Source organism: Anopheles gambiae, chromosome 2 (genome assembly GCF_943734735.2).
Source record: "Anopheles gambiae chromosome 2, idAnoGambNW_F1_1, whole genome shotgun sequence".
Classification (NCBI taxonomy): Eukaryota; Metazoa; Arthropoda; class Insecta; order Diptera; family Culicidae; genus Anopheles; species Anopheles gambiae.
Window position 1 is genome coordinate 108655222 of NC_064601.1, and position 130816 is coordinate 108786037.

General features: G+C 44.4%; 6 protein-coding genes across 10 annotated transcripts; 4 read left to right on the forward strand and 2 right to left on the reverse strand.

Moving 5' to 3' along the window:
* Positions 1-4095: 4095 nt before the first annotated feature.
* Positions 4096-12342, forward strand: LOC3290265 (uncharacterized). Its single transcript, XM_061640539.1, has 7 exons — positions 4096-4431; positions 5821-6607; positions 7176-7526; positions 7615-8058; positions 10098-10793; positions 10862-11209; positions 11719-12342. Exons 1-7 carry the CDS (start codon positions 4352-4354, stop codon positions 12154-12156), a joined length of 3144 nt encoding a protein of 1047 aa, XP_061496523.1. The 5' UTR covers positions 4096-4351; the 3' UTR covers positions 12157-12342.
* Positions 12343-17599: 5257 nt separating this feature from the next.
* Positions 17600-93090, reverse strand: LOC3290267 (uncharacterized). Of its 4 annotated transcripts, none has more exons than XM_061646730.1 (10): positions 92799-93090; positions 75428-76015; positions 31965-32057; positions 30173-30203; positions 29618-29697; positions 28040-28184; positions 26709-27076; positions 26270-26422; positions 25386-25568; positions 17600-21374 (listed from the first exon to the last, which is right to left on the reverse strand). In XM_061646730.1, exons 3-10 carry the CDS (start codon positions 32043-32045, stop codon positions 20868-20870), a joined length of 1548 nt encoding a protein of 515 aa, XP_061502714.1. In that variant the 5' UTR covers positions 32046-32057; positions 75428-76015; positions 92799-93090; the 3' UTR covers positions 17600-20867. The 4 variants fall into 4 exon arrangements, with proteins under 4 accessions (XP_061502714.1, XP_061502715.1, XP_061502716.1 ...); XM_061646731.1 differs by lacking the exon at positions 92799-93090 and adding an exon at positions 78049-78184 and having other exon boundaries at positions 31965-32062; XM_061646732.1 differs by lacking the exon at positions 92799-93090 and adding an exon at positions 77885-78181 and having other exon boundaries at positions 31965-32062.
* Positions 41061-48066, forward strand: LOC1270171 (uncharacterized). The gene is made up of 10 exons (XM_308847.3): positions 41061-41631; positions 43556-43671; positions 43779-43964; positions 44052-44268; positions 44370-44767; positions 44860-45025; positions 45357-45502; positions 46423-46537; positions 46719-46825; positions 46902-48066. The coding sequence occupies exons 1-10, from the start codon at positions 41598-41600 to the stop codon at positions 47994-47996; spliced, it is 2580 nt and encodes an 859-aa protein (XP_308847.5). The 5' UTR covers positions 41061-41597; the 3' UTR covers positions 47997-48066.
* Positions 48502-51409, forward strand: LOC1270169 (serine protease inhibitor 2). Its single transcript, XM_308845.5, has 5 exons — positions 48502-48773; positions 49910-50007; positions 50076-50888; positions 50956-51106; positions 51178-51409. Exons 1-5 carry the CDS (start codon positions 48743-48745, stop codon positions 51312-51314), a joined length of 1230 nt encoding a protein of 409 aa, XP_308845.5. The 5' UTR covers positions 48502-48742; the 3' UTR covers positions 51315-51409.
* A 3008-nt stretch (positions 93091-96098) lies between the features above and the next one.
* Positions 96099-99362, reverse strand: LOC1270166 (uncharacterized). 2 transcript variants are annotated; one of them, XM_061646792.1, is made up of 6 exons: positions 98885-99362; positions 97518-97676; positions 97358-97445; positions 96798-97278; positions 96534-96717; positions 96099-96455 (listed from the first exon to the last, which is right to left on the reverse strand). In XM_061646792.1, exons 1-6 carry the CDS (start codon positions 99030-99032, stop codon positions 96343-96345), a joined length of 1173 nt encoding a protein of 390 aa, XP_061502776.1. In that variant the 5' UTR covers positions 99033-99362; the 3' UTR covers positions 96099-96342. The 2 variants fall into 2 exon arrangements, with proteins under 2 accessions (XP_061502776.1, XP_061502775.1); XM_061646791.1 differs by having other exon boundaries at positions 96099-96473; positions 98885-99239.
* A 13336-nt stretch (positions 99363-112698) lies between these two features.
* Positions 112699-114550, forward strand: LOC1270165 (microfibril-associated glycoprotein 4). The gene is made up of 2 exons (XM_308841.5): positions 112699-113839; positions 113922-114550. The coding sequence occupies exons 1-2, from the start codon at positions 113127-113129 to the stop codon at positions 114049-114051; spliced, it is 843 nt and encodes a 280-aa protein (XP_308841.5). The 5' UTR covers positions 112699-113126; the 3' UTR covers positions 114052-114550.
* The last annotated feature ends 16266 nt before the right edge of the window (positions 114551-130816 follow it).

Sequence of the window (130816 nt, forward strand, 5' to 3'; positions counted from 1 at the left end):
AATTGAAAATTTAAACAAATCAATGACAAAACAGTTCAATATTCAAATAAATGATCAAATCAAGCTTTCGTTGCATTAACATATATTTTTGCATAAACAAGTGCCTCATTATTAATCTAAATAGCAGGAAACCGATTGGTTTCAAAGCATATTTTACTTCATTTTCTGAGATGACCAATGTGAACAATGCATGTGCTTCTGACCAAAATGATCATCTTCTATCTTCTCACTATATATAATTCGAAAATCGCCGCAATGACGTGAGAGTAAACATTCAGCGAGAGAGAAAGAAAGCGGTGAGAGCAGAGCTCTCTTAGCAACGCGCGTTGCTGCGAAAGGACTTGCTCCATGCACCACTGCTAGCCCGCAGATAATGAGGGCAATGGTTACTTAGATTTTTTGTTTACACAAACCGATTCGAACTCATATGGCATTGGATATAATGATTTTTTTAAATATTTAAAGTTGCAAATTAGCCACTTGATGATAATGGCTGGTATTATTGAATCCGTTCGTAGCGGCGGCGTACGTCCCGACACTCATTTTCCTAACGTACTAGATGGTTGCTACAGTTATTCACCGCGGCGTTGTAGGAGCGGGCTCAAGAAATGTGTTGCCATCCCTAGAATTTCATGTGAGCGCCGTACGTTCCCGCTACGAACGGATTCAATAATACCAGCCAATGTGTCCCTTCTCATACCCCTTCCCATTATGAATCAAGATATTCAAGGCAATATTTGAAAAAAAACATGTTTGAAAACTGTGCAAAATTGCTTAATTGATTGTTGATATTCCAATTAATTCATTCATTCATTCATAAAGCCAACCATACTCATTATTGGTGCTTAAGCACCTCGAATACTACATACACCGTTGTCATCGGCAGATAAGTGTGCTACAGAATATCCTGTAAAACGGGTTGCTATACCCGGGACGTCGAACATGTACACTCCCTCAAATCTTCTTCTATTTGTCGTAACGTCCTACGCGGACATGCCGGCCTAAACAGGCTTTCGAGACTTAATTCTTTACCACGTAGCCGGATATTCAATCCTTGCTACGGGCAGATGGTCCATTCTGGGCTTGAACCCATGACGGGCATGTTAATGAGTCGTTCGAGTTGACGACCACCCAAATCTACTACTCCCTCAAATCTACTACTCCGCAATATTGGCTGAATCGGGACAAGGAAAACGCATGACAATAAGAGGCGATGGTTCATTACGCAGCATGACTGCAACATACTGTGCGTTGGATGAGACAACCGTGCGCACTGCATTTAGCCGGATCAGCATCAACTGCAGAATGATCCACAATGAATCTATGCTTACTGTAGCGTGCCCAAGAGGGCTGAAAAGATTCTGACTGTATCTATCAAGGGTAATGACGATATCTACCATGTGATGCTATCACCGTACTATGGTGTTGATTAAGAACAACCACGTCAAATTAGAAGCAAAATCTGAAAGATATGGAGCGGCAAGAGTAAATAAAGTAGTTTACAAGTAAACGTGAATTTAGTTAATTGATGTGGGAAGGTTATATATAACAGTGTTGAACCATTCTTTTCTATAACAGTATAGATCGGAATATTAGAACTACACATTTGGAATGGTTATATGAGGGGATATGTTCACTGTTGAAATGTGATATTTGGCATAACAATAACAATTGTCTCATACACAAATACCAATTCCATTCAATACTTCAAAACAAGTTTCAGGATAATAAAATAAAATGTTGATGGCGTTTTTGGAAATGACCCTCAAGAAATTAAAGACGGAGCAAATTTACATTGAAATTGTTCTAAGCATCTATTACTTATTACCTAACGTATGAAACATAAGTCGAAAAAAAGAGTAGAAATGGAATTCGAACCACGTGCGATAACATATTTTTGTAGTTCAATCTTACATTTATGGGCACAAAAAACAGAAGATGGATTGAAACAGCAAGTGAGCATTTCAAACAATTTATGTTTTTAAGTACGCAATTGGGATTGGATCTAAACATGTTGTATATGTATTAGCGGCACCCTAATTTTTTAATCCACTGCACATCAATACGTTATTCAATGAACACGTTGTTGAGGTTACTACTTAGCTATGCTTTCCAAAAAATCACGCCGATAACCAAAAAATAAAAATTAAAAAATTATACATTTGTGTCAACAGAGGCATGGAACGTTTCAGTTCGATTGAAAATAAGTAGGAATGCAGCTACTGAAGTTTCTGTTTTATCAAAATGGCCACAAAACTCGCCAATCATGATTATCATTGTTATTACTTATAAGTGTAAGTAAATAAGATTCATTGGTACTTTACGTGCATAACAAATAACCTTATTTGAACACCAGTTAAAAAAAAATACAAATTGCGTGACTTGGTTTTTTTATGGTTATTTATGATTTAATATTTACATCAGTATGGCTCAAAAGTAGCCTCATCAATATTTAACGGTTCTGCAATGTACAGTAAGAACTGTAAGAACCAGGAAGTTATAAGGTTAACACAGTTGTAAGAACAAATAAGAACAAATAGGTGTTTGAGTTATGGTTGTTGCCACTGAACGTGTAGAGTTTGAACATATTCGAAATTTGGGGACATCCGGTAGATTTTACCGGGCCTTAACTAGTCTATATATATAAAAATCTCGTGTCACGGTGTTTGTTGCGAGCAACCTCCGAAACGGCTGGATTATTTTCAACGAAACTTTGCACACACCTTATGGTGGTATGAGAATAGGTTTTAAGACTCACATCATTTTCAGACGTTGCACTAAACTTATTTTATTTGCAATTTTCTAATCCCATGCCAAGAGCAGTATTGTTGTTGTTGTATACAGCGCTTTGACACTCGGTGTTAAGTGCAGTTTACACTGGAGTTATAACCCAGCAAGCAAATTCGAGCAGTTTGCCAGCTCGCACGAGGCCTCGCAATCGTGATAACTTTTTAGCTTATCTTAATTTGATTTGCTTTAGATTTTATTTATTTGACAGCCCTTATACTAATTTGCCACATCAAATGTCAAACTCAAAATAAATTCTCTTAACGTGAAATTTTAAAAACCATTTAAAATAGCGCAAAATTTCAAATTTGTTAGTTGAAATCAGATCAAATAACTAATTTAATTGCTAAAATCTACCCCTTAAAGCAGAATGATACGGAAATTAGCTATATTTTGACCGAAAACATCGAAGTTCGACATATGCTAATATAAGAGATACGCGATTGCCTCCAGTTCGCATTAATAGCATATATGATGGAGTGCCTGTATATGATATATGATATATATGTATCCAATAAACTCCGTGGTAAACCAAAAACTCAGTAGTACCCAAGCGGATGATTGCAGATTTTAATTACCTACTGTTATTACGACCGATAAGAAGAATCGAAGCTTTGGGATAAATTCATAGTAATCATTGTAATCGTTGTTTTATACTCCTTGGATAGCAAATGCTTCTATTTTTAATTAAAACGAGTCATTAATTTTATCCCGTGTGAAACCGGGTAAATCAGCTAGTTTCCTATATAAATTATGTAAACACTATTTAAATTTTTTTCTGAAATTTATTTGTACTAACACACTTTCAGTGTGCCTGTCACTGTACACGTATTGATTCAAATAAAATCATAGTAGATTGTTTTGATTAATTACTACTCACTTGACATATGAAAATGTCCGTTTTGCCTCTCTGACGTGTGGCGGTTAGTGCCCCCTTAAGCGGGGAAAAAGGCTCCCCCTCCCAAATGCTAGACTCGCTTATCAACCGCTTCGATTGTTTGTTTGTTAATGGCTCGCACGATTTACTAACGGGTGGCGCAGCTTCCACAACCACCACCACCACCAACACCACCTACAACCGGCACACAAAGCATCGTGCGGGAGAAATTGAGATCAGTAAGAACGCACACACTATTATGCTCGCGTGCTACACATTAGTACAGTCGGTGCCTATTGAAGGCAAACCTGCCCCCAAACCAGCATCAAACCCACTAAGGGCGGCCTGAACAGCATCGGATTGAGTTTTTCACACACACACACACACGCACTGTATGTGTGTGTGCGGTTTATAAGCAAGTACCGCACCAGCCGGTACCGTCCAGCGTCAGTTCATTCGGTGGCAGTTCATTTGTGGCAGCCGTCCCGAGTACGGCCGCGTGCTGCAAAACACACAAAACCTCGTCACAGGAAACGGTTGACTTTCCAACCTTTCGACAGAAACGGTTGGAGCCATTCCAATTCCGTCCAGCGCTCCCGTACGGCGCTTGATTAAGAGATCAAAAAGATCACAGCGAACGGCGTGCGGCGGACACACTTTTTTCTAGCCTCTAGCCTGACGACGACGATGGCGCGGCTCGCAAAGCAACCATCGCCATTCCGCTGCAGAACGATCGTTTTTCAACCGAAATTGACATGTTCGAGCAGGTACGTGTGTGTGTGTGTAAGTGAGTGTGATTTTCCACGTGTGTGAGTGTGTGTATTTGCCCGTCACAATGAAACAGGACGTCAAACCATCAGCGCGGCAAAGAAAAGGTGCCACGAACCGCGAGAACAAACCGTTCACATCCGGCTTCCTAGCCTGCCAGTGGCCTTGCCCGGTGCAAGCTTTGTGCAAATTTCAACCCCAAACGATTGATTGACGGCATTTCGCGGTGATTTTGCACGCTGACAGATTTCAAACGTGCATATCCGGGCCGGGCTGTACACGGTGGCTGCTTCCGATTGCTACAAATTTGCAGCCCGCCCGTGGACTGGCACCGGCACCAACATAACGATTCGGCTGGCTGCTTTTTCGCTATCAAAAGGCAGGCGTTTTTTTTGTTTTTTGTTTGGTGTGAAATGCAGCACAGTGCATTATGGAGCTTTTTTTCTGGAGGTGTTGATGATTGCATCCTCCTGCCCGTACAATCAACGGTTGCTGCTGTACAAACAAATTACACACTCGAATGGCACATGCGGAGACGCTGTCGGATGAAGGGGATGGAAGAAATATAAAACGTAAACTGTGCTGCAGCTATGTGTGATGATAGTGAATTTGGGCCTCAAAAGTGAAAAAAGATGCACATGAATGTGAAAAACCTAGCTATACACAGGGAAAACATTTATCGAAAGTTTGTTCGTTCCTAAACAGCGGTTATTTTATGCTTTTTTGATGAAACATGAATTTGAAGCCTGTTTTGCTCGTCTATTTGGATGATTGATTTGCCTGTAAATAACTTAATAGTGTTTTAGGGCGGCCTAATGGTACAGTCGTCTACTCGAACGACTCAATATGATGCCCGTTATAAGTTCAAGCCTAGAATGGACCGTCCCCCCGTAACAAGGACTAACTATCCGGCTGGGTGAAAATAAATCAAGTCTCGAAAGCATGTATAGGCCGGCATGTCCACGTAGGCCGTTAAGCCAAATAGAAGAAGAAGAACTTATTAGTGTTAGTTGTTGAGTTAAATGGAACTCATGTATAGAATGCAAGAACACATTTCTTTTATCATGGCTTTTTGTTCGTTTTTCTTACTAACTAAAACTTATTAGGAGCTACAGTAATTGTTAAATCTTGTCTCTAAGTGAGCAAATATTTGTGTCCGATATTTTGATTGTTGCCTCGTTGTCATCGTTTGTTGTTCGAGGCATCCATTTTTTTACTGTCAGAAATTAAGGGAAATTAGGCAATTTGAACTTTCGCTACATTTTATGTAAGCACGTAACTAGAAATATGCTTTCCTTATATCTAGTTTAATCTTTTATTTAAATTTTCATTATCATTGGAATGTCCTCCCTTCTTCGTCTATAAACCATCCCCTCTCCTATCATTAGCTTGCTATTGTTGTGCTGCTGGCTGGCGCTACTCCCTTCCCCGGAGGCACACACCATCATCGAGCGACCTTCGCGTCCATCACCGGAGGATTATCGGTACCAGCGCGCCCTGCTAGCCTCCGAGGAAGCCGACCTTGCATTCGGTGCCGACATCCCACTCGCCGGTAACGAGATCCTCGTGAACAATCACCTGATGGACCTGAAGCGCGATGAGCTCGAGAAGGGCTACACCAATCCGTTCAACTTTTCACCCGCACGCCACTTCTTCGAAGTGCTGGACCAGATTAACGCATCGCCACTGTTTCGGTTCGTGCGCGAGCTACCGAAGGGAGCGGTGCTGCATGCGCACGATACCGCCCTGGCCAGTACGGAAGTGATCGTGAAAGCCACCTATCAACCGCACCTGTGGCAGCGTGGCTGTTTCGAGCACGGCCGGCAGCCCGAATTTCTTTTCTCCCGCACGAAACCCACAGCGCCCCAGCGAGGAAATAAGCATAACGATGGTGATGACGATGATGACTGGGAGCTGGTGCAAACCGTCCGAGAAAGGATGGGCCCGGCCAGGTACGATGAGCACGTCCGGCAGCTATTCTCACTGTACACGCCAGACCCGCAGACCGCGTACCGCAGCATCAACGATGTGTGGGATCGGTTTAGTCAGATCTTTCTGGCGTTCAATCCCATCGTTACGTACCGGCCCGTGTGGGAGTTCTACTTCCGGGAGGCGCTGCGGGAGTTTCACGAGGACAATGTGCTGTATCTGGAGTTTCGCGGACTGCTACCTACGGTAAGGGCTCGCTGTAAGCTTGAGACAAGGCTCGGGAAGTCTATTTGACTGTCAGCACCAATGATTGATGGGTTTTTGTGTCTCCATGTGGTGTGGTCTGCGTATATGAGGGACCTGAAGCTAGCCAGGTGGTTCGGTAGCATTGTGACATAACGTCACGCACCGTGAGGTGTCTTAAAGCGAGACAAAGTGTCTTATTGTTGTAACAGCAGCATTAGGTAACATGCTTATCAGGTTGTTACTGGCACTTTGAAGAGATTTTTAGATCGTTTCACCGCCCAAGGAAGGTCATTAGATGGGGTTTGAAATATTTCAATACGTAACAGAGATCACCGCTGATGAGCCGATGAAATCAAACACATCGTTATTGCTAATCTCAAACATCCAATTTTCAATAGTCCAGTAACATTTTTTCTGTAATATTCGGTGCAATTGCAAACGCCGATATTAAAACGGTGCAGCAAAGCAAAAGCAATTTTCCCTCCAAAATTACTCGCCCATCGTTTTGAAGGGCCGTCGGCGATTGCTAAAAATAAAGCTCCCAACTTCATTTCGCCAATATTTGCAGCTATACGACCTGGATGGCAAGACTTACGGGCCGGAGGAGGTGGTACAAATCTATCGCACAATCACGGAGGAGTTCAAAGCCACCCATCCACGGTTTGCCGGTACGAAGTTCATCTACGCGCCGTTGCGACTGGTCGACAACCAGACGATGGATCAATACCTGAGCCTTGCCGAACGGTTGCACCGCCTGCACGGTGACTACGTGGTAGCGTTCGACCTTGTCGGCCAGGAGGACCTGGGCCGCCAGCTGCTGGATTTTGTACCCCAACTGCTCCAGCTGCCCGCGTCCATCAACTTTGTGTTCCATGCGGGCGAAACCAACTGGAACGGCATGCCATCGGATGGCAATTTGGTACGTATATATATATCTGTACGCTGTCGGAGGAGCAGCTCCCGGTAAAGTACTGAAACTGTAGTTTTGTTTTATTTCATTTCCCCAGTTCGATGCCATCATGCTCGGCACGAAGCGTATCGGGCATGGCTACTCGCTGCTCAAGCATCCGCTGCTGCTGGAAAAGGTACGGCAGCGCAACATTTGCGTCGAAATCAATCCCGTCTCGAATCAGGTGCTCCGGCTGGTAGCCGACCATCGGAATCACCCGGCCAGTGTACTGTTTGCGTCCGACTTTCCGCTGGTCGTGTCGTCCGATGATCCGTCCTTCTGGCGCGCTGCACCACTGAGCCACGACTTTTACATGGCGTTTCTCGGCATGACGACGGTCGGGCAGGATTTGCGCGTGTTTAAAAAGCTGGCCCTCAACTCCATACGCTACAGCTTAATGAGCGATCGGGAGAAGGAGGTGGCGCTTGGAAAATTCCAACTGGCCTGGGATGGTTTCATCGATCGGAAGGCGGAGCAGCTGAGGGCGAGCAGTAGGAATGAGGTGTAGCTTTGAACAGGAGAAATATAGCACGGTTCTGGTACAAAAGTTGCACAATTTTCGTTTACATCAGTCGATGAACTGTGCGAGAAAGCGGATGGTACTGGATCGTAGTAAAATCATGATTATGATCATAAATCACCTCATCAATGTTCTTGGAACCACACATACCAACGAATAAATTGGTAAGTATTGCCAGAGAACAAGTTTTTAAAGATCATTGGACAACTGGTATCACTTTCACTTGCAACCGGTACAACTAATGAGCTATTCAGTCCTAATACAATCGAAATTATAATACCTCAGCATGTATCTCAGTCATTTACTGTCTTTATTGCAAATTGGATACTGTTAAAATTAATTAAACTTACGGTGGTTTCCCTAGCCAGTTCAAAAGCATAAGCTTCAGTTCTTATTTCACGATAATATTCTGAATTCAAGATCAACAACGAGTATATATGGCATCTAGGTTTCGATTGAAGCTCATGTGTGGTACTCCCAACGTAATCGAGCTGTGATCGGTGATTATTGGTAAACATGATCAACATGAAAAACAGGAACAGCTAACTGCTTAGATGTTATTTGTAAATTCTGTGGCCTCTGCAATTGGAGCTTGACTTATTTTTGCGGAGTTTTTGATGTCGAGATAGTCTTGAAGCTATAGCTCCGTATGAAGTACCAAAGACACGACTACTCGAATCATTCTTATGGTATTTGAAAGTTTAAATTTCGAACATAGACACCATTATCTCGGTTGAGCGCTTTAAAACATACCCGTCAAGGGCTCAATTCCCGTATGGATCGTGCTCTCCAGACAGTACTGGCTGACTGACCGTAATGCTGAAGGTAATCAATAAATCACCCCATTAATGATAATGGTCCGATAGTGGTTGTTGCACCGAATGAGAAGAACGACTTCTTTTGTACTATATTTTTCATTCACCATAAATTAGGTTTAAGCTAGCAGCTCATGGTGTTGAGCAGGCTTGAGATATCCTGTATTAATCTTTATTATTGCAAGAATGCATAAACAACTGAAAATTAACCTAAACTAACCTGTTAAACTTTGTTAAATCAACCCTACAACCACTTTTATTCCGTCTTCCATTACATTTGCCTTATTGATACCTTCCACTGGCTATAACATTCGACCACCTCCGATAACAACAAACTCCTGAATCAAACAGCCTCGCTCACTGTTTCTTATCGACTGTGTTTCTTATCCTTATCTATCCCAAAACCGCACACATGGCAGATTGTCACTGCTTGGCAAAAAAGTGAAAAACATCGCTACTGTTATTTTTAATTCAACGTCCGCTCTGCCATACCTCGGAATTAAATGTGCGCAATGGAAGAAGAGAAATGATCAACGCGTGCATCAAAGCAGACGGTAAACGAGCAACAGACGACCGTTTTGTTTGGCAACAATAATAAAATAAACAACCCTAACGCACCCCCTTCCACTTCTGATCACTCTCACTCTCCGATGCTGACATGGCCGCGTGCTGTCGATGAGAATTTCACCTCCACAACCCCGTCAGGAGGGGCAACAGTGGCTGTGTGTGTGTGTTTATGTACTGGGTTGAGGGGCTGTGAGCACGTTGATAATCTAAACCCCCCAGTGCTAGCATTCACACCAGTATGCCATCGATCCACCACACAATCAGCAAACTCCACCATCTTGCCACCCCCAAACGATGCACAACGATGACGTCCAACAAGCACCACAGACTGAGTGTGCTATTTGGTTGATGGTGTTAGTGATGGTGCTAATGCCAACAACCCCCTTACCGAACCTCAATCACACGCTACCTCACAGCGGGGCTAAACACGCGGCGTGTCGGGTGACGATCGTGCTCATATTATCTTATTTTTTGCCCGCTCTCTTCTGGTTTTTTTTTCGCTTTAACATGCTCGCATTGAGAACCTTCATTCTGCGTAGGTTCCACGATTGTGTCTCCCCACACGCTCAGTACTATCGCGAACGCGCTGCGTGAAGCTTTGTTTCTCTGCCTTTGCCCAGTGCCCATAGATCGATCTAGCGAATGGCTCGTCCAGCGTACGATGAGTTCTGCCGGCAGCGGGAGGAGTTTTTCGCCCGGGAACAGGGCCGCGGCCTTGGTGCCAATCTCGTGCTCAGCCCATCCGAACAGCGCCTCAACCAGTACGTGATGCACCTGAAGCAGCAGGAACTGGCCAAAGGTGTGGAGAACCCGTACGAGCTCGTATCGGCGCGACACTTCTTCGAGATGCTGGAGCGCATCAACGAGTCACCACTGTTCCGGTTGATTCAGAAGATGCCAAAGGGTGGCGTTTTGCATGCCCACGATACGGCCATCGGTAGTACGGAGCTGATCGTGCGTGCGACACGCCACGCTCATCTGTGGCAGAGCGGTAGCATTCCCCAGGCGGCTGCGGATCCGATGCCGGTGTACACGTTCTCGCGCAACAAACCCACGGCGGAGGGTGAGTGGCGTCTGGTAGCGGACATTCGCAGCACGATGGGTGACGCAGCGTACGAGGCGGCCATTCGCAAGATGTTCACGCTGTACACGACCGATCCGCTGAATGAGCATCGCGACATTAACGATGTGTGGCGCAAATTTATGGCACTGTTCATCTGCTTCGAACCGATGGTTACGTACCGGCCGGTCTGGGAAGAGTACTACTATGGGTGTTTGGAGGAGTTGCTGGCGGACAATGTCACGTACCTGGAGTTCCGTGGACTACTCCCACCGGTGAGTGGCTTTGGTCTTCATACAATTCACATAAAATTCGCTCATTCCTAATCACTCTCATGTTTTAGGTATACGATCTAGATGATCGTAAGTACACCCCGGAGGAGATCGTGCAGATGTACGTCGATCAGTCGGAAAAGTTCCTGCGCGCCAATCCCAAGTTTGCGGGCGTTAAGTTCATCTACGCACCGTTGAAGTTCTGCGACGACAGCACCTTCGACGGGTACCTTACGCTGGTGCAAACGCTTAAGGCACGCTTCCCGACCTTCATCGCCGGGTTCGATCTCGTCGGCCAGGAAGACCTTGGCCGACCGCATACAGACTTTAACGAGCGATTGCTTCGTCTCCCGGCTGGAATTAATTTCTTCTTCCATGCCGGCGAAACCAACTGGACTGGACGGCGGGACGAGAACTTGGTGAGTGTGTGTGTGGTTGCATGATAAGATAGGTAATAATAGTATCCCGAGTACTCTATTCATCAGCGCGCGCGCTGATGGAGCTGCTGGACAGGAAGAATTGAGCGATTGACGCTAAGCTATCAGATAGCGAGCAAAGGGTAAAGTTGTGATAACTTCTTGTTGGTAGGTTTTTTGATAAGAGTTGAAGATAACACGGGAAGGTTGTTTAAGCTGCTGGACAGCTTGTTGCCATATGATTTTTACATTCGTTCACATCAGTGCATTATGCTTGCTGGATGGGCTATATTTAAACTTGTGGTAGGGTTTTGGGCCACCATTGAAGATAAGAATCAATTGATGAAGGTTTACGTTGTAATAAGAATGAGAATGTTTATTTCCTATTTTATTTTGGAAGTATCAAGAGGCCCTTGATCTCAAGTTATTGAGATAAGACCACGAGGTCACGATCACGACAAAAATATGTTATAAACCTAGCATAATCAGCTATTGACTATGTCTCATCATAGATCGACGCCATCCTGTTAGGAACGAAGCGCATCGGGCACGGCTTCGCCGCCATCAAGCATCCGGTCGTGCTGGAGGAGATCAAGAAGCGCAACATCTGCATCGAGCTGAACCCGATCTCGAACCAGGTGCTGAAGCTGGTGCAAGACTTCCGCAACCATCCCGGCGGTTTCTACTTCTCCGACAACTACCCGGTCGTGGTTTCGAGCGACGATCCCTCCTTCTGGTGTGCCTCACCCTTGAGTCACGATTTCTTCGTCGCGTTCATGGGACTCGCATCTGCGCGGGCCGACCTACGGTTGCTCAAGCAGCTCGCCCTCAACTCGATCGAGTACAGTTCGATGGAGGGCGAAGAGAAGACGATCGCCACCCAGAAGTGGACTGCCGCGTGGAACGAGTACGTGGAGGAGATGCTTAAAACCATTCCGGCTGAGTTCTAAAACGGTTAAAAGGCTGTAAGCTAGGATTGTGTAGATTTCCAATGGAAACAGTATTTCTTGTGTGTTGTTCCTTAAGCCTTTGAAAAAAGTGTAAATTGATTTGGGTGTTTTTTCGGTTACAAAACATGCAAAACTCCGTTGTAAACGACTGGTGCCTTATGAAGAACACGAATAAAAGATCACGAAGGAGTTTATTATGTTTCTTCGAAATCACACGTTCAATCATCGATAACACAATTGTACATTCCACGCTCTCGCTCACCTTCTGTAACGAACCTGCAAGGAGCGTGACTGCGGACAAGACACGAAAACATCAGCAATAAATGTTGCCACCTCAAACGATACTGTTTGCCAAATTCACTCACCACTCACCAGCCCATAAAACCCCACACTCTTAAGGTTCTTCCCGCCCACCCATCACGCCATCATTTATGCACTTTCTTCTTCTGCTCCACCCAAACTCCAGCAAAGTGTTCGGCGACGCGCTCCTGCCTGACCGGCCATGAAAACCGTTCGTCCTCGACGTGACACAAACCACTCGAACCTGCCTGCCTGCCTGCCGGTCAAGCGTATGTTGATCATAAAATCCTATGTTTAGCACCCGAGAGGCACATTCCTGCTGGACTGAACAACCTTCCGCTCATTCGATTGTCCATGTTTTCGTTTGCCGCGTGTTTTGCGCTGTCGCTGGCACAGCGTGAGACAGTTTTCTTTCGATCAAGAGAAAAAGACGCCCTCGATGGCATCAACAAATTGGTGTCTCTTTTAGCCGCTGGACACAATGCACCGGCAAACTGATAGGATCATCGTTTTGGAGGAGGCGGTGGAAAGCTTTCTCGACGCTCCGCAACGTGCAAGCCAGTTAGGTAACACACTCTGTTTCAAGGAAATGAAAATATCGTCATATTATGAAGCAACTATGGAACGAGACGGACGTGTTTCGACTGACCAAATGCCTCCAAACACTCACACACTCAAGTCGGGTTGTTCATTTTCTGCCTGCTGACACTGTGCAGGCTTACCTTCTTGACCATGCTGTCCAGCGGGTGATTGTGTAGAATCCATCCAAATAAGCCTAACACGACCAAACCAGCCTGCTAGCCAGATCGATGGCCAGGTCGGGTCCATCATATATCACTAAAAATGAAGCGAAAGCTAAAGCGAAACATGAGCCCCAAAACTGTATATTCTTGTCCAGTTTCAGTGTTCGCTTTCCGGTGCAGGAATTTAGCAAAACCGACGACATTGGTGAGATTAAGGCTAACAAATAAAAAAAAAAAATTATCGACCAAACGATACGTGATGACACGACACAAACACACACATACACATACGTTCATTCGTCCACGGGGCAATAAATCACACCATCAAAGCCGAGGGCTCAGGGCCGGTACTGGCCAGGAGAGCAGGGATAAAGTAATTTACTATGTTATTTATTGAGTGATTCGTTCGCCTCCGGAGTGCAAAATGTATCACGACCGGTGTAAGCAGTCGAGCTTTAAGTGTCTCTGTTGGAGAGACGCTGAGCTAGAGCTAGTATTTATTATTTTCTGTATCAAAACAGCATAAAACATCATTTAAAGGTCACATTTTGGAATATTATTAGCATGCTATTCCTATCACAACTATCACGCTTTAAGGGACATGCATTAATTTGAATCCCAATCATAGTTTGGTTGTTCTAATGCCTTGAAATATTCAGCCCCAAATTGAATTGCTCGTTCTACGCTGTTTTAGAATTCCCTCCCCTTAATTTATTAGCAGAATTTATTACCAGTCAAATCAATTTCATCTCAATTCAACACTCCGTGGTCAGTCGGTGGAATTACACACCGGGCAAACCAATGCTCAATCACGCCGCCGTGCTATCTAACCGCTGCCATCTTCCGGCTGCAATCTAATTCTACTCCGTCTCGATAGATTCATTAGCAGATAACAAGGAAATAAACAACGTCACATGTCGCTTGCACTGCTTTTCCCGGCGCTTGTTAGCGCCGGTCGAGTGATGGATCCGGTCGGTACAAAAGCATTGCAAACGCAGCCCAACGGAAGCTAAGCAGTCAAATGAAAATTGATGGCGTAGCATAAATCTGACCATCGAATCTCGTCTCGAACAAACAGTCCACCGAGCTGTGTAGCAGCTTAAGGGATGCTGATCGAGGAGACAAAAGCGTCCGAGGAACGCGAGACTGATTCAATTTATCTAACAATCACCACGCCACGATTGGACGCCAGCGAAACAGCTCATTAGCTTAGGCGAGGAGCCAATGCTTTCTTTGAATAAACAAAAACGACGAAACTCTGTTCCGTTTTATGAGCTTCCCCGAGCTCGGAATGTGAGTAGATAAAACAAACAAAAAACTACAACGAGAAGGAGAAAAACCGACGATAAATTCCATCCTCATCAATGCTCCGATTGCAGATTACTTTCTGCTGCCAGTGGTGCGAATTTTGCAACGGATCGCACCGAAGCATAATGAACGCTCAAGCGCAAAATTTATTGGAAAATCATCATTCCAGCTCAATTGCTGAAGGCGTTCGAGGAGGGCCCAGCGGTCCGGTGGCAAACCCAAACGGAAGTCAATTTGAGCTGTCCGTTTTAATTATCTTCCTACCGGGGTGGTATTGATTTTTTTAGTCTATGTCTGTTTTACGTTCGCTTCATTAAACGATGCATATATTTTTTTGATAGCAGTAAGTGATAGAAATGATCGCATTCATAAGCTGGGGGTAATATTAATGCTAGCAAAGTGCATGTTTCAAATCGATTTTTTTCCTTTTTTGCAGAACCGTGTAGAAGGAATAGTCAGTTCGAAATAGGAATTGCATATTGGTGCATAGGGGATTAATATAAGTGGAACATATCCTTTCTCTGGTAAGTAAGAACTGCTGAAATAATATAAAGCGAAGTTTGAGTTTTGTTGGGCCGATCTGGTGGTACAGTCGTCAACTCGTACGACGTAACAACATGCCCATCTTGGGTGCAAGTCCCGAATAGACCGTGTCGCCATACGTAGGACTGACTATCCTGCTATGGTAACAATAAGTCACTGAAAGCCAAGCTCACTTTCACTAATAGTGGGTACACGCAGGCCTTGACCAACAGCGCTTGTTGTGCCAAAGAAGAAGAAGAAGATGTTTGAGTTTAAAACGAGTATTATGGAAAAAAAGATTACTACAATAACCTTGAACCTTCAAGTGATTTAATTGTACATATATCCCTTTTCAACCACATCTCTAAAGTACTTCATACAATCACAATCTTTGAAGTTCTCAATAGTGCATTAAAATGTTCGTTTTTGTGGAATTGTGTGCATCATTCACATGAATAAAGCGATAAAGCAAAAACTACGCCATACGATCGAACCACATCGACCGCAGCCACAACACTTTGCGAATATCTTGATGAAACGCAATATCAACAAATGAACACTTACCATCGTTTACAAAAACTGCAACAGTATGCAAAAGTGCTCTCACAGCCTGATCATCCCTGAATGCGCTTCATCTCGCGCATTTTTATGCTGAAGCTCTTTCGTTCCGAGAAATACGAAAAATAAATAACACAGCAAAATAATTATAATGCATTAATAACGAGCTCTGCAGAGAACAAAAAAAAGCACAACAAACAATAGCCCATCGCCCACGCAGTAAACACACGGATGACGCTTCTTAACCCGGGAGCGAAACCCCGAGTTCGACGACTCTCCCGCATTCCGCCTGCTTATTGGTCATTGGTGCAGCACTTTAACACTTTTCAATTTGCACTTAACCTCACACAGTTTACACGCCGCAGTACTCCCTCTGTCGGGAAAAACCACGTCCCCCCCCTTAACGTACGCACCCTCTTACTGAGTTCGATTGGTAGGTCAGTTGCAGCTGAAGCGCCACTGTTTCGTGATTCATTTTTCGCTCCCCCTTGCGAGGCTGCGCGCTTGTTATCCTTGTTAATGGAAATGGATTAAAATTTTATTAGCAACTCGGCGGAACAAACTCCGTAGCCAGCGTGGTGGAGCGTGACGATGTGAGTGGCGTTTGTGTCCAACCTGTGTCGCAGTAGCGCTATTTTGTTGTATTTATTCGCGCACACACACTGCAGACAGCCGGAGCCCACCCGATACCGGGTCGGCACGATAAAGCTAACAATCGTTTGCCACTGCCATTGCAGAGAAAGTGTAATTATTTATGTTGATAATATTTTGTTTCTCGGCTGTTCGACGCATTATCCTGTTGTGTCCACCGAGCGCTCACCTCGCTGTGCTCTCCTCACATTGTTTGTACGGGCCAGAGTAACTTTTACACGTTGTGGCCGTGGGTTTTTTTAATGGGAAAGTTAGTCTCATGGAGATGTTGATGAATGTAAACAAAATAAAGTGAGAAAATACGGTACAGTGAGGGAAGAGAGAAAAAAGGAAAGACATATAGAATGATAAAGAGGAAAAGTGTGGGGTTTGTAATATGAGCAGGCATTAAACTGTGCATATGAAGTTACATCTGGTTCTGGTTTGAGTAACGGTGAATGAGGCCAATAGGCTCAAAGTTCCTGTTAAAAAAGACAAATAACTAAGAAATAACACTCTTCTATTATTAACCCTTACATTATTCTATTATAACACATCATAATTGTATTCAAACACCAACCACAGAAAGGCTCGTACTTCATTTTAGGAGAAACTCTCAGGAACATCCGATACGGGGTAAAGCACCTTTGTTGCACAGCGACATTTCCGCCTATAGGCTCAACGGAATTTACTCTAAACCTAGTTCATTTGGCATGGTTACAGGGCTATTCAACGCTATTCCCAGGTGTTGCATCAACCCAAAGCACATGTGATGAGAAATTAATCTACTTATTCTGAACGATAGCCGATCCCGGAAATGAGCCTGCACTTTTAGGTATTAGGTTCTTAACTCAAACTGGTTCCAGGAACTCATCCCAAACCTATACCGTACGCGATACAAGGACTGGTATGTTTTTGGGGCCTGATCGGCAAAGGTTCAGAAACCAGTTTAAGGACCGATATGAGTTTTGTTTAAGTTCCAGAAACTGCTCGAAATATTGGTTCGGAATCTGCTCCAGATCCTATATGGGTAAAGGATCAGTTTCGTTTCCGGTAACGGATTAAAATTAGTTTATCTTGATTTTGACCCCTAAATTGCTGTGGAACTAGTGAATTCAGTTATTAAAAACAAAAAACAACATCGTTTACGTTACGTTCATTACGTTTATACTAAAAATACGCGAACCAACGTGAATACTCTAAAACATATCTATTCATTTCATTTGGTGCTAGAAAATGAGTGAATATACAGGAAAGAGAGACGCTAACAATAAATACATTTCTTAAACAAATCCTTTACTTACCCCCTTTTCCATCGTAAAAGAAATTTACTAAATGTCCGGCAGTTCGGATTACTTCAATGAACATAACCACGTTCCACATCATCTATTCATTTTGTCGTTTTTATTTTTCTTATCCCATTCCTTATCACCCTACCCGTTGGAGTCGGTCACATTACAATGCATGGCCATTTGCTTCACACATCACCATTTCACCTCCCATCTCAATGCCCTTTCGGTAATTGATAGCAAACTGCTTGAGTATACAAGTTTATTCTTTGCTTTTAACCACTCTCAAACCGATGCTACCACGCGTGCTACCACCGAGCCACTTTGTCTACCACCTGTGATATTTGGTTGTGAAAATAAGCCCTTTTCCTCGACTTCCAATGCACTTCATGTACAGCACCCTCACCAACACTTTCCCGTCTAATAATCATTCCAAGGATGCAGTGAAGGTTTAGCAGTTCACATTCGTATGAAGGTGAGCGGGGGTTTTGTCTAGTATTATTTTCATATTTACATACGTATCGTGCAGTGATATTTCACTCGTTTCACTCGTTTCGCTCCTTCTCTATCGTTCACAAACACACACACACGCTTACACAAACACATAATTAATCCTTTCGCTCTTTTTAACTATTTCGCTCAGTGAAAGTGGTGGCGACGTCTCGCTCTTGTAGTTTGTAGTTTCTTGTGCTCTTGTGTGCAGAATAACTAATTCTGTGAAGTGGCTTGTACAATCGTGAGTACGGGTTTGTTTTGGGTCTGTCTGTATATGCACCGAATAGAATTCTCATCCATGCGTCTGAGAGTGTTTGTATAGGTGTACTTGTGTCAAGGTGTGTTGGATAAGAGCTTGTTCATTAACCGCAATACACGGTTAAGATATCCCGCCAGAAGAGGGTTGAGAATATAGTATGTATAATTTTCACTAAGTTTTTTTGTTTGTTTGTTTGTTTTTAACACTACACTTGGCTACACTGTTCGAGTCCTTTCCAGTGCAGTAAAATCGAAAAAGCTTTCTTTCCTCTTGGTTAAGGTGTGTGTTTATATCTTGTTCTGCATTCACATTATACGCCGATTGAAACGGCGCAGAGAGGGATTTAATCGTAACTAAGCGAAAAGGAATAAAACATAATTGCAAACAATTATTTCCCAACAGATTAGAGGCTCTTTATAGTTTGGAAATAAATGGTGAAAACTTGACGATGATGAGAGCTAAGTACTATTTTTTTAATGATACTAAGGAAAGCATACTTTAATCCCTCTTTTAGAAATTATTACGCATGCATATGAGTAGAGCTAAGCACAATGATTAAGAAAAAAAGCTTTTAAAAGTGTTTGCTCTTTAGTTTTTTTTTAAATAATTCAAAACACATGTTCCATTCACCCCATTTTCTACCGTGCCTATTTATAATACCAAACTCGCCACGCATTGAGTTCAATCACTTGTGAGTTGCTTTGGTCCGTGGAATTGTATCTGTGGGCTGTGTGCACTCCTCTCCTATCGCCGTTGAGTGTGCTGCATCGCGGAAAAAATGCCCCTTCCCCCTTTTCGAGCATACAGCGTGACCTAATTTTCTTTTGCCGATTTGCCTTCATCTTTCTTGCGAACTGACCTCGCTCCGCACTCGTTTTATAAGAGCAATCGCAAAGAACGCAGCATTGAACCTACGCAGCCACAAAGAAATAGAAGGAAACCCATCTCTCTCAAGAACCTACATACTCATACACTCATTACCCACCCGCAATGGTATGCAGTGATGACTGCAACGTCTCGAACTAGCGACTCCCTCGCCGGAAGAAGTGCTAGCCCGCAGAAGGGAACTAAAGCATGGATTTATGTTTCGTTTCCTTTTTTCCCTGTTCCACCTTTTCCGCACGACACACAGTAAAAGACCTATCAAGAGTTTGTTTGAAACCATTCACGTTGATACGAAACTGTGGTTTTGGGAAGGGTGAATAGTAATAGTAGTAGTAGTTGTTGTTGTAGCTAGTAAGGTGTAGTGGTAGCAGTGGTATGATGATGATGATGATGATGATAATAATAGTCACGTTGATGCTTATGTCTTCTGTTCTTCTACACACGTACACACACACACTGGCTCTGAGGTTCTGTGGGGATATGGTGGTTTTGCGGATCAGGGTTGCTACTCTCCTTGCGGGTTTTCCAAGCATTGCACTTCACCGTCCGGGTTTTTCTCTACACCTCGCGGTCGCAATAGATGCGAGTGATGCAATGTAGCTTGATGTGTATGTTCGGGAGTTTTCTTGTTTTTTTTTAGTTCTCTCGTTTACTTACGTTTTATCACTTGCTTTCCCACTGCCGGATGCAACTACCGTACCGGGGTAGTTCATTACCATGCACGATAAAAATCGTCCATCCATTCACTGTCTATTTCGCGCTACAATTGGTTCCGCGGGATAATAGTATAAGTTTGTTTTTTTTTGCACTCTTTCTCTATGTGTGCATTCTTATAATAAAGTCACGCTTGAACAAATTAACTACACGAGTTGCCGCTCCACTGCAAGGTAGCACAGCATTTGATAAAGTTTTGCGCAAGCTTTCTTCTATGCATCCACACTTAAAAAAAAGCTCTGCCATCTAGAGCATCATCAAGCAGTGGGGCGGATAAAAAAAAACAGAGAAAGAGCTGATCTACTCCCGAGCAAATAAGGAATCAGAAACGCTCCCAAACTTGACCCTTTTCCTTCCCGTACCTCTTCTACTGGAACGGGAGGGATGGGTTTGTTTATTTGATTTTTCTTCCTTTTTTGTTTGCTTCGATCTCATTCTGCTGCATCACTCACTATCGAGAATTCCATTAAAAACTATGTACAAGCAGCAGCAATTCGATTCGATTGCATCTGCAGCGCACCTCTTCTTTCCCTTTTGCAGGTGAGTCTACATTCCGTACGGGATTTAGCTTTGCATATGTGTGTGTGTGTTTTTTTTCTTCTTTCTCTTGCATGTCGCATGATGCTCTGTTTCCCCGGTGTGGTGGGGAAATAGTTTTGCAAAAAGCAAACCAAGCCCATCGGGAGGACACAAAAAAAGATCCCTTGGCAACGAAAACCGAAACCCCGAAACAAAAAACATGCACCGTCTGGGGCGATATTTGTACGCATCGATGTACAATATGACAGCACTTTCGAAGAACTTTCACATATGTGTGATGTGTGCTTATGTGTGTGTGTCTGTGTGTTTAGTCAGCATCACAAGGGACCGATCCTTAGCCCAGCCTAGCCGGAAGCGGAAGTACGCCAATTGCATTTCCGCATTGAATTTCAACCCCGCGCATCGATTGCCGTACACCGGACACACTCTCACACGCGCACACACGCGCGATTCTCGGCCAGCAGTTTATTATGTTCGATGAACCCGCTTCAGCAGCTCCTCACTACCATCCACAACAGCCGAGCTGGCATCGTTCCAGCTGCCGAATGGATCGGGTTGTCGGTTTTGTTGTTGTTGCTGCTGCTGCTGCTGTCGGTGATGCAGACCACGGTGCACCAGACGCCGATGCACCGACGAACGATGGTGGCCCGCATGTTTGTGGCCCTTCCGAGCGCTCTGACCGCCATCGTAGTAGTCGACGGGATCCGTGTTGTCGACGGGTGGATCGGCTCTACCCACGGTCCCGATCACGTCCTGCGTCCCGTGCGGACGTGCCTTTCCCAGCAGCGTGCGATATGCGGTGCTGTTGCGCTGCTGCTCGGCCGCTGTGGATCCCGCTGCGCTCGCTGGTTGCGGGTCAGATGAGCCCAATTGTCGCTGTTGGTGCTGCTGCTGTTGGTGGTGGTGGTCGGTTGTTCTGCTCGAGTGGCCACCCGGTGATGATCCCGCCGACTTCCGGGGGTGACAGTTTTTGCTCTGGGAAATGGAAAAACAGACAGAAAGAAAGAGAGGGGAAAAATGACGGTTTTGTGATGAAAGCAAGACGGTGAGCTGACTACAAAACGCGAGTGTTGTGTTCCGCTCTGATGAAGAGGTTTGTGGGCTGGTAAGGCGAGGGTTGAAGAGGGGGGGGGGCAAAGATCGTTTGCAGTTGAAAGTAAACGACAAATTAATTGCATTTCTTGTACCATTCGAGCAAGGCCAAACAATGCTGTGCTAGGTTGGTGGAGCTGAAGGCAATTAATAATCTCGTTCGGATAGCGGTCATGGAAATGATTTGCAACTGGTTGAGAATCAATATGGTTAAACATGTTGACTTCATTTTGAAAAATTCTAAAATTGTCTTATCGTGTTTATGTTGATAATGGTTTAGTAATTTCTCATCCGAATTATTCCTCCATATCATCGACCTTATATCGACCATATGAGGCTGGAACCCATGACGTGCATGTTTTCATGAGTTGAAGACTGTTCTACGGGGCCCGAATTCTTTGTTATTTTCTTTAATCCAAGAACAACGAGCTAGTAAACGCTATGATACTTTAACAAAGACAAACAAATCTAACCTAATTTTACACTTCCATTTTGAGTTCTGAGTGTTCTGAGAGTGAATTCTGAGAATTAAAAAAGCCGTTACCGGCATGATTTGCTAACCAGTATTCTTACGGAATCAGTTACTGGGGCCTTTTTGGGAAACAATCCGTTCCATTGCTGAAACTGAAACAGGTTCAGTTTTTGGATATAACTAAAAAAGGGATTAGTTATATGATCAATTTTGCTTCCGGTTCAGTTCCAGGATCGGTGAACAGAATTAGTTCCACGATTGGATTGGGTATGGGATGAATTCCAGAACAGATATGAGTCAGGTATCAATTCTAGGGCCAATATGGTTTCAGGCTTCGTTCCAAGATCATTATAGATCGTGGAGGATCAGTTCCCCTACCGGTATGGGCTCAATATCTGCTATAGGACCGGTATGAATCAAAGATCATTTCCTCACTCGGTCATAACTCAAAATCAGTTTAACTTGATGTTCTCTTTGAGTTTAAAGAGCATCTGGAAATTGCATTGTTTAATCCTGTAATCTTGCCAAATTTTCTAGTCGTATTGGAATTTAAGACTCACCACATTATGCACACCATTCCTGAAACACTTAAGCAACATTCAATGTATGACCCATTGTCATAAATATTCAACAGCTTCATGATTAAATCGTCACCACCTGTATACCATCATACCATTTTACTATTTCCCGAATAGTCTTGTAAACGATTGTGGGCTATGAATTAATGTGGGCCTTATTGTTCTCCTGATGGATGTCCCTCACTCAGCAAAACTATGCAAAACATAGACACATACACCGACCATCCACAGTCAGGTTGTAAAATCGCAGCATGAAATCCCCGAACCACGGTAAACCACGGTCCGTTAACAAGCCCGTCCCGTATCACTATCTTTCAGACGTGCTAATACCCGGACCGGGCCGAGCGGTAGTTTGTCACTCGGCTGAAGTTCCAACAAAACCCACACCTTGCAATCCTGCCACGGTACTATCATTAGTCAAAACAGATATTATTTACACGAGAATTCCATAAACTTTCCCCCCTATCTACATGGACATGGTGGGCTGGTGCTTTTTCCCTTTCTGAACTTCGCGCCCCGCACACCGAAAATAAGCATATCGAGCGCTCCACACAAATGTGCTGAAAACTTACACCGAATGTGCGATTACATCATCTAGCTTCAAATCTGCTAGCCTTCTGCTGCTGCTGCTGCTGCTGCTACTACTAGCGGAGAGATTCCCGCTTGTCACTCACGATGATTGATAACAAAGCGACCCGCCTGTAATCGTTGTGACATTTTCTCCAGCTATTGTACCACACTTGCCCCTACCCTACTCCAACGAAAAGCTCAGCTGGCGTGGCATGGCGTGCCGTTTTTGTTTCTCCGTTGCGGGTTACACGTAATGCTGGCATCGGCCCGATGAAGTCCCCGTGACATATAGCTCTCATTCAACACATTTTTCGGTGTGCCCGGTTTGCACATGCTTTCAACGTGCAAGCCTGCAAGGGAAGTAGGAGTTGAAAGTAGCGAGAAAATGACAAGAAAACCCTCCCACAATCCATCCCACGGTGGAGAAGAAGGTGCGCTATACACACCCTTATACTCCATGGCGTGCGAAGTTACCCATTTGTAAGCACCGGCACAAGACGTTTATCACCGGTGTGTGTTTCGCCCGAAGGTAGGCAAACGTTTTTCGTAAACCAATTTTCTTGCGCACACACACACACACGCTCGTTCGCTTCCACTTCCACGCTACAGGCAAGATACGCACACACACACACTCGCTCCTTAACAGCACGTTTGCACATCTGGTAGTGGGTTTCCGATTTCAGGAGCACACCATAACCGTTATCGTTCGATTTTATTTATCTTGCTTGCATCGAACCTCCGAACCGCTCTTAATGACATCCTTATTACCCAACTCTCGGGACCGTCGTGCTGCTCGGTTGAGGGAAGGCGCTCGTGCCTGCGGCCACAATTCGATACGTGGGCATGCGGGTGATTGGAAAGTGTTATGGAAATTGTTTTGATTGCGCAAATGGAGCAGCAGCACCGGCAGCAGCGTGTCTTTGCCGCCCGCCACAGGAAGTACTACCACTCCTGGATGCTGGTTAGAGGAGCACGGGGTTTGTGGGTTTTGCGGTTATCGCTCGGTACACTGGTTGCTCCACAAAAAGGTAAATATGTTCTACGGTTCAATCGGGCAGCAGTACGGGTGTACCCGAAACCAATCGCTTACAAAACTACCTACAGCTGGAGGCTTTAGAATTGTGAAACTCGCCCAGCACCGATATCGAACAGTGGAACTTCATCCCACCTCTACCTGTTTTGATGATTATGATGATGTTGTGGAGTTCTGGGGGCATTTTTCCAGCACCTGAAACGTGCTGCTGGTAGTCGGCTGCAAAAACCAACAAACAACATGCTTATCCAGCGCGTGTACAACACAACACACACACACACACAAAAGCCCCGTTCCGGGAGGGGGAAGAGCCTTAATGATCCATTTCATCTGTGTCTGTGCTCAATTTTCTCCGCTTACGGCAGTGGCTCCGCTACTGCTAAGTGGCGCACTCGATGCCTCGTCTTCGTTGCTGCTTATCCGCACTCGACATAAGGGTTATCCCTTTGAACTTTTGCCCTCCAACGTTTCGGTCTCGGGCCGGGGCTCGTCCACCGCCATCCATGCTGGCTGGCTGTGTAACCCACGTTGGCTCGAGGGCTTGGGGACTTATCGCAAAGTGGAGAGATACCACCACGAAGCAATCAAGATGTCTCTCACCGGCCGAAAGCGTGGCCGAAACCACAAAGCGAGTCTGGATAGAACCGAACAGAGTGGAGGGAAAAAGCCCCTCGCAAACACATAGCCAAACAAAGAAAGAGAGAGATAGAGACAGTGGGAAACATAGCGACAAAGAAGTCGTCCCAGCAATCCTGCCTCGAAGCCTGGGTGATACAGAGGCTGTAGTAATTTATTCGCCCGTACTTTGCATGACCCAGAATGGTCATCAGCGGTGGACGATGGCCGGACACACTCCAGCAGCACTTTGTCCCGGAAATGAACCAATTTATTTTAATACATTGTGGTATGCCGGTCTTTTGCCGCACAAACTGTCCAACCGTCTGGTGGAGGGCCTCGGTCGAGAGCGTTGGCTTGCCACACGTGATGGTGTAATTTGTCGTCTTTTTTCTTTCTTGTTTGTAGTAACCCAACCTATCCGGCAGTGAGTCGCAGTGGTATGACCACTGCCCCTCCGGTAGATCAAAGCCATAGCGAGGCTGTGTCCTGCTCGGTCAACCAGAATACCTTTGCAGGTTCATTTCCTGGTTGATTGTTGCACTGGTTTGGCCGTGGTTTGGCCGTGTCGAGTAGAATAAAATTTTCATGACCGTTAGAAGGAGAGAGCGTGCCACCGTACTCACCTTTGGACCGCATTCGCACTTCAGCACCCACTGGACGTCGACGTACTTGTTCTCGATGTGGATCTGGCGCGACTGCAGCATCTCCTGGTCGAGCGGATCGATCGACGCACTGTCCCACAGGTCGTACCCGTGCTCGATGAAGTCGAACGGATCGCCCGAGTTCAAAGGGCACAGTAATTCAACCTGCCGATTAGTAAAAGAAACATCAAATGAGCATTAGGGCGGTACTTTGAGCGGAGGATATTGTGCACTAATCAGATCCCTCGTAAAGTCTCCGATTGCATGTAAATCCGGCAAAACCACAATGATGTGAAAAGCTGGGCACTTTGAAATGGGTTTTGAGATGGACGTTAAATCTAGTGTAAGACATTGACACATAAACCATGTTAGGCTAAGTTCAGTTCAGATTTATAAGTAGCTATTCTACAATTTTATGTTTTTATTCGACCAAATGGTACTCTTATTTATGGCTTGTTTTAGGTTTTGTAATCGATAAAAGGCTTTTTCAAATTGCACGTCTAATTCTTTCAATATTATCTTTAAATAAAAGAAGTTTAAAGCATAAACTTTCATGTTACTATAAGAAGCATAATAAATTAGACTCTTAGTTGCTTATCATACGCAATAAAAATCTGCCTGAGTAAAGTTCAATTTTTGTCTTCAGCATCCTTACAGTGAAACCCAACAAATCGCTCCTATTTAAAAACTATTTTCTATCAATTAAACAACGCTCCAGAGACGCATCGCCACAGCTTCCACATTGTGCCTAATGACGATGCCAACAGATTGTTATACAAACACACATATTTACGAATAATGATATCCGCTCCTCCCCTATCGATTACGAACCACCCACTAATTCCTATTTCACCCTCACTGCTTACCTTAATAGTAGTGGTTATTGAAGGCACACAGCACATGCTGGAATCCTGACACAGGCTGCAGGATTTTGGTCGGTAAAGCTTCCGCGAAACGCACGGACCGAGCCGCAACCGGGAGGAAGCCGTCCGCTGAATGCTTCGGCACTCGTGACCCTTCTGCCGGATTGTAGTTTGCCATGAATGAGAGCACGCGAGAGAGAGAGAGAGAGAGAGAGAAGGAGGAAGAGCAGGATCGAAAGTCATTAGATAATTATTCATCCTTGCCCGCGCGCACCGTGGCGGAACTGTGCTAAAATTTTCACCGCCAAACGCCGCGAGCGGAATTCAAGCTTAATGAGCCGATGGAAGATTATCTTCTACACTGGCCACACAGCCACTCACACCAGTGCTGCTCGCCAGATTTAGAAGATGCTCCAAACGCGGATTACCACCCGCCACTTACCCGTCTTCGATGTTCGTTTTCGCTGAGCAAAGAAACGCTGTTGGGAGCGCTGTAGCCACCACTGCTGCCATCGTAGTACGGTCGCTGTTTGCGGCTGGTGACACCGGAACGGTCACCATCCCTGTCCGTCGGTCCATCTTCCGCGCGATCAGCGTTACCCCGGCCCGGCAGACCCTCGGTCGCGTACTCACCGGCGATGTAGTAATTATTGCCCGGGCGGTTGCACCGATGGTTCTCGCACAGCCGTATCGTGCTGAGCTTCTGGCAGCCGGGCGTTGTGGTGATGTTCCTGGTCGACGTCCCGATACCGCAGCTCTGCGAGCACGGTGACCACAGCGTGGTGGACGAGTTGTAACAGGTCGCATTCACTGCCATCGGGTGTACCATGCAACGAAACAATCGCAACAGAGATGTGTATTTGCCAACGTGTGTGCTTTGGTTTTTTGTTGTGTGCCTTTTTTGACACGTGTTTTCGCTGCCAGGGCTCTGTTCAACCGGGATCTGTGGTTTTCCGGGGAGGGGGGGACGTGAACCAATGCATCAGTCCCGTTACCGTTACGTGGCACGCAGATAACGGAAAACCGCACCGTGAACAGAGCTGAGTGTGTGCTGCATCCGTTCGCAACCGTTCACTGCGCCAAACCGCATAAAGCAAACCCACAAAAATGTAAAACCAAATTAAGCACCACACACACAGTATCCTCCCTGCCGTTGAAGATACATCTCACACAAAAAGAACCTCTCACTCGAGATAAAAGAAGGGACAGGAAAAAAAAGAAACGACACAATACGGAAAACAACCCAAATTAATGATCGTCCGTTGGGCAGGACACGAACCTCGTTCGGGCAACGGGCAACGGATAACGGAAACATTTTGCGGGAAGCAAGCGACATCCTTTTTTGCCGAAATTTCGAAAGATTCAATGGAATAGGAAGCAGAAGATGGCCCACGGAACACACAGCCAAATCTCGGCACACACACACACAAATAGGAATGTGTGTCAGAACGATCGGTAAATCACTCCGGCCCTGGTTACGGTAGACCGGAGAACGGTCTACTCTTTGTAGAGATATGACTATCAGGCTGTATGTGGTTAAGTTTTGGTTTCTGAATGGAGGAAACCGTTGGAAAAGTTGCCATTTAGATTGGCCAATTTCCATCGTGAATGTAACCAGAGCAGAGCACGTAAGAATCTCAGCGTGAGATATGAAAACTGTTTTGAAGCATTTTTGTTCTTACTGTTCTAATTTTGTAACAATGTTCTGTTTGCTTTTTTTAATGTTAATAATAGTTAAACAAAGCTTTTATCTTTTAAAATGTTAATTCTTACCATCAGTTGCTGGCTGCTCGCAGAGCCACACTCTGCAGCAATGATCGGGCAGTTCCACCAGCTTGGGAGCGATGCAAATGGACGTGTCAACGGGTGGTGGCAGATTTTCATGTGGACACAGCGTCGAACAAGCATGGCGACCGTTCTGTGAAAAATTGTATTAAATAGAACATTAAATTATGCACAATTACAAACTACAATACGTGTCATATTTTTAATGTCTTTTCAAGACGCTTTTATGTATTTGATTATAAACTATTGTAGATCTATCTGGACGATCCTATAACAAAGCACTCAAAAAACGTAGTGCATTCCACCCCAAAGAAAAAAATAGAACACGACAAGTCAGATCAAATATTGACTGTCGGGTAATTGGTTTTCCACACCTTAATATAAACAAGAAGCAAGAAAAAAAACAAATCTCTTTTAGAATCGATATCCTTTGCGTTTTCCGCTATGCAAACCATGGCCTCGATTTCGGTTTCGCGCGGTTCTCGATCGCAGTAACCTCGTTTCCGTCGTATTTACATGGGCCGCGCGGGTTGGTCACTGCCGAAACCTTTCTCCCACTTCCTGGGGCCGGGGCCGTAACTTTGTTTGATTAGACAACAAACAGTTCACGGCTGTAAAACCGAATTTTCCTCCACCATTCGAATACCGTGCGGACCCTTCCGTGCGTTACGCTCCGCTGGGACGACCATGATTGAATTTGGAGCAAAATTACCGAAACGATACCACCGGATCAGATTGACCGGTTCTGGCCAAAGAGGTCAAGGGGAGGCGGTTGGGATGACGACAAAATTTCACAAAACCTTGCTACCTGAAAGAGGGAGACGGTTATCACAACCCTAGCATAGAGAGGAAATTCGGTACGATGGCACCAAAGTAAATATACCTTTTTCTCCTATACATCCCGCTTTTTTTTTTTGCTGTGTATGTTGACAAGGAAAGTAAATGATACCTGAACGGGAGTCGATCTTTGGAAACAGTGTTAAAAAGGAACCGTTTTTTTAGAGTACCGAGTGCTGTTAAATGTAATTATCACGTTGGAACAAGGCGAAGAGTTAATTACCGAAGGCCATGGAATGGTGGAAGCAACCTTCTGGAAACATCTAATCTAGCTGCTCATATTTCAGCAGGCCATAAGGTGAAAGTCTGAAAAAACAGCTTTGCTTTTCTTCATTCAGTTACTATACAACGTGATTAAACAGCTAAGCACAAAATAAAGGCACATTAAACCAAACAGTTGTGAGACTGTTAAACCTGTACTTGAGGCAATACTAACACAAATTGTGTTGCAAAAAGTCTTTTTATTTATTTAGCCTCTAAAAATATCATGATTCGCCTATTCCATTTAAAATGATTGAAATTATTTCCTTTTCTTTATTTTAATTCAATTTTAAGAACAGCAAATTTACTGAAAAAAGTCTTCAAGGGATAAAGTTACTATTTATACTAGAATAAGTTGAATTAATACATAATTCTTTTCCCCATACCAACAATTATCCTCAGCAAACGGCTTGTCACTATATGTTATTATTTTTTCCGATTCCTTTGCCCCGCCGGTGTCTAACTTACCTGACAAACGCACTGTGTTCGACAATCGAGCTTGAACGTTTCCCCGTGGTAGTACGTCCCGTTCCCTACCGTGCAACTATCTGCAAAAAAAAGATCGAGAGGAAAAATCAATACACTGCTGCCACTGTGCGATGCGATTGCCAACGGGTAACGGAAATGAAGCCAGCGCTATCCGAGCTCTTGCCGGCTCACACCGACCCAATGTGGCAAATGTTTTCGCTGAACCGATACCAAGAAACCGTAACAACAATTTGCTCCCTACACTACTATCGCACTAGGCGAGCACTCAGAAATACGTTCATTTCAATAACGATGATTCATCTTGAGTTATTGGTTTGCTGTGCTGCTAATAAAAGCGGTACCAACTGTAGCTGGCGGTGTATTGTAGCAGTGTGCATTTCTTGGAATTTGCTGCGAACGTTCCGATGGTTTGATGGGGTTATGAATATTGCTTGATATAAATTAAGTCCAACTTGCGAGGGCTTTTAGTTTGATAAATTATATTCCAATCGTTCCAATTCCAGGAGTTCCATTTGCATGTCCTGCAATACTTACCATAGTTTTCTCCTATTTGTGGATCGTAAATCTGTAAGAGATCAATGGAAGCAATCAATGATATTTTCTCGATTTCACAAGAAATACACTTAAAATGCAGGGTTTTAACAAGCACGAAAATGAGAATAACTTAAAGAAAAGCACAATTAAATGCCTTTAATAATGAATTACACTAAAGTTACGTATGTCCTCTGTATGTTTCATTTGCTTCGAGCTAACATAACTATGCCATTCCCATTGATCCCCATGCCCTTAAAACAGTAGATTGTCATTTCAATGCTCTTATTTGACCATCGGAACCTATGTAATCCAATCAGTGCTAACGAGCCGTACGGTTCAAGGCACAAAACCCATAACACACACACACCTGCGGCGCTCCATAATCCTGCCCTTAAAGTGGTAAATATTCAATAATCTATATTGCACACAGAAGCATTCTAACCTTCATGACCACACCAGCACCAACGGGGTGAGTCAATCTCTCCGGCCAGCGGGCAAACGGCATCGTTGAAGCCGACGAACGAGAGAATTTTCCTTTTTTTTAAACCCGCTCCCTTCACCTTTCCCAACAACGCCACAGCCAGGCCAAGCCAGGAAATAAATGTCATCGACAAAGTCTCCTTCACATTTTTTTTGGTGTGTGCGTCTGTTAAAACCACACTCCAGTTGGCAAAGTGTGGCAAAAGTTTTTCCCGAAAAGAAGCTGCACACGGGCGGTTGCGAAGCAATCTCCGGAAGCCTTTGGTTCGGTTCCGGGCATCGTAAAATTTTAAATTTACTTCCTGACCATCTCAATAACTTTCACTTCTCTCCGGTGATAACCTTTTCTCCCTCCCTCCAGCAAAATGGCTAAGCCACCGGACACCACAATGCAAGTGTCCCTTGGCACATGAGCGGAAACTATGGCCGGCAGCAAAGTGACATATTTACGCCAATTTCCGTACGGTGAGGCAGCTTTGCTGGGCGTTCTTATTACAGCTGGCAGCTTGTTTGCTCCGTGTCTCTCCATTAAGCTTGGATAGTTATGCAGTGGAAAATGAACCAAAGAAAGAAAAAAAACAAATACAGCAACCTTGTGCATACACTCACAAGACAAATGAGCGACATCGCCCTGTACAAACTTTAACATTTCACCTTTTCGCAGAACGGTGAAACTCATACTTTCTTGTCGATGGGATTAAAGTTTAGCGACTAGTTAGAGACATCTCTCTCCCTCCGTGGCTTGGCGAGCGTTTCGCAACGGCGTGTGATTTGTAACCGAACATCTAACCTTAATGGGACACAATTTACGGTGGTCAATGGGGCGCTACTTTATGGAATGGCACGCCATACATTCTCGTTCGATTGCTATTGCGAGTATCGATACCGGCGGGCCGAAGTTTGCTTCCTCCGAAAGTGAGCATCTTTGCAGGTGTAGGGCGGGAATTAATGTGACTTTGTGTAAATTGAGCTTCTTCTTTTTTCGAGGGGGCTTTTTGCTCTTTTTAAAGGGGCACTTGTTTTTACTTAAAGAAGCGCACCATTACTTTTACGTTCATGGCCCGATCACGTTTCGGGATATTGACATTTACGGCGTGAAAGTTTTAATTAAATTACACTGTAAGTAGCATGATCACATTTCTATTCATTTCATTGAACTTTAAGAGGCTATGGGCTAGAAAGCGATAACAAAAAACAATATGCTTACAATGAAAGAAAAGGAAAAAAATGAATGCTATGCATTTAAAGAACAAAAAATCATTTAAAAAATGCACTTCAAATTTGAGACAATTACAACACCTTCCCCACTTACCTGGTTATCGGTGTTGATAGAAAAGGCCGTAATGTCTAGCAGTCCACCCAGCAGGATCCCGAACCAACTGTACAGCCACATGATGCTGCCTGCCTGCTCTGCGAAATTTAAAATAAAAAACCGAGAAACAAAGGGGTTGATATGAGAAATAAGGCACGCGTACTTACGGGCTGGCCACCGTCCGTCTTTGCCCAGCAGGCAATTGGGCCCTAATTTTCCATTACACTCTGCTCTGCCCTGCTATGCCATGCCCTACTGGCCATTAAATGCAAAACGCCCATTACCGATACACCGTTTTTCGATTTATCATGGTACAGCCGGGGTGGAGACGGGGTGGGGGATGTAAAACTTGCCTACCTGGCGGGCCAAACCCTGAACGAGCAAAGCGTAAATAACGGACAAGAGTAAAAATGTACAAAAAACACGACAACATCCTCCGGATTCCACCCCCACTGCCTAAGCTTATGCTTGCGTTGCCCGGCATTTGCCTGCGGCGGTCGTCGTAAGAAGACGACCCGAAACGTTCGCTTTGAATATGTATTTTTATTCCGTTAACCAATTTCATGCAGATTATTTCTTGTTTGTGTGTGTGCCGGGGGGAAGTGCACAGCTGTTGGTGGAAGCCAAGGTGGATCCATGGGAAGTACAAAAAATGGGCCACCGAACGCGTTGACGGTAGCTTTTCTCAGCCCATTTATTTCGCCAATCCCCCTGTTTGGGGCAGGCGAAGAAGGGGACCGGCGACCCAGCGCTAGTGTCTGTTACTCACGCGGGCGACAAGGTGAGGGAAATAACTTTAGTAACGAGATTTTTTTTAATGAGTTCTAAAAGTTTTGCCATTTTACACGGGGTACGGGGGAGAATCCCTTGGATCGGTTTCTTGCCTGGGGGTAAGCAAGTAAGCATTCAGTACGAAAGGGAGCCTGTATTGATGTTGTGAATTGAAGGAAGGTTTTACTTTGTTCCATTCTTTCTGTGTTTTCACTTTTTCTTTCGCTTACTTTCTGTCCAACAAGAAGCTGGGTGTTAAGATTCCTCCAACACACTCTCCCAGAAACCTTCCCGCCACATTTGCCCTGTGTCCCTGGGCCCCGTGCTGTGTACGATTATGTGTGAAGTGATTTTCCATCCGCCGGTATCAATAGCGTGAAACTTTCGCCACGACACCGTCACCGAACACCGTTGCGGAGGGTTTTATATTATTCAAAAGTTTCACTTAGTGAAAAATTGTTGTGTCCTTCGTGGAAAGCAACAGGAGGGCGGTGAAAAGGCGCAAGCAGACTCACCGAAACTTCGGTGTACATTGTACAGTCTTTGCTGTCGCGTGTGTAAGATTTACCTTACACCTTGATTGAATGAAATGGAGATTTTCCAATGGAAGTAAGGGGAAGAACATTTTTCCGACGTTCGGTTTCAGTTTATCCACTCATGCGGTCTCGCTCACTCTCTTCAAGTTGTCAGTTCAGCCTCATTTGTATTCTGTAGCCGAGCCACGGCAAGTACTGCAGCGCCGAGGCCCCAGGCCTTGCTGCCTTCATCAGCAGACGTCGCATAAAAATACCTGCCATGTCGGTGGAAAAAATTCAAACCCAATATCCCATCCTCATCCATAAATTTTTGGCACACTTTTAGGCACGGTAAGAAATAAAACCGCTCTGTGCATTTTACAGCCAGTCAGTGCTTTTGCTGTATCGATTCAATTCGACCCCCCAAAAGAAGCGCTGGCACGCGTCTTTCCAGCCTGTGTTTCCAACCAGAGTGATTCGATTTGCAGCAAAACACTGCACAAAAGTAAAACATAAAAAGAGGTAACGAACCGTACCGGAAAAAAGGGAACGGGGTGGAGCCCGTGCTGCCTGCTTAAAGCTTCAATTCATGAAAATTTAGCAGCCCCATTTACGGGCCCGTGTAAAATAAGAAGAAAAAAAGACTAAACCAGCCAAACAGACACACTGCATTCACAGCAAGGCCACCGAAAAAGGTCTTAAAGGTGAAGAAAATTTCCACTCCTAACTTCAGGGTGCTTTTTGCCCTTCTTTCCCTACACTAAGTTACAGTCTACATTTCGGGCGTGTATTTGCTCGGCTCCAAAGTTCGGCGCAAGTGTAAATAGAGAGCGAGAAAGAGCAAAAGTTAGTCATTTGTGGATCGGGTCGGGCGGAACAGGTGAAAACAGTTGAAACACTTGCCGACGGAAGCAATTGTTTGCTTAAGCTTTGGACTTTTCCACCCCCGCCCTCGGTGGAACGGGGGAATCCCTATTTCCCTGTTCCTTTTGTGTTCTGTTCTTTCTGTTTCTGTGTGTTTTTCTTATTTATTTTCCGCGGGCATGCCAACGATCAATTAGCCGTCCAAGTGGATATTTAAAGTGAAGGTGATGGAAAACTTGGTTGTTTTAATCAAGCCCAGACGAGCGCTGCTGGAATTGTTATGCTGGTCGTGTTGGTGAAGAACGGTTCCAGTAATTGCTTCGCCAGAAGGAGAAGAAAAATTCGGCCAAATATTTGGATCACAAAAGAAAACTTAGCGAACAAAGTAGAAGAGGATAGTAAAGCGTTGAAGTAATTCAATTGTTCGTGGAATTATTTAAGTGATCAATTTAAACGGCAGCACGCAGCGTACGAGGAAAACAGTGGGCACAACGTTTAGCTCAATCTGTTAGTCTTAGTAAAATATTTTATGTTTTTTTCTTTATTTCACTATAATTTAATATTATTGTAATTCTATAACATTTAACATTGAAGTACTTAATTTCAACACAACTCTAGTTAACTTAAAGATCTTACGATAGTTCCGACGATACTCGGCTAAGGAGCATTTGAACTAAATAGTTTAACTGAGATGCGAAAGACATAATACGAGATCGTGCTTCAAACGTCTGCTCAATAAATAAAATAATATTGAGAGCAAAGTTGACGTAAGCTTTCTACTAAAATTATATCAAAAATGCACCAATTTGCAATACTTCTTCAAATATCACGCCATCGGTGAACAACTCTAAAAGGGTTTCTATAAATATTGTCCCCTTTACTATCGCCATTGAAGTGCTCTGTAAGCACTCCCGACCAGCTCTGTGCCTTAAAATGACAAAAAGCAAACTTCTAACTGCTGGCAACGAACGACCGCCATCAGTGCTTGTTCTGAAAATAATAATAAACAATATGTAACCATCGCAGAACCACCGTCGGCTCAAAGGTCGACCGGGATCCAGAAGCTATGCACGATAGGTCAAAACATCAAAAATAACGAATTCTCCGACCGACGCCGACAATCATCCAGCGCCCAACGAGCGTCATGTTTCGCAAATGACGTTTCACGAAAAGCGTTCCAAGCGAGCGGTTCATGCAAAAAAGTTTCAGCCGCGAAGCCATTCCAAAGCCACGATAAATTACCGTCTCGAGCCTGCCGATGATGACTGTAGCACACACACACACACACTGTGTCTAGAATGTCAGTTTTTTTTTGTCGTATTTCCGCTGCTTCGATCTTCCTCGAAAGAAACTGTACGGCAGCAGCAGCAACACAACGTCGTCAAACCCGCACACCAAAAATAAAAAGCAACCTAAACACTCGAAAGTTAAAGGCAAGCCAAATAGATGTCCTCACAAGGACGACGTTACCATTTTTTTTTAGCCTTCTATTCACTCCTCTCTGTCGTTCGCTTGCTCGTGCCCGACACGTGAAGCAAAATATCGATCGAAATGTTGCGACGAAATGCTACTTTGCGTCCTCTATTATGCGTCCCGTGGGTCCTATGCTTAAGTGGGCCCACACCGCTAATCTTCACCCGGCACGCACTGCTCGCTGTGTTTTATTTTACTTGTTTTTTTTTTTTGTGACGGTGGTCTGTGACACTCCGACGTTCGTTCCGTCAGGCTGGTTACCCTTTCGCACGAGTCTGAGCCCTTTTGGGTCTGGAGAGAAGAATGATTTTTCGGTTGATCGTATTTATACATCTCCCCCATTGCGTGTATGTATCCGGAAAGAAACGGTAGGTTCAGTATTACCATCTCCTGCCAGCACACGTACCATTTTGCTGCTTGTGGTTTTCATCACAAGCGAATATTTCACGTGCAATCAACCAAACCTATCCATGAGCCGAACCGCAGCCGACCTCACCACGCGCGTGCGAGGTGTGAAGCGTTAAGTAATCGAATTTATATTTATTGCCTATAAATTGTGTTTTATTTTCCCCCGGCCCGTAAATTCGGCTGATTGTGGAGATAATTCTGTGGGAAAGTAAGTTGCCCTATCCACCTTTTCAACAGCCGACACCATCCGCTGCCCCGTGCCGGAGTGTGTTGAGTAGGCAGCTCGCAGCCGCCGCAGCAAAAGTCGTCAGCTCGCAGCACGAATTTTCATCAGTATCGAATATTCATACAGCTTTACTAGGCAATTCGTTTCAACACATCGTCTGTCGGTGACGAGCATACATTATTCAGTGGCCAGAACCGAGGCCATCGAACCAGCATGGTCCCGGCGAGAACGGAACCTCCGGGTTTCGATGATGTCCTACGCGGAATCTGTTTCAGCCTGCTCCATCTCATTTGTTAGGAATCATCTAATTTAAGAAAACCGTGACAAACATGAACAGACGTGTTGGAAAAAAAAAACAAAAAACATTGACAAACACATGATGAAGCTCTCGGGGAGAAGCACACACGCACACGGTGCTGCTGTGATTCTACACCGTCGTGGGCAATCGTGGGCCTACAGCCAGCCAGAAGCATGGCTCCGCCTAAAAGGCCATCGCCATCGTCCGGGCTGCGGGTGGCATTTGACTTCCAAAAACCCGACGTATGGAAATTACTTAATCCGCAATGATAATATTTGTCTGCTCGTTATTCAGCAGACTCACATTTGCTTACGTTACGAAAACGAGCGGCTCAAATTGACGCCTTTGGAGCGCCACACCGAGCGACAGAGCAAGAGCGCATGCATCGAACATTTATTCTAATTAAATATCGTTTCATTTGCTATGCTTGTGAAATTCTTCGAAATCGGTCGAGCTGTGTGCCACCGGATGTATGGAAGGCTAAGATTGGAACGGATTTGTTGTTAATAGTTGATGATTTCTATAGAAAGTATTATTTTCTAAGTCATCATAGTTTGCCTGCGATTGTTTACCTTCTAGATCCTCAGTAAATAAATATTGTCTTAGATGCGTCAAGTTGAACAAAACTAACAAGCGATCTTTGATTTGCAGCCACTGGGAAATACCCAGACTCACACGTAGCGCCCTCAATCAAGAAGATCACGCAGAGTAGGTTAAATTGCAACGATTCGTTAACGTTGAATTCTTAAATGAGATGTATGACCGTTGATTCCATATTCAATTGCCATGGCAAACAAACTCATGAATAAAGGAAGAAATCCTTTCGTAAATATACGAATCATTTCATTCACTATCAATTGAAGAAACCATGATTCATTGTGAATCACAATGTACACCGTAAGTATATTACATTTAAATTCAATGCGGATTTTTTATGTTTCTGTCAAAAGCGAGTCGTTTTCTGATGCAAATAACATTATTCCCAGAAGGAGGTTAGAGTTAGAAAAATAAATAATAATCACCAATAGATAGTGGTTGAACTGCTTTGAATATCACCTTCCACAAACTTAAATTTAAACCACAAATACGCTGAACATTAAACACAATAATCAATTGCCTGTGAAAATAGTCGTATTCCTTAAACACCAATAATACACCCTTAGACTAGGCTTCCAATTCACACGATGAAACAATTCAATGTTCTCCAACAGCCAAACAAAGAATAAAGGCTTCGCCATAAGAAAAACCCCTACAAGCTGTGGTACAAAAGCCACAACATTCCAGACACGTCTTAAGTGGGTGGCGTAATGCGCGCTTCTGTGAAAGGGCAAACGTATACCATTTACAGGGCCGACATGGGAATAGAAAAAGAGCCATCTTACCAAAAAAGAAGCACTTCATTCGCCAGTGAAAAACGCAAAAAGTCACAACGCATAATATTTTAAAAAAGCATGTACAACCTCCAATATTCTTCAACACAGTTGTGGCTTTCAGAATTCCTCCTTCCGAAAATCGTTCCGCCAACCATTACGAAAGTTGGCAGCAGCAGCAGCGGGGCTAAGACTTCTACTACGTGTTGCTGAACTTCTTTCACCGAGCGACCACGTTGGCTTTTCGAAACACGAAAGAATTTCAATAATTTCACTTCAACCTGCAAACACCTCCCTCGCAAAACAGCTTCACCTAGGACAGCACACTAGAACCAAGCGCAGAGCTCAGTGCGGTGATTCCAAAGACTTCCCGACCTGCCCCGGGTTTTAATCTCAGCTTGCAGTAATTCCCGCACGTATAATTCCAATCCATTTTCACCGATTGCACATAAAACTTCGTGCCCGGTACCATGTACTTGGACCCTTTTCCGGTGCCACCTTCGCATTCCTTTGCAGGCGTAGAGTTAATTCCTTATCAGGAAGTATGGCCCATTTTTCGTTCGTCCGCCTGCTTTCCATTTCCGGCATAACCCCAAACCCCGGAATGCTGTGTAATTTGAGGCGAACAATCGTTTGCTCTACAAAATGGCTCAATTACACATTCCTGATTCGAAAGGGTGGTTTGGGGGGTTGAACGTGGTCACCCCGTACTACTCCTTCACCCTGTCACCTGTCTTGCTTTTATTTGCTTTCCCAAATGCAATGCTACTCCGATTGGGTTGCGCTTCTTGATGCCAAAGTTGGGCCAAGTTAAACCCTTTTGGCAAGATCTTCTCGACTGTGCACTTTCAAAGCAACATCGGTTGGTTTCTTGCAGTCCGATTTATTTTTCCTTCTTTCTACAACCCAATCTACAGCCCCCAAAAAAGGAAACCAAAAGAAACCCAAGCGCCAGAGGAAAAAGACGACTGTCTTGTGTGCAGCTGTACAACGGCCCCTCTCAAGAAAGGGCATCCGGCACCCGGAGACCCGAGCTGAGATCCGGTAGTGCAAAGTTGGGCAAACTTCTCGACTGATGTATTTACAGAACCGTAAAACTTGCTCTCCCATAATTGTGTGTGACTAGCCCATTCGCATTACGCTGTTTGGGGGTAGAGGTGGGGAATGTACGGTGGAATGAGTCTCCCTGCCACGTTAGCAAGTAGTTGCGAAATGGATGTTGGGAAAGAAAACTACTTTCTACACACGCTTTCTCACATACTGCTCGTCGGCTAATCCATCTTGCCCCTTACTCCAGGCGCTCTCCACGTTTGCGGTTGTGTATCTTACAAGGATCTTGAACGGTGGCAGCACACTTCAAGACTTTTCGCACGTTTACACCGACACCCCAAAGCCGAAGGATCTCTCTCACTCTAATGAGTGGTGTGCAAGACGGCGGAACGGCGATGTAAGTGGGCTGTGCACGGCTTGAATTAACTTTTTCCCCCACAGCGGATGTTTGGCTGTTGCTCGCTGGTCAAAACTTTTACGGAAACCAATGCTTTTGAAGCAATGTGGAGTTAGCATATGTTTGCTATGAATGTTGCAAAGAAAATGTTCCATTTTAATAAAACATAAAATGGATTCATTTCTTTTATAAACTGTCAGACTTTTTGCCTGAGGCTATGATTGACCTTCTTAACTCACCAATGTACCTTATCCGTATAACCGAAGATTAGATTTCCATCAATAAAACTTAGGTAGAAAGTTTTTCGCCCTGTACAACGAAAGCTCCAACAAATCCTCCGGCAATCTCGCTCTCTGGCTGCAATCGCTTCTGATTTTCCGGTCAATAAATTTGTGCCGACATTCGTCCGCTTCTCGGCCCACAGGTTAATTTGAAGCTGTCCAAACGACCAAGTAAGAAACTTTCCCCTGCTGAGCGCGGCAGTACAGGGCTTCGTCCCTCCTTGAAACTTCATCTTTCACTCCGAGAGCGGGCGCTTTTCATCCGCAGGCAAGGAAAGTCTTGCACTGGAACCTCCCGTTCTTTCTCACACCGAACAAAAAACCCCCGAACAGTACGATTACTTCAGCACGTACTGACAATTGTACACCGCCAGCGCCAGGACCACGTGCGGGTACAAGTAGTCCCCCACGCTGGCAAACTTTCCCACCCGGGCAGTAAATCCACAGCGCACGGTGCAGGAATTACACGGCTATGAGCAGACGAGTAGACTAGTCCAACGCTGAGGCCTTTCCCCTTTCGCTGTGAAGAATGCAATCCAAGGTACTACACATTCCAGCCCGGCTCCACTAAACGCTCATCCGAGAGTGCGTCAGAGGAAAAAAGTGATTTCACACTCGTTGTGCCACCCATGAAAGCCCCTCTCCACATAACCGTTGAAAGCTCACCCTGACAAACATACTGCGTCACGGTTACAGATTTGTAGAATCTCCCCCGGCCCAAAACCTAAACAAACGGCCAGTGCCAGAGTAAACCGCAAACTGCGCACCGGTATTTGTGCAGGAGTTGGCTGGCTGCTCGGCAAACGAGCTGATGGGCTTTCCCACCATCCAGCTTGCCACCATGCCGGTGTATCGGCGTGCACACGCACACGCCATACCCCATATTTTGGATAGACAGTATGCGAGATCTAAATTGTTTTCGTGAAGTGGACGCAACCTCGCTATAGTAGAAGCCCGGGTGCCCCCTCGGGTGTACTAATATTTGAGCAGCTTGTTGGGAAATCCCCTTTTTGCCGAACGGTGCCGGCAGCTTCGGGGTCGTGCACGGCGCGTGAAACATGGTGGCACTCATCAGAAAACAAAACGCTCAATTTTGATTGATAGCTTCTTCTTGTTGTTGTATTCTTTGCTACAAGTCTTTTTTGTTAAAATTCCTTGGTAAGTTACAAAAAAAATGTTTCCAAAACACTTCATATTTGAATTCCAAATCCCATTCAAAACCAGTTGGAATTTACATGATTAGAATTATCATTAAAACCCACCTTCCCAATCACCCCCTCTCATCGTAAATATTAGAAATAGTTTTTTTACGAATTTCGCCCCGACCTGCTGCGCTTATTCCGATGAGTGACGCCACTCAGTCGCTCAGCAACGGGGCACTCTCACGCACACACGAGATCGCATAATCAGCGCTCGATCGCACCGCAGCATCGGCGCGATCTTTTTTCTCAGTAAAAGTTTGCTCGCGTCCCGGCCAAGTCGTGCCGTCGCGACCGTCCGTCCCCAGTCGCATACAGCGTTTGTGGGGTGCTGCTGCTATTATTTTTGTTGTTTGGTGTGTATGTGTGTATTGTTAGATTTGTTTTGTGTGCGTCGCTGCGTTCTTCACATCAAGACCTATCAAGGTGGCACACCATCAAGGTCAAACGTGGCCTTAGCGCATCTTCCGCGGGAGTCGTTAGATCGTTCGTTTCCAGCTTTGGGCGTGCGCCCAGCTAGTGAATTTTGTTTGTGTGTGCGTCGTTTGCATCGATCATCTAATACCCGTGACGCGGAGTGGCGGAATTTACGCACGTTCACACACATCAACACACCGCCAATGGTGGCTGTGCTGTGCGTGTAAGGGCGTCTGTGTAAAAGCAACTGACCGTCAATAACACAAACGGTGCGAGAGAGCGTGCTCACCTTAATACCGGCCAAACAGCTGTCGGGGGATCGGATTTGGAGATCCCGCTAGCGACGGATAGCTTCCCAAGCGAGATGCGGTCGGCAGTGCCCAATAGCGTCAGGTGCTGTAAGTGTCACTACGTAACAAAAAAAGCATACTACGGGATTACGTTTTCAGGTCAAGGTTTCCGTGTGCAATAACAGGCAGAAAGAGTCCCTCCGTATAGACGCGGCTTGAGCAGAATTATCGAACAGCAAACGGTGCCTTGTAGATCGATATCCGCTAATTAGAACAAACCGGGGAAGCCTGAGCCAGTGCGTATCAATTACTGGTGACACACTACCCTTTTTTCCATCGTACCGATTACATCGCTTTGGAATTTCATGCCAGTGAAGGTTGTCTTCATAATTGCCCGCCGTTTTGCGACACACCGAAGACGACGATGATTCAGCTCGAACAGGGCGCACTTGCGTCACATCGAGCACCGCAGCGTACGCGGATCGAAACAATCAATCTCTTGCCGTTTCCAGCCGTTCCCTCGCTTTTTTTGTTGTTGTTGTCCCGCCGTATCCCACCACACACAAGCCACACAGAGGGCGATTAGCATGTGCGCGCATATGCACTGACGTCGCCTTGTCGTCGCCGTGACTGATGATGATACTCTGATCGAACGCGCGCTGCACGCTTTGCAACGTTTTCCAAAGCCGGTAGTAGCTTCACGTCTAGTGAAAGCATCGCAAACTAAACCCATCCTGCTCGGCTAATGTTCTGTCTGTTGATGCAAATCAATCTCTTAAAGACACCTAACCGACGGTGATAACCATCCCGGCGAAACAAGCAGCCAGCCCGAAACAGCTCTTCCCAGTCAAAACATTGAATATTAATAAGCTCAGGTGTACAGACCGAAGATCCCTGCTACCAGCCTTCAGCGATACCGATCAAAACATCAAGGAATCCATAAGCAGTGTGTTCTTTTCTTTTTTGCACCCTTAATTTCGGAAAGCTTATTCCGATTGGCGAAGATGTTTTCTCAAGCCAGTCAATTAAACGGCGACCGCTAACAGGTTTTCGAACAGGTTTTCTGGGTGTCAATGGCACGAATCGATAGGGGAGGGGCAAAAAAACCCCACGGATTGAAGCGTTAGGGTATGATGATGTTCTTGACGGTTCTTGGGTTGGTTTGGTTCGCTTTCCGTCGGAGCCAATCTTTGGAACGATCTCCATATAGTTCAAGAAGCCGCGACGACCAGATTAGCATACGGGATGAAATCGAATAAGTCTTCCGAGATTTTGTTTTGTTTTGAGAGTGTGGTTTGCGGCTGGTATGTGTAAAAAAAGTTTAATTGCATAATTTTTTAATGTCCTATAAAGATAGAGTTTCAAGAAATAACTTTCTATTGAAGCTTTTAAAACAATTAGTGAAATTGACTCACTTGTTGTCTTATCTTAATCTGTCAAATTTGTTTTCAAAGGCTTGCTAGAGCTTTATTACACAATCGAAATAAGCAAATCAGTAAAATATCTTCAACTCACATTAATTGGTTCAGGGTACCTATTCATGCACTTTCCCTGAAGTAGTCATGCTTATGAGTTCCAAGAATTTCATACCAGAAGAGCTCTTATTCCAGTTGTACAAGTCCTCATTGGAGTAGAAAACTTTCCACCTCATAACTACCGGTACGCATACTCAGAACCATTCGTCATGCAAAGAATTTACCATGCCCGACATCCCCAAACTACCGACGAGGAGTGCTTCCAACAGCATACGACCTGGCATGATGTTTGCACTTGTGCGAATCGAAATACGTAAACAAACGATCCAACAACGTGCAACACCAGCAACAACAACAACAACAAAAAGTTGTTAAACTCAAACACACTACCACCCAACCGCTTCGCAGTAGACGGAGTAGATGCTTACATTAGTGCGTCACCGCCACGTGCGGCTCACACACAGCGTTCCTTATTGCCTTCAAGCGGGGTTTCGTCCGGGGACGCTCGATGCATCGATATGTGCGCGCTACATTTCACCCGTTCCGGTTCATTGCAGATGCAGTCCTGATGCTACTGATTTCCATCGGTACGGTGCAACCCTTCCGGCGGCATCACCCCCGGCACCAACCCTCGTTCGTGTCGAGGAGTGACTTTGACTGGAATCTCGCTCGTGTAAGTACACTCCACCACACGCCGTGCACAGTTGATTGGCACTAGATTTCGGAGCTTAGTAGAGCTTTTTTCCTCATTTTTGCTCTCCTTGCCATTTGCCATTCCAGGAAGTGTTCCGGCACGAAGACTCAAATGTCGTGTTTTCGCCGTTCTCCATCAAACTTTTGCTAACGCTACTGTACGAGGCAGCCGAACCGGGATCCGGCACCCGATCGCAGCTCGAGGCTGCACTGGTCGATCCGGACCTGAACCAAACGCGTGCCTTCTACACACAGTTCCTAGATGCATCGCAGGTAGGTTGTTTTTACCCCCTTTTTTTTAAAGATCGATGTAGTTGTTTCGATTTTTTGTTTCTAACATTTCTTGCTTCGCTTCTGCAGCAAACAAACGGTGACTATGAATTCGATATTGGCACAAAAATGTTCCTGGACAAGGCGCGCGCCAAGCTGCCCCAAGCGTACACTGACCTGCTGGAGCAAATGTACCGTACCTCGGTAGAGCGGGTATCGTTCAATGGCACAAAGGCGACCGCCGAGAGGATAAACACCTGGTGCGAAAAGGTAACCCGTGGTCGCATCACGGAGCTAGTTACGGAAGGTAAGAGGTGACAGCAATTTCCCCGCAATGACGTACGTCTCGTTTATTAGCTGATAAACATCGGAGCTCTTTTCAACCCATTCCTTCTTTTCGCCTCACAGACACGCTACAGGATGCACAGCTAGTACTGGCGAACGTGCTGTTCCTGAAAGCGTCCTGGAAGAACTCGTTCCCCGACGACCAAACGCACAATCGGACGTTTCACGTCGCCGACGGCGACACGGTGACAACCGAGTTTATGCGCCAGATGGATCTGTACGACTACACCGTTCACGAGCAGCTCGGGGCGGAAGTGCTCCGGCTACCGTACAAGGGACGCCAGTTCAGCATGAATATGGTGCTGCCGCACCGGAACGTTTCACTTGCGGCGCTTGCCGACGCTCTCACGCCCACCATGCTCGACTCGATAGCGGAGCAGTTCGTACGGGAAGAGGTAACGGTGCTGATACCAAAGTTTCGCTTCAACTACGGCACACTGCTCAACGAGGCCATCCAGCGCGTAAGTCACAGTTGTACCAATCTCGTATCATACGGGATCATAAGGTAGTTGCCGGTTCTCACTATTCCATTTTTACCACGTTCTACTTTCAGCTGGGAATACGCGACGTTTTCACTAAGAATGCAGCACTTCCCCTGCTTGCGTCTGCTGATGACGCCAAACAGAGCACCATCAAGAATGAAGTGCAGGTATCGAAGATGCTGCAAAAAGCGGGTATCGAGATCAACGAAAAGGGGACGCTTGCCTTTGCAGCGACTGGTACGTCATCGTTGTGCTCGAGGGGCATTACAAATACTTTGTTTTTTCGTTTACTTGAGTTCAGACGGGGGAGGGAGGGGGGTGAACATCTGCTAGGGAACTAGTTGATAACATCTTGACCCTGTCGAATGTCGTCGGCTAGGCAGCTGTCGAATCGTTCTTCCCCTTTTTTTTTTTGGTTTTTGCTGTATGGATTTAGTGTTTCTTATCATCATCCCGCTTCTTACTTTTCCCCAGTCATCCTAGAGAGTTTTGAAACATGAAAAAAAATCCCCTTTGACATTCCACTCACAAATTCTTCCTGTTTGTCTTCACCATTTTACTTCCACAGAAATTCAGCTAGTCAACAAATTCGGTTACGACGGCGAGCCGATCGTGTTCGAGGCCAACCGACCGTTCCTGTTCTACATACTCGACGAGGAAACGAATGCGATCCTGTTCGTGGGAAAGGTAACGGATCCTTCGCGCAGCACGCCCTAACATACCGCCGCTGCAAACAAAGCCAACATCTGAAGACATTTTTATGACAAAAACGCTCAACGAAAACGCTATGCCACGTGCCGCGACCGTAAGTCGGCATTTTAGCTTTTAATCTTGAGACAACACACTAGCATCCAACTCCCATTGCCGAGCGACGACGCGACGACACGCTGACACGACTGAAGAGAGAAATAGCCAACAAGTAGCCGTAAACAAATCATCGCCCGCCAGCCACCCTTCAAGGCCGCCGGTAGCGGCGTAACCCGTTAACGTTAAAGCTTTGGAAGTTGTGTAACATAGTATGCCTTTAGTTATAGTTCCTTTAGTGGGTAAGATTTTTTTTTGTAAGAAAATAAACAAGCTACAATCTAATCAGCGCAAAAAGCATTCACCAATTGGTGGGACCGGGCCAGGGTTTTCCCGACCATTTACCGACCGATGTGCAACGACTTCGCAGAATGCAATCAGATGCGGAATGAGGACAATGATTGTAGAATATAAAAATCCCCACCCTCGTCCCATCGTGCCAATGCCATCAGCATCAATTGCTTTTAAGATGGTGCACAATGGCGCTTAGAGACTCTTTATTGTGCTATTTTATTATTAAGAATTGTAATACAATAACAATCAACAACTCCTTCAATAGCATTCAGTTGCATCGAATCAGTTCAAGAAATAAGACAAACATTTCCGTACATCGTCCCAAACACTTATCAATTCACCAGTTGTTGAGACGGGCTCAATGATTGTATGCATCGTCGCATCGCGCTACGGTCCCAGCCGAAAAGGGTACCGTAATCTTTTGTTCACTACTACGTGGAATATTCTTACGAAACAAACATTCATTCCGCCCAGGGCACTCACAGGGATGAACTCACCCACTGGTCGGTCCGCTGGTTTGCGTGGATCCAACATAGACACCCCGTGCCGCGGACCGCCTATCAGTAAACGTTGGCAGATCGTTCGAGCTGGACGAAATGGGCATCTTCCACGGTCGACGATGGGCAGCGGTGTTGTGCTGTGTGTTTGCGCGTATGTTTACCTCTATCAGCTGATACTTCCTCCACACACACACACACACACACACACACACACACACACACACACACACACACACACACACACACACACACGCGCACTGGGGTGGGGAGGAGGTGACAGTCTCTAATATAACTGTTCTTTCACAAATATCTCTCTTCCCCCACACACGCAGTGACGATCGCGGCAACTCCAAGGAGGTTTTTACAAAATCGCTTCACCGTCGACTACGAACCATTCGCAGGGCCGTGGAATGATGATTTCGATTGGAGCGTAATAAAGGTACTCACGACTGTGCCAGGGTGCAGTGGCGGTGGTATCGCATTAATCACACTTTGTTCTGTTTCCTCCCTTCCAGGAGGTACTTCACAAAGCGCCGGGCAATGCGGTGATTTCACCGCTCTCCGTTAAGGCCCTGCTGGCGCTACTGTACGAAGGTTCGGCGAGCCGATCCGAGACGGAGCGTGAACTCCAGCAAGCACTCAGCGGCGGTAATTCGCAGGCCGTTCCCAAGCTGCAAGACGATCTGCTGCAGTACAAGCAACAGCAGCAACAAAACCTGCTCATTACCGATCGCATCTTCTACGACACCACGGTCACGCTCCTCCAGAAGTATCACAGCATCATTGCGGCTCGCTACAATGCCACGACGCAGAGTGTGGACTTTCAGGACACGCAGTCGGCGGCGGCCGAAATCAACGCGTGGATCGCGCAAAACACGCGCGGCAAGATTCAGAGCATCATCAAACCGGACCTGCTGCAGGACGCACTGATGATGCTGATCAATACGATCTACTTCAAGGGTTCCTGGTCCATCCCCTTCCCGACCAATGCGACGGTCGAGCGGCCGTTCTTCACCGGCAGAATGCACACGGCGGGCCGGTACGGTGGACCGCGGTCCGTTCCGTTCATGAAGCAGCGCGAGCGGATCTTCTACTACAAACATGCCGAGCAGTTGGGCGCCCAGTTTCTGCGCCTACCGTACGACTCCAACCAGCTGTCGATGATCGTGGTGCTGCCGGATGAGCAGGTTTCGCTGGGGCAGCTACTGTCCCGGCTTACGGCCGATGCGGTCCACGAAACGCTGGCCGACATGTCTGAGGAGGAGGTCGAAATCGAGCTGCCCCGCTTTTCGATGACTTATTCGAGCTCGTTGCGCGAATGTCTGCAGCAGCTGGGCGTCTCGCGGGTCTTCACCGATCAGGCAGAGTTGCCGCTGATTTCGCGAGGTCGCACCACCCCGCTGAAGGTTAGCACGATACTGCAGAAGAGCTGCATTCTGGTCGACGAGCAGGGGACGGAAGCGTCGGCGGCGACCGAGGGCACGCTGGTGTTTACCATTCTCAACCAACCGGTCAAGTTCATTGCCAACCGGCCGTTCCTCTTCCTGATCTACGACGAAGGCAAGGGCAACTGGCTGTTTGCCGGCAAGGTGGAAGATCCACAAACGTAAGCGGGCGACAAACAACAGAGCTTCTTGTATGAGCAATATCAATAAAGATGGTTTACTGTTTAGTACCAAACCTTTATGAGGACTATTTTGCCTCTTATTTGATGTAGATGTAGGTGATGTCTTTTCCTTCTTCTTATTATTCTTTTTAACGTACCGATTGTTGGTCAAGTCTTACCTATACTTGGCTATCCATGATTATTTGATAACCTATAGCAAGATAGTCAGTCGTCCTTATAAGAGCCGCAGTCCATACGGGGCTTGAACCTTTGACGGACATTTTGTTAAGCCGTACAAGTTGACGACAATACTACGGATCCGGCCTAAAATGAAAATTAGCCAAAAAAAAAATTCAGCATATTTATTCAAACCTACCATTGGCATCGCTTTCTTGTCCACCACACATTTGCAGTGTGGCAATCGTTGGGTCATGTATATTTTCTGTTGACCCGGCGCCTAAACGAGTATGGGTGCGATCCTGCCCGATCATCAGCTTCCGAACTGAAACCGGTTTATCAGCGATCGAGTGCGAACCTGAACCGCGCGCGCGATCAGCAGCCCGTTCGAGCCCGATCTCGACCGGCCACTCACAAAGCAGTAGGGGCAGGTGAGATAGGGAAGACTCGGGCACGGCACGTTCGAGCACTCATCTCGCGCTCGCGATCGACCGCAGAACCATTTTGTCCATATTCCAGTACGGACGCAGTTTGTGTTGTGTGACTCCTCCGGTGTTGGTTGCGGTTTCAACCATGAATAAGCTAAGCTTTGTGATATTGTGCCGTAAGTTAACCTTCTATTATTATCATTGTTCTTGCAGGTTTTGTTGTTATTTTTAATCGTTTCGTTCGCGTTCAAGTGATAGCTGTGACGTAAAAGAGTTTGAATTTTGGTTTTATGGGATAAAACGAGCAAAACCTCTGATCGTGGCTCTGACTTCAGAATATCACTAAGGAATACTGCAGTTTTATTTGTTTAGGTGCCGTGTAGGTTTTGCTTCAAGCTGGTAGAATTGAACAGATAAGAACGCAAACCAACCAACAGGAATAGCCCGTAGGTACTGTTTATATGACCCGCGGCACCCGTAGGTCGCCTTGACCGGTGGTTTTTTCTTTACTGTAACATCTCGCACACACACACAGACGTTAGCGATCGTCTTTGGTGTTGATTATTCTTTCGCCTTTGTCATCGCGATTCCTTTGAGGTAACCAGTTTATATGTTACCCCCCAACTCCCTTAACGAACCCTTGATCAAGTTCTTCCTCAAGCTGTGAGATCTATTTCTTTTCCGATCGACTAGTTTGCGAATTCGTGCAATTAATTCATACACACAGACACACCAACACCGAACCCTACATAAAGAAACTATCAGTTCGAAGACGTGCGCATCATATTACAGGCAAAACAGATCGATTCGTTCACGACTGGGTGTCAAGTGTCGAAAACTGGTCAGTCAAGTTTTGGTCGCCGGTTCGGATATTCAAATATTCGACATTTGAACATTCGGTGCGAACACAACATGCATAATGAATAGTGCTGGCGCGTGCTGTGCTCGTACGGGGCTGATACGATGAACTTCACCGTTTGTGTGCGTGTGCGTGAGAGCGTACTCCGGTGGGAATTCCCCACCGTTTGAAAGCAGTCGCGTTGATAGCACCGGTATTTCCCGGTTCTATTTGTGGTCGTTGCTGATACTGAGCGTCTCGAGGTAGTCGAGGATGACACTGACACTGAAGTGAAGAGGAAGAGATGGAATTGAAGTAGGTCACTTTACAGGAGATACACAATAGCGAAGAAGCGAACGGGCCAACGAAGCTGCTACCAGTTCTACCGATGGGAAAATCCCAACAGTTACAAACTCGGGGCGAAGAAGTTGAAGATAAATCTTAGCTAGTTTAAAATTTGGTTTCTTCTTCCAGTTGCTGCACTTTTAGTTTTTGACGCCACAGCCCAACAGGATGTACACGGCCCATTCCAAGGTCAGCGGCAGAATGAGTTTGACCTGATGTTCGTGAAGGTTTGTTCTTTGTCACTGTTTATGTATTGAAACCAACAACTAAAAGATCGCCCTAAACGTCTCTGCAGGAAATCTTCAAAAACCACAACTCCAACGTTGTCCTGTCACCGTTTTCGGTGAAAATTCTGCTCACACTCATCTACGAGGCGTCCGACACGAGTTTCGGCAATGCCGTGTCCAACACCAAGCGGGAGCTTAGCTCCGTCATCCAGAACGATAACATCGACCATACGCGCAGCTACTACAAGCAGCTGCTCGAATCGGCCCAGCAGGACAACAAGGACTACGATCTGAACATTGCGACCAACTTCTTCGTGGACGACTTCATCGAGGTGATCAACAAGTATCAGCAGATCGCGAACACGCACTACCACGCAATGCTCGAGAAGGTGTCCTACTCGAACCCGACGCAGACGGCGGCCACCATCAACAACTGGGTGTCGGAGCACACGAACGGCCGGCTGCGGGAGATCGTAACGCCCGACAGTCTCGAGGGCGCGGTCATTACGCTGGTCAATGTGATCTACTTCAAGGGCCTGTGGACGTACCCGTTCCCGGAGGTGGCGAACAACGTGAAACCGTTCTATGGCACTCGCGGCAAACCCACCAACGCACAGTATATGGAGCAGAACGGACAGTTCTACTACGACAACTCGGCCGATCTCGGGGCTCAGATTCTGCGCCTGCCGTACCGTGGCAACAAGCTCGCGATGTACTTCATCCTGCCGAACCCGGACAACACGGTCAACCAGGTGCTGGATCGGATCAACAGTGCATCCCTCCATCAGGCCTTGTGGTACATGGAGGAGAACGAGGTGAACGTAACGCTACCCAAGTTCAAGTTTGACTTTAGCGAACAGCTGAACGAGCCACTGCAACAGGTAACGGGAAGGAATAGCTGCCGAATTTTACCCAATCACATACTAAATCCACTTCTCCCGGCTTTAGGTTGGTATTCGTGAGATCTTCTCACAAAACGCATCGCTACCGCTGCTGGCGCGTGGACGTGGAGCACGGGACGAGGTGCGAGTGTCGCGGATCTTCCAGAAGGCCGGCATCACCATCAATGAGCTGGGCAGTGAGGCTTACGCTGCTACCGGTAAGATGCTACGGTGTTAAGCATAATTGTTTTGCAAAAACCATTCTAAACCTTCATTTTCCTTCTGTTAGAAATTCAACTCGTCAACAAGTTCGGTGGAGATGGTGTGCAGATCTTCAACGCTAATCGGCCGTTCATTTTCTTCATCGAAGATGAAACCCTCGGAACAATGCTGTTCGCGGGCAAGATTGAAAATCCCGTCTTTTAAAAAATAGTTGCAGAAGTTCGGATCGTTTGTTTAAAGTACTCAATCCGCTAGACAATATTTCCATGCAATAAAAATGCTATCAAACATGACTGGAAGGCCATTGGTTCGCTTCTCTTTTCTCTTGTTTCGTGGGGCTTTAATGATGTATTAAATTGCATTAAAAAGTAATTTCATTTTTCAACTTCGTGTCATGAATGATATGAGTTTGATTGAAAATTAGCACTCAATATTCAGGGCAAATCAACTCGTCTAATATTTCAAGCATATTAAAACAACATCCAGACTTCAACCAATCAAGCATGAGACTGCACTGGCTCAAGCTACAGGTCGATTATTGAGTAAATAAATAATATTCACTCCAATGGGCTGCTAAAAGTGCTTCATCCAACGATAAATGGAGCACCTGGATGCTCACGCTCCAGAAACATCGCCCGAGCCCGATATCCTTGAAGCATCTTTGAGCAGGGAATTTGCAAACATCAATCATTCGAACAATCGGCTCAATCGATCCGACCGACCCACTATAAATAATCCTCGATCAAAGGTGCATTTAGCGACTATCATCGTACCGACGCTATCCGGTGTGTTGTTAGCAAGAACGTTTCCAGCCCTTGCATAACTGCACACACACACACACACACACACACACACACACACACAAGACACAAGACGAACAATGCACACTCCTTCCCATTTGCAGCGAAGCTATTCTTCACCGTTGCAACACCCAGAGTCGAGAGTATAATAGGGGTGTGTACCGATCTAAATTCGATCCAAGCCGAAAGTGCTGACAAAGCGTTTCCACGTCCCTCCACAACCAAAACCTCCATCATCAAAGCGGGATGATGCAGTTCTGAAGCTTCAGGTCGCTTCAGTAGCGCTGCACTTTTCTTCTAACAACACACACACACACATTGAAGAAGAATGCCCCCGATGCAACCGATACGGTACTCCGTGTACCTTGCGGCAACAGCCCGTGCAGCCCATAAATAATGCTGAATCATAAAAATGTAATTACCAAGGGTATGTTTAATTTCTACACAAAAGGGAAAAAAGCCCTTCACGTCCTAGGAAGTGCGCTACGGTATGGTTTATTTTGAAGTTTGTTTTATGAGCTTTTTTAACGGCGAAGAGATTCCCCCCTTTCGTGTGTTTCGCCTGTGTAATGCAAGCGAAATCCGCAAACGATGCGAGGACTCTCCAACCTTTACAATGAGTGGGGGGTGGGGGTTTTGGTGTGTTTTGTGTGTGTTTATGGGGAACTTTGCCAGTAAAAGTAGAAGAGCTTTGTAAACATTGCTGCTGGAGTGTTGTGCGATTTTTTCCAAGATTTTCGTAATGATAACCATGACTCGGAGAATAATGAATCTCCGTCGCTAGGTATCATTTTTCCTGCTGGCATAACATCGCCCGGGGGTTCAATTAATTAACAAAGTGTACTTTATTGTTTTTTTAACTTATTTGATTGCAAAAAATCATCCTACAGTGCTGTTTCTGCTTACACAACAGCATCATAGCAGCGACAAATTTCCAACTTAAGTCAATTAATCGAACGTTCGTTCGAAACAAAATTGAATCATTTTCAAACATTCTGTTTTTTCAGTGATTTATTGCACAAGGAATTGCTCATCTTAATCTCTCCTTCTCCTCCTATTAGTTCTATTGCAGATTGTCGATAATGTGTTAGCCATTTCGACACCTGCGCCTGTTTGATCGCATTTCTGTGTTTTCCACCAATGTGAAATAGAGCTTTGTCGTGTTTCTGTCGAAAACAGCAGGTGTATGAGCTCAAGTTTTTATTTTGTTTTGTTTTTTTCCCACCAATCGAACCACTTCCTGACGCTCGCAATATAATCAACTGTCAATCTAAAACGGTATCGAATGGGGGGGGGGATGTGTTTTACTAAAAATAAAACAAATCACCATCAATTTCCACGCCCACGTCAACCAGCCGGGGGAGGCCATTTTCCGTTCCATATTTTTGGTTTTATTTTCCGTTCAGTGTTCGTTATACATTAAACCTTTTTTTTTGTTTTTGCTTTCGTTTTACTCCATTTCACTTTGGCTTTGGCAAATTTCCGGCCCACTTCTTTTTAAACCTTTCCGGCCCGTGCGCGGGTACTGGTGGTGGTAGCATGCATCCTTTATGGTTGCAATTTTATCGATTCACAACACTGAGCCAATTCGCTCAACCTAACCAGACCGCTGTCTACGTGTCCGTCGATTGAACGACGGTTCGGAACCCACGTGTTTTGCATCGAACCCTGTCCGTTAATCCCTGCGGTAACCCGGTTACCGGGGCGCCCTTTTTTCCCCCATTCTCCCTTTACGGCTTTATTCTGACCCGATGCCACTAAATCCTCCCTGCCGTGACCCCGTGACACCTGGCAATCCTGGGGAGGGGGTTGGGCATGATGCAGGCGGTGAAATCGACCCGGCCGCGCACATACAGACCATACCGTGGCGTGGTGCTGTCGAGTGAATTAACATTCCGAGCGGCTTCATTAGGATTACCTGGGGTGGCAGAATCAACCCACACGGCCGCACAGCTTGACTCACTCACGGAATCGGGCAGCACGTACGGTGCACGGCTGGCCCCTTATCAACCCGAGGTCAATCGTTGATCTAATTTACGTGAGGGAAGGCTACGCCTCGTTGGCAGACCGTTGTTCGGCACTGAGTTTGCCCTGCAGAGCGGCGTCAGGTGAGTTCAATGGAGGATCGTGTCGATAAGACGATTTGCATTTAATCGATTCGATATTAATGTATTCGATGTAAATCATATTAGTGATAGGGAGGGAATATAATGATGCGTCGCTTGCATAAGGCAATTGATATTTATGTTTAAGTTTTATACGGGTTTTTAAAAGTAAATATCCTTAAAAATATATCTCTAGAGGTTCAAAAATAATGAAAGAGTTGCGCCGATTTGATTTACAAAAGCAACCAACCATAACAAATGTATACAAAACAATATTAAAATCGATCACACAGCAAAAGCAACTCTATCGCAACCATGCGATACATCGCAAACGTTCCGTTAATTAAATTCCTCCAACAAACTAACCAAGCAGTGCAAACTCGTGTCCACAAGCAGTGCGCGTCAAGAGCTTGCGCTTGATCAAGAATTTTCCCAGAAAACACATCCACGATCCGTGGTAAATCAAATTAGCTTCCAGCAGCTACCCCAACCATCCGTTGCATACGAAAAAAACACACATATACACACACACACACACACACACACACACACACACACACACACACACACACACACACACACACACACACACACACACACACACACACACACACACACACACACACACACACACACACACACACACACACACACACACACACACACACACACACACTTATCTTTATCGCCTTCACTACGACGTGCGCGAATAAAGTCGTCCTGCGGCGGGTTTGATTGGTTTATTGGATTTGTCCCTACACGGGAACGATGATACAGGAGGTCATCCAGCTCAATCCAGTGGGGATGGGAGGAGTAAAAAAGGGCTTACAAAAATCAATAAAACTAATAATCCCTCCGTCAGTTACCGCACACAGCCACGAGGCAGCGTTAAAACACCAGACTGGATTGGGTCCGGGGAGGGGGAGCGCAATGTTTTCCCGGCGGCCATCGCCACCGTCCATTGCCGTTCGCTTCTGTGTTTACTCTTACCGATCGAATTGGCCTAGTTCTGCCCGAGTTTGTGTATGTGTGTGTGTCATTACCCTACGGGCTATCCGGTCGGTGGTTGGGAAAAGATGTTTTTTTGCCTCACCCGCTGGACTTACCTTTACTGCTCATTCATTAGTCATGCAATCGAGAGCCGGGAGAAAAGCGGAGCCGAAATGGTAGGGAAATGCGGTACACGGGAAAGGTCATACGGTGGTCGGAATATTCAGCCCCACACATTCACACACGCGACCACAGGATGCATTAAGCTCGGTAAGTTCCTTCCCCGTAGCCACACAGGGTGTGGTTTTGTTCGGGAAAATGCTCACCTTTCTACCCACGTATAGCGTGTCACCGTGCAACCTCCTAGGGTCAGAGGAGGGAAAAAAAACTCACCCCCGGGAGGCATTTTGCTCAATCCTCTAAATGGTCGAATGGTACGGTTAGCAAGGCCGCCGTCCGGCAGTGGGCAACGCCACCACCTCCATCACCGTCCTTAGTAGCATGTAACTAACAGCCATTTTTCCCAGCTGTAATAGGAGTTCCCGGTTTTCTGTGTCAACTCTTGTCCTTTGTTTTATATATTTTACTCCCAGTGGCGCTGTGAAACAGGCGCTAAAAACAAAAGCACAACATTTCAATGCCAAACACTTTGGCATCAAACAATAACAAAAAAATGGATGGAAAATGCCTGCACGACAAAACCAAACTAACACACAGGCAAAACGCATCCCACCGTAGCAAATGTTTGCATATTTTATTTTGCGCACTGAAGCACCATCACACAAACCGTAGCACCAAGCAGGTCGGCCCCTAAACCGCCACCAGTTAAGCCAGGCGTACGTATATCCTTCACCGACCGGCAACGTTTGTTTCGTGACACAATCGCACTAACTCACACACAAACACAACATTTAGCCCCATATACTGAGCTGAGCTGTGCAAAAATTGTCCAGCTACAAACGAATAGGGAACCACTTCACCGCACGCCACATCGAAAGGTCTAAGAGGACCTACAGAGCCTGTTGTGTGCGAGTATTTCTCGTGCACAGGCTAAATTCAATTTTGTCCTTTGCAACTTTATTTGCATACTGCAATTCATGGCAAACACGATCGTGCTGCACCCGAGCTAAGCTGCTGCTTTCGCAATTAAAATGGGGTTCGTGTGCGTTTTGTTGTTTGGTGCCGTCCGAAGTGCAGGGCTGACTGATTTCTGGCTAAGGGCGGTAACAATGTTCAAAACGATTTGCACACTAGAAATACTGGACAGTGGAACGGGTGCAACGAGTGGGTATAAAAATTTCTCGACGGCTGTTGAATTTTTCAGCTTCGCGTGTACACTTCTGCGATTTATTTTATCATTTTTGGACATTGTGGACAAAGAATGATAGCTAAATGTTTTGTTGCTTTAATTAAGTCAAGACTTTTTAGTATATGTGCTCATAGATTTGTAGAACTGACAATCAATTAAAATTGGCTTTGAAGTAAATTTGATGCAAGATTTTTTTGCTATTTATTGCTTTGTTACTAGCGTTATATTTCACCTACAATTGATTTAACAGGAAGATTCACATTTTTGGGAGTTTTTAATTTTATAAACAATGGAGGCGTAGACATTCTTTGCACATTACGCAAGTTGAATTCTGTCCTAGTATTTGAGACAGAAACATTTGAAAAGCATAACTCTAAATAGAATATTTTTGCAGTACGTGATACTGGATGTTGACACATATGTTTAAGCAAAGATGTATTTTAAAATTAGAGGCAAAAGAACTCCGCAGGAGCCAAAACCTCTCTAAACTATTCCAACAACATTTTAAAATTTATTATTTTTTTAATTTAATCATGTACAGGATAACCTGATCGTGCATACGACGAATCGGGGTTTGTTTACATGTTTTCAGACTGAAATACTGAGGCTTAGTGTGGTCTTATATGCAATAATGACGTCATTTCAGCTGGTGAACGTCAAACTCCATACAAAAAATACACTATGACTCTAAAATGTCCCATTGATGTGAAATAACTTTAGTATTGGCAACCCCTTTTTTAATTTAAAGAATTTTATTTAATTGAATGCTTTATTTGTACACTACCACAGGAAGCTCTAAATTCTAAATTCGCTTTCAATTTTAGAATAATATTCATCTCTACAACGAAACGCTAAAAAACCAACCCAATACAAATGGTTCTCAGCGAATGTTTGCTTTCAACTTCACCGCTCCACTTCTAACGGGGTTTCGTTTGACTGGGCGTTCAAACACCGCGCAGAAGCCAAACATACAAGAATGCACGGCGCAAACACTCACCCAAATCGTAAACATTCGCCAAACAAAAAAACATCTCCAAAAATCATTCCCAACGCCCAATGAACCCGTTGTTCTGATGCTGCTTTTGGCTTTCTTTTGAGGATAATTGTTTGTTGCTTTTTTTTCTCTCTCTTGTTCTCTACAGCCCATACATTTCACCCACCCAATCGTAAGCTAATTGTCTGCAAACAACGTTTCAATCTGTTTCCGTCTCGTTAGCGTGTGCCTTGAGTGGAGTGGTGTTGGTATTGTTTTTTTTTTTATATATATATGACTCGCGATGCAAAAAACGTACAATAAAGCATAGAGTTTCAGTGGCACTGAAGAAGAAACGTACAGAGTGCATGCAAATGGTTTCGCATCGCATCTTTTCCCAGCTTTAGAACAACCAACCCATCAACGGGGTGTGTATGTGTGTGTATGTTGAAAATGTGTTACATACTGCGAATCGAATTCTGTTGCCGGTGTAACAGCGGGATGAAAAGAGCACCGGGTTATACAGGGACACACACTGCTCTTGAGGTTAAGGGTCCTAGCCTAAAAATGAGGCACATTGCCATGGAAAACCCCAGCGCTCGACTGCTGGTTTGTGGCATGCGAGTTGAAGCTACTGCCAGCCAGTGTGGTAGTAGTACAGTTTAAAAACAAACGCTTGTTGAAGCTAAAATCAAGCACAGCATCTACATGCGAACAAGCGAACACGTGGCACCACACCATATTCCTCGCACGTACTCATACCCATCGTAAAGTGGTTTTATGTTTCGCACACTTCCACCAACCATCCGGCCTTCGGTTTTGGAAGGTGAGTTGATTTGGAAACAATGAGAAAATGAATAAATAATATTCTTTCCCGTTTCCGCCCGTAGTTGGCGCCGACTTTTTGGCTCGGTGTCGCTCCGAACGATGATGAGCTTGCAAGTTTCGCAAAGCCCGAAGGGGAGGTTAAGCCCGCTCGGGTGCGGTGTGGAGTTGAGTGGGGAATGAGATTTCTGCAACACTTTCGAGCAGAGCCACAACCAAACAATGCAAAAAAAGAAACTGCTGGTTAAAATTTCCGTTTCACTAGAATGGAGCGGAAAAACAATGAAAAAAACAACATGAAAACGCGATCCGGAAATAGCTTTAAAACCCGTGAGCTTTCCATCCTGCAGCCCGGGGCAGCCCGTGCGACCCGATTGCATCTTTCCCCGTGTTTGCAAACACACGTTCCGGTGACATTTATTCCGGGCTTGTCCGGGACCGGCGAGCCTGGAAGGTCGACTGGTTTTCCGTTTCATTCCCATTTGTGCTGTGCTTTGTAGCAAGCGGAGGGAGGTGAACATAACGACCACGGCTAGCCATAAGTGGCATTTCTATTTCTTCGTTTGCTCGGAGCCTCATGTGGCTGCTGGTGGTGTATCCTCCCTTCCCTGGGATGTGAGGTTGATGGTTTAATTTTGTGGAAGGTCCTGCAAACGCTTTTTACTTTCTTTCTTTCTTGCTTTCACTGAGCTCTCACACAAACAAACCCATACTTTCACACCACGTTAGGGTTGACATGTCCGGTATTTTTTTTTTTTTTTTTTGTTGCTGCCTCCCATCTTCCAATCCAGACGAACTGATTCCTGTATGTGAGCTGTGTTCCCGTCGTCCTCCTCCTTCTCCAGTATCATACTAATTCCACACCGGACACTTCTCGGCTGGGTTTGTTTGTGTTTGGCTTTTTTGTGGGAAGCGCACACAAAACGGGGATGATAAAGCGTTTGGTCCGGAAAATGCTACACGACTGTGTCTGTAGCGATTGGACACCCCCGGTTTAGGAAACAGATCGAGCTCTATCCCTAACTACTCCAAAATCTGTCAAACTAAGCGACTCGACGTCTCTTTGGCTCTCTGTTTTTTATCTCTTGATTGAAGGTGTTTTTTTTTTTTTAATGTTCAGGTCTGATAGGAACTAGGAAGCAATGCTCCAAAAAACATGACAACGACCATAAAACCTGAAGCAAGCATGTTTTGCACAAGCCCGGGTTTCCTCTATTTACAGTGCAATCTTTCATTTCCACTGACAGCAAGCTCTCAGGAAGCCAAATTTACTTTAAACATTGTCCTGTCTCGGTACAGACAAGGTTTTGCTTTAAAGTGTAAAAAACACGTTCAACGTTATAGTTTAAGCATTAAAGCCGCATAAAAAGTTGCAACAATCTGCTTTAAACTTTGGCTAAACTATCCAGTTAGCTCGTGCATTTCAAACATTCCAAAAAAACCCGATCGCCCAGCATTGTATCGGTTGCAATTAATTCAAAATTAGGGAGTCGGGTGCTCCCATCTGCATACCATTTGCATAATGCATTCATATTTTTTTGTCGTTTCCCAGAATAGCACATCATTACTGCGTTACTGATCGATTTCGACTTTTGCGTGACAATATTGAACAGCCAGTCCGTGCCGAACAGCGCCCGAAAGTATGCAACCCATTGTTGCACCATTCGAAAGGATTATTTTCTGTTGAAATGCATACCGAAAAGGCGTCCGATTTCTATGGATCAATTTACGGTTGCATACTGGCTGGTGGGATGAAAATCACCTCATTACGCACCCATACACGCACGCACACACAAAGCGTACCATGGTGTAATCAAAAGCTTCGCTATTAATTTACTCTACCCGCTTTGTGCCTGTAAATTGATCGCAAATTGCGCGGAAATGAACCGCCTCTGGGGCCACGCAGCGCAAACACGCTACCGCCCGGTAAGTGATTAAGCGAAATTAATAAATACGCTGCCAACGGGTGTGGGCACGAATTCACCCACCGCCTTCCCACCGCCAGATTGTTTTATAGATATTAATTTATGTTAAATTATTACATCAGTTATCATTAATTTCGGGCTGATACGGCACTCCCGATCCTGCGCCATTCCCGAACGCCACCGATACGGTTGATCACCGAATCAAAGACAATTCATGGGAACAAGCACTTTTCAAGTAGCAAACATCAGATTTTTGTGTGAAAAAATAGCAAGCCTACGCTGCAGGCTCGCCACCGAGACAGATATCTATTCACACTCTCTTTGTGGCTACAATCCCACCCTCAAAAAGGGCCCTCCGCTCGCGCTGTTCCACACCCACAACCTGCGCTCGTAAAATAATCGTCAATCAATCGACGTCGATGATGATAAATCATCTGTCTGTCCGCTTTCCTTCCGCCTTTGCTCAATCTCAGATTGATGAGGATTTACGAAGAAGAAAGAAAAACGCCGACGCTAAAGTGAGGTAACAGAGCTTCGTTCAGACCCGCCAAAACTTTGAACATCAGGATTGGGCGAGGCTTTTGGATGAATCTGTGCTGCCAACCATCTTTGCGGCCTTTAATTGAGAACTTCCTTCGGAAGGCGTTTTCTAAACAAGATTTTTTGTTTACAATATCCTTAACTTTAACAGCACATTCATCAACGTTTAGACTAAAGCAGTATCACTCCTGGCACACAGCTCGACTAGAAGCAACACATCCATCTTCACGCTTGTAATCCGAAATCAAGCCGAAACCCTTTCCGGCTGGTAACGGGAGCCTTTTAACTCCTGCTCCAAAATCCTCCGGCTCAACTCACGCTTTCAATCTTGCCTCTTCTAAGCAACGGCTTTCCAGTCCAACAGATACCCCCAACGGAATACCGCGAAACCGGTTCTTCGCGCTAGTGAAAATGTTAATCTTCTCAATTTACATGATAAAGTGAGGAAACATTTTCCACTGTTATCCCGAAATCTGTCCCACCCTCCCCCAGAGACATCTCTCCCTTTACAGCCGCTACGCTGTAGAGTTGAGAATAAATTGGAAAAGCGCACTCGTTCGTGTTGCGTTCCCGCAAACTGCAATGCATTTTGTTGCTACATCACCACTACCACCATGACCGTCATCCTCATCATGATGTTCGCGATCTTGAGAAGTACGCCGGAGGCGACAGAGATATCTCTGCAAGCTGTGCCCAAGATGCACCGCGATGCCCCACGGTGCAAGGTGAGGTGCAAGCTGTTGGGCGATTATGTCACCGGTTTTGATGGGTTTTTCGGGCGCCCCAAGCTACGGGCACGCTAGAACGCATCTCACCAGACACGACGAGCAGTTTGTGCGAGTTTAGATTGAGTGTATATCTTGTGCGATACCCGTAGCTGTGAGTGTGTACAAGTAGTTTCGCTGCCGGAAGAAGATGGTCTTCCGCGAGCGTCTGGTACTGCCTCCGACACACACACACACACACCCTCACCACAAATCCATCGGGTTTGATGAGGAAGGCATGGCGTATTTATTATACGCTATCCGTGGTGTAGCTTTCGAGCCAAGGTTACATCAACTGTGAAAGCTGAAGCGAATTATGTGTCGCTTTTTTCCTCCACTTCCCAGCTCGGTGAAATGGAGTGTAAGCGTGGAAGATATTTTGCGCTTCCAGCCCTTTTGCCCCCTCTGACTTTGGAGAGAGGAAGTGTATCCGCGACTTTCGGTTGTGTTGGGAGGAAAAAATAGATACGGATGAAATAAATCATAAGCTTTTTGCGCGGTAGATGGGACGCGTTGAGTTCATGATTGTACATTAGCCGGCGTGGTTGGTAGTAGTCAACGTTATCTTTTCGCTGCGGCAAAATCCGTACCGGGAGGTGAAGTAACGGTCGTATATATCAATCAGGGTAGTTTTGAAAGTTGCTGAGTGAAGGGCTTCAAATACACACCTTACTCGGTTGTCGGTTACACAGCACGAGCAGTGTAATGGTAAATGATAAGCTTGTTTCTAGCTTCTGCTAGATCTTAATGGTCGTGGTAGCAGAGTAATGTACTTCATTCTTTAAATGAAATAGTCGTATAATGATCCTTCTGGAGATTTATAGAAATAGGAAATTAATTATATACAGTAAAGTATCTCTAAGTCTCTCTCTTTCTTTTGTTGACCTGTTCTAAATAGAGCTCATTGACGTGACATAGCCCGGTCAATAATCATTCTCCAGGATGCTGGGTACGATCTCCTACAACCATCGAGTTCGCTGTGCTCCCCTGCGCTTCATGCCGAACTGGTGATCGCTGTCCAACACCTTCTTGATCCGGCATCCTCATAACATGCCCCAGCCATCATATCTTTCGAGACTTCGCCACCATCAGGATGCTCGGTTCGCCGTACAGCTCAGCAAGCTGGTGCTTTATCATTCTCCTCCAAACTCCTCGAGCACACCGTCAAAGATGGTCCGGAGGATGTGTCGCTCAAACACGCCCAGAGCGTTTGCATCCTCCGCTCGGATGGTTCAAGTCTCGTAGTCTTCTGGATCTCAATTCAGTCGGTGAAGCCCATAGTATGCATAATGCGTCTCCGGATTTCGCCGCTGATGTCGTTGTCCGAAGTAACAACCGTCACGAGATAGCAGAAATCCTTTACTATCTCGAGATTGTCGCTATTAACTAATAAACTGCTTCCCAGATGTATCTGAGCCTCCGGCAAACAGATATTTCGTCTTCGTCGCTTTAATTCTCAATCCCATTCTTCCAAATCATTCAAAACAAAACAGTGTATTTAAAGACGTTAACCATAACCATATTTCAATTATGTTTCAATAATTAGATTCCTTTTCATGTGGTTTCCTTCATCCCGGGAAAACCAGCCCATAAACAATCAAAACAAAGCATCACAATCAACTTCAATCGCAAACAAGCACCACTTATTGTTTTATGACACCACTCAACGAACCATAAAACTGAAGGAATTTTTTTTTCTTTTTTGTAGTGTTCCTTAATTATTCATCCATCCATAATGAACACTTATGGCGCAAATTTACTGCTCATTGTAAAACATTGCATTTAACGACAGCCCAGCCAAACGAACATTTTGTTTTAATTAAACCTTACTCATTAACACGCGTCACATATTAGCGTATCATTAGCGCCTTACCCCAATGAGGCAAAAAAACTCCTTTTCTCCCTTTGCATTAAAGCGTAGCCTGCGAAGACTTTGAACATCGTTAGACCATGGCTCTCAACAAGCATCTGGTATAAGTATGTGAGGCGTAAGATGACTACTTGCTTCACTATTTCTACCGCGGAGGTACGTCCCACGACCGCTTCACACAACCCTTCAGAACACGGCGTGACGTATTGTCACAGCATTTTCACACACACACTTAGCAGAGTCCTGGGAGTTTCTCAACAACCACTTGAAAGTTGGACGGCCTGAAACGCCATGACTTCACGGGAAAGCGTATCTATGTCGTGGGGTTTCAAGAAGAAAAAAAAGAAGCGCCCGCGCTCATATACCCCACGCAGGCTTCACAAAATGGTCGCCCGCGTTGGCTCACCTCGGCAATGATGTTTATATTTGCATAATAAACTTTTCACTCTCTCTAGCAAGCGGAAACTGTTCCTCGTTCCTGAAATCGCTGGTGTTAGATACTACAACGGCCGGATGTTAGTCATTCGACATACTTTCGTCTTCCGCTGCTGGATGGCCATTTTGTTTTTCGTATCTTTACGGCCCCTTTTTGCTCGCGCCTTTTCTGCATTTTATTTCGGCTACCTTCCTACCCTTCTCACACCTGCTTCAGACACCACCACACGCAGCACACTGAGCCATGTTTGGGAATCACATTTTTCACCGCCAAACAGGAACCTCCAAACGGTACTGGTGGAACAGTTTGCCCCGCCACCTGTGCTCGCGTCGCGTTTCCGCTAGCTGGTTTGCATGAAAGCGCAACTGTATTAGCATCGAATTGCTATTTTGAAACCCCGAAACCCCACGATCCAAACGGCAAACTTTACGCTAGCACGGCTAGCAGACTTTTTGCAGCAACGACAGTTTTTGACTTTCATGTTTGAATTGGCATTTTGGGGCCGTGGGAAGATTTCCCTTCTTTTGCTTCTAAAAATAGACAAAAAAAACTCTATCTTCCAGCTAGTGCACCCGCAATCTACGGTCGCCGGTTGTTTTACGGCTCAGATGCGCTCGCGTAAAACACACTCGAGCACGATGATCGATCGAACTACCCATCGCTGGTAGTATTCGATCCCATGCGAATTTGTTCGAACGTCTTCGATGCGCGCGTCTAGGTTCTTTGCGCCCTTTTTGGGCCGGTGCAAAAATACCCGAAAATCGAATGCCAACATTTCCATTTGCTCTCAACCAGTAAGTAAGAAAGCATCAGCCCACGCCCCCGGCACACCCCCTACCTCATCACACATTCACTCTGTAAAAAGGTTATGAATATTTAATGTTCCTCGACTTTGACTCGACGCGGCATAATGGCATGTTTCTTGCACACTGCTGCAAAGTTGTTTCAATTGATCGAAAGCGCCCCTCGAAAGGGCCGGGCGGCGGGTAGAACTTGGTCTCCGCATTGATCCTCCCAGCTTTGTTCGCTACCCCTTGTCGAGTGTCTCCGGGCCTCCGAAAAGGGTGCTGGCTGGGTAATTTGAAATTAAAATTCATCTTGCCCTACCTGCAAGGGCGGATAAATCTAACGAATGAGTTTAATTGAATTTCGTCCACTTTCACAACTCTCGTCTTGTCATGTGGGAGAGGGTGGTAGGGTGGGTCTTATTTTGAAAAACCCTCCAACCCGGAATGGATAAATGCCAATTTCAATCATCTCGACCCCGAGCACTTGCCCGGGAAACGGATCAGATGCAGATCGTCGAAGGCACCTAAGTAATTAGCTTCGAGTGAAACGGTTCCCCGCTCGCCGGATGGTCCCGGAATTGCCTTTCAATTAGAAGGCTCTTTACTAGGAAGGAGGCATGTTTTCATGCTCCGTGGAGGGGGTATTCTGGTTTCTTTTTCTCTCCCATTTTCATTGCAATTTATTCTGGGCCATGTATTGATCCTTTAACAGATGGAATCCTTTCAATTCTGATTTGGATTTTCTTATTGGAAGAGCTGCTTGACAAAAAGCATGGAAAAAAAACCATGCACGACCTATTCTTTTACCCATTTTAATCGATTCTGCTTCGAATTCCGGAGAGTAATCACATTCGAGTTCTTGTTTTTTTCGGTCGCTCGTCGATGATGCCGACTTGTACAATCGTATCTAACAATAACAGTATTCAGTTTACAATCAACCCGAGTAGGGACAGCCTACATTGAAAGTAAAGTTATTGCTACTCAATTTTGAGATCAAAATTATTCATGATCTTTTGTCAAAATATATTTTTAGTAATTTTAATGGTATATTTCCAAGAATTTGAAGATGACATTTATTTTAAGCATGTAATTGCATTTCATTGCGTAAAAGGCAATTTTCTATAGCTCATTAATATATTTATCTTATTATATTCATTTGTAGCACATCCTACTCAATAAACATTTATTCATATCTTCACAATGTCGGTAATGATTATCAATATAAAACATTTACCATCAAAATTTATTTTCTTTTTTTCACCATGCGCTACACAAGCACAATCATTCGCCAAACGAGACAGTAACGGATGAGCGATTGTTTCGGTTATTTTGTTGAATTGTAAATTATTTATCGATTCCAATCGAGGTTGAATGCGTTGTTGAAGCACCCTTTTTTTGTCCAATTCACATTTTGGGCTTTTTATGTTCGCCTTGTTTCGCCTGTTGCGTTTTTTTTTCTCCTCTCTGTTTGTATCGTTTGCTGGAAGAGTTGCCGGCACGTTACATCCGGACGTGCCTGACTCGTTGTTATGGTGTTTTTTGGGTTATGTTGTGCTCGCTCCCCTTTTTTTGGTATGCTAATGATCTGACCCACTTTCTACCCCCCCCTCCCCCCCATTTTGGTATCCTTTTCACTCAAATCCATCACTTTCGGCATCGGCTTTCGGGCTGCCCCACAGCGGTCTGCATTTTAATCACGTTTTCTCGCAATAAGTGTAAGCTATGCCGTAATTTCAATTCGAAATTCGATTACAATGCAAGCAAAAAAAAACGACTCCAAATACAGAAACGCTTTCTGGTAAAATAATGACTTTGAATACACTCCTTCCCTTCCCCTTCCCACTCATGACCGCTTGCTACTCCCAGTAATGGTGATTATTATTGTGCTCAAATTTGACTTCTATCAACACCCATGGCACGAAATCCATAACGAGCGCTGAAAGTTAACTTCACCCATCCGGGGCAAACAATCGACTGCATATCAAAGCACAGATATATTTTTGCAAGTGTTTCGCTCAAGCTGCCAATCGAACCAGGAACCAAACCCATTCTCGTCCGGAACGGTGCATGATATCGGTGCTCTGTGGTGCGCTGTTATGATTGGATCATGCAGCTGTATTTTCATCTGTGCAAACAAACAATTTTGGACCGCTAGAGCAAGATCGAGTAATTTTTTTTTTTTTTGTCTGAATTCTAAGTATGGATTGCTTTGAAATTCTATCTCGTTTCCGTTCGCCAGATGATGGGAAATGGTCGCAATATTTATCTTTCATTTCCTGTAAAGTCAGGCGCAGGAGAATTTTGACATACCCCGTTTGAGTTTGTGCTGTTTGATGTTTTGTGGCAGTATTGCTTTTTTTCTGGGAACAATCCGTTCAGCTTGTTTCGTAATATTTTTTTCAAATGTACATCAAAATTCATTTGACATTACTGAAAATTGGAAACAGGAAACTGTTACGTAAAATCCAACTCGTTAAATTTTTTGATATGATATCGATTGTTCATACCAGCGGATGATAACATAATTTTAGTCTTATTCTAGAATCTTATTGTAATGTAAAAAAAGGAAGCAAGCCAACCTTCCATAAGAAGTCTTAACTTTCCATAAGAACGAACATTCTATTTTCACTTTTCACACGCAATATGTTGCGGTATTTTGCACAACCCGACGTAAAGACTTACAACACTTTCCCAAGGCCTGCGCCTTGTGCCGAAAGACAACCTCAAACGATCTTTTTATTTCCTACCGTTTTCTCCTGAATTCTCCCATTCAGCTCCCAGCTAGTACCAGTGCACCCTATTTCTCGTGCAATTTTTCGCACCATTCTTTGCTGCCACCTCAAACAAGCAAACCCCTCGGGGACATTGGCAAGTCAACACTCAGCACCAGGCTGGCGAGACCAGTCCCTTTTGTGTGTTACATTGTGTAAAAAGTAGCATTTCCTCACCAACTTAATTACCGTGCACTTTGTGCTCCCCTGGGGCTACATTTTCTCCGCAGTAAATTTCATTCGCTAACACTTTTATTCCCTGTCCAAACATTGCCAGCCCAAAGGGAGGCAAAAAAGGGGTTTTTTGAACAGAACAAGTTCGCTGTTTTATTTCAGAAAACAAAGCGCTTTGCAATAGCAGTACAAGTTCTATTTTCTCTGTCCTTTTTTTGGGGTAGGATAGCAAGTACACGAGCCCCATTGTTTTAACGACGCACTTACAATCACAAATCGTGTACATCAAACCACAGCACCAATTTTCGATTTGCGACATCGGCACAGAAGCTGTAAAACATCCGAACATGGTTTTCTGCAAGGCTGCAAGCAAAAACCCCGTCCACGGTGTATCTTGTTAGAGACTCCGTCAAAAATCGATTCTCCTTCCAGTCTGCTGTCTGGAACAGTCTGGTATTCTTCGGCTTCGTTGACAAGACAGTGGTGCTTCCCAAGCATCGACACACACACACACACACACACACGCACACACACATGCACACAGGGAAAAGGGCACGGCCACAAAACGTTATAACCTTCATCAGCAGATAATCACGGACAAAGAAAATTCAATTTCATAATTTCCTTTTAGTCTCAGGGTTTAAAAGGCTTGCGATTTTGTGACGCCCGAAAACGGTCGGCCCCTGGACCGGCACCTACTAGTGTCGCCTCGTTACTACCATCGTTCCACAAAACCGACGTGAGCAGCGAGGGCACCAACAGCAACCAGCAACCCGTGACGGGAAAGCCACAAAAGAGGGATCAGTAATCCACAGGCATCACCGACATTGCACTATCGGGCGGACATCGAACACGGCTATTCGGAGTAGAGTGACCCTGTTCGTTTTAACTTGAACATAGTTTAAGCCCACGTTCTTTGAAGCTGGTTGCGGGAGAAAAAAAAACGAAACGTTTATTGTATTACCAACCATAGGGTAAGATGCTATAAGGTTTGCTATCGATGCTTGGATCTGCTGCCAAAAAGGACAAATGTGACTTTTTCCAAAAATAAAACCCTCATAAAGTAAATGTTGACATAAACTGTCACTCGTTTCCAAGGGTAGGAGTTCTTCGTTAATACCATTAATGGTTGCTAAATTATTTCTTGGAATGATACTGTTGATTTCGGGGAAAAATGTTACACGATCCTAAGAACTATATCTCTTCCTTAGCGCTGTTGGCTTACAGCTTCCCACGTCAGGTGATGATTCGTAATAATTACTCCAAACCACTCCCGTGGGCGCTTGTAAAACATCCACAAACAAACCACCTTCAGCAATCTTTAGCCTCTTACCTAGCAAATTCCTAGTACTGGAATCACTTCCGGCCCTTAAAGTGCATTCATTATCATTAAACAAATGAGCTCCCGAGGAGCACAGTGCTCTCGGTTGATTTAGGCCCTATGCGTTGCTCCCGCAAGTGAAATAATAATAAATGCCACTTTAATGATTCCCGGTAGTGCCAGCGTCAGAAAATCCCACCTTTATCCAATTTACCTGGAATGCTTCCCTGAACAGCGTCCCACGGTGCCCAGTACCTTTCAATAAAACCAATATACGGCTATCGTTTTAAGGGGAGCTAGCGCCACATTTTAGGGCCACTTCGGGACGCCCGGGCGATCGAAGCGCTTTTCACATCATGATAAAGCACAGCTTTCCCAAAAAAAGCATCCAAATTGCTACACCGACCACATCGGGTAATACACTTTCAACGAAAGGTCTGCAAAAAAACAACCCCCCGACAAATCAACCACAGTGGATAGGGTGGTCAATGATGCGACCGGGGCCTTTTAAAAACTGTCATATTTTGCCCGCAACTGCTGCCTTCGTTGCCATCCAGGCAAACAGTTATGCCGGCTTTTTATGCCGACTTTTCATGCCCCGTCATTATACGCAGAAACGATGGCACTCCACGGTACGCTTTAAATCGTTCTCCGTGCGCCGGGGATCTCGACCATGATTTTAGGCTCAAAAGAGCATTAAATTTGTCCTCCACGATTATGGAGACACTTGAGTGCGAGCTTTGCCATGGCACGATTACCCGAACGCGACAACCTTGACGCGTACCCAATCACAGCATCGCTTGGACGGTGGTCTTGAGGGACATGGCCTGCAAAAGAAAAGGCACCAGACATTCTTCCATCCGTCCGCCCGCAAAAACACGATCAATTTCGGTCGAAATGATGCTAACGCTACGCGGGAAGATGTCCGGAGGAGCAGATCATTCGGCAGTGAGATTATTAAAAGTGCCGCCTGCGTTCTCTCCGTTCATCTTTGGCAATAACTCGGACCGCTCGGCACGGGTATCATCACGTACCCGTCGTACGACGTCATGGTGGATTGTTATTGCCGCCGTCCCAGGATGACCAGTTGTCTAGGGAGTTCGGATATGGATTTTCACCACTTCCTGGCGTCGGACCGTAATCGCATTTAGAAGTAATCGAGCGGGATTTTTACACACCCCTATAGCAATCGCTAGCCCATCCGCGTTAGCGCAGGAAGGTGAGAGCGCGTCTTGCGAAATGAAACTTTGTTTGCGAATTCGTTAGCGAAGGCTAAGCTGCCTCATAAGCCGGTAAGCAATCTCAAAACTTCCACCGCTCTATCCGGTTGCCGTGTGGTTGTTTATGTGCATGCGTACGTGTGCGTGTGTGAACAGTTTTTCGAGGAAAGCGAATTGTTTTGCTCCACTCTTGTACCGGTTGCCACCAGGCACGTGCTGAGCCGGACGCCCACCGATGGCCGTATCCGTTTCCGACGGCCTCCGAAGGGACCAATCTAATTTCCAACATGATTTACTAAGATTTATGCTACACTGAGTCGGTGTAATGCGCTTGTCGTAACAATTTCTTCACACCCTGAACAAAAACTGAGCATTCGGGCATCACTGTCTATGATTTATAGATCAGCAGCTATTCTTGCTTGCTAGCACCCGAGATCGACGATGGCTTCAATTTCAAACCCAACCGCACCGTTTCCGGATGGAGAGCACCATCTCTTATTGGGAGGGTTTACGGCGCTTCAAAACTGCTCCCACGACTGCTCCCGGGATCCCGGGGCCACCGTACGTCATTTTTCGCCCGTCAAAGATTACACATCCAGTGCAAACAACAAAGCTGCTCCCCTTTTTTTGGAAGGAGTATCTTGCTACTGCTACCCATAAACTCGTCTGCTAACTCAATCAACTTCAACCGGCGATCGCATCGTTCACCATCATCAGCCACCCTGGCTAAGGATTTCGTGAGCACATCTCTATCCCACTGCCACGTTCGGAACGGGTGTAAATATTTGACGAACATCCGGCACATTAATGAGAGCGGCCGGGGTTTCGGCTGAGAGAGCTGCCAGGTGGTAAAAGGTACCTTTAGGGAGTAGGGAAACGACGGTAAGACGCTTGCCTTAAGTATCGAATTGCGTAGCCCACCACCGTCGTCGAGACGGAGCCGCCCTTCCACGACAAATGCGAGGGTCACCAATTAATAATTGATGGCAGAAATTGGCGCCGGTCGGACGGGGCTTCAATCTCGGAACCGGCGGTGGCTCTGACTTCTGGCGCTTTTCTTGGAGCGATTTTCGTATTGGTACCGCCGTTCGGTAGCACCGGATTCATTGTGCCATGTGGAGCGGATCGATTTAATCAACTTCACAGACACAAAAACGCACACACACACACACACAGGCAGACAACAGACGGCACAAACTCGTATCACCTTCTCTTATTACACGATGGGTAGAGAAAATTCTATCCAACCACGTATCACGGTTAAGTTTAGAGCACCGTTATAGAATTAAAGTGGCGCAACTTTCGTGCTCCCATGCGCGTTTAATGTTTGCCCATTTTGCTCGTCCACCCGGTGCAGCGGGGTAAGACTGAGCGGACCCCTTTTGCGAGAGAACCCCCATCGGTGGGAGTTGGAAAGTGTAATAAAAGCCATCCTACCCGGTGTGTCCATCGAGCTTATTGATTAATGAGAGCACACGAGCTGCGAACCATCAACAGCTGCGGTTTAGGGTTGAGGGTTGAAGGTCCGTGGTTGGCTGCATAATTAAGGTACAATGCGAGTGTGTGTGTGTGTGTGTAAGAGGGCAAACTTCCGTGGATGTTTTATGGTATCGTGTTGTTTTGAGCTACGTTTAATTGAAGCGAGCACATTTTTCATACGTACTTCGGATTGCCGAGGGATGCTGCATCATTAATCACGTTGTCGACTCATCCTAGTTGAGCTGATTAAAACATGATTCTGCCTTGTAACACATTACGCCTTTTGTATGCGTTTATCACAAAAAGGCGATTGTAATACAGAGAGGTGCTTAAATTAGGAATTGAGAAGGATTCACATCACCTTACAACATGGCGATCGCTAAATTCCAATGCAACTGACATCGGGTTACAAAGAAACTTTTAAAATTGCGGAAATACAATCAAATGTAAATCTTATGTGAGCACAAACATTACTACAAATATTTCTCCTTTGAAGGGAATCTTTTGTCATTCTAAAGAGGTGATGATTACTAATCATTAAGTCACTTACGCTTTTGTTCTGAGATTCAGAAATATTTAAAATATCTTCTTCTATTTGACTATCGAGACATTATTCAGTACCACGCAACTGGATAGTTGGTGCTTGCTGCGACGTGGGGGACGAATTATTCTAGGGTCAAACCCCTGACGGGCATGTTATTGAGTCGTTCGAGTTACAGACTGTACCGCGGGATCGCTCAAAACACATCTATTTAAAATATTTATCTCAAGTCATTGCTGGTCTTTGCTGACATACTTTTTTGAGACATAGCAGTTATTCTAATCTTACAAAACCCCTGTTTAGCGGAACTTGGGGCAAGTGTGCCACCTTAAGCATTTCAAGTTATAACTCACTAAAACGTGTTTTTCAAAAGCCGATTTAAATCTCATAACCATTTTACATCTATTTCCTCACTTATAAATGAGTTTCGCTTGAAAAAAGTGCAAATAAAACAGTTTTTGAAGTGTTTTAAAAAGGACCCAAAAAGATGTTCTTTTTTGGGCTATGGGGCAAGAGTGCCACTCGTATGGGGCAAGACGGCCACCTGGTTAAAATAACCGTATTTCTTAGATAATTGGAAATAATTACGTTTGTACCACTAGTGTATGTATTCCTACATGTATTTAGTCACCAATGAACCCTTTTTGACCACCAACTGTACCACAATATGGTTTGTTACTGTTCTGTTTTTCTGGCGTGGAATCCGCTCACAATAGCGCACCATTCCGCAGCACGCTACAACAATGTTTACATTTTTGACAGCTCGCGCCTATGAAAGATGGTGGCACACTTGCCCCAAACAGAGATGGCACACTTGCCCCAAAAGTTGTAACTTTTTTGAAATTGAATTTTTCAGTGACAAAAAGAAAGCTTTTTTCAACCAACCCCTCAAAAAAATTCACGTTTCCTCAGCTATACGGTGGTGTAAAAATTTTCTCGGTTGATTGTTCGCATGATTTTTGAGAGCTTATTTGGTTGGATTAAAAAATTATAATATTCTGCTCAATTTTTTAAACTCAATATAAATCAGTTCAAAACAATGGGAAATATCGATTGGTCTATATGAAATTCGGCTCAGTATACCTAGTCATTGGAAAGGAACCAACTGTATACACAATTGATCATTAAACTAAAGTTTTTAAGGAAAAATGCTTGGTGGCACTCTTGCCCCGTATGGCACACTTGCCCCAAATTCCGCTACATGTTTAAATCCAACTCAAAGGCATGTTCTGGAGGAATTCTACGGTTCAGCTGGAGCTAGTTTGTGTCATCTTGCCAAGACAACGATTTTGTAGTAAATTAGACTCATGCTCTGTCGAACCGAACCTGAATTCTTATTACTGATTTATTTGTGTAATCGTTAACCATTAAAAAACATCTACTACATCCAATTAACGATGTCCTTCCAACTCGGCGTGAGACACATCATTATCCTGCCATTATCCAACCACCGCTAAAAACGAAAGTCAATAAAAAGTAGTTTTAATTAGACATTTCCGTCCCCTCGTTAACCTCACACACACACACATCGCGCAAGAACAAAACCCAACCTCAATCTGCAATTAACAACACATTTAACCCCCACATTGTCTGCCTCTTGCGTTCCTCCATTAGACCTTTAATTTCACGTTACAGTGTTTTTCAAAGGAGCACATGAGCACGCTTCTACCAGGTGTGTAATGAACTTTAGTAAAAACAAAAAAAGCTTCCATCGAAATCAAAGAAAGAGGAAAAAATACAACATCGCCTGCCTGCGAAACACACACGTGGGAGCAAAATTTAAACACATCCATTTCTCACCAAATCATTCCAGCAATTATACGATCAAAGCAAACCATCATCGTCAACATCGTCATCATCAAACGTGTCAACCATCAAAGGGCTCATATCACGTAATGCTGGTTTTGTAATGGGTTGACTATTTCTCTCTTTCACTCTCTATCTCTCTTTCTCTCTTTACCGTAATGTTTGAACTTTGTGTTCCTGTTCCGTTCACTGTCGGATCGCTTTGTAATACATTCCATGGTCCTTTTTTTTGCTGTTAATTTCCCTTTCCCAAAACCCATAGCACAAAAACAAAGAAGGAAATGGAAACGAAGGAGTCAAAATGGAGACCAAAGTTCGTTAATGAAATTCGTCACATTCCCCACTGATGTGTGTGTGTGTGTGTGTGTCATTTTCGTTTGCTGTAAATTGTACGTATTCCTGGAACTCGCTTCCGTTACATTGTTCTTCGTAATCTTTTTAACGATAATTTCCACATCCTCTCTTTGTGTTGCTCACTCTCTCTCTCTCTCTCTCGATGGTCTTCGGACATAAAAAGGCTTGCAGGGCAAACAAGCATTACCGGAATCATCCGGCGCGCGCCTTTTGTCATGCCGACCGGCACCATCAGGGATCGTAAACATGAAACCCCATCAACCATTCCACCAGGGCCTTTCACGGAACAGCACAACAGCAAACGAGAGCTTCCATCATACCGAGAGGGAGGGGGGGGGGGGGAATGGTAAGAAAGCTTAGAGGTGGGAAAGTTTTAAGCGGACCAACATTAATTTCAACCCACAATCATCGCTATCCGGGGGGAAGCATCTTTTAAAACAAACTCAACCACCCTCCCGAGTTTGACTTTGCTGCACGCTGCCCTGGAATTGCCGCCGGTACGATAAAATGATTTCGGGCCGAGCTGTCAGCGTTTATGAACGATGAAACTTTGCTATTTCTATCCGCCCGTCGACGCAGGCTCCCTTCGCTGCCTTACAGCACCCGAGCTGTGCTTCCGATTCCGCCTATCGTGCACGCTATGATATGATTTCTGATACCGAAAGTCGTCCACGGTCCGCAAGCAGCACCGAAACTGCACCAAAAACTACCATAAAATACCCCCATCTCCCCTTGTGTGTGTGTGTTTGCGAAAGTACACGACTGTGGCCGGCACAGGGCGGCAACAAAGCAAGCAAAGCCCCCACGGTTGGTAAAAGTTTGAAAACTTTGCCAACCCCTTGTTGATCGCCGCCAGTGCTTTTGTTTTCGGGGTACGTCCGGGGTCAAATAAATATTCCAAATATTGTTGTTACCCCGAGCAGCCAGCCCGGTGACGCCAATAAACAAATGGGTTCTGTCTTGAACTCCCTCTCTCTCTCTCTCTCTCTCTCTCTCTCTCTCCTTCCCATCTCTGTCTCTTTCTCGTACATTTTCCTTTTGCTGCAGCACATACAAATGAATCCTTCCGATCCTCGGAACGACACGACCGAGGCAAAAGGTAAATCTGATGCCATTTATCTTCGCCTGCGGGCGGCTTCAGCGGACCGAACAACGAAGATGCTTTAAGATTGGGCGCTCCATTCACTTTCTTTTGTCGCTATCCCGTCAAAGTGAGCAGATTAACATTTGGGTTCGTGTTTTATTTCTTGCAAACCAGACAGCTTTTAAAGGGCTGATAAGAGCAAAGCTCTTGATGAACTGTCTTTCTCATTCCAATATACTTACCGGCTACTGATAGCCAACTGCTGTGATTTTCTGCGCTCAATACTCTCCGCAAGCAAATCCTTTATTCAGTTTTAACCGCTTCGCGTGAGGGCCAGGTCCAACTTAAAGCACACAGATACACACACTGATGAAACAACAAACGAACACATACACACCAACCGCAACAACTTCAGCGTCCAACGTGGGGGCGCATTTTGGGAAGCAATTTGTATCAACCGTCAGATTGCTTATCGACCCGCCTAGTCTTCAAGGGGGCAAGCGGCTGATTGTAACACGTTCAACAGGGATGAGCACCTTTCACACGTAAAGCACCTTTCACTACACACCAACACAGCAGCTCCAACAAGCAGCACCCTCAACTCCAAACTTCTTCCACCTTGCACTTCACAATCATCGACCGATTCATATGCAAACCGGGCCCGGAAGCTTTGCTGCTTCTGTTTGCGGAAAATCTTCCCGCATTTCCGTGCGGCTGCTTCCGATCAGCACAGGCACACCAAAAACCAAGGCACCGGCAAATCAAGCACCTGCTAACACCTCACTCACATACGCACGGTTTTTTTTCTCCCCCTGTCACGGAATCTGCAGCTGAAAACGGAAACATACATCATGAGAGAGGGAAGCAAAGGTGCGCTGGGTATGCGCTGAGAGCATCGAACGGCTGCCCGTGCATTAATCATCCACGCGTAAGCGCAAAGATCTTCGTTCGCTCGCGAGCCCTGGCGAGGTTAATCCTGCTGAAGGATTTCGCCTGCCACACAAGACACTCATACACACACATACACACACACACGCGCAAACGAGCACACACACACACACACGCATACGTTTACGATACTGTCCAAGCAGCTTCTGATGCCCAGTTTTGTTTCCACCACCTTCCTTCAAAGGGCGTGCAAATTTCATTTTCCTAGCATTACAATTTTATGAGATTACAACAAAGGAGGCCGTTGGATCGTTTTGTTTCTTTTTTTGCGCGCATCTCTCCAACGACTCTTGTCTTAACAAAGCAAGCGTTACTTTCTGCTTGCTCCTGTATCCTGTACATGGTGCGTGAAACGCGTATCTACCGCCACTTCGTGTCTATTTTCCAGACGATCTTTACCCCAGAAAAAAAACTCAACCCCCTCAATTTGGAGTGCTCTCCATTTCATTCGAGGGCGCAAACCCTCCCACCTTTGCCGCGGCCGAAAAAGAGAAAATGGATTGTCTGGGATCTGTACACACACACACATACATGTACCGAAACACAATAATACGGCAGCTTTAACCATCAGTCCGCTAGTCATATCGAAGAGCGCCGTTCGCTCGTCTAATACACTTTTTTCCCTTTCGCCGGTGCTTCCTGCGCTTCGGCACTGCAATAAGGTACGAATGTGACGCTGTACGAAGGTCTCGGTGCACAACTAACGTAATCAAAATTTATGTGGATTAACGACGATGCCTAGTGAAAGTGAAGCAAGCGAACCTGGAAGCGAAGGGGAAGAAATCATGACCCCTGTACTGTGTGTGGCCCGTGGACGGGACGAACGTCTTGATGGGGTTTTTTTTCTCTCTCTCTGATTCGTTTTTCGCTCCCCTACACACAGGATCGTTATTTGCTGATGTTGCAAGGCACGAAGCAAAATGGGAAACGGCTTTCACCGGAAGGGAAGGAACAAAATTCAACGGACCCCCGCACCAACGGGAACGTTAATTTGGACAATTTATTTACTTTCAGCACAGCTTTTCGACTCGATTTCAAGCTGTTTGGTCGACGGCACTGTGTTTTGGAATGTTTTGGAACATTTTACCCCGCCTGGGTGTGAAGTGTCACCGTTGTCAACGCGCTTTTTTGTGACATTCTTTTTTCTCTTATAAGCCATTTTTCGTGTTTTCATGTTTTTGTGTTATTTGTCTTATTCTTTACACATCGTCACTATTTAGTATGAAGTAAGCGCTACCTAAATAATTGAAAATATTCACAACTTATGCACTGGCTTGCTTTATATTTCACGTTGAATGCAGATATTCAAACTCTTTAGCACAGTACAAAGTACCAGGCGCACCCATTAAGGCCAATTCCTTGTACTAAAATTGTTCTAAAATATTGAATAATCCTCAATGAATGATTTTCTTTGAAAGTATTCTTAGATAAAATAGGTTTTTGCGCATTTTGTTCACTATCCCTCACTATGCTTCACTTTTCTTCAGTCACCATCGGCAAACGGTACAATTTATTCAGACAGCACACTTCAATTCCTATTGCGATTTCCCACCCTCAACTGCCAACATTCAGCACAAACACAAACACCCACTTTTCGCGAACACGACCCAACGACGGTGACCGGCACCGGGTTTCGCGCACCCGCGAAGAAATACGATCAGCTCCAAGTCAAAGTAATGCACCAACGCTTGAACCCTTCAGGAGCAGCACAAACTACAACAAAACTCTCACACCATTATCCTTTCCCCTACCGTCGTTTTACCCTCCCACACCATTCACAAAGCTTCGTTTCGCAGCGATGATTTTCAGAAGGGTTCAATCCGTCCGAACCTGCTCGACCAGCTCAGAACGGATAGTTTTGTGCAGCAAGACGAAGTGAACCGAGGCTGCCCAACCGACACGACCAAAAACACACCTGGGCCCGGCGCGAGCAGCAGCGGCGTCAATACAAGAGCGATCGAAAGACCGGTTTTCGTATTGGTAGCACTGCGGAAAACGAACGAACTCGTACCAGCTCGAACGACTGTCAGCTAGCGACTGAAGGATACTTTACCGACAGCGCTCTCTATTTAAAAGCTTTTGTAGAAAGGATCCGATGCAGCGAGTGCTCACCGCTCGGTTACTCTCTCTCCGCTCACGGGTGTTTTGCGCTCTCTCTCACGCGGAGAATGCAATATCGATGTGGCACAGGGTTGTAGCCGCATGGGAATACAGTCGACGAGACCGGGCAAGAGTGTTCAAGAGGCGAAAAAACAATGCCTAATGCTGCATATGAAAGTAAACGCTTCTTGTGCAGCTGTGAGTGTTGTTTCATATAGAAAAACTGACAGTTTATTTTTATATATTTTATGCATTTTGCTGACTGGAAATGCAAAAATCTACAACACATTTGCAAGAAAAGTGAAAAAGATTGAATAGTTTAAGTAGTAAATTGATGGCTTAAATTTTTTAACCTTTATACTCATTATGTTCATACTAAAATCAAATTTCTTTCACAAATTCCTATATTCACTGTCATCGATTGAGATGCTTCTGCTTTTTTACTCAACAAAGTTTGAAATGTTCAAAATAAATCTGCAAACATTGCTACCAACCAATAATCAATAGGGCAAACGAAATTGGTTCCAACCCGCCCAGCATAACACACTTCCAAAAGCTCGCAAAACTTTGCACTGTTAACAATTATTGTTTCTAAACCGATCTGCCGGATGTTGCGACGGGTTATGCAAAAAGTTCTCAACACACACACACGCACACTTTTGCTCAAAGCAAACTTTTCATTCATCAGTGCTAACCGATCGAGTGTAGCACAACTTCTTGGCGAGCAATTATTAAGCACATCCCTTCTCCGTAGCACATCAACTTAGTTTTGCTAGTTGCATTGGCTACACCAGCCAGCTACCTAGTTGCTTTTCGCTAAGTGTTGCCAATTTCTTTCCCTTTCGATCCTTTCTCCCCCAACGACTGCATATCCACCAGTTCACGTTCACATTCCGTAAGGTTGAACTTCAACTTCCCCCAGGCATACGGTTCGCCCACATTAAACTGATCCGCCGAAAGCGAACGTCTACGTAACATAACAACATTCGCAAGACTCCGACATTTGGCCCATAAAAACACTCCTTCGCTGGCATTTCAGCGTTACCGGTATCGTAAACTAACTAAAAATAACCCTGATTCGTTTACAGCCTTGCAAACCTGCTTTCCATCCCGTGAACTCTTGGCCGAGGAAAAACCCCTTTTTCATGTGAAATGTTTTACATACGTGTGAGGCAGACCTACTTTACCTCACGAGGAGCAGCGTGCAGACTACCTTCATCCGAAAGCGTAACAAAATAAAAGCATAATTTGTTTCAGTCTGGTCCTGCCCGTTTGCTTACGATTTCAAACTCAATTTAAACCATCAAACACTTTGGCAAGTTCATTATGCAGTGCTTTGCCGGTGCCTTTGATACGCATTCTCTTAAACATACAGTAAACACACCCACACACTCGCTCCTTCTTCCCATCCACTTACGATTGATAAAGAGGCAGAAAAAAAAAGAAATGCTCCTCGTAAGCCCTGAACCGAAATTTCAGTCTCGCAACAACCTTCCACGGTAAGCCACTTGCACAAAGTTTTGCAAGCAAATCCATTCGATATTAAAAACCATAAAAGCTGCCACAATCTCAATGGCAAACATTGAACAGTGCACGCTTTTCATTGGCGACCCGCAACCCATCCCGTTATTATACCCGCAACCCATCCCATCCCGCACGCCGCTTTTCGTTATTCATAATCAGTTGCCAAACCATCTTCCCGCAAAGGATTCAGTGACCTGAAAAGAAGAATCCACCGTTCGCATATGCCTTTCGCTTCGGTTTTCCATCCCAAAAAAGGAAGAGGAAAAAAGCCTGAAGAATGCCCCCCTTTCATCCCTTCATACCAGTCTGTACGACAGGTATGAAAAACAAACATTCGCAACAATGGGAAGCAAAGGAAGCGAACGAACAAACAAACATTGCTGCGCACGCCGGCACAAGAATTGAGTCCTTGTCGTCATAAAGGATTAAATGTGTATCCCATCGCGGTAACAACGGCGTATCCGGCTCCGTGCTCGATCCATCCCAATAACCACCCGTCAGCGGGAGTGTGTCCCCTTTCCCACAGCTGTCGCTGTGTATGATGCTCAAATCCATCGCTTCAAAATCACACACACATACATGCGATAGGTGCGTTTCCTTCCAGTTTCGATGGAGACGCTTGGTGCCTGGTGGAAGACAACAAAAAAGGGGACGCCTGGTATTTCATAATTGTAGCAAGCGTGGTGCTCACACATACACATACATTTCCTCCTTCCTGTGAAAGCTCGTCAGCCCAACCGTAACAGCTCCGGAAAGATAACAACGCATGGAAACTCATCCGTACGTTCAAGCTCGAAAATAAATGACCCTTCAACGCACCCTGTAAAGGTATCGCCAAAAGGTGTTGGAAGGTTTTTTCCAAAGCTTTTATTGTACGAGTGAACGCCCGGCCTGTGAATGCCATCTTTTGAAACACTGTAACGCTACCGTATCGTAGAGAGCGTGGCATTGTGTCTTCACCCTACTGCAATGGTGCTGAGGTTCCTCTCAAGAGCTCTTTACAGGGCAGCACAAAGCGTACAAGAGCACCATTCAGTGAGCGACTCGCCTTACTACACCTTAGCTAACTACAGCAACTACTAGCTTACGGAGTGCTCATGAACATCATACCAATGCAAGCTGGCTTGTGAACTGCAGAAACTAGGCTCAGCTAACGATCCCAACGAGCTGGTCAGCAATTCACACAAAAAAACACATACAAAAGGGAATAAAACTACCACAAGCAAAAAATAAACTTCCAAATTTGCATCTTTATAAGCTTGTCATAACAGTGCAATTTTTGGTCGAACAGGGGTCATCACTCCCCCCCCCCCCCCCCCCTCCTCACTACGCACTTTGTAAACTCTCGACCCCACGACGTAGCAGCAGAAGAAAGGTCAAAACCCTTGGTCCATGTGCCCGAAATCCATTCCAAAGGTCCCCGAACGGTCAATGTGTCAGTGACTTCATAAATCCTTCGGGCCAAAACCATTTCACGCCATTGCACTCCAACAATGCGGTGTTTTGATTCAGTTTCCATCCCACGGAGGATTTGTATCTTTTCCCCCAAACAGTCCCGACAGTGGCTAGGGCTGGGATTGGTTACGAGCACAGCACGCCCCGAAGCGGTGGTAGGAGCAGGCGACCGCAAAGTTTGTTTTCTGTAATCCAAATCCGAAAAGAAAGGAACGGTGAGAACAATGCATCAAATCTAGATACCTTTTTTTTGCAGCTGAAAACTATTTGATTGGGTTGAAAGAAGAGGGTATTCTTGCAATGCGGCAGTGCGGGAGAGATAGACAACTATGATGCAGTTTGTTCAGTGATATGTTAAGAGCTCTTAAAGGTTTACTTTCTTTGCGATTGGGATACATCACGTACCGAGAAGTATTTGACAAGTGATTGGACTTCTTCTTAAACAGTCAAAACAGAGACAGTCTTCTTAAAACGCAAAATAACTTATTTTATTACAGCATTATAAAAAGCTAGGTGAACGTCTGAAAAAGCAACAAATTACTGATGAATTGGTTCACTATGGCAAAACAGGCTTTTCTCGTGAACTTGCACACACCTTTTACAGTTTTTGATGTATTTAGTACATTATTAACTGTTACGAACAGAGTTGAGCGGCACTGACAGTGTAGGATGGCTAGAGCTATGCCATAGGTTTGAGAGATCGGAAGCGTGGAATATTAGCGAAGGATGGCGGAAACGGAATGGCGGTTAACCGAAATATTATAAATAGGAGCGAATGCTATACGAACGTTCATTTCGGATCGATTCTCTGGGTAAATAGATTTTAATTTTGGCGCTCGCCTCAAGATGCCTAAAATAGGTCTACGGCTTTCAGAAATTTGAACAACATCCGAAAGCAGTTATAACATTAACCAAACAACAGTCTAAATTTCAAGGATTTTTACAATCCTTTTTAAAACGTTTTAAACAGCGTGACTAGTTGTCAAGCAATCAATAACCATGATTATTGTAATCAACTTGTTTATTTATTATGTTTATTTATTATGTTTGTTTATTATGTTTATTTTTAAAGTTTCTTTGATCATATCTCTAGGACCTAGAGTCCAGGCTAAAGATAAGTGATAAAAGCTTTTATGTTTGACATTGTCTGCTTCCTGAGGTACTTTTTTCCAATTTTTCATTGTTCCACACTTGATATGCTACATGCCCTCAAAATTATAACCATTTCGAGGTGTCTAATTACATTGAACAATTGATGACAATTTGACACGTTCAATCGATTATACATTTGCCTTTTAATTTGAAAGTTCTGACTACACCTTCTACAGCACTTACTGGTGACCAGCATCACTCAACGAGTTTCCCAATCTTGGCCTGAATCTATCCAGCAGAGATAAAGAACCGTACCATTCCAACACGGTGACCTACATATTCCAATCAATTTTCCATTCTTCACGCATGCTGCCGGAAACCATTTGCGGCACATCCGACTCATCCGCTGTACAGAAGCACCGGCAGCTCATCGACAGACCAAGATCAGTCAATATCTATTATTCACTCAAGCAAGCAAGCCTGCGTGGAATCGCTATGTATGGCTGTGCTTGTTGATGTGCGGAAGAGCGTACCATCAAAGATGGGATACGCAAGATACGGTCACACCCGTCGCACCGTCAAACCCATATCATGACTGTTTTCACAAAATGTTGACAACTCTACACCACTAATGCCAAAGTTCTTTTCCGCCCTTTTAACCAAATTCTATGCCCCACCGACGGCACGTCGGATTGCTGCCAAAAACCATAAATCACGACGCGTGTCCTTTCGTGCCCTCTTCTTCCTTTCTCTCTCTTTCTCTCTCATTTGCTTGCAGTCCTTCCTGTGAATGCCTGCATAGTCCTGAAAAGTAAAAGAGAGAGAAAGAGAGTGTGTGTGTGTAAGAGAGCTTAAATGTACGATGCCATCTCCCGACGAAAACTTATTCCATCGTGCTCAGAATGTCTTACACCCTCGTGTCATGCTGTACCGTCCACCGGTACTACCTTTTGTCCTCCTTTCCCGGTCCTGCCCTTGCGTCACAAAGCAAAGGTGGAAAATTGATCTCGAAGCTGCCCCATTTCTGGTCGTTCGAACCAGTGCAAAACAATTCCAAACGCTCTGAATCACAACTTTCGAAACCATTCAAGCAGGGGTCGACTTCATTGCTACGTTTGTACGCTCTCCTGCTGCATGAGCTGCCATTCCCAGGAAGCTCTCCGGGCTCCTCTGCCGATCCAAAAAAAAAAAAAGGCAATACACAGCTCGTCCCACTAATGGTCGAATGGGTGAGCGGGAAAGATAAAAATTACTCCCCGGAAAGCAGTACGTCAAAGTCGACAGACGGATCTATCTGCCATTACCATGCTCGTTCCCGGGTAATTGAAGTAGAGCGCTGGAACGTAAAGCACCGGGTGGAAACATCAAACTGCCGAGAAGGAATAAAAATAAACCACCGCCCAGTCGAGTTTCTCCCCTTCACAGCATCCAGCGCCGTAACAACTTAATGAGCAGCGAAAACAAACGAATCCTTAGCGATGGTTGATACCGGCGGCGGCAGGGAGCCGATGGAAGCCGTTGCAATGGAATACATATTAATATTCTTTCCAGTGTGGGCAAACATTCCTTTTCACCATCCCATGTAGTCAGGGGTTGTCCTACCAGTGAGCAGAAATTATACCAATTCACGAAACCATTGCGTGCTTGGTTGGTTAGAGTTAGTGGTTCTGGGGCGGCTACCTCTTCTCCGTTCGGGGGCGAATAGAAGAACTAGTAAGGAGCAGTGAAGAATAAATGGTATGATCTTTCAGTATAATGTGTAAATGAAATGGTGAAAGGTGAAAAATAAAAGCCCAAAAAAGGGACATATTATGTGTTGGGTTAGTAAATCGGAGCCCCAACATAAACCATGCTGAATTGTATGAGGCTAGGATGATTGTGGTTATTTATTTCGAATATATTCTACGCCAATCTAAACTCCGATAAAGGACGCTCGGTAGGAAACAGATACATCGCCCAACTAAAGAAAATTCTTACAATGTGATGAAGGCAGTTCTTAACTCATCGTGGTTTGTAACCTTTCTGTAGTTTCTGAATCATTTCAAATTGAACTCAAATTACACCAAATTTATTGCAGCATCTTCATCCCAAGAAAGATCTTGCCTCTTTAAGGAACATTTTGGCTCACAAAATCAATTTGTTTATTGAAACTTGCTAATGAGATGTTTTACTAGATAGTGTGTCTGTGTGAACATAGTAAAGTATATTTATCAGAGCTTTTGAAGTGTTCTAAGTTCACAAAAAATATTATGAAAAAGTAAAAAGCCAAAAAACATTAAATTAATTTAGTAACAAATCTGAATATTCTGCCTTGGATTAATGGAAAATAACATGAATCCTAGTATTTTCCAAACAAATACCATAGCTGCAACAATCATGCTTGCTAAGCCATTGCTTGCCTTTCCTTAACGTTTGTTGGAAATTCAATTCCATTCGCAAGCAAACATAAACTTCCCTCAAAATCTGTGCAGAATTTAACCTTTAAAACTAAATACTCTTTCCCACAAAATTAACTCAAAATTCAACTAACAGTTTAAATTCACTTCCAGTATTCACAGTTTTAACTTCACAATCACGCCATTTCCCTTAAAACGTGCTCTCCATTTAATCAATTACTCAATGAATAGCTGCAGCACCACTCCCCCCATTAAAGCAGCCGTACAGGAAGCTCCACTGACGTTCAAAAACGTCCCCCCGTCCATTCGCCTTACTGTTCAGTAGGGCTTCCCGAAACCCTCCCCGAGTGTGACATTTCTTTCCGAAGGGCCCACCCATTTACGTGCCACAATTCGAGCTTCCACGGCTTCGGGTCCGATTTGTCGGCTTCCTACACAGCCTTACCCAACCCTTTGACGGTGTGAAGGTGTAACTGTACCGGGTTCCAGGGTAACCAGGACTCTAATTGAAACAAATGGCTAGTGCAAAGCTTCGTCCTCCATTCGCCGTCGTCCCCGACATACCTCGCAGAAGCAGCAGCAGCAGCAGCAGCTATGAAACATTGTCACAAAATGGGCAACCGCCGGAAAGCGGAAGCTGCCAGACGACAAAAGCAAAGCGGTGGCAGCGGCATTATACCTCCCCCTCCCCCCTCCCCTCCTCCCCTATTCAACGTAAATAATATATTAATAGACTTTAATTTTTCTCCCATCACTATAAATACTAATTAATTTGAGAATAATTCCATTAGATTAACTGTGCTGCCCGCTTATGCATCCGAGCGCTTTCGGCATTGTGCTGCTGCTCGGGACCGTGGTCCCGGTACAGGTTCAGCGAAGTCCACAACCACACTCCATGTCACCCATCTTCTCCGGACACGCTTCCACCCCTCCCCCCCCCCCCCCACACCTTTTGTCGCTAACAAGCCTGCACAAAATTCGCCCCTTTACCGGAAGCACGTTCCAGCCATCAGCGACGACTTTCAGACCTTTTCCTTCCCGCGTTTTCCGCTGCTTATGGGTTGGGTCCACCAAAGCCTACACCGTCCGTTTCGGAGCAAAGCCGTACTTCGGGGAAAGCATGGAAAGCACATACTCGAAAAGAAATTAAGGAGCGGTTACAGCGAAGCATCACACAACCGCTTTGTCCACAAGTCCACCGTGTCTCGCACACGGAACGCTCCTTACGTTGGGATGATTTTTATGACGCGTTTCTTGCCTTCATCGTTCCACGAAACCAATCCAGTCCTACCCAGAGAAGGTGTGAGGTGGGTATGGAAACAAGCTTCCTCCACAACCACATCCGATAAAATTATAATAAAAAACAATCTTTTCATCCATCGCTCCATACGCAGGCTGGGGAACGGAACGTGAATGTGAAATAAATTATTACCTGTGCGCCTAGCGTGCGATGATGTGCCTGGGAAGTGGTTTGTGCCTCGGCTCTCGGCAGTTGCATGCCGTAACAGATGCTGCAGGGAAGGGAGAGCAGAATAGGAGAATTTTCTTTGTTTACAATTTAACCGTCTGCTGTCTTTTTGCCTCGTTGAAGGCTTTATAGCCGTTTTTTCGGTTTAAATCATTTATCTCTTATCGTTGAGAGGTGGTTACGTGCGCAAGCATGAGCCTAAGTGTGCATGTTCTGTGGAACCAAACAATGTAATTCGTTCTCGGGAACGTTTTGAAGTTGTGTAGAATTTTACCTCAAATACACGTTTCTGACAAGTAGCAACAAACAAGAAGCTTTTCTTCTTAAAATTCCTTCCCAATAACACAGCAAGCATTTGGAACTTTTTCATCTTCAAACATATTTCTGCACTCATTTCTTCCATTTTTGTGTCAACTTTTAACACGAACTCGTAACCTAAAGCACCTGCCATCGCTTGCTTCCTTCTTTGTTCGCGGTAACAATCCTCCGCACAGCTTTTTTTTCTGCTACAGATAAAGCACATGCCTCATATTTAACATTCCTCCATTGCTCCCTCTTCACTCAAATGTCAACCTTCTTTGTCCCCTTTGGCTGGCGCAATATAAATGCTTACCAATAATTTACGTCCCACCCCAGCACGTGCTTCGCGGAACGCTTGCTTACATGTCTAACCACAAATCTCAGATACCGAGCCCTGAACATAAAAAAAGGAATCCCACCCTCCACCACAGGAAAGCTCCGGCACCACAACGGCACTCGATTAAGGATGATAAAAAGGAAAATACAGTTCACTGGCAAACCCCTTATGTGCGCGGATAAGAAAGAGTGCGGTGCGCTCCGTTGGGACATGAAAATGAGTGCGGAGAGGATTTGCCCAAGTATCCTCGTCGCCTGCCGGTGAATGACGCGGCTAGCAGGCGCTAAAGCGAAAGGGAAAGAGGAAAAAAACGGAGGAATTCCATTAAATTTAGATTATGACATCACTTAATATTTCCAGATAATGATATTTTACGATACATCATTAATGACTTGGCGCGTTTTGCTTGGCAGTTTGGTTGGCGTGTTCTTTCCCTGCTTTCCATTTCTTTCTTTCTTCCCACGGCCCCTGACTACCCGTTCCACCCAAACGATGCCTAACCGGATGTAAACTGCTGCGTGGGGCTCGAGGACGGGTACGGCTTCCATGCTGCCAGAGTGCCCCTTCGCACACGACGCACACTCCTCGAGTGTGATCTTCGCGAAGCCGCCGGTGTCCGCCCATCATTCTGAACAACTTCCGGTTTTCCGGTTTCGATTGCGGCACACGACCCAGACGACCCTTGCTGCTCCACCCAAAAGGAACATATTGACTTTTATTAACGCTGTCACTGGCAGACCTGCCACAGTCCTCGTTCGGGTGATACCTCTCCCGGGGCCTGCAATAATCGCTCCCGGATCGGTTTTCACATCGGCATGCGCCGTTTGACGCTTTTATGCATGGCTGCGTAGTGCGCGACGGTTTGACGCTTTTATCGGCAGCACGGCACCGAGCGGCGTGGCAAGAAGTTCTTACATCATCGTCCAATGAGGTTTGGAGTGTCGATATTTCCACGAGCCGCTCGTTATGCTCGATCAAAGGCCAGTCAGAATGAGGTTTGTGTGTGTGTTAGAGTGCTGTGTTGCTTTGGTTATTCTCGATATCTATCACATAGACTCTTTCATTCCAGCACTGGTAAGATAGCGATCAGAATAGGTCTTTAGCACCCCGAGCTGTCGGCAGAGTGAAGTGATGAGGGTTCGTTCGAGAAATGTCCGATATTTGCCGCGCAGTGGACTTGAGCTTGAAAGCAAATATCGAACCCATAGGAGAAGCTTTCGGGCCCATTATTGCCACATACAGATGGGCCATCTTTAAAGCACAAAAAGGAGTTTATCATTATCAAACACACACACACACTCTCACTCTTCTAAATCTGTGCCACTTGTTAAATCGATTTTCTTGGTCACTTGTATTTTATCTTCTGTCCGTCTTTTTGGATATCGATTAAACATGTCCATCATAGTGGGAGAAAAAACTGCAGAAAGGATACAATGCATGAAACTGAGTTCATTGATCGCTCTCACACTCTATATTTGATGGAGTACTGTTTTTTTATTCTGTCAATCATAATAAGTTCCAGACGCTTCTTTCTATTTGGGTTAATACAGGGTTTTCGAGGATTATATAGACATGTTCAGCGAGTTGTAGATTCGTTCAGGCATATAATAGACTCTTTCAGCGAGATATAGAATTGTTCGGATGTAGGCGTAGACATGTTCGGTTATACTGTAGAGCTGTCACTTTCGTACCCCTTGGACTGCAACTTGCATCATTCTCATCAGGAGGTAAACAAACGGTTTTCGAAAAAATATGATTTTTTCAACTAATTTATGTATTAAACAACTTGAGGAATGATTATTAGCTACTTTTAGGACTTTTAAGAATGAAAAATTGAGCCCTGCGGCACAGTGTGTAAACAAAACAAATGACAGCACTACAGAATCGCTGAACATGTCTACGCCTACTTCCGAACAATTCTATATCTCGCTGAAAGAGTCTATTATATGCCTGAACGAATCTACAACTCGCTGAACATGTCTATATAATCTTCGAAAACCCTGTAAAGCCTGAATAGTTTACTGTTTTCATCACTCTATTTTAAGCAACCAAGTAGAGTCTATCGGCATAGTCATGCCTTTCAAACAGCAGTCATCTGCAGTCACCATCCCTGTCAGTCAAATCGGTGATAGTTTGGCCTACTATTTGCAACCTTTAACCAGTACCAAATGCAACAACATAAAAATTTCAATAAAGATTGACTGCTTGAAATTGATGTAAACATCCTTACTTTCATTACTCCAACTATCAATCCGAAGAAACATAGAACAAAACTGGTTTGAATTTGTATATAATAATTAAAATCCAAAATAACTTCTGTTTCTCATTTAATATGTAATTTAAGTAAGGCTGAAATGTCTAGGTGAAAGAAAGAAAGAATGCTGTTGATAACGTTTCAACAGCATGCATTGAAACTATCCGCATAGAACAGCCATTTGATCGCTTTTGGAGCAATAAAAAGGGATATTTACGAGCTCTAGGAAGTAAAGACCAGTTCAACTAGTATGGAACGTATTAGACGCACCTTCAGGCTCGAACGTGATGGTTCATGTAATGATATTGTAATAAGTAGATTCTAATGCCAAATTATGTCTATATTCAATGAGCTCCACACTTCCCCTCATTATCGAACCTCTTCAACCAACACTCCACCGCCAATCCCTTCAACAACAATACAATAAAGTACCAATAACAACGTAACAAGGACCGGCCCCGGTCCACCATTGTTACCAGCCTCATTAAGAACCACAACAGTGCCATTACCTTCCCGAGAATATATTCTTTTCTGTTTACAGCAGTTCAAACACGTTCCATGCATTAAACAAACGAACGGTGGCCTCTCACAACTCCTCCCTCCCCCATGCCCCAAAGGGGTCACAGCCCCATTGGCAGCAGGTTACGCGCAGTCCGTTCTGCGTCAAATTAGTGGCCGAAATTTATCGTTTCAATGTTCTCTCGCATAGCGGTTCCCCAGTCGCCCCAAACGTCCTGCCCCATTTCCGATATCGAAGCCCAACAAATCCGTTTGCGTCAGTACGATAATGACGCTAGTGGGTAGTGCGCTCCGGTGCGAATGAATGAACAACCGCTAGCCGCTCCTCACACCGTGCTTCGGACGCTTCCGGCCAGCAACAAAAAAATAGCATAACCACACATACACACACACACACACACACACACACACACACACACACACACACACACACACACACACACACACACACACACAATCACACATTCCTTCAGCGTTTCCCGGTACCGGAAGACAAAGAAAAGCTTCGATAATTACGATTGACACTTCATAAAGTATTCAACGGTATGGTGGTACACCGTTACGCTTCCTGTACCGTCCCGCACAACCGAGCCTCTAGGCGAGTCGAGCATTGAAGCTTTAGATGGAGAGGGGAAGGAATGAAAACGGTTCGCCCGAAGGGCTTTGATATTGTATACGCCCGTGCACCGAGAGACGCAAGGTCGTATGGTGGAAAACGCTTTGAAGCATCCTTTCGACAGGTTCCCGTTTGTAAGGACAATGGTGCCTGCCCCACCCCTGTAAGAATGTGTCTTTGTGCTCGGTGCTTTCTTTCTTCCGCTTCAGTTCCATCACCACCCTTGCCGAAGAGTGGAATTGACACCGAAATGAGTGGCCATAGACTCAGCGCTTTAATGCACGTCCAATTAGATAAGCACGTTCGTAGCGAAGGCTCAGCGGACGCCGGCAATTGACAGCGAATGCATGCCGGTTTGGAGCGCCTTTTCCAGAACAAATTTCCACAAATGAGTGCTCGTCACGGGAAATGAGCGTGGCGAAATGTGGCCCCCAGTATCATTTGACCCATCCTGCATTGATTACTGTAACGCCTGCTGCAACGAAGAAGCATCGTTCGATGGGGGGTTTGTGTTCGCCCTTCATGTATGTGTGCATGCTGCAGCCAGATACGCGTTGTTGCTTTTTTATCCTTTTACATCTGCCTACCCCTAACTACAAGTAAACGAGAACCATTCAACCATCGCCGAGGACGAACACATCATCCAGGCAAACATTTGTGGCTCCGTTCATCCATTCGCGTCACGTCTGGATCGATTGGTTTGGGGTGGTTGTTGTTCTTGCTGGTGCAGCACCAAAACGTTCTATCAAACCGATTGCCAGCAGCCCCCAGGACCACACATACACATCGGGTATCGTGTGAACATTCGGGCCGCTTCTGGGTAGCCGGCTGCGATTGTGTTCGAAATCAAATTAAATTGCTCTTTCTGCTGTCGGCCGGTTGGGACCAGAGCCTCAGGGTTGACCCTTGCCAAAACACGAAAGAAAAAACAAGAACACTCCTTCTGCTCTGTTTCCTCCCACCACTGTAAGCTTTGTAAGCGTCGTCCGATGGCAAAAAAGATGCTACAAAACACGATCTGTGCTTTCCATGCACTTCAATGGTTCTCGAATGGTTCTCGTTCGACCGGAAGGTACGATTTCTTGCCAGATGCTACCGTTACTGCCCGTTGGTACTGGTGAAGGTAACAAACACGAACGAAACGATAGCCACACTTGGACTTTCAGCAGCGGTTAAAAGGTGGAAATGGTAAATAGACTAAGTGCTGATAGGTGACATTTTACATTTACCAGCCAATCAAAGCACCAATCGAAGGTGGATGTGCTGAAGGGTGCTAAATTTGTTTCCTGATAATCAGGTGGATTATTTGAATGAGTTTTTTTGTGCTTGACTGGTTGTATGTTTACCGTGGAAGGATTTGAGATACGTTTTTTTAAACATGTAATTATCGTAGTCAGCAAAAAGAGAAAGGAAAGGTAAGGAAGTGATCCAAACTGTCATAAAATTTCCCTTCCATCTGATCGTCGATCCTCCTGACAATGGTCAATGTATGTGTACAAGTTGACTACTTACTGTCTAAGTTTGACAGCTCCATCATTGTATTTGAGAAATTTCTATTTAAATACAATGTTTGGAATTGGTTAGGATTTCTGAGAGAGGGTAATAGACGGAAACGTTACAATAGGTTATAATAAATGAATTTGGAGGTGGATTCCATTGGTGGCGATCTGAGCAGAGAGAGAGAGAGAGTCCATTAGCAACCTGCGTTATTAGCAGCCGTTAGTTCGTTTTAAGCAATTGTAGGACTCACCACAAACTCCTATGGAATATCGGAAGGCAATGAAGTCACTTATATCCGTGTGTAAACCCGCGAGGTTAGTGCTAAAGGCCACAAATTCAAGAAGTATTTGGAATGAAAATGTATGACTTGTTGTCACAATCAACACAACCAATCGAATTGTTAATCCTAATGTCGGCTCCGATACGTCGACATACGAATTCTCACATTATCAAATACTGCTTTGTGCATACACAATGTCCAATTGAGAAAACAAAAGTCCCAGAGCAGTCCCAGTGCTTTTTGGTGATGCTCAAGCATGCCAAACCTTCTGATGTGAACTAGCTCAACACGATCGGACAGTTTTAGGCCATTTTGAAGAGGAGACTCTATTGAGATAACATTTTGGCAAAAGTCTTACACTAATCAATAATAAAAGAATCCTAGAAACTGAAGAAAATAAACACTAACTCCACTTTATCAAATATTTTCATTTCATTTCATTTCATTATTTCAAATATTTTGAAAGTTCATCGGCTCTTCAAAGGAATTGAAGTAATTTTTGTGAAATCGTGAATTTCTAAACGACAACACATGTGGTATAGTATCATTTTCCGTTTTCGTTTCATCCTTCCTTTTCAAAAAAACTCATATTTTTTATATCATACGGTATCATACCTAACATCGAACGAACCATAACTCGCTTGGAGCACCGTTTCAAACTTGTCTACCTAATATCCATATTTATGTGGTCAGTATATCAATGTATTCTATTCCCCATACCACCAACCATGCTTCATTCCCACCATCCTCAGCGAACGGATATTCGACTACAATAACTACCTCCAGCAGCACTTAAGTTGCGTTTGTCAAAGTTATTAGCCAACCTCCAATGCAAACCCATCCTTACCCCATTGTGTAAGCCCGAAATCCTCGGTCGCTGGCTTCGATGCAACGCTGAATAGCATATGTTAATCCAATGTCATTCCATCCAACCCCGATTCGAGAGCTTCTTCCGAGAGCACCGCAAGCAATGTACACTGCCAAGTACTGTCATCACTATCGCTACACTGCGGCAATCCAGTGCAAACGCGTATGGCGTGTGGTCAGAGCGCAACCACAACAACCACGGCGAGCAAACGGTGCCTTCTCAGCAGCATCACTCCTGCAACTGCTGCCTGGCTGGCTGTACTGTGTGCTGCTGCTGTGTCGCGATTGGCACGAAGTTTGTTATCAACATCCGAGCCATTCAACAAACGTAATATAGCAGAGCAACTACTACTACGGCGACGCTCCTTCATTACTGCCCGTGCTGATAGCAAACAGTGCTCGACGCGGCTACCATCGTCACGAGAAGCAGCAAAGCTGCACATTAAGCGAAACTCGTTATCCCACGACAAGCGTAAACCAAGCGTGGGGTTTTGCTCGGGAACTTTCGGTGCAGTGCAGAAGCAGTAGCATTGCGCTTCAACAACATGCAGACATTTATCGACAAATCAACTTGCATACATAATCGATAAGCGGTGCGGGGTCTGTGGCTTGCACTCGCTGTGTTCTCGCGGCCCAGCGTTGACAGGGACGGTTAACAAACTTTTCGGCTGACAACTATGAATATCATCTCTGATGGATTATCTCGACCGTGACGACGGGCGGTTTGACCCTACACGAACTGCACTGCACGTACATCGATCCGTGGATGTCGAGCATCTTTCCAAATGATAATTCCATTGCTCTATCCCCGACTCTAGACCACGGGATGGTAAAATAAATAATCCCCTTCTACGAGGGGGCGTACGGTGAAAAATCCATTACTCTTTGTTGGCGTAAATTATGCAACTGCGCTTCACTGACTTTACCCGAAAACTAAAATCCGATAAATCACAACGACAATGGATGGGTATTGTGTTGCCCAGGGGTTATGAGAAAAATGCACTTAATCCACCGTTGAATGCAATTATTTTTCGAACTAGTGGGTTTTGTTTTTATTTCTTCAATGGACAACAACAACACGCTTTAGCTTATCTGATAGAGCAGCAACAGTCCAATCGATATGTTTTCTATCGATATACGCAATAAAAAACAAGGCATCAAAATACAAAAAATCCTTTGAAATCGTATTCAAAACAAAGTGACGTCATAAACAAACAAATACCAGCACAAAACATTAACTTATTCTAACTTATCACAATCCTTTCATAACAAAAGCATTTCAGCACTTTGTTTTTCAGTGTTTTGTAAATGAAGTTAAACCAATGGTATGTTTTGATACACTGAACAATGCCTTGAAATGCTGAAGCAATTAATTTATGGCACAACGGAAGGATAATTATCACAACAAGTATCTATAAAGTGTAACCACCATTGAGCGACCAATTGACCAAATACGACTGGATAAATAACCACCGTAATGAGCTCATAAATATCGTTTGAATTTTGCAAACCCAACTACTAACATTTCCCACATGCACTCGATCGGTACTAATACCAACCACACCAGCCGTCCCATGCACTCTAAACATTTGCATTGCAACACAACAGGAACGGTACAGGCTTACAATTCGCCCCTCATAGCAATTGCAATCGCTGAACATCAAGCGAAACGAACGACAGCGCATGGAAGCTTTTTGGAGCAGCTAACACCACCGAGCTCGGCAACAGCAACCATCCAATGCAGGTATCGACGGTATGATAGTACCATGAACTGGCAGTTTAATCAAGCCCCAATTTCCAAATCATCATTTTGACACGTACGACTCCCCGAGAACGTCACCGAACTTTGGGGAGGTGTGAATCGATCGATCCATGCCACTCGGTTTCGGTTTGACGGGCGTAGAGCTATAATGGCTGTAATGAAACACCAATTTACAGCCTCTCATCGCCATCTCGAATGACACGCACTGGTGGACACTGATAGCTGCGAGTTTGCTGTAATTGGTTCCTGTTTTCGGGACTGGATCTGCTGTCTGTAATTATCCTTTTCAAACTAGATACATTTGTTGAAAAAGATGGAGCTTTGAGCGATGATAATGCACGAAATTGAATTAACCGTTGCTTGATGCATTAGGAGAACCAATAAGCTTAGATCATTGCCAAATACAACTTTCAAGTTGGAAGTTATACGAAGCTCCAATTTCAGTGAATTCATTAATAGTAGAGCAGAAAACTAAAGAAGTTGCTTGGTTAAAAAAAACATTTAATAAACAAGTACATCAAAACACTACGAACTTATTGGTACTCCCAATACATTCAAAAGGTTAACTTGTGGTTAATAGGGTGAAAAGAGTTAAATTTCATTATGTTTCATAATTGGATTAATTGGCGAAAAAAAAAATTAATCCGTGAGTACTTTGCGTATAAATGTTTTACATGTTATACGTAATTAAGGCATTTTATAGTTCAATAATTATTCATAATAAAGTAATTGTATTACAAGGACGCTGTCAACGCTGTGCGCTGAACAACGGAAGAGCAACGCTCAGAGGCTGTTTATCGCGGGACTTTTTGACAATCGGATCAACTCGCCAGCGCTTCTTTCAACGTACAACGTGTATATCCCGCCGAGATCGCTCCCGACTAGATCGCTACTCGACGTGGAGGAACGTCGCATTCGCTTTGACTCCTCTGATCCGTTTATTTGTATGTGCCGTGAGTTCAATGTCATTTGTGATGGTCATGAAATGAGACTAAACGATGTACAGTGAACCCTCTCTTATTTGAGAGGCGATGGGACTGTCGAATAAGAGGGGTTTTCAAATTACAGAGGTGAAAAGTGAATGAAAGGTCCATACAAACAAGAAGGAGACAGAACATTTAGTATGCAGCCTTAACTGTTGCTATAGGAAACTGCTAACAGAATCGCCAATTTGAGCATACATCTTTCAATAACCATGGCAACACCATACACAAATAAGAGGGACACAGATTTCAGAGGTTTTCTAAATTAGAGGAACAAAAATGTACTGGAAATCAAGGGACTGTGCAAAATGTTCAAATAAGAGAGGTTTTTCCAATTGGAGAGGTGTCAAATAAGAGAGGGTTCACTGTATATATGTAATGTATGTTACCAAATTCGCTTAAATAGGGTCACTTGCGGTCTGTTGAATTTTGATCAATACACAACAAGTAACAAAACCAACAAATTGTTTCATCTCCGTTGTGGGCATCTGGTTAGATCGCACAATTATATCTGCATTCATAAACTTTTCTTTATTCGGCAAAAGATTGATCAATATATTTCTTAATCCTTTCCCATCTTAACATAAACACCGGTTTTGTTACATATCAGTTATAGAAATCTTAGAAGCACTTAGTAATTATCATCTATCAACACATTCCATAACAGCTTCCATCAGTCCTTCAACCGGCACCGATCGCACACAATGAATCCTTCAACTTGAACCGTATTAAAAACGTATCCAAATTTAACTGCCCTTACGCCGCACTACAAGCATTCTGGGTGTACAGTAATCGGAATCCTCGGTTAGCTACGTCCGGCGTTTCATTCCCATTGGTCACCGTGTACACGACGAACGGCCGGGCGCTTGCTGTTGGAGTGGACGGTACTGAAACGGTTAACATTTCGGCTTCGATCGTACCAACCCGCCACCCTGTCCCATACTTACACGTGACGCCCGGAAATCCAAGACCACAGAACCGATCCGCGGTCAGGCCGGTAGGGTTTGGTATAATGATGAAATCCGTCGAACAGGCCGCCCCGGTCGCACTCAGCATGGCCGAACCGAGCAGAGTTGGATCGATCACGATCGCATTGTCAGATAGCGTAAAGGCGTATCGATCGTTTGGAGGCTGTACACAAAAGATAGTCATAAAGATGGTAAAGCAGCACCTATTTTATACATAACCTTCCGGTCCACAAGTATCCTTACCAGAGAATAGCTAACAGAGCACTTTGCGGCGGCGGGTCGTATGCAGATCCCATAGTTTGTGTTCGCCAACTGTCGACTGCCCCGTGCACCGACCGTGTTGAGGGCCGGATTCTCACCGAGCCCATAGTTCAGACTGCTGATCTCACCCGTCTCATCGGTGTAGTACTGCAAACACCCATTCGGTGCCCGTTCCGCACTGGCACACGCAATCTGTGACAGTTCGATGTTCCACAGCCGATTGAACGACACGTCACCGTTGGTGGCAATGCGGAGCGAGATAGGGCTGCTGCCGGCAAAATTTAGGTACAGATGTTGGCCCGTATTTTCACCACAGATTGGTACTACGGCCGGGCTGCCACCCACGATCGTCAATCGATCAGTCGTGCACGAACCATCGCCCGTCGGCTGGGAAAGCGTTAGCGAACGGAAGTCGATACGAAGCTGACAAATACCGCTGGAAGGGTTAACGGTAAACGTGCAGCTGAAAGGTGGAAAAAAACCAACAGTTCTCTCTTGAGTAACATACACATCCAGGGCGTCTCAGAAGCTATATGACTTACGTGCCACCACCATTGTATGGGCCCGGGAAGCCTGAGTTTGTAAAGTATGTACTATTGAGGTTCGTAGAGCCCCCGCAGGATTTCGTATCTGCCAAAATGATGGTACATGACAGGGTAAAACATCACAAACCTTGCTGCTTCCTACCACTGCAATACTCACACACACAGCAGACGGCCTGATTCGTGCGGGAACTGCACGAACCGGACGCTAGGCCACCGTTGTCCTTGCACTCGCCCGCAATCAGACAGGTTCCGGATAGGCCCGAGGGTGACGTGCACGGTACGTTCGCAATACGGCCAATCGTGTAGAAGGGAAAAACTGCACCCGAAAAAAACAAGAACAAACAAACAAACCCAAAAAAACCCCATCAAAACGAAGAATTGGAGTCGAATTTTTGAACGAGTAAAACATTGTATGTGAAATAGCTTTGTACGGCAGCTATCGAAGGCTCCTGTACGTTCTAAACGTGAAATATTTCAACTCTTATCTGCCGGCACCGTAAAACAACCGCGTCCCGCCGGACTTTATGATGAACTTGTGGGTTATATCAATGGAATGGAATGGACCTCGCTCTCACGCAGGATGATGGAAAACATTGGTACAAAAATACTAATAACTCAAAAAACGTTGTTTTTTCTACTATGTTTAGAACCATTCTGTGGTCTATTACAACTTTCCCCTTATCGTGACAGCGCCATGCGGCATGAAACATAATAAAGTCTAGTTATGAGAAAAGCTAAAAAATATGCAATAACCTTTGTTGTACTGTGCGTTTTATTTGAATTGAATTTTGTCCTAGAAATCCTCTTTTGAATTTGTATGCCATGATCATATCATTGAAAGCTGTTTCCAAGAAATGCATATTAACATTTCTGATGCACAGCACGCAAGCTTTATCGGGAAAATCAAATGAATTGAAAATGCTGCAATTTGAAATTCCAGTACTCACGTCACAACGACTTGTTTTGTACAGATTAATTCGTCAATTCATACACATCAAAGTCATTTTCACGAATCAAATCGAACCACAGCATGACAGTGACACCAACCAATCGTACCCAGGTTTTTATATCAAACAAGTTGACTACTTTGATGGTAAAAGCTTTATACAATTCATTAAAAGTGTATCAAACATTAGATTCAACGCACAAATCAATATTGAACTCATTATCTATTCTGAGATATTGCACATTGGTTGTTGATTGAAATTCATTTTAATGCATTAATTAATTTCCATCATTCAAAGTCCACGTGCCTCGTTTGTCTAGAGTTGACGTGTTTTTTTCAATTATAAAGCTCCACAGAACAAGCTTTTTTTGAATGGTTATGTTCAATTCAACCTTATTACTATCATTCAGCACCAAAGTCACGACGTAGCAAAATATCACACCTAACCGAGAAATTAAAAAGTGGCACACTACACTCCCTTGCCAAATTTCCTCTTTTCGGGCGCCACAGATTTTTGCACCGATTTGTGCCATTTTCCACTCCATCGCACCACCATCACCATCCTCCACTTAACTCACATCTTCCACTGCGTTGCGCTCCCGCCTGCACCACATCCAGCTCGTTGCTCCCAATCACGCCCGTTACATTTGACCGTTGCTGTACGGCGCAACAGCTTCTGCTTACGTGCAGGACACCGAGACAGAAAACCACCAACCACACGTTCATCTTTGCACTGGCGTAAGCGTAAATAATTAAACACACACACACACGCTGACTGTAAGACTCAGAGGGCCGTTGCCTTGCAATGCGACAAGCGCCTACAGTTGGCTCCAATCCGAGCACGGTCCCACCAATCCAATCCGAGAACGATCACAAGACTGGTGGCCACACAATGTTGCCGTTCGATGCGCAGTGTCTTGGAGCTTCCGAGTCGTTCCGCTCCGGAAACGAACGAAGGCGCTAATTTCCACTCCCGTGTGCGTGTGAAACGTTTACGTTCAGGTCAGTTATCGCAGGGCAAGAGAGAAGTCTTACGAGTTACCTATACGAGTTCTTTCTACCTACGAAGCAATATGAAGACGTTAAGATCGCACCAATCGTTCCGTTTTCTTCCTCACATCGGCCAAGAGCAACGGTTTAGAATATGAATCGAGTACGGCGAAACGCATGATTGATGGACTTTCTTTTTTCACGCGTCCGAACGGAGAGTGAAAACACACATTCCCCCCGTCACGGGGAAGGTGTCTTGGCGTGTTTGCACGACCGATTAGCTAAACTGCCGACGGTGCTCTTGCGACGATTCCATCCATGAATGTGTGTCACTTGGACTCTAGATTTAGAGCAGCTCAAGTCATCACCAGTACCTGCATACGTCACACCATGACAACGTTGGTACTGGAGTGCATCTTGAACGGTTTCAATCGCTTATCTCGAACACCAGCAAATACACTAAGCTCATACCATAAAAAGCTTTCAGTTGATTATTCTCAAACATTTGTGCATGACAATCTCTTCCTTCACAATAGTCATGCGCCTTATCTTTACATCTTCCAGTCGATTGGACGCATCATTCTCAAAACCAGTCCTGATGTTCTTTCTACGCACTTTTCTATTCAATTATTGTCGTCTTCAACAATGGCGAGGACATTTTGCAAACGTATCCGTTTTTTTTTTTTCAATAAAGATAATTGATTTTAGATAACTGCTTCATGTTTTGCTGCCTTTTGCGTCACAAATATAGCTTTTCTATGCTTTATTTTATTCGCCACAACGGTGTCCTAGAAGCCTCTTTTCTCAAAGTCATCATTTTGATACGTTTGCTGAATGGCTATGTAAACCAACAAAGAATCCATAAAAATAATCCCTCTATCCTCGAATATGACGTCTTGGGGAAGGTGAAAAGAAGTATATTTCGATTCGAGAACAACAGTAGCACACACGCAAATGTGTCAAGAAAAGGCCCCAATATGCGTTTAAATCATACTCCACACTGCCCACAACGGCCAACCGTATCGTCGGCGGTTTTTATTTATTTATTTTTTCTTCAGTATCTACAGTGTTGTAGAACCAACACTGAACCACCGAGAGCACACGGCCAAAAAGGCATCAAATTTAGAAGTCAGCATAAACCAGCATCCCTACCACTACCACCAGTACTACGGCCACCTGCAGGGAGTTTATTTGTTTTGATCTCATACGCCATAAATACACTCTCACAATGGTGGTCTCATGAAATACACTTACCTTTCCTAGTTATGCCCTCCCATCACTGCCACTTGCCACTACCGGGAAATTCTCACCCAAAACACACATACACACATGTGTATGTGTACCGAACCTGCACGCTTCCGTTTAAACGATATTATAAGGCAAAAGAAAACGAAAACGGAAGGGACCTGGTACGGATCCTGCTAATCCACTTGATGGGATTCTATATTTCATGGACGGATTGGTGGTAGGGTTTTTATGGCATGCCTCGCGTTGCGTCGTCTGCACGGTGCCCTTCTTACTTGCGAGTAAACCCTACTTCTTCTCTCTTTCTTCCTGTGTAATGGGAGAAAGCTTGGTGCTTTTTTGGTGTGGCGCTGTTCGCCTTTACCACCATTACCGCTACACCACGGTAAACATCTTAAAATGTTTCAATGTGTTTTAAACGGGGTTTTACTGTTTATCTTACCCGTCTCATAAATATTGCAGGATGGAAATTTAGGTGTTAAACGGTTTCATCTTTTCGGGGAGTGAATTGGAAATGTTCTGTTTTTTTTTCGGGATACACTTGATGCAACAGTGTAAAAACTTGCCACCAATCGATGTACTCAATGGTCTGCAGAGCTATATTTTACTGCAATAAATTTCAATTTTCCATTTTACTCAAAATAAATCATTTTAAATTACACGAATAACATCCTTTAAAATGCGTTTAAGGACAGATAATGGTTTAAGTATGAACGTTTGATTCGAAAGGGTTTGCAAAGGGTATTTGAAAACAGAACCCATATCAATTGACATCCCTTAGAACCATATCAACTAGAACCATATCAATATCTGGATCCAAATCTAAGATCAATGGCGTAGTTTGGGCATAATTGGAACAATTTATGCTCAGAATGTCTTCAACATGAACGGACAAAATTGAGAACATTGTTCGTTTTGGAGATCCCATATCTCTAAAACTTTTTACTATTAGTCATTCAGCCTCGACATTTTCTTGGACCCTCACCTTAGGGAGACATTTATCTTAGGGAAACTGATACAATATGAAAGAGACAACAACTTATATGGATTTCATTGTATGGGCTTGGAATAGATACTCCGAGTGACTCCTATCAATCGAAAGCTTAGATTTGTGGTGTAATAGACTCACCTTCTTCAAAATCAGTCTTAGATCTTATTTTCTTTTTTTGTTGGTCTGAAGCACTTATACTGAACCCATAGCAAGCTTCCAAATAAACTTGAGTTAATACTGGTTCTGAAACTGATAACAACCCATACCGCTCTTGGAACTGTTCCAAAGCCCTGTTGATCCTGAAATAGATCCTGAACCCATACTAGTTTAGGAACTGATCATGTACCCATAATGATCCTGGAACTGAACTCATCCCTACATCAGTCTTGGAACTTATGCTAAGTTCATCTTGGAACTGGCCATGAAGCAATACAATTTCCTGAACTGATCCTAAATCTCCTAAAGCGATCCTGAATTGCTCAATTATTATTCATTTATGATGTCGGTCCAAGAACTGTACATAGACCGGTTTCAGTCGAAAATCAGTTTTTGAGACCGAAACAATATCTACTCTGATCCAGCAACCGATTCCGGTAGCATACTGGTCAACAATCCAAGCTCAATGGCAGTAAATTGAAAAACTTCAAAAATGTAAATTTCAGAAATGTAATGCGCGTTACTTCATGCGACTATTTTCAAAACGAGTATAGTCCTTCCAAACTTCTTTAGAAAATTGTCATTAAATCGTTGTATTACCAATCCAGAATATGCATTGTACTTTCCACTGATCCTCAATCGTACCAAAACACGCCATCGGTATAAGACAGAACTGTTTGCAAAAACAACCAAAGGACAAGTTTTCCCTCACCCTCGCTCTCACTCTCTCTCTCTCTCAGAGAGCAACAGTGAAATGTTGCACGCAACACGAGGTGTGGCCCATCCATTTATCTGGCTCTGACCCACCCCTGTCTTACGCAGTCGAATGACAATTCCCAATCACCCTACCCTTTACCCTATCCAAACGGGGACCCGCCTCTTGAACTCTTGTGACCGCACAGATACAGAAAGCACGACCGAAAGTGTGACACCACCGCACCCCGGCCACAGCTTACCTTTCCGCCCGGGATGACTTCGAAAGCCATTCAATTAAGCTAAATGTAATGAAAATGCTCTACCAAACTAGAGCTCGGTGCTTACTCTACTTAATTATATGCCATTTGGAATGTCCAAACCCAGTACGGACCCGTGCGGAGTGTGGCAGCAGCAGTGGCGAAAGGACTGAGAAGGGGAAGCACACTGCGATGAAACGGCGATTTCCAAGCACGAACCAATACACTGCAGTTCCATTCCGTTCTGTACGCAGCAGCAGCAGCAGCCGCTCGGGCTCTCTACAAAGCCAACACAGGATTTGTGTCTCTGATCCTCCGGTCTCAAGCACTTGTCAAGCGAAACAGCATTCGCACGATGGGCGGAAGCATGCCGGGTACGGTTGGGTTGCAAAAACGCGAGCACACCACAGCCGTCCACACCGACTCGACTCTGGGAAGTGCTTTGGCTGTCGCTTCGTTCGGTTTGGCTTTTCGGCGTGTGATTTTGTTGGCACATTTACACTCTAACACTTCGCACCAGCCTGGTTCGACTGCCCCATCCCCATCGCTCTGTCGCATGGATCGTTTCAGTAAATTAGAATCATGTTTGCCGAGCAACAATTACTCACAAAATCATTCCCACGCTCTGGCGCGCTGGCAAGCGCATTCGGGTTTTGTGCGTTGTGCCCTTCACTTGGATGCTGAAGGATCAGTGCTTCAAGAAGATATACTGATACCATCGCCATAGCCGGTACCGATCAAGGCGAAATTATGTAATGATAATCTGCTTACGGAGCAGAGCGCAGAACGACGAACGACGACAAACAACACGGACAGAGGTGACATCAGAGCAGCAAGCAGAGTGCCCCCTCACGTTCGCCCCATCATTGGTAGCAAACGCTCATTTCATCAAGCGTACGGTTAACACACCGGCTTGTTTGCATATGCTTCTCATGCTCGTCCACTGGTCCTTGCTCTTGTCTCCAGCGAAGGAAAACACACTCTCCGTGTTCGTACAACACACAGCCATTGTTTGTATCATTTCATCAACCAATTCGGCCGGCTGGTTTACCGAACCAAAGAGTGACAAGCTACGTGGGCTTAAGTGGATGCCGTTTTGCCGAAGATTTATCTCAATTGAAACAACACGCTGGATAAGGAGCAGTGTGTCATACAGTATAGTACTAGAAAGTTTCTTATTATACGCTATGCTTTAGGAGGTCTCCTCGACATCATAACTTGTTTTTAGATGATAATTGTAATAAAATAATAAATTAAATGTAATAAATTAAATTAATTCAACAACAAAAACCAAACCGAATAAAAACGAAATTTTACGAAAGTTACCACAATTTATGTACCTTCATCCGCCCATCGCTGCCAGCAAACTTCATTAATCATAGATGTGAAAACTCCCAGGCATACCAAGCCGTAATAATGACATGGTCATTTCCAAAATCAAACCCAAAAGCACCCAAGCACGGGTGATTCATTTCCTTTGTTTCGAATGCGCTGTAAATCTCTTCGAACCTACATCAACGACAACGCCGCAATTATGACGGCTACAGTTTGCCAGTACGGGTACTTTAGGACGCGGCAGGCAAACCCATTTCAACGGTGAGACATCTACAAACACACACACACACAAAAGCACCCATTGCTCTTTGTGCCATTTTGCCAGTTTAGGTTCCAAGTTATTTCCGTTCCTCTTTTTTGCTGTTACTCTCGAGCTTTCACATCTCGATCTAAGTGAATTACTTCTCCTTTTTTGTGCTGTCGTTTCTGTTGCTGCTACTACCGGTTTGTCTATCAATTTTAAAAACACACCCCCTTATGCCCACGCCCTGTCGAGAATGATTAACCAAATTTGGATAATTAACGGAAACTCAATTAAAGAACCCCTTGGGGAACTTTACGGGAACACTGAACCAGTCCGTCCCACCAGCCTGTGTGCGAAACAATAAGCATCGGTATGACAAAAAAATGTGCCCGTGTGTTTTTGCCCTGTTCTGTTCCGTCTTATTTGTACAACAGCACATCTTGTAGTCAAAAATAAATTGTAAATTAAATTAAATTAATACATCATAAGGGGAAAGATACGATGAAGGTTAACCCAAAAACTTGGATACAAAGAGAAACATTCAGCTACATTTGTTGACTTGCACACGATAACGAAAGAGCAGGGCAATGGTGCACCAAACCAAGAAGCTACGCGTTAATCGAGTTTACACAGCCAGCAAATTGTTTCTGTTGTTTCTCAGGTCTGATTGTTTTGAAGGAAATGGCGTGTACTCTGCTCCGACGTTTTGCAGATTACGTTTTCATTCTTGTATTTACTATTCTCTTGTATTAACAAAAAAACGCAAAAGAGAATTTGTGTTTCAGCTTGCGTTATCTGCTTTATGAAAACGGATTCATGCTTTCATTTCTTCAATTTGTAACTCTTGATGAGTGCCAGATATGTGTAGTAGACATGAAGGTTATATTATTTCGAATTATTACCACTAATAGCTTGTTTTGCATATAATATTTTCTAGCTAACATTGATTCAATTGATCATATTACAGCATACCTTACTTTACCCTAGCAAACCTTTTACATTTAAGAAATGAACGAGAATTTGCTATAATGTAACTCAAAACAATGAAAAAATCGAGACTAAACGATATTTGTTTACCAATTTCGTACATTTTCGAGATCTAGTATTGATTCAAATTAAGAACAGCATCAAAATTTCATCAATAATCGTCACAAATGTTTGCACAAAAGTCAACATGACTGATAAAGTTTATTTATCAGTGTTTTTCAACATTTTTGCAGGTTTTCCCCCATGTAGGGTTCATGTAACAATGACCTGGATTCATGGGATCTAGGATTTAGGATTCATGTAAGAATTTTTGATCCAATTGAACGGTTGAAAACCACTGTACTAGCCACTTTTCACTACTTCATTTTCCTGTGCATTTCACTCGGTGTTGCCGTGGGGTTAGTTTATCATATTAAACTGTTTTTCATGCAAGTTTCCAATGTAAACAGCATTATTCACGGTTTGCGAGATGTTTTTCAACAGCTGTCATATATTTGTGGCACCTGTGCTGGTGAAAAACTTCTAACATTGGAACATGACTATGGAAAAAGGCAAAAATCAATAGTATGAGCTGAAAACACCACAATAAACCCGACTCATTGCTGATATACAAATTTTATTCAAAAATTTAAATATAGCCCTAACTCCAAATTCACTAACAAAAACATTAAAATATTTGCTAAACAACACAATGTACTTGCTAATTTTAAGCCATTAGAAATTACTAAACAGCAACAAAAAGCATCAAAATCACCTTCATTTACTGTTTTCATCCGTCTTACCGTCAGCCAACAGCACACTCACGATGAATAATGATGACAAATAGCTACATCACAAAGCAACGATCCACAAAAACGGGCCCGCTAAAAGGTACTTCCTCAAGACGGGATGTTTTGTGTATTCTCCTTTTTCTGAACAATTTTCTTTGCAACAAACCAAAAAAAAATGCTAATTTTCAACCTGATCCCCTTTGAACAGGTCAGCGGAAGCGTCAGCGACCCGGTATGTACGTATGTCGACGGTAGATCAACCTCGGTAAGCCCGCTATTAGTTTATTGACATTTTTACTTTTTCGCACGCCTAACTTTTTCATACTTTCTAATCTTCCTTTGTGGCGGACGTCATCAAAGCAAAAGCTTGCGCGAATAACCCAACAGCAGAAGGAGAAGAAAAAAAACATCATGATCTATACACATCATGCGCCGGGCATCGTTGGGGTATTGTTTTTTTTCGTTTTTGTTTTGGCAGTGGTCCGTTTTTATTCACCTGCTTTAATCCCAGATCGCTCACGCTCGAGCAGTGCGGGTGCCCACTGACTGGCCGGACACCCGACAGTCTGCCCAGTCTTGTAAAGCCATCGCCACGAACCGTTTATTTCAATCAACAGATCCGGCGCTGTATCCTTGCTGCACACACACACACACACAGTGGCACAGTACATTCACCGCTGGCAGCCGGCCAAGTACACGATTTAAGGACCAATTTGCCCAAAACCGTCCACGTGCCCAGGAAGCCCTTTGCCGTAAAGCCTTTTACGCCACAAAGGCTGTTCGTTCGGCTGTTCGTCAACAAAAAAGCATCACAAAACACACGAAGAGAAGGTGTAAATGGGACTCGATGTGACCCAGCGGAGGCACCCGGTCACGTTCGGTGGCCGAGTCACGGACAGGATCAAAATCAGCCGCACCACGTTTCGTGCCTGGTCTACCATCACCGTCCTGCTTGTCTTCCCTTGCGACGGCCTCTCGCGCCGCATCACTTTCGGCTTGTAATCATGAAAATTAAATTTATTCAAATTAAGAGCACTAAAGTTTGCGCCACCCCGCAGTGTACCGCATACCGACGGAAGGACAGACCCTCATACCTCTTTTATTCTCTTTTCAGCGTCCGTGCCGTTTGTTTCGCTTTTGTTTAAAGCTAAAATTTGTCCTGCGCTTCGCTTGAAAAATGCGCCATAAAACCGGCTAGCTCACTGCCCTGGCCAGGTGTGCCCCAGCTTGCAGCCTGCGTGTGCCTTTTTTTGCTACCACCATCGTAAAACCTTCAATACCGTCTCGACCGGAAGCGGCCAGCCTAACTTTGAACGCCACGGTCATTATGCTCGCTGTCATTGTCGCTGTCGCCTGGCACCGGCATAGTACCGGGCGGCAAAAATGTCATCACGCAGACGACGCAGAGCTTATTCCCACTGGCGGGAAATGCTGGGACGACCACCACCACCACCACCATCACCATGCTCCAGTTTGCTTCACCGGAAAAGTTTACCCACGTAAACGAAGAATAGAGAATGTTCTCTTTTTTCGGTCACTTTTCCCGTTGCTCAATCCGTCTTCACACGGCAGTGTTCCTGCAGCCTGAGCTTGCCGCTAGCCACAGCCGCAGTACTTAAGTAAGCGTGGGTATGGTAATGCTACGTGCAAAGGGCTGTACGGAAGCGAAAGTTTTGGGCCCACTGTTCACAAGTGCAAAGTGCTCTCGTAGGGCTAATTTGGATGTGCATATAAATTTTGCCATCGACTAGACTAGACTGCGGTGGTCTTTAGTGGTGGTGAAATGAAAGACGGTATCTTTGCTGTGAGGGGTGAGTTTAACTCTTCGTATCGATTAAATTGGATGTAGGAATTATAGGGATAACAGTTTCTGTATAAATAGATAACAAATGCTTAAGCTAGACAGCTTTATTAATTACTGTAGTTTGGGTAGGTGATTTGATTAATGGCAAGATCATTTACTTTGAAATATAAATGAAAAGAGTCCATCAGTAAGTCTGATTTAAATACCAGAATTGGGGCCCTTTCCGTTGTAAGTTCGTAGACTGAAATTTCAGCCTGTCAGCTGATTGCATTGTATAGCAGTTATCGAGCAGCTATCTAAGTGTGTATAATATACAGGTGGGCTTATCCCAAGGTGTATGAATTTAGAAGGCTGATTTTTATCGCTTCTGCTTCTGAATAATGATTTTAAGAGTGTTTTGAGTATTCGTCAAGCCTCCAGAAAGCTTGTTTGAACAAAAGTTTTTACCCATCCTGTCAAAAAGTGATATTCAAATTTGGTTATAAAAATCATGCTATGAAACCACCTGGACTACATACACTTTGATTCTAGATTCCACCACGTGATCTCTTTAATGCACCATGGGGTAAATGTAAACAACACCGTGTTTTCGAACAGGTACTCGAATCTAATTCTAGCTTTGAGGCTAGAATAATCTAGACTGAAAATTGCAGGCTAGTTTTTTGTGTGGTTTTGTATTGAGTGTTTACATGATTTCTGCCTCCAACTGTCAAACTCCATACAAAAAACTGACTAGAATCGTGAAGGGCCCCTTTACTGGTAAATACTAAATTGTAGTAAATAACTCAAATTAGCGACTGCAGCCCATATTTCCACCTATTCCTATTCCTAATGTACGAGTTTCTCTTCCTATTATTGGTACATTGGCACTTTGAACACATTGGCAGGTAAGTCGTGGCAAGATATTGGGTATTTCGAAATGCATCGTGCGAGGAACAGCATAATTTGTGGCCACTATTTTCATCAAATCCCAACCCGTTTAAATATTCGTACCAGTTACTGGATGTTCTATGACTTCAGGTTTCTCTTGAGAAGGTCATTAACTGGCATCTGATTTGATACTTCGATAGCATAGGCAAAATAGATCATGTGATCGATAATAAGGACGTAGAAAACCCACCCGAAATCACTAACACTAAAGAACGTAGACCTTAATATCCGTAATAGTCAAATTACGACCACTAGAATGCGCATAGCTAAAGATTTGTGATCTAATCGACGATGAGATTAGACTACCACTAAGTTCGTCTTTATCTACTTTCCCTCATATTATCTTTCCACAGTTCATGAAGAATACTAGCTGAGTGAATCAGATCCAAAACAGTATATGGTTTCAACAACGTATTAAGTAAACTTTCACGCAATTGGCGTACGTATGTATGAGATTCTTGACGACGTAAACGTAAAACGTATAAGCTTCTTACTGATTGCGCAAGAATAGTAATGTTGCCAACACAACCTGACAATCACTTTCCTGACTGTATGAGCTTTCCCCTCCCATCTTAAGCTTTTTCTCAAAGCCTACAACGATACACAGAACCTCATCAAAACCATCTGCCCGTTGCAATTTTTACGATACATTACTCATCCACCGAATTCGAAACGGACCAGCTTTTATGCAAGCCACTTAGCATCGTTTCAATTTAAATTATCTACCCCCAATCCCCAGCTCCATCAAATTACGCTGATAAAACCATAGACAGGAAACCGGAGGGAGGTAAGGCTAAACTTCCGTCTGTTTTCTTTTCTCTCAAACCTCTTTCTACTGCTGAATTTCTTCATTCAAAGCCAAAACGAAATGAAGCTGTGAAATAAAAAAAATGTACCATTTCATTTGCTAGAAACAGCCTGGAGCTACCAGACTCCCGTTCTTCCTTCGCCTCAACTGAGAGATCCACCAGAGGACGAGGACTGATTTTAATTTCGATTTCTCTTTTAAACGTCCATTTATGAGTCGGCCTTAGCTCCCCCTCCGTCTCACCAGCACACCGTGTAGAACTGTCAATGAAAGCACATTTTATTATGCTTCATCGACAAAAAAAAAACCAACCTCCACAAGTGATGGCGCACCGTTGGCGCAAGAATCTCCCGACAGCGAATCTAACACCAGCGCGGAAAATGGTCCGTAGCAAAACGATGATGGTGGCGGTTGTAGTTCGCATCGTAATCAAAATGAAATGGCGATGGTATTATTCAGCTAAGCCGTCCCCGGACTGTCCAGCCGACCATTGCGGGAGGGAGGAGGTCAAGGGAGGCTTGATCGTTTCAGCTTCAAAACGACGGGGCTTTCCCTTTCCGGCCCCTCCCTGTCACTGTAAATTATTCCTGTGCCAATTGGCTTAATGAGAATAAATGAGGAGGATTACAACAATCGGCCCAAAACAGTATTTGAAGTTGGAGTAGGCGGGAAAGCAGAGGGTAAAGTGGGAAAAGTTAAAGCTTCCGTGGAAGCTTGTTGCTGCTAAACGGGGGTGGGTTATGAAGTTTTGTCTTTTTTACACCGTGAACAAAGTTGTTTTTATAAATTACATATTTATTTGTATGAACTCAATTTTTGTTACCAAAACTTAGGATATTTTTTATGACATCATTTATGACGTTTAAACACTATCAGTCCAGTCTCCAGCATCAGTCAAAAAATGTATGATCACTGCAAACTTTCAAAAAAAACCTTCTTTTAAAGCAAAGAATGGTGTTTGAATGTTGTATTTCAAAAGCACCTTCTAATTTTCACCAAAACAACTCCATTCAATTCTGCGGTTGAAGGTTCAAATCTCCATTCAAATACGCGATGGTTACCACCGACAACACCGGAACCGGTGTCCCGTGGGTTCGTTAAAACTTTCCTACACGAAATGCATGTAATTTAATGTTTGCTCAAACATTCGCGCAAATGTGATGCCTACTAACAAGCCTTGCGCCACACTCCCATGCCCGTGGACAAGCATTTTTTTTTCGCCCTTTGCACATGAATTTGTTCTCACTTTTGTAACACATTTTTTTCTGTACCCCCTGTGCCACCGCAACCGTTTCCGGTCGCTCCGTTTCCGTTCGCTCATTTGCAACTCCTGAAGCCTGCCCGGCCTACCGTAAAGCTCTCCGCCGTTACGCTTTGCACGAACGCACGAAGCCTCCGGGCAGCTTTTCGACGATCCGGCTCGCTTAATAAACCTGGTTAGGGAATGTTTCCCCCCTCCTGCCCCTTTTGTGCGGTGTCCTCTCACCGTTCCTTTCTTTTTTTTTTTGCGCTACGGGTTCCGCATTGCGTTGAGCGCTTCCGCTCATTTTGCTAATCTCTGTTTCTTGCACCGGTTAACCACCCGAGCTTCCCACCCACCCACTGGCAAAAAGGGAAACTGTTGCGATGGAAAAGGGTACTAGCGAAGAGGAAGTTACCGATCGTTTGAAACGGTGAGAGCGAAACGCGAAACCAGACGTTAGCCTTTTCACACAGACAGCCAAAGAGGAAAGGGAACGGAACACAACAGCAGCAACAAAAAAAAGCCGGCGCTCAACGCAAAGAAGAAGTGTAAAGTTAACTTTTAATCATCTCATTAAAAATAAAATCTTGTAACAAATTTATGCTATCATTTTACATTCCAGCGGGGCAGCGGCCGGGTGAGTACACCGTGTCCCTTTCCCCCCACTTTTGCCCACCCCACTTGCTCCAATTATAAAACAAAAGCAAACCCTCCAACGTCCCAGCAGCGATCAACCGCCGAGAGTGGCCACTCGGGAGCTTTGGCAGCGGAAGCTGTGTCGTTGAAAGGATTAGTCTAAAAGGGCACCTTGCTACGACCACTACCCACACCGTGGTGTTCCTGTGGCCTGAGCGTTGGCTTGGAAGTTTTGAAAAATTAACTTCTACCGCTTGATTCTGCCGCCCACTTGCCGAAAAGGAATACACACGCACACACACGCACACACACCGACCTTATGGTAGACAATCTTGATAGCCCTGTTTTGGGGCATTATGTTGTGTACCTCATGTTTGCCGCACCTCCTGTCCTGCAGATCGAATCATTTTATGATGTTTATTTATCTTGTTGTGGCGATACTTGTCTGGTTAATGCCCGCTCCGCTTTGCCTCAAGATATATTTTTTTGTTTGTTTACAAGGTCCTCTTAAAATGGAATAATTGTGGTCATTTTTTAAATTATCTGCTCGAGATGTTTGTTGTGCTTGGGGTAATTTATTGTATCAGTTACAATAAAACATTTGCAGTACAATTACTTAGCTAACATTACCACATAATCCAATCATCATTATTATTATTTTGATAGATACTGAAATCAAACCTGAAGAATTGAGAAAGTTGTTCCCATATAGAGATCTGTAGTTCATACGATCATACGTAGTTTGTCTTACCAATCAAATCAGGTTAATAAACAAAAGGAGCAAAAGGAGAACAGATTTTTGAATCCTTGTATCGATCCCGATCTTCGTCAGGTGAACGTCAAAAGTTAGGAAAATAGTAGCTAAATATATCAAGTTCCTGCAGCTTTCTGTTATTCAAGTTTGATTAACGGCTTTCAAATGCTAGTTGTAAAAATTTCGATTGAATTTGTCAACAAAATAGTCTTTTCATTTGAATCTTTACAAAGACACCACGGGCCACATTATAGACTCTCGAGGGCCGCAGTTTGGAGATCCCTGGTCTCCATGATGATGTCGTTGTGTGAAGTTACGAGTACTCCAAGACAGCTGAGCTCCTTTACCACTGTGGGTATAGACCCTATTACCGGTTGAACTTATGGCAAGCAGTTATTTGTTCTTGATCATTGGGCCTGTCACTTGGTACAGGCGGCAGCTCGTATGACTCAGTAACATACCCATCATGCGGACTCAAGCCTTGTATGGACCGTCTTTCCCCAATCTGCCCTATGGAGGATCCATCTCTCTTGCTATGGGTACATCAGTCAGTCCCAGATAGCAAAACGCATTAGTGACTAAGACTACTAGACCTAGAGCGACTATGGCAGTCTAACAAAACTGTCTAAGAAGACAGTCTAAGAAAAAATAAGAAAACAAGAAACCTACACGATATCAAATCTTATGAACAACTTCTCACTAACATATGAATCATTAATTGCCTCTGAGACAAACTTAAACAGAGCGACCTAAAGTCGCAACGATACCAGTGCTACCCTTCTTTTGCTTTTATCACTCTCGTTAATCAGCTCCCGCAAAAACCACAAAATTAGCCATTTGACTTAAAACTAACTTACTTTCTTATCGCCAGTCCTAACCATTGTAGTAATGCAGCCTTCCATCCATACATTGCTCTTCATTTTCTGTTCAACCACTCTCGACCTCAGTCTGCAGTAAATCAAAAAGCAAGAAAGATGCTGCTCGCAACAGTGTTCCTCGTGTTTGGTGCAGTGCAAATTACCCACCGTCAGCAACTCCTTGCCGCTAGTGTTGATCTGCCGGGCTTCCACTTCGAGCTTCTGCTGACCCATCTGACAGAGATGGAGAATCGGCTGCAAGCAACGCTCGCCGAAATAGCTCAAAATCAATCCCAACAGCTGGAGCAGATCTGCGGTTTGGGTGAGCCTCGTCCCTTTCCGGGGGGTGATAAACTCCCCGCAGCAAGGCGATCGAACATCTATAGGCTAGAAAAAATAGCCGAACTCACCGGTGGAAAAAACCTGGCTGGTGATTGGATCCTGTTTCAGGAACGATTCAATGGTTCGCTCAATTTTAACCGTACCTGGGACGAGTATCGGGTCGGCTTCGGTAACCCGCTGGGTGAACATTGGCTTGGTTTGAGAGCGCTCGAGCAACTGCTGGCCAAAGGACCGCACGAGCTGCTGATCGTTATGGAAAGCTTTAAAGGTACCACCGTGTACGCACACTACGATGCGTTTAGCATTGGCACGGAGCGCGAAAAGTATGCGATAAAAACGGTGGGCAAATACGCCGGCACAGCTGGTGATTCGCTATCGTTTCACGTCGGTTCCAAATTTTCTACCTACGATCAGGATAACGATGAGCACGGGTTGAACTGTGGCGCCCAGTACGGTGGCGGCTGGTGGTTCAAGGACTGTTACTCATGGTGAGGTTCCAAGCGCATTAATTAACCTTAACATACTTTCGGCTTCAAAGCATTCATGGCTAATGTTTTGTACAATTTTCAGCTTCCTAAACGGCATTTATGTTACCACCAGTCAGGGCACGGAAATGGGGCTGATTTGGTTCACCTATACCGGAGCGTTTCAGTCGTTGAAATCGTCAAAAATGATGATTCGGCTTCGTAGTGCACCGTAGCAAAGTTCAGATAATTTAAATCAACATTCAAAATCCCTTCAATATCAACAACAATACCCCAATCACTGTATTGTTTTATCATACGTCATGTTGTGTGTGGTTTTTCCAACAAAAATCTATCCAATGCTTTGCCATACAACGTCTTATGGAATGCGCTCGAACAACAACAGAAAATCAGACCCTTGACTGCTGTAACATTCACTCTTATTGCCCACTTTCATGCAACTATGGGCCGCATTAGCATTGGAATGACTCACTTTTAGCCGTTTGCTATTCATCGATCTCACCGAAGCAAACGCAAAGGAGCAAAAACAACCGCTGCCTCGAGCTGTTCGCGGACTATACTGCGTTGCCCTTGAAAAGTGTACCCTGCCTTTGAGGGTCGACCTCGAAACGAACGTCCTTCCCGACCTTCCTGACAAAGCGGTTCTCGAAGCGGCCAAAAGCAGATACCCTGCACGCGCAGGAAAATCAATAAACCGGCTACCTTGCGAAAAAACGCTACCTCATGTGTGTTGCTGTGTTTGTGTGGAAGCTTTCCGATTGTTGTTTTTATTTATTCGCTTTTGCTTTGCTTGTTTATGTTCCAACCAACCACTCATCAAGTTCGGGGGGAAAAATAACGCAAGCGGCTCGAGCGCACGGCAAACAAACAACTTACAGAACGACCAGCTCAATCAGCATTTGTAAGGCAAAACAAAAAACAGCAAAAGCACGCACTGGAAGTGTCATCGAATCAACAACAACTATACGCTACCATCCGATGGATCGTATAAAATTATGATAATCTACTTGCTGAACCAATTGTACACGATATACTGTGAATGTGTATGCCGCTCGGCGTTGGCACGATGTTTTCCGTATTAAAATTGCATCACCATCACCAACAACAAACGCCAACCAACAGCACCGATTGAAACAGACGAAAGCATGCCTGGTGATAAGGGAGAAATAAAAGAATCCTGATTGTTTCGAGCCCGGCTGAAGCAGCCTCCGGCATCAAATACCTGCCACTCACGTATGTTCAGCTTTTTACACGTGTTTTGTAAGGTTCGGAGTTAAACTATTATTATTTAAGCTAGCCTTTCTTTCTTTTTTTCTGTCTGTCTCTCTCTCTCTCTCTCTCTCTCTCTCTCTCTCTCTCTCTCTCTCTTTCTCTTCCTCGCTCTTTATATTACGCGTCCTGCCAAAAGCGTAAACAATTCAGCCAACTCTGCAAGCGGAAATTAAGTCCAAACACGTCGGACGACGTAAACACCGAACTACGGAACAATAGAGTGCCCCCATCGCCACCGCCACCCAGTGTCCAGTCACATGCACATAAATATGCAAATTCTTTTCGGTATGAGAGTGTGAGCGCTCATACCACTGGCTTACCGAAAGGACAAAAACCGATTGCACATTTTTTTGTTGCGTCCAGTGCACACGAATGCAAAATGGCCCTCGTGGTGCAGCATCTGTTCACTCGTTTGAGTGCTTTTCAATCAGCGCATAAATGTCGAAAGTTTCAATGAGCTAATAATGTGGCTGCTCATGTGTGAGTGCGGGCAATTTTCAATGAAATAGCTTTTTTTGTTTTTCATTCTGCCGTTTTGTAACTGTTACTGCATGTGTCGAGGGTTAGTAAAAGATAATTGTTGTATAGTTTTGCATATATTGGGTCAATGTTTTAAACTGAATAAATTTCAAGAAAATTAATACAATTATATTTTGACACACAGAAATAGGTTTTTCTTTTTTTTCTTTTAAACAACTATTTATACCATTAAAACCAACAAAATTTGTATATTTTCATCCCAACCGTAATGGTGATGAGGTACCAGTTGTCGCAGTTTATTCCTGTAATGTTGGAAGTCAAAAGTCACATATATTTGGAAATTAGTTTTGAGGCATACTTGATATTAATATCAAGAATTGATGTCATAATATCAAACATGAACGTAATTCAATTGTGAGACATGTATGATTTTGATCAGGAGTCTTCAAACTGTGGCTGCGACCCCAAACTGCCCTCGAGAGCCTATTATGCTGCCCGCGATTTAGTTTTTTATTATAAAAACAAGATTTAAACGATCGCATAAACTAAAGACAACGGAAAACTGATCCTCAACACCGTTATATGCGAAGTAATGAGGCCCACGAACTGAAAGATTGGCTAAGATTTTGATTGATGCAAATAACGTGTAATTTTGTATAAGGACTGCAGTCAATCCAGACATGGAAGTGAGAGCTTGATTTGACCGCGATGTTTTGCTCTGCTACATATGCCAATTTTAGCCTTGTTTGGTAAAATATCCTGATTTTTGTCCAGATCTATTCTCAGAAAATGGATAAAATATCCCACTTAATTAGTATCACGAAGTCCTTCCTACGAGAAGACGATCTGTTCTAGGATTGAGCCCACGACAGACATGTTGTTATGTCGTGCGTGTTGACAACTGTACCACTGAACCGCCCCATTTGCATCAGTATGTTTTTCTGTTTACATGCAAAAAATGATGAATGCAGTGCCAAATCTTGTTGAAATGTTCAATTAGTTTAATAAATTCATCCCACTCCACGCTGACCATTTCTATCAAACCCAATTGGCTGCCGCTCACTGCCAATTAAATTGCCTTGTTGCCCATGACGCATTCAATTTGGTTCCATTTCCTGGAAATGGAAAAACAATGTTGATCATCAAGTTAGATACAATCTGTGGTACACATTTCATTTTTCATGTCGCTTTCTTTCTGCGATGCTCGATCCATTTGGATCCGGAGTCGAGACGAAAATAATGGTAAAAGCATTCGGCCGAAAAATGAAAGTCATCAAACGCAGCTGCAATCGTAAAAGAGGAGCAGAGCGAAATCAGCCTGAGCTCTGACCATTCGTAGTGTTGTTTTTACGGTACACGTGTATTTGCATTCCGTTTTTTATATCTCCTGTACAGCGTGACGCAAGCAATGGTAGAAAGCTCTGAATTTGTTTGGCTTTTTACCGTGCGTAATGGAACCAATGCTGACCTGTTCAATGTACTTCCAAGAAGAATTTTACATGATTTAGCGTTAATCTCAAAATGTAGTTACGGATACAACTTAAAGGCCTTTAAAATTTGGATGTTTTGAGTTTACACAATGAGAATAGAGTCTATTTATGCAATCTTTAAGTCCTTAAATAAATTTTCTTATCCGTACTTTATCCTCTCATGTTTGAAATAAACCCAATAAAACCACATTCAACATACTAACAAGATCTTATTTGCTTTATTTATAGTGAAAGCAACACAAAGCTACTCAAAGGCAGAAACCCACAGCAATCGATTCACTCCAGAAACAGCAAAAGCTCCACAGCAAACAAGCCTTCCATTGTTTCGCCATTACAAAGCTGAGCTGATACACAAACATTAATAACCCTGTTCATAATCCTCCCGCTCCCCCATTGCTCGACTCCCGACAGACGAATCGAAACGAAACGTTTAACAGGCGGTTTAGCCTTTGCCGGTTTGTTTATTCCGTTTAAACTCACCCAAAGCAACACTCTCCCTCTGGTGGGTGCTTAAAAATTAAAGCCCCATTCGACTGGGCTCGGTTTCCCTGGGCCGACCTAATCAGCTAATGTTGTGAAGCACCGGAACGTCTCAATTTCCAGACAAAACGTACCCCGTGCCCGTACCGCTCGTACCGCTCCTAGGTCCTAGGTTAGGGTCTGCCGCCTCACACAACGAACAAGCCAAATAGATAGCGTCCCGGTCCATCGCACTATTTGTAAATCTTGGCACGAATTTCCCGGTCGCAACTCAAGCCTATCCGGTTACTACCGGTGAGTTCGCCCCGCGCCCTAACACACAAAGTCAAAGTCGCAAAGGTTCGTCACGGCGACACGTTTTCCGGGGACCATTGGCGAGATTAGGTTCCAACAATGCTGCACACAGGTCGCACTAGCGCCCGGAAGCTATTCAAACAGATTAATGATTCATAGCGCCTCGGCACTGGCACACGATCCCGTGCCCATGGCGAAAGGGAAACGTGGGAAATGGTGAACGGTTGGCCCCTTTTTGTGCTAAAAAGGATGAGCGGTAGCAGCGTGTATGAATAATAAAATTGAATAATCCTAATGGCTGATGGTGTACGTACGGCGCGGGATGACTTTCGACATTTCGTTAAACCCTCTTCGCACTCTCTTTCCCTGTACAACCTTTTTTATTCTCTTTAGTAAATCCTTTATCTACTGATTGTTCCTTTTTTACTTTCTTTTAATCCACTAGCATTCACACACACACACACACACACACACACATTCAAACTATTTCCGCCCGTTTTTTCCGCCCCTTTAGCTTTACCATTTTTAACAAAACGAGCAAAAGGCTAAGCGTTCCGTAGGCTGATCCTTGTTTGAAAGCGAGCTTTTTTGTTGTTGTTGTCATTCGATCCTCACTTCATTTTGTGTCATGATTTATCGCCGTGTTGGGGCAGCCTTTTTACAACAGCGGTTTGTGTTTGCGTAAATCTTTACAGCGTGAGTTCACTAAATCAATGATATTGTGAGCAGGAGAATAGTTGCACTATCATATGGTCCTGTATAATCCAAACCATAAATCAATGGTGCTTTATTTGAAACCACAAACCATGCGATTTATTTACTGTGGGCATGGAAGAGGGAAGTTTGGTGCGTTTTAATCTCGCCTATGATTATGAGAGTGTTGAGCATTATTTGTTTTCAAATAGAAAGATGATTTTAGAGCATTGAGAATATCATATTCACATATTGTAATATTTTTTTTTCAACTTACTTAATTATCCGGCACAGGGAAGAACAGTGAACTCGATGGCTGGATCAGGTGAAGCGAGACCTGTCGGAGATTGGGCGTCTACATGGATGAGAGGCTGCAGCCAGAGATCGAGCATCCTGGAGAATTGTTGTTGACCGGGACATATACGTGCTCTATCGTGAGCAGGCCAACAAGAAAGAAAGAGAGAGAGAGAGAATTATCCGGCTCTATAACTAGTTAGCAGCCTTGTCCTGTGGAAGGAGTGTCCCATATTACGCATCAATTAATTCGTTGTTCTGGCCTTAACAACGGAACCCACCGCCCAGGGACCCATGGAGGTGCACTATCAGGCATATCGAACGAATAAGACAAACAAACACCTGTCAAATTTTATACATTTTCATGTTCGATATCTTGTTCGATTGGTGCCAGAGCGCCGGCTAAGCAGTACGCAGACTAAGCGGCCGCGTGGGGCCCCGAGATCTCGAGCCCTCGAAGTAGAATTCCTCATACAACATCTCGCTGGACACTTCAGAAAGGCCTACGACATAATTTGGACAGTGTTCAGATGCATCAGATGCGTATATGAGTAGTATGAGTATAATATATGAGTAGGATGAGTATAAAAGTGCTTTTCTGAGGCTATGTAATGACCAGCTGGTAACCTTGCATTTTAGAGCACAACATACCTTCCAAGCTATTGTCGGTGACCCGACAATTGGGCCTTTAACCCGAGGTCCATGAAATCCTGAACGACTTTAATAGTACGTCAATCCTACGAAGATATGAATTTAATAGTAGGTTTGATCGTAGTGTCACCATCAATTTGGCAGCCTTTACGATCTATTAGTAAGCCTAGGCCATATATTAGAGCATCAGACTAATGATATATAATCAGTAAGGAACCGAGGATTGATTTACAAAGAGAATATTAATAACAAATTTCCTTCGAGTATGGGATAAGCCAATAATATCAAGTTGAGTAGGACACAGGTGAGTCCATCATCCCCCATCAGACGCTTCCAGCCTGTTTCCTATCTTATACACAAAGCCAAAATTTCAACCACAACACTAATTTCATCACGCCAAACTCAGTAACATTTTGTTGAATTTTAAATCTATGTTTAAATTTCACCATTTAACCTCTTTTTAATGTCCCTTCAAGGCAATGTACAATTCTAACCATTCCAAAAAATCCAAGTAACGGCTTCGTCTCAAAGGAATTGAAATGGATCAGAAAGGATCACGAGCTTCTCAGTAAAGGATGATTAATCAAAAACCTTTCTTAAAATTCCATCTCAGAACAAAGCCAACCAATATACGACATTTACGGTTTCTTCTAAAATTTTCTCCACATATCCTGTTCCAGACTTTTTCTACCCTGTCGTCAGAGGTTGATAATCTGAACAGGGAAAACATTCCACAAACTCGTTCACATAATGATTTCAAAAAATGATTTAACCATGTAGCCTGTAGGGACTAAAGGAATACCCATTTAGTCTCACAGCAACCAAAAAAACAACGACCCACTCTTTGTGGTGATCTTTTTCTCCCCCAATTTCCATAAAACAATCGATCGAAACCCGCACCAGCTTCCTCATCATGCTAATGCTCTTTAAATATAGTTCAAAAACCCATTTCCCACCGCAATTCGGCACACCATAATATACTAAACAGCTTCGTATCGTTCAGGGCCAACAATACGGAAGCCGAGGGGATAAAAAAAACCTCACACACTAATACACAACCTCTCCCGGACACACACCCATACGGTAGGCTGCCCGTGAGCCAGCCAGATGACATGTTGTCATGCTGCACAACTTTTTACACTACACTACCCCTCCCGTTCGGTTCCCTCTGTAAAGGGAAAACTTTTCCCTGTTCTATTCTTTCTTTCTTCAGTGTCTTTCCAAAGTTTCGATGAAGTTTGCAGAAAAAGACCAACTCACAAACAGACACACACACACGCACATAGGCAAAAAATCCTACAAAACAAGGCACAAATCTGAACATGACCCGAAAACGGACAACTTTCCGGTCGTACTCGGTGGTAGAGTTAATCGCTGCGAGGAGTCGCAGCTTCTCTACGGATGCTTCCATTTTTTTTTTCTCGTTCTACAAAGATAGAACATGCCATGGCAGAAGGATCAGACAAAAGGTAATGTAAGGATGTGATTTTTCAACCAATCTTGTTGGCCTTTCAGCACCAACTACAGCCAACCGAGAGTAGTGAGTGGTGTAAAACAAAGCCGAACTGGAGTTAATGTACTGAATCAACTTTCTCTACAAGTGCAACTGACTTTTTGCCAGGAGATCAGGAGATTTCTGAGTATTTAAAGGCTTCTTTTTATGCTAAAGAAAGGGTAGACTATGTTTAAAAATAAAGGCATACCGAACCAAAACAACAAACTGTCTCACTTTCTTCAACACACTCCTTTATTTTGCAGCTCATTCGAATATATTTTGTTCTTTCACACACAAGCTCAGGATCATGGAGCATTATCATTTCGGAAGGGATCTACCACCTGTTTCGGAAATGAATGTTTTATCATCAGTTTTCAGCTCTCGGCCCATTGCTGCTAGTTTTCAATCCCTACGTCAGCAGACACGCGTAAGCTCTGGAACTGAATGAGTATTTATTTATGCTGAGTTTCAAACAATCCTACCCATCCGTCCTTCCGCCGCTGTCTTTGTCCTTTTTTTTTGGGTTGGGTTTTACCAAAACGGAACTGTATGGATTTGTGAACTCGGTGTGTATGTCCGTGTGTCGTCCAAAGCACGAGCAAAGATATGAATAAAATTTGTGCATATCATAACATTTCGTTCGGTGCCAAGCACGCCTTCGGGATGGGAAAATCCTTCACATGTGCTGCCAGCCCGGTTTCGCTGCAGCTTCCAAGGAATCCAACAAAGGCAACGTACAACAAAAAATCCACCTCGAACAAATACCCCCGAGGGTGGATGTTGTTTTGCAGCACAAGGCTCCACCCCGCACGAAGACAGCCCCAAAATAATCCGCATACCCTTCGGGCACCAGTGATACTGGGTGATGGAACAGGAATAATGCTGCTGCTGCTGCTGCTTCGTGCTGCCGTTGTTGATTTGGACTCGAACGATGATTCAACCATTTTCCATGTTTCCATTGTTTTTTATGATAGATTTGCTTTTCCTTATTTTTCTTCCTTTCCCATAAGATTGTTGCACTGCCAAAGCGGGAACGGGCACTTCTGATTGCAATCGTTCAAACGGTTGGTTTCCCCATTTTTTCCCTCCCCTTCTGTTCACACTCATTCAATCACGATCACGAACGATATTATTGTACCGTTTGGGTTGTTTTTGTTTTCTGTCCAGTTTGGTATATGTGTGTGTGTGAGTATGTGGTAAGCTAGCTGCCCAAATTGAACCAAATATTTGATCATCGCTGATGGATTTTCCCACTGCTGCTGTTGTTGTTTTGTTTCTTCGTGCGGCTCAAGGAAAACCACAGTCCCGCGCAATGCAAATAATTGATCAGTTAATGTTGGCGAATCGGGCCAGATTATCATCGTGCGGGAAGGTGAATGCACGTGTTATGAAATGAAACGGTATTAATATTCATAGAGGTTAAGCTTGTGTGGGGAATCGTTTGCTGGAAGGTTATAAGTGAATCGAGCAAATTTTTTTTTCGGGAAAAACCTTTTTCCCAATGCTGCTACATAAGTGGGTACAAGTGTTAGTTGTTTTTATTTATTTTTAACATATGTAGATATTCCTATAAAAATAATCATTTCTTTCATTTTTAATTTCTTTTTATTACTTTTCCACATTTATGCCAAGTCCTCAGAAGTTTATTCAGCAGTGTGTATCACACCATTGCACTGTGGTTCAGCTCATAACAATGGGAGGAAATTGGTATTTTATACTAGTGTTTGCCAATTATAGTAAACTATCTACTTTTACCGGTCTCGTAGTACAGTCGTCAACTCGTACGACTTAACAACATGCCCGTCATGGGTTCAATCCCCAAATAGACCGCGCCGCCATACGTAGGACTGACTATCCTGCTATGGGGGGGAATCAATTAGTCACTGAAAGCCAAGCCCACAAGTGGGTACCGGCAGGCCTTGACCGACATCGGTTATTGAGCCAAAGAAGAAGATCTACTTTTTCAGACACATAGATGGCGCCACTTTTTTTAAGTTTTTATAATTAGAACCAGCCTCTAATTTGTTCAAAGTGTCTGATTTGAAGTATTTTTTGTGTGTTATGTTGAAGGAAACAATCAGAAATGCGATATTTGTTTCATTCCGCTGTCTAACCTTTTAACTATTGTAGTTCTTGGAGAGGACTAAAGGGAAACGAAATCTTTTGACATAAGACTAAAAAATTGTGGAATTTTCGTATTGAAACCGTTAAAGCTTTTTCGTTGTATTATTAACAATAAATTTCACACAAGACACTGTTACCTCAATCAATAATATGAAAGAACAGAAACATCTTTGTAACAGTGCATTGCGTGAGTTAATAGCAAAATAAATAAACGTATCTATAAGCATTGCAAACATACCAATATTGTTGCTATACCAAAATTATAAGGATAAGCATAAATCAGCAAACTAATTTCGCCCAAAGTCCGCTGCACATCATTGTGCAATGTTTTAGCAGATATCCATTCAATTGAGATTAATTGAACGATCCATACACTAAAATTACATACAAACCTGCTCATATGATGAGAACTCATGCCATACCATCACCGTACCATTGTGGGATTGCTGAATCCCACAAGCAATCCTTCCGATCACTATCGACACAACCTCACCCACAAGTGACGCAACAGTACGGTCACACTTCGACTTCGACCTGTATCTGTACCATCTTATCTTGCATCCCACGGCTAATGCTACCCACCTACATCCCACCTTATTTGCACTGCAAATGTAAAACAAACCGCATCCCGTGCAGCTAACAGCTCCTGCACATTACGCCGACCGCTGGTAACCGCACTAGCACACACTCCGCACTCAATCGCTTCGGGGCAAACTAAGTCGACTGTGAGTGTGGATTCGTAACGCGCCAAAGCCTACTGCCCTTCCACCGCCCCGTTGAAAATCCAATCACATGGATCAACTTCTTGACGCATTCGTAACAGCGTAGCGCGAACCGTACACGCACACGTACGCCTAACGCCTCTGGTACGCAATTGGCGTGGGAGCCAGCACATCAGGAGGGAGCCCACCGGCACGCCGATTAGCCGCACTAATGGAAAGGTGGAAATTGTTATTTAAATTGGCGGTCACTGGCATCGGGGTTGTATCGTGTGTGCCTGCAGTCGGTGTCCAGTGTGTAATGTGAACAGCGCCTTCAAGCCTTCGAACAGGATGCACGGTGTGCACGCCTAACTGCTACGGTGTGGCGGGCGTATTTGCGGGAAAATCACACCCACGGCTCAGCAGCGAACCGCATGGATAATGCTGACCGGGATGAATAATTGATTTGAGTGTGCAGTTTTGGGGTTACAAATTAAATTTTCACGAGTTAACTTCACTGTTACGTCGGTGGTAAGTTAAATCTGAAATGCTCAATACTTGGAGGAATTGATTGCGCCATCGTTCGTAATTTAGCGTTTTAGTTTTTAGATTAAAAAATATATATTTTTACAGTCTTTCCCCGAGTTTTTTTTAGTTTAGACACTTCATACGTCAAATTGGTGCAATTTCTTCCAACAATTGTCACATTCAAAATAAATTGCAGTTTTGCTAAAAGTTTGACGTCATATCGAACCAAAGCTCCACAAGTGGTACTGGCAGGCCTTGGCCAACAACGGTTCATTTGAAAACACAAAAACTGTTGTACTTCACGTTGCGCTACAATAAAAGGAACGAGACCGAAGCATTCTTAATGTGGCTGGAAATGGTTTGTTGAAATGACAAAACATGCCTCTACTAGTATCATGCCGCAGTAGGTATTTCATTTTAATTTCACGATAGAACACAGTAGAAGCAACCTTTTCTTCTATCATAGCTGCGTTCTTTCATTATCTTTTCCCTCCCATTTGCCCGCTCTTGTAAAATCGAAAACCGCAACAAAACCACCGCACAAACAAAGTATGCGCGCCGAAGGGTAAACTCTCGAGCTAAATTAAAAAGAAAGAAAACACACAAAAACCAGGCAGCTCATGACATACACTCCCGTTCATTCTATCCATAATTACTGCTCCGACATTTTTGCGAACATTTGCGTAGAATGAAGAAAAGGAAGACGAGCGGGTGAATGGAGGATGGAATGCCACCACTAGAATGGGAAGCAAAAAAAGACCATATCTCTCCCAGCGATGCATGCACGCTTTCCATTCCCCAAGAAAGCCATCTCGATGAAAAGCCGTCTGATGAAGGCACGGCAAATTCCACGGCCGTCCTCCCCTTTGCACACAAACCACACTGCCCCGATTCCAAGTCCAAAACCTCGCAGGACTCGGAGAGAAGGGCTGGCGAAGGTAGCGCAGTTGGGTGAGTTTGTGGCTGCTGTTGTGAGAACCTTCATCAACGCAAAAAGGTGCATTATGTGCACGATGGGCACAGAAGAGGGAATTAAGTCATTGAAAGCTGCATTCTGCCGGCGATGATGCATTGATGTCGGAGCCATTGAAATGGCACTGTCTTTGGATGATGGTGGTGGTTTCGGAGCTCACCATAAATGGCGCACGTAGCCAGTGAAAGAATGACGACGCCTCCCGCCCTAGTGGGCGGACGGAAAAGAACAAGCATTATGGGCGCTTTTTATTATCTATAGACAAACAAAACCACTCTTGCGCTGGTAAGAGCGTCTAAGTGGGATGCTAATTATTGCTTGCCTTAAGTGCCCCAAATTAAATCATTGTTGCGGCTTGAGTGCGACGTAATTGCATGAACGATGAAGGCAAGAAACGATTACAGTACCGCATAGCGAGAGTGTTAGTATCGCCTGTAATAACTAAGAAATACGATCTTACAATTTGTGGAAGCTGTACTAAATTCCAATACCGTTTCATCCTTCCTACAAGCAAATATGCCTCATTTTCCTCAAAGCATAATCGTCCCGAAAGCTACAATCGTTTCCAACCATCAAACATTACTCGTCGACCCAAAATCGATCAAATTTCGATACAACGAGCCATCCAATTTTTCGCATTATCCGGATAATCTCCATCCGATTTACCTCTCGCACACGCCACTAATAGCCAGCAAGGCAGCGCCGCCAAACTCAAAAACAACAGTACTCCCCCGTCAGCTTGCCTCCTGCCACAAGACTTAGAGCTTTCGGACCACCTTCTTGATATCCTGTCAGCGTCAGGCATGTATATCCGACACGGCAATACAGCATTGGATGCGTTTGCATGATAGACGCATATCGTGAAAGGGGGCCATCATCATCTCCATCCCTTTAACGTGCTTGCGCGCTTTCGATCCGAAATCGATTCCAATCAAACGCTGTGGCATTATTACATATCGTGTAGGAGGGCAGGGTAGCGTTTTAAGCTCAGTACAACGATGTACCAGCATGATGGGTAGTGTGCGGATATCTGTGGGCAATATGTGTATAAAGCTTTAAAGTCTGAAATGAAATTTTGCCGCATGATCTTCAACCTTTGGTACATTGAATATTGTGAAAGGTACAGTTTTGTATATAAATTATTTTAATTTTAACACATTTAATTTGTTTGCAGTTATATTTATATATTTTTTTTTTAATTAATTTGTATTATGATCTTATTATCTTAGATTTTTTAATCAATTTTGATATTTTTATTTAAAATTAAAGCGGAAATATGTAGTGAGATGCATCTCAAGTACACAATGCAGCTCTTAAATTCCCGGTAGATGGCGCTAGTAGTTATTAGTAGTATTGAACGAGCTATGTTTGTAATGCAATCAATATCCAAATTGACTGAAAATTAAGCTACAAATAGAGCTTGAATAGGAAATATTACTGTTTTATACCCTTCTCCAATCTACTTCACCATCTCCAACATCTCCATAACTATCGAGCTTCCAATCAAACTTATCCTAAATAACAAACCCATCAGTTTTCGGTCAGAAACGTGATTTTGGAACAAAATGTTTCCTCCCATTTTCCCCTCTGTGCGTACAACAAAGCGGACCATGTAGCTCAAAATCTAATTACCACGTGCCAGTGATGGCCAGTCTGATCAAATATCACTTCAAAAGGGAACTGTCCGATAATCCAAACCGTAGCCCGATATGTGACATCCGTCCGGTTGTATCCGTTTTTAAATGATTTGATTTCATGCATTCCACTCCGTCCTGCCCTAAACTCCACCGCTCGTTCATTTCCCAAACTGTACGGCCCACAGTGTCTGGTTATGAAAATTAAAACCTCCCCCTTTTACCCTACCGCGCCATGCGTCACATCGCCACAGTCAAAGGATTAATTAGCCCGTATGCACTGCCGCACTCGGTCGAATCGGTTCGGTCATTTTGGCTTCCGGTTTGGCATGATGAGCCACATCCGACCGGCCGGCCGAAAGCGACCGAAAGCCATTGTGTCGCGTCCCGGGCCCCAAAAATCGATGACGAGGGCCATCTTTTGAGGGCGAACGACCACCAACCTCGGCAAGAGGAGCAGGAGAGACTAAAGACTCGCCTCGAAAACGGTAATTAGTCAGACTGCTCTGGCCGACCCTGTCCGTAGTCCGTAGCCTTTCTTTTGTTTGCCACATTCTTTTGTTACTACGATTCATGCAGGCAGGGCTGCGGGTAAAATGTGGAATATGAGATGCTTCGCCGCATTATACGCCGTACCATCATGATGACCATCACCGTTCACCGTGCTGCTGACACAGATACAACTCATTAATTTTTGATGACTACAATCTTTGCATTTTCTTTTTTTTTTTTTGCAGTTCCAGTACTGTTTGCAATGTCGGGCTGAGGCAATGATGTGATGTGTCGGGAAGGTAATAAAATGGCCATTCGACCGCAGTTGCCATGCACGTGGCAGGCATGTAATTAGCTTGCGGCGATACAGAAATTTGACGTAAATTATGAGTGAGAGTGATGAATTTTGATATTTTTTTTATTTATTATTCTGTTTTCTTAATCCTGTAAAGGATGCCACATTAGTAATACTTAGTAGATTATTTTTTTTTATTAATTAATTATTTTATTTTATTATATCAATTATTTGTTAGTATCTCGCTGTATGTTCTTAGTCGATAGCATTTTTAAGGTGTAACGCATACGTTTGTTTCTTCCTAGCTTCTAAAAATGGTTAAATTGTTCCTTGACCTGTAGAGGAATCAGTTACTTGATTGCAATAGGTACTGTATAGAAGCCTGAACTGGAAATGATTCACAATCCGCAAGTTCATGAAGACAGGTCAAAGTACTGGCCTTTGCAATTGGAATGTTACAGAACCGATTTAGGTTCAAGATCAATTCGAGAGCTGGTATGAGTTCAGGACCTGTTGCCTGACGGATAATGATTCAGGATCAGATCCAAGACCGGCATGAGTTGGCGATAATTTCCAGGATAGATATGGGTTGACGGTACTACTATTTACTATTTTATTATTTCTAATCATTTATTCGTAGTTTTTGCTATCTTTTTTTACCAACATTTCACTTATCTTGACTAATTCTACGTCTTTGAAGATCTTGCAGGAGTTCAGGCTGAAGTAATTCAACATCCAGTTCAAGCTCCAGGTTCTGATCGTTTAAATTGGCCAATTACTAATGAATTACTAAACGGTAAGCTTTTGTGTTGAGCCGGTCTCGTAGTACAGTCGTCAACTCGTACGACTTAACAACATGCCTGTCATGGGTTCAATCCCCAAATAGACCGCGCCGCCATACGTAGGATTGACTATCCTGCTATGGGGGGGAATCAATTAGTCACTGAAAGCCAGCCCACAAGTGGGTACAGGCAGGCCTTGACCGACATCGGTTGTTGAGCCAAAGAAGAAGAAGAAGCTTTTGTGTGGTACTACCGGATGGGTGCGCCATCTGTTGGCAAAACTAGAAAAGTAAATTCAAGATCTTGACAATTTAAATGTAAAAAAACATTATCTTATTAAATACTTGACTATAAAATGCTACATGATATTCCATTTCATGCAATGAAAGTCTTGAATTTGAATATCAATTTCCGATAAATATTCTTTTTGAACAAACCCCACTAATAAGAAAACCATCAAACGATCATTTCTGTGAGCCTTTTCTTTAATGCCGTTTAAATTTGTTTTCTAATTGCTCATTACGTTCAATGGCCCCCTTTGCATACCTTCCAAGAAACCGCACAAATTTACGATCAAAGATCAGCAATCAGCTAACACCATCACTGGCAGGAAGATAATCATTTATCCCACACGTTTTCCGCCTAATTTATTCCGAACAATTCCAAAACGCTCCACCGTACAGCCCTTCCTTCCCGCACAAAAAGGATCATCACAAACGCACCGAAAAAAACACCATCCAAAGCACACACACACAAAAAGACACCCACCGGAAGCGAGCGGGCCAGTTTTGACCGGACCAGTCAAATTATGTGGCCGCAGGCATCGGAAAACTTTCTACCGTTTTTACTCTCCTCTTTGTTCACTCACTTTTTCACAATGACAACTGAAGAAGGAAAGCAGGTGATCGCTTGTGCCACAAGTTGAAAAGGGAGAAACTTTTTTGTATTTTTAATTTTATTTTTACCACGTCCGTTGCCCCGGAATGCTTGCCTGGAAGGTAAGCGTTGAATTCAGCGAATATTTTTAACCATCATTTAAGTCTCGCGAGAATCAAGAAGGAAGCAACTTAAAGCCCTCATCGTGATTTCCCCTTTCGTTATGTTCGCGCCTGGTACTTTCATTATGTACCACCCTTTTTTTTCTACTTTCACTTTCAGCAAATGATTTTCTTCCGGCCCCCGGAAACATTCTTCTAGCTGGCGTGTCTAGCTGATCTTTTCCCTGTTCGTGATGGGCGCAGACATCCCGAACGCACGTCGCACGACCACGACCGGAATGGAAAGTTTACGACGGCGGGTGAATACTTTTTAATCAGATTACTGCCTCTGCTGGCTGGCTGGCTGACTGACTGGCTGGGTGGTTGGGTTGGTTTGGATGGCCCACCGCCCTACCGACCGAGAGTGCACACAGCACGGCAGACAGTAATGTAAAAAATGGGGAGAATGAAATTATTCCCAACCGTAAGCTATTGCATACCCGTCTCTGTACACGCTGGTTGAAGAGAGAAGAGCAGGACGGAATTTACGTCGCAAGTGGAATTTTCCCCTTCCTTCAACAATCTTCCACCCGTGTGCGTGGTGGTGAAAATCGCACACGTTCCTGGAAGGTTAACCCGGTGGACTGCCAGCTTACCGGGGCACCGAATGCTGGTACTTAATGTGAAAATCTTCACAACATTCGTTGGATGGTTTGCGTTCCGGTAGGGTTATGATTTCATTACGCCTGGTGAAGGGAAAAAGAGTAGCCGAGATTTACCATTAATGAGGCCCGTCAACAAGGTGCAGCTAGTGGTAAGAGCAGTGCGCTGTGAAGGAAAAATAAGGCGCACACACACACACACAGACAGATACAGACCACTGCATACTTCGTGGTAAGAGGTCGTTTAAGTGCAATAAATTAATTATCTCATTTTGTTGTTTGGTGCTTCGGTATGAGATTTGCACTATTTGCTTCCTCTGAGTCCGGGCAATGTTTTAAGCTTGGCAGCGGGTTACTTACTTACTTATCCGGCACTACAACCGCTTTGCGGTCTTGGCCTGTCTCAGGAGTATTATCCCGGACTTAATGGCGGACGCCTCCACGCCATCTTGCCATCTCAATTTGGGCCTACCACGCCTGGCAAGCTTTATGCGCTGTACAACAGTGAGGTCGCCGTACATCTCGTATAGCTTGTCATTATAACGGTTCCTCCATTGTACTTCCACATATACGGGGCCAAGTATCCTTCTGAGCATCTTCATCTCGATCGCGGCTTAGAGGGTTTCGTCAGATTTGGACAGTGTCCATATCTCAGAGGCGTAT

Coding starts and splice junctions, on each gene's coding strand:
- LOC3290265 (XM_061640539.1), top strand. CDS start 4,352: ATGGCGCGGCTCGCAAAGCAACCATCGCCATTCCGCTGCAGAACGATC. Junction 4,432..5,820: donor AAATTGACATGTTCGAGCAG/GTACGTGTGTGT, acceptor TCCTATCATTAG/CTTGCTATTGTTGTGCTGCT. Junction 6,608..7,175: donor TTCGCGGACTGCTACCTACG/GTAAGGGCTCGC, acceptor CAATATTTGCAG/CTATACGACCTGGATGGCAA.
- LOC3290267 (XM_061646730.1), bottom strand. CDS start 32,045: ATGTGGCTGTACAGTTGGTTCGGGATCCTGCTGGGTGGACTGCTAGAC. Junction 29,698..30,172: donor ACAAATAGGAGAAAACTATG/GTAAGTATTGCA, acceptor TTTTTTTTGCAG/ATAGTTGCACGGTAGGGAAC. Junction 25,569..26,269: donor CAATAACCACTACTATTAAG/GTAAGCAGTGAG, acceptor ACTAATCGGCAG/GTTGAATTACTGTGCCCTTT.
- LOC1270171 (XM_308847.3), top strand. CDS start 41,598: ATGCGGTCGGCAGTGCCCAATAGCGTCAGGTGCT. Junction 44,768..44,859: donor TCAACGAGGCCATCCAGCGC/GTAAGTCACAGT, acceptor TTCTACTTTCAG/CTGGGAATACGCGACGTTTT. Junction 46,538..46,718: donor GTTGTGCTGTGTGTTTGCGC/GTATGTTTACCT, acceptor CCACACACGCAG/TGACGATCGCGGCAACTCCA.
- LOC1270169 (XM_308845.5), top strand. CDS start 48,743: ATGAATAAGCTAAGCTTTGTGATATTGTGCC. Junction 50,008..50,075: donor TTGACCTGATGTTCGTGAAG/GTTTGTTCTTTG, acceptor ACGTCTCTGCAG/GAAATCTTCAAAAACCACAA. Junction 51,107..51,177: donor TGAGGCTTACGCTGCTACCG/GTAAGATGCTAC, acceptor TCCTTCTGTTAG/AAATTCAACTCGTCAACAAG.
- LOC1270166 (XM_061646791.1), bottom strand. CDS start 99,032: ATGAACGTGTGGTTGGTGGTTTTCTGTCTCGGTGTCCTGCACGTAAGC. Junction 97,677..98,884: donor AGCGCAACGCAGTGGAAGAT/GTGAGTTAAGTG, acceptor TTTCGGGTGCAG/TTTTTCCCTTCTACACGATT. Junction 96,718..96,797: donor GCTCTGTTAGCTATTCTCTG/GTAAGGATACTT, acceptor TTTTGTGTACAG/CCTCCAAACGATCGATACGC.
- LOC1270165 (XM_308841.5), top strand. CDS start 113,127: ATGCTGCTCGCAACAGTGTTCCTCGTGTTTGGTGCAGTGCAAATTACC. Junction 113,840..113,921: donor TTCAAGGACTGTTACTCATG/GTGAGGTTCCAA, acceptor TACAATTTTCAG/CTTCCTAAACGGCATTTATG.